At 36.8% G+C, this 144,179-nt stretch overlaps 1 protein-coding gene across 10 annotated transcripts; it reads right to left on the bottom strand.

Moving 5' to 3' along the window:
- Positions 1-3,475: 3,475 nt before the first annotated feature.
- On the bottom strand, positions 3,476-90,988 carry LOC131164052 (uncharacterized). 10 transcript variants are annotated; one of them, XM_058120994.1, is made up of 12 exons: positions 90,509-90,988; positions 89,852-89,965; positions 67,775-67,885; positions 60,671-60,784; positions 49,474-49,587; positions 44,892-44,990; positions 44,652-44,810; positions 41,410-41,481; positions 4,828-4,983; positions 4,578-4,694; positions 4,375-4,476; positions 3,476-4,254 (listed from the first exon to the last, which is right to left on the bottom strand). In XM_058120994.1, exons 1-12 carry the CDS (start codon positions 90,782-90,784, stop codon positions 4,153-4,155), a joined length of 1,536 nt encoding a protein of 511 aa, XP_057976977.1. In that variant the 5' UTR covers positions 90,785-90,988; the 3' UTR covers positions 3,476-4,152. The 10 variants fall into 10 exon arrangements, with proteins under 10 accessions (XP_057976977.1, XP_057977018.1, XP_057977002.1 ...); XM_058121035.1 differs by lacking the exon at positions 89,852-89,965; XM_058121019.1 differs by lacking the exon at positions 67,775-67,885.
- Positions 90,989-144,179: the final 53,191 nt, after the last annotated feature.

Raw genomic sequence — 144,179 nt, forward strand, 5'->3', positions numbered from 1 at the left:
TTTTAAACTAAAATCAACCAAAATCGACTCATTCTCGTGCATGTTAGGAGCTAATATCGAAAAAATAAAAAGAAAGAAAAACACGAAGAAGACAGGAAAATGTAAATTTAAATTCAATCTACAACCGTCTACGCACATGGGTCATATACTCCCAGAATCCAGGGGAAATAATTACAAGTCATGCCCATAACAAAACAAGGTGATAACACTACTGTTTGCAGCTTCTCCTTCGCAATTCTGTTGCAGGCATACAGACAAAACCAAGTCCCCTTTAGCTAGGCATCCGTAATAACCCCACAAACTGCTGAGGCTTCTAAAACCATTATCGTAAAATTTAAGGAGGCACGTTTGAGAACATGTAGTCTTGGGAGTGATGGTTTTAATTTACTTTTCATGGGGTAGTTGCCTACTTCATCACCCGATTCTCCCACCTCGAGAGAGGGTTTTTGGATACACCTCTATGCTTTAAATCTGGTGTTCTTATTTTGTGTGCTTATTTTACTTATGTGTGTAATTATTGTTCCTAAATCCCTAAAAAAAGCATCAATTCTTTTGCACCAACATATCTCCAAATAAAAATGTTGAATACTTTCCAAAGTGTAAGTACTCCATTTTTTTTCCCTTCAGTTTATCAAAATTTTAAGAGAAAAAAAAATGTGACACTCAATTTGTTACTCCAGTATAATTGCACCCAAAATGAATACATAAAGTAATTACATTACTATCAAACACAATGTATCACTGTTAAAACCAATATTGACTAACTTTGTGAACCAACCAAAAGAAGCACTTAATGTAAATCTAGTTTGGTTTTGAAACTTGGTTGTTTGGCCACAATTTGAAAATTTAGGCAAACAAACAATTTGGCTCATATTGCATCTTGCCACAAGGGGAAGCTTAATTCAACTTTGATTTTAAACTAAAAATTGACTCATTCTCATGCATGTTAGGAGCTAATATTGAAAAATTAAAAAGAAAGAAAAAAAAGAAGAAGACAGGAAAATGCTAAATTTAAATTCATTCTACAACCGTCTACGCACAAGGGTTATATACTCCTAGAATCTAGGGGAAACAATCACAAGTCAGGCCCATAACAAAACAAGGTGATAACACTACTATTTGCAGCTTCTCCTTCACAGTTATGTTGCAAGCATACAGACAAAACCAAGTCCCCTTTAGCTAGGCATCCGTAATAACCCCACAGACTGCTGAAGCTTCCGCAACCATTATCGTAAAATTTAAGGAGGCACGTTTGAGAACATGTAATCTTGGGAGTGATGGTTTTAATTTACTTTTCATGGGGTAGTTGCCTACTTCATCAGCCAATTCTCCCACCTCTAGAGCCGGTTTTTGGATACACCTCTATGCTTTAAATCTGGTGTTCTTATTTTGTGTGCTTATTTTACTTATGTATGTGATTATTGTTCCTAAATCCCTAACAAAAGAATCAATTCCTTTGCACCAACATATCCCCAAATGACAATGTTGAATGCTTTCCAAAGTGTAAGTACTCCATTTTTTTTCCCTTCAGTTTATCGAAATTTTAAGAGAAAAAAAAAGTGACACTCAATTTTTACTCCAATATAATTGCACCCAAAATGAATACATAAAGTAAATACATTACTATCAAACACAATGTATCACTGTTCAAACAAATATTGACTAACTTTGTGAACCAACCAAACCAAGCACATAATGCAACTCTAGTTTGGTTTTGAAACTGGGTTGTTTGGCCGCAATTTGAACATTTTGGCAAACAAACAATTTGGCTCATATTTGCATCTTGCCACACGGGGAAGCTTAATTCAACTATGATTTTAAACTAAAATCGACTCATTCTCATGCATGTTAGGAGCTAATATTGAAAAATTAAAAAGAAAGAAAAAAAAGAAGAAGACAGGAAAATGCTAAATTTAAATTCATTCTACAACCGTCTACGCACATGGGTTATATACTCCTAGAATGTAGGGGAAATAATCACAAGTCATGCCCATAACAAAACAAGGTGATAACACTACTATTTGCAGCTTCTCCTTCGCAGTTATGTTGCAAGCATACAAACAAAACCAAGTCCCCTTTAGCTAGGCATCCGTCATAACCCCACAGACTGCTGAAGCTTCCGCAACCATTATCGTAAAATTTAAGGAGGCACGTTTGAGAACATGTAGTCTTGGGAGTGATGGTTTTAATTTACTTTTCATGGGGTAGTTGCCTACTTCATCAGCCAATTCTCCCACCTCTAGAGCCGGTTTTTGGATACACCTCTATGCTTTAAATCTAGTGTTCTTATTTTGTGTGCTTATTTTACTTATGTATGTGATTATTGTTCCTAAATCCCTAACAAAAGCATCAATTCTTCTGCACCATCATATCTCCAAATGACAACGTTGAATACTTTCCAAACTGTAAGTACTCCATTTTTTTTCCCTTCAGTTTTTCAAAATTTTTAGAGAAAGAAAAAAAAAAGTGACTGAATTTGTTACTCCAGTATAATTGCACCCAAAATGAATATATAAAGTAATTACATTACTGTCAAAATATATCATTGTTAAAACAAATATCGACTAACTTTGTCAACCAACCAAACGAAGCACTTAATGTAACTCTAGTTTGGTTTTGAAACTCGGTTGTTTGGCCGCAATTTGGACATTTGGGCAAACAAACAATTTGGCTCATATTTGCATCTTGCCACACGGGGAAGCTTAATTCAATTTTGATTTTAAACTAAAATCAACCAAAATCGACTCATTCTCATGCATGTTAGGAGCTAATATCGAAAAATTAAAAAGAAAGAAAAACAAGAAGACCGGAAAATGCTAAATTTAAATTCATTCTACAACCGTCTACGCACATGGGTTATATACTCCTAGAATCTGGGGGAAATAATCACAAGTCATGCCCATAACAAAACAGGGTGATAACACTACTGTTTGCAGCTTCTTCTTCGCAGTTCTATTGCAAGCATACAGACAAAACCAAGTCCCCTTTAGCTAGGCATCCATAATAACCCCACAGACTGCTGAATCTTCTGCAATCATTATCGTAAAATTTAAGGAGGCACGTTTGAGAACTTGTAGCCTTGGGAGTGATGGTTTTAATTTACTTTTCATGGGGTAGTTGCCTACTTCATCACCCGATTCTCCCACCTCTATGGCAGGTTTTTGGATACACCTCTATGCTTTAAATCTGGTGTTCTTATTTTGTGTTCTTATTTTACTTATGTGTGTGATTATTGTTCCTAAATCCCTAACAAAAGCATCAATTCTTTTGCACCAACGTATCTCCAAATGACAATGTTGAATGCTTTCCAAAGTGTACGTACTCCATTTTTTTTCCCTTCAGTTTATCAAAATTTTAAGAGAAAAAAAAGTGACTCAATTTTTACTTCAATATAATTGCACCCAAAATGAATACATAAAGTAATTACATTACTATCAAACACAATGTATCACTGCTAAAACAAATATTGACTAACTTTGTGAACCAACCAAACCAAGAACTTAATGTAAATCTAGTTTGGTTTTGAAACTTGGTTGTTTGGCCGCAATTTGAAAATTTGGCAAACAAACAATTTGGCTCATATTGCATCTTGCCACATGAGGAAGCTTAATTCAATTTTGATTTTAAACTAAAATCAACCAAAATCGACTCACTCTCATGCATGTTAGGAGCTAATATGGAAAAAATAAAAAGAAAGAAAAACAAGTCCAGAAAATGCTAAATTTAAATTCGTTCTACAACCATCTAAGCGCATGGGTTGTATACTCCTAGAATCCGAGGGAAATAACGACAAGTCATGCCCATAACAAAAGAGGGTGATAACACTGCTGTTTGCAGCTTCTCCTTTGCAGTTCTATTGCAAGCATACAGACAAAACCAAGTCTCCTTTAGCTAGGCATGCGTAATAACCCCACAGACTACTGAAGCTTTTGCAATCATTATCGTAAAATTTGAGGCAAGTTTGAGAACATATAGTCTTGGGAGTGATGGTTTTAATTTACTTTTCATGGGATAGTTGCCTACTTCATCAGCTGATTCTCCCACCTCTAGAGGGCGTTTTTGGATACACCTCTATGCTTTATTCCATCCCCCACCACAACCCCCCCCCCCCCCCCCCCCCCCCCCCCTAATTGAAGTGCTGTCATATTCACATCATGTATGGCGCTTTTCTGAGTAGAGTAAATATTGGGTGACAATCTTGTTCTCGGCATTTCCCTGATTAGGAGTTAACAGGTCACCCATGCTCCACCCAACCTGCATAGATCAACCAAGTGCGCACACTCATCATGAGAGAGAACAAAAGTGCTGCCGGCAATATGGGGTTGACTGGTTGAGGGTTTAATTCTAAACATAGGCCCAGAGAGAGAAATGAACCTCGGCATCTGGTGCACAATCCTGTTTAAGACCTTCCTCTCCACAGTTGTAGCATAAAGGAGATCTTGTCCTGCTGGCATCTCCACACAATTTTTTGCACGCCTTTGTAAATAAACCACCATATCAGTGAATTCCTTTCAACAGCAAACTGGTCATATTAACTAATGAATTCTAGAGCTCAGAAGTGGCAAAGGACTTATTACCGAACCCACATGACCAGGCAGACCACAATTGTAGCATGTAACTTGACATGGATCCAACTCTGGAAAATTAGCACAACAGAGATGGCCGAAGCTCTTGCACATGTAACACTGAATTTTCTACAAACATGAAGTGAAGCAATGTCAGAAGAAACAATAATCATTTAAATGCGGGCATTCCCGCGCTGCAATTCTAAGCAGGTGGGAAAAATAAAGAAAAAGAAACTACAAAGCATTAAAAGGACTTACAGACCCTAAGATCATGGGAAGAATAGTTGTTCCCACATGACATCAGATCATGCCCTGAATCTCCACATCGAAGACAAATTTGAGAAGTCACACAGTCCTCTTCATGTTTATCAGGACAGTCTTTGGCAAAATGGCCTCTTCTTTGGCAGAAAAAGCAATGCTGTCCCCGGGCATTAAAGACACAGCTATCTCAGATTGCTTAGTAACTAACCAAAATAATAACTCTATTCTTCCAAATTTTTTCAAAAAATATTTATAATCAGGTTTAACTTGGGAAATTTTTGAAAGAGTAAGAACTAAGAACTAACCCTCTCTGCAGCCAAGGGCCAAGAAATAGCCAGCAGATACCATTCAGGTAATATGTTAGATTAAATGGCTATATTTTTCATTAAGCTGTGGGTAATAAGATTTGACTTTCCAAAACAAAAAATTATTAGTCATGGAGGAGAGGTTGCACTGTACACAAGCAATGGGAGTCACAGGGTGGGCCTAGAGAAGAGGCCTAGGAAGCTCAGGCTGGAGTGGCAAGTGGGGAGTCCTTGTTGCAGGGGGGAGTCTAAAGATTGGGAGAAGGCTAAAGGCTTCTTGAGAGAGAGAGAGAGAGAGAGATGGCTAGTAACAATGTTACAAGTCCCAATGAAAGAAGGAAAAAAACGCTGTTTATAAGAGTTGAAGCGGGTGTCATCGCCGCCTAATTGCATGATGAGACATACCCAGGGTTTAGGAGATGAGGAGACACTCGTTAATGACAGTGGGCAGATGCTTAAATAGTAAGCAAAGGGTAAGTGGCGGGATCAACCTTCATGAACCATGATTTAATCTCACTAAGCCAATAACACTATACATATTTTAGGACCGAGATTAGCACAAGGGATCATGCCATCTAGTGTCACAAGCCAAGCTTGTCTAGAGCCTTGTGCTTGCCTATGGCTGCTTGTCTAGTGCGCGTTTGGAGGGTAACCATCATATACATACTAGTACAGGATTTATCTTTCAAGTGGAGGTGTGTCTAGAAAAGAAAAGGGAGTATGACTCCTCAGTCATGATGATGTTTCCTTGCACTAAAGTGAGATTTGCGCATAGAAAGTACTTTGAGAGGGCAAGTGTAAATCAAACACTGCATAACTCACTAGCTTTACAATTGTATTTAACCCACCTTACCTCCCTCGCTAAACACTTGTTGCTTACGAAGGTGTAATGAAATTAATCTTGATGCTTTTTTGTTCACCATCTACTCACTTGATTTCTGCATGCTTAATTACCAGTCGCTGTGTACTTTGGCAGCCATTGCTTCTAAATGTGTTTATGTTTATTTGCACTCAACTTTCAGTTGACTAGTTAAAGTTTGTGTCACAGTTAGTGCTGCAAAACCTCCATATGGTGTGATGTGTTCAGTAGGAGCTTCGTAACTTAGTTGCCTATAGATTGCGTATTTATGTGAAGTATATGTGGGACAACCATGTCGTGCACTAATAAGGAGAGACTCAATGCACTAGAATCACAAGTAAAGAATTTCAATGAGATGGCTGTAGAGAGGGCTGGACAGGCAGAACACGCTGTTCTAGACGGCTCAACTAATAGAAGGGAAATGAAAGAAATTGTGTAGAGTCGTTCTACAAGATTAACCTTCCAAGGGGAGCTATCTTTCTAGGGATTTCCATTTTTTTCAAGAATCTCAATGAACAAGAAGTCAATGAGCTTACCATTTTACTAATTTTGTTCCATTCAATAGAGGAGATGATAAGGTATGGGATGGAGATTCGTCAATATCCTTTCCTGCTGAATCTTTCTTCCATTGCCTTCTTCCTTTAGAGCCACATTATTTGGAAGTCAAAGGTTTCTTTCAAGATTCAGGCTTTCATCTTGATGGTTGTCAATGTTGGTTTCCATCGTGGCAATGATCAGGATGGAGGAATAAGAAAGTGATAAAGAGAAGTCATCATTTCATCTTTTTTTAGGGAAGGGAAAAAATGAAGAAAATCCTAGTGATTTGTGAAAAAAAAATGGGAGCCTAGTTATGTGTAAGGAATTTGGCACGTTACAACATTTGTTCTAGAAATGGTTGCCATCCTTGATTGGATGTTTGTCCTAAAATCAAATCAAAAAAAGAGAAAGATTGAATGTTCCACTTGTGCACCCAGACTGAAACATGCGTGGCGTGACTTCAAGAGGGAAGGGTTGGCCCATAGGCCTTTATTGTCTATGCATATGGATTTAGATGGAAAGAATTTTATTAAAACTTGATATACATTGTTGGCCTATAACCTAATAGCATAATCTTTTAGGTAAACTCATAATCTAAAATGGTATCAGAGCTAGTTACTCGAAGGTCCTTGGTTCTAGTCTCATTGCTTATTTATCGTGTGTTTATCTCTCCACATGCTATCGGGCTGCATGTGTGGGGCAGTGTTAAAGCTTGAGATACATTGTTGGCCCGCCACCTAACAGCTTACTTTTAGGTAAAATGGACTAACAAATTCAAAAAATGAGGGAAAGAGGGAATATTTTCCTCGTGCGCTCCAACCAAATACCAATAATAGTGTGGTTTCAGGACTAAGTCACAAAAAGGACAGCCTGTTGGGCTTTACTGTTAAGCCACATGGCTTTTAGATGGAAAGAGTTTGAAAAACAAAGGAGCGAAAGCGGGGCTCAAAATCCTAATTTCAAATTTTGAAATGGTAAGGGATAGTCATTAAATGGGTTTTTTTTTTTTTTTTTTTTTTTAAATTGAATTTTAAATTCAACATTTGAAAAGAAGTTTTTGAAAATTTAGATTTGAGAAAGATATGATTTTGAAAGGAAGACTGGATTTAAAATAAAATAAAATAAAAAAATCTAACGATTTCATCACTAGCCAATCAAAAATAAAGAAGAAAAAAACAATGAAATAGGAAGAAAAGATCTAAATCACACACAATATGAGTTTCAAACCCTATAGAAGGTCATTAAGCATTTTTATTTTTGGTTTTTTGCATTTTCCATTTTTTGGATTTTTCTGTTTTTTTTCTAAATGTTTTTGTATTTTTCTGTATTTTCTTAATTTTTTGGGATTTTTATGCACTTATTTATTTATTTATTTATTTTTGTAGTTTTTGGTAATTTTCTACAAAAAAAATAGAGACAATATATAAATTAAATTAAATAAAAAATAAAATAAAGTTCTAAGATATCAATAATAATAATAATATTAATAGTAACTAAAACAATAATGATAATAACAATAATAGTAATAGTTCAATTAGCTATAGAACTAATAATACTATGATGAAAAAAAAAAAACAAAAAAATGCCCTGAAAAATAATGAAAAAGCATTTTTATTTCTTTTTGTATTTTTTTTTTTTTAAATTTCTTTGGAGCTTTTTTTTTTTTTTTTTTTTTGGAAATTTTATTGTATTTTTTATCATAAAAGATAAAAAAATTATAAAAGCAAAATGTAACCCCCCCCCCCCCCCAATCTTCCTCTTCACCTATGCACAAGGGTTCCACCGAAACCCTAAGTTGCGTGCAACGACAGGCCCCCACCCCAACCTGCAACCGCCTCCCATAGCTAGCTGCCACTGGCTTTGGGCACTGATACTGTTCCACTCCCCTCACCTCCATCGGACAAGCCCTCCAGCGACATTAGGAGGCTAGAAAACTGGAGAAAGCTTCTCCATCTCTCTCTCTATCCCTTTCATGCACCCACCTGAAACAAATGGCCATGGCTGCCACTGTGGCCCCACCAGCCTCCTGCCAGCCACAGCAAGCAAACCTGACACCTTGAAGTTCCAGTCAACTGTCCCTTCCAACATGAAACTTTCCTCCCGCTCTTTCTCTTGTACTATCTCTCTCCTCACTTTCTATCTCTCTCTACTGTAAACCGGCCATTGCTGGTTTGCAGGACCCAGTGGCAGCCAGTGCTGCCTCTCTCTCTCTCTACTCTCTTCTATGCACACCCTCTCTCTCCTATTCTTTTCTCTCAAACTCTTTCTCTAACCTCCCTTTCTTACTCTCTGTTCCTCAATCTTGCAGCCATGGATGCTGCCACTCTAAGCTAAATCACACTTCAAGAAATAAACCACCAAAACCCTAGATATGAGTAATGCATATTTGAAACAATCTTGTAATGGGATAATATGCATTCTTAAAGGCAAAGATTCGACTTTTATCAAGAAATCATATTCAAACCTAGACAATCATCATCCTTCTTTTTCTTATTTTTTGAAACCATGGTGTTCGAAGCCCTTTGGACACTTGACTAATCCACCCGGATAATGAGCTCACCCGTTTACCCTTCTCCACTTAAATACCAAGATATTATCTCAAATGGAAAGTCGTAGGCCTCAAGACTCGAACCTTGACATCATCATCCTTCTAACAGCTGAATATTGAATCATAAACCAAATAACATTAAAGAAAAAGCAAACAACAGTCATCATTCAAGCAGATATAGGAGGTTATTGTTGGTTTGACTAGGCTTGTCAATCAGTTTTTGTGATAACAAACAAAGGATATTTTAACTTGGAATGTTTAAGTTTTGATGTTTCAGGAAAACAAGGATCAAGTGTGGACCATCGAGATAGATAAACTAACAAGTGATCCAAAGAGAAGCTTAAAATACCTTATTACTGGTCAAAGCATTGGAAGATAAAGCTAGCTCAAGCAAACATCCAAGGGACTTTAGAAGCAAATAGAATGAAGATCTCAAACTTAGCATATAAAGTGTTAAGAAATCCAATGTAAGTATTTCAAAGTTTAAATATCTACTGAAATATATTTTGAAGCTCTTTAAGGGATCTTAATGGACTTAGAGACCTATTCAAAATACCCTGGAATAAGTTTTATAAAGAATAAAAGAAAGAGAGCTAATAATTTTTTATTATTGAAAAAGAAAATTCAGAAAGCAATCTGTTCAGATGACTGAAGTTCTGATCAGATGCCTGAAGTAACAATTTCAGATGACTGAAGAATTATTTCAGACGTCTGAAGAATAAGCTCAGACGTTTGAAGATTTTTTGGTGAGAAACAGAAACTGGCAATAGCAGTTTAGATGACTGAACTTGGACCACGGTCGTCTGAACCCGACTCTTCAGTCATCTAAACCTCATCTTCGGTCGTCTAACCCTGTATCAAGTGTAATTTTTTAACATGCACAAGAACTTCAGATGACTGACCTCGAGTGTTCGGCCATCTGAACACTATTAACGGGCAGAAATTTCAAAAATTTTATTTTTTAAATAACTGTTGCTTGGGCTCCAAACCTTTTAAAATCTTGGGAAACACTCCAAGGAAACTTTAGCAACAAGGAAACAAATCTGATTGCCTATATAAATACATGGTTTTCTAATACAAAATACACCAAGTTCTGAAAATTGATCATAAGCTCTCTTGCTCTCAAGTCTCATCTTGTTCATCTCTTGCAAACTGAAAGTGCTGTAATTCTGAGATTATTATTCATCAATCCCTGAAGTTATAATGTTGATTTCTCATCTGGAGAAAAGGGAGTTTGGTGAAATTCATTCCTAAGCTTCAAAAGTGTATTTCATTCTTAATATTTATCTTTTGAAGTACATAGTTTTGAATTGTACTAACTTGCTCTTTGTGTGAGCGTTCTTTGTACACAATCTTCTTCTTGTTTTGCTTGTAGATTTTGGACGATTCCAAATGTTGGATCGTTGACCAAACGAGAGTATATTGTTTGGAGAAGGCAAGCTCTAACCTTAGCAAAGGAGTGATTGTAATCGGTGTTGTTCCGCCCGGTAAAGGAACTGCTATAGTGGAACCCTTCGGTATTTTGCCAAGGGCGAGGACGTAGGCTATGTTGAAGCCGAACCTCGTAAAATCTTTGTGTCTTTCTTTTTTCTTTACTTATTACTTTCTGTACAATCTATTTTTGTATGTACAAAAGTGCAGATAGCAGGGCTTGAAACTAAAATCAAAGGAAGACACTTGATATTTAGAAAGTACGTTTTGATTAACCGTTTGCAGAAACCCAAAAGGGAGTATGTTGGTTAATCTGCGGAAATCTTGATCAAGAGAAGTGCAAACAAAGAACTTCTATAAGGCAGCTGATAAAAGTTCTAAAACTCTTGCATGCTTGTTTAAGTTGTTTACTTTAATTGGTTGGATTGTTTATTTAAATATCAGTATCTTGTAGTGTGTTTATTAGTTGATTACTTTATTTTCTTATTGTCATACTAATACAAGTATTAAGAAAGGAATAAATTTTTTAAGAACCCAATTCACCCCCTCTTGGGAAGCTATTCTTAATTTCAATTGGTATCGGAGCCTAGTTATAGTAATTCCTAACAAGAGACTATAAAAAGATCATATGGCAAATATAGGAGTAGCACCCTTTGGTGAAGGCCAATCATCAACTCGTCCACCAATCTTTTGTGGACACAATTATACCTTTTGGAAAAAGAAAATGCAAATATATCTCAAACACATGGATTGGAAAGCATGAGAAGTAGTTATGGATGGAGACCTTATTCCCACTAAGATAGTTGATAGAAAACAGATTCCAAAAGAAAAGAAGGACATGACCGATTCAGATTATAAAATGCTTCAAATCAATTGAAGTGCTATAAATGCGTTATATTGTGCATTAGATGCTAACAAATTTAATAGGGTCATGGCTTGCAAAACGGCAAAAGAAATTTGAGACAAATTAAAAGTAACATATGAAGGAACAATTGACGTAAGAGACAATAGGATAGACATGTTAACAAGCGAATATGAAGCATTCAAGATGAATTCTGATGAAACAATATCAAGTATGTACACCCGATTTACCCACATAATAAATTCCTTAAGTGTCTTAGGGAAAACTTACACTACCTACGAAATGATCAGAAAAATTCTAAGAGGCCTTCTCTCCTTATGGAAACCAAAGGCTACAACTATCACTGAAGGTAGAAACCTTAAGACCACATCTTTAGATGAACTCATAGGTTCACTTCTCACCTATGAAATGACCTTAAAAGAAAGGAATCCTGAACCAAAGCATAAAAGATCCGTTGCATTAAAAGCGTCTAGCCACAGCTCTAGTGAAGAGGAAAGTGAAACAAGTGACTTAGATCAAGATGAATTAGCATTCATCACTAAGAGACTAGGGAAGTTCTATATAAGGAATAAAAGATTTCCTAGAAAATTCAATAAAAAGAAACCTAAAAAAGGAGAGACAAGTAGGAAAGAAAATAAAAGTAAAAATGAACCTCCAATATGCTATCACTGCAAGAAACTAGAGCATATCAAACCGGACTGTCCATTGCTCAAGAAAGACAAGAAGAAAAAGAAGGAAGCTATAAAGGTCACTTGGGATGACTCAAGCTCTAGCGAGACAGAAAATGACTCAAGCGGACAAAAAATGGCAAATATATGCTTCATGGCTAATGGAGAAGAGGCAAATTCCTACTACTCTTCAACAGAATCTTACAATGAATCTTGTGGTGAGTCGTGTGATAGTATGTCTTCCTACAAGGAATTACAAGCTGAGTTATTTTCTCTGCATAAAGATTCATAAAATTTCCAAGAGAAATATAACTTTGAAATATCAAAATAAGGAACTATTGAAGCAACTTAAATCATTCAAAACCATTGAAAAAAAAAAAAAAGACTCTTGTATTAAGAAGTTAGAAGAGGAAGTAAATAAAGTAACTCAAGAATTAGGCAAAACTCATAAAGATAATTTGAATAAAAAGGATTTAGAAGTAAATGAACTTAAGAAATTACTAGAGGATAAGGAGAAAATTATATATAGTTTTACCAAAGTTAAAGAAAATTTTGAAAAGATGATTAGACAGCAAAGGCCACATGGAAATAAAGAAGGGATAGGCTATAATGGTAAAATAAATAAAAGGAATAAGAAATTATACATGAGATACTTTGTCAAGGAAGCCAAGCACTATGCTAGCACTTCCTCAAACAACAAACACGAACACACCACTTGCTATATGTGCAAAACTAAAGGTTATGTAATGTTCGATTGCCCACTAAAAAGAAAGTATGTTAAAATGCAAGGAGAATGGAAAGTCAATAATGAAACTAACAACAAAACAAAGAAAGTTAAAAGAATTTGAGTTCCAAAGACTAACACAATGAATCCTCCATTGTAGGTATGTTTTGGGACAACACCGTCAACGTATAAGTGATACTTGGACAGCGGGTAATCAAAGCACATGACCGGCGATAAGACCAAGTTTACCTCTCTAAGACAAAAAGATGGAGGATATGTCACCTTCGGCGACAATGCCAAAGGTAAAATCATTGGCATTGGAAAAATAGGTAAAGAACCTTCTCTCACCATTGACAATGTTCTATTAGTAGAAGGATTAAAACACAACCTTTTAAGTATTAGCCAATTAAGTGACAAAGGGTTTGAAATAACCTTTAAGAAAGAAAAATGTGTTATCCAAAATCCTAAGAACAATAAATCTTGTTTATAGCTCATAGGATAAATAATGTTTATTGTATAAACCTTGAGAACTTAGTAAATCAAAACATAACTTCTTTGGCAGCAATGAATGAAATAAGTTGGCTATGGCATAGGAAATTAGGACATGCTAGCATGGACCTACTATCCAAATTATCAAAGAAAAATCTTGTCAAAGGATTACCAAATACCAAATTCATAAAAGACAAGATGTGTGATGCATACCAAAAGGGAAAGCAAGTCAAAACAAGCTTCAAAAAGAAAAAATACATATCTACTAAAAGACCCCTAGAATTATTACACCTAAACTTATTTGGTCCAACTAGAACCTTAAGCCTAAGAGGAAAACCGTATGCTTTTGTAATAGTAGATGACTATTCCAGATTTACTTGGGTATTATTCCTAGCAAACAAAGATGAAGCCTGTGACATACTAATCACCTTATGTAAGAAATTACTAAATGAAAAGGGCTATAATGTAACAAGCTTTAGAAGTGATCAAGGTAGGGAGTTTAGAAACAAAGAGGTTGATAAATTTTGTAATGAATATGGAATAAATCATAATTTCTCAACACCTAAAACTCCATAACAAAATGGAGTTGTAGAAAGAAAAAATAGAACCTTACAAGAAATGGCAAGAACAATGACAAATGAACATAACCTACCTAAATACTTTTGGGCAGAAGCTATGAATACAGCATGTTATATTGTAAACAGGTATCTATAAGATCAAGTATAGACAAAACCCCATATGAACTATGGAAAGGTAAAAAACCCAATATTTCCTACTTCCATGTATTCAGATGTAAATGTTTTATTCTCAACACAAAAGATAATCTAGGAAAGTTTGATGCAAAATCTGATGAAGGTATCTTCTTAGGCTACTCTACAAATAGCAAAGCCTATACGGTTTATAATAGAAGAACTCTTACCATTATTGAATCAATACACGTAATGTTTGATGAATCAAATAATTATAAAGATAAGATTGATGAAAAAGAAGATATGCCACAAAAAGAAGAAGATCTTGAAATAAAGGAAGAAAACAATAATGAAGATTCAAATGAAAACATCATAGAAAATCTAGATCTACCTAAGGAAGGGAGATATGCTAAAAGTCACCAAAAAAACAAATTCTTGGTGAAACATCAAAAAGAATAACCACTAGAGCCTCATTGAAAAATATTTGCAATCATTATGCATTCTTGTCTCAAGATGAACCCAAGAACATTGAAGAAACCTTAAAAGATGATTCTTGGATTATAGCTATGCAAGAGGAATTAAACCAATTTGAAAGAAGCCAATTGTGGAAACTTAAACCTAAACCCAAAGATAAATCAATCATAGGAACTAAATGGGTGTTTAGAAATAAAAAGGATGAAAATGAGGTAGTTATAAGAAACAATGCTAGGCTAGTGGCACAAGGATATAATCAAGAAGAAGGAATTGATTACGATGAAACCTTTGCTCCCGTGGCTAGAATGGAAGCAATTAGGATGCTTCTAGCTTATGCAACCCATAAGAATTTTAAATTATACCAAATGGATGTAAAGAGTGCATTTTTAAATGGATATATAAATGAAGAAGTGTATGTTAAGCAACCTCTAGGTTTTGAAAATTCAAAAAATCCAGAACATGTATTTAAGTTAACTAAAGCCTTGTATGGTTTGAAACAAGCTCCTAGAGCTTGGTATGATAGGCCAAGTAAATTTTTGCTCAAAAATGAATTTTCAAGAGGAATGGTAGATAGCACCTTATTTATCAAAACCAAAAACAAAGAAATGCTAATTGTTCAAATATATGTGGATGATATTATATTCGGAGCTACAAATGAAGAACTATGTAAAGACTTCGCCATATGTATGCAAAAAGAATTTGAAATGAGTATGATGGGAGAGTTAAATTACTTTCTAGGACTACAAATCAAATAAGCTAAAAATGGGACATTTATAAATCAAACTAAGTACATTAAAGATATGCTTAAAAAATTTAATATGAAACAAAGCAAACCCATAGGAACCCCTATAAGTACATCAACAAGCCTTGATAGAGATGAAAAAGGAAAACAAGTAGACATGAAGCACTATAGAGGAATAATTGGGAGTTTATTATATCTAACTGCCAGTTAACCCGATATTATGTTTAGTGTATTTAGTGTATGTATGTGTGCAAGGTTTCAGTCAGCACCTAAAGAATCACATCTAACAATCGTTAAGAGGATACTTAGGTACCTCCTAGGTACACTTGATCTAGGTTTATGGTATCTAAAGGATACTGATTTTGACATGATAAGCTATTCCAATGCTGATTATGTCGGATGTAAGGTTGATAGAAAGAGTACAAGTGGCACATGTCACTTCCTAGGACACTCCTTAGTATCGTGGTTCTCAAAGAAATAAAACTCCATAGCCTTATCAACCGCTAAAGCTGAGTATGTAGCAGCCAGAAGTTGTTGCACACAAATTCTATATATGAAATAACAATTAAAAGACTTCAAACTAGATTATAAGACAATTCCAATAAAGTGTGATAACACAAGTGCTATAAATATATCCAAAAATCCAATTTCACACTCAAGAACCAAACACATAGACATAAGACATCATTTTTTGAGAGATCATGTTCAAAAGGAGGATATAACTCTTGAATTAATTAATACAAGTGACCAATGGGCAGACATTTTTACAAAACCCCTAAGTGAAGAAAGATTTATACATATCAGAAGAGAACTTGGGTTAATACACAGCAAAGAAGTGTGTTAGAAAAGTAAATTCAAATTTTTCTGACCTTCGGTAGTCTGAACTAGGAACTTCAGACGACTTAACACTGTAGCAAACAGGTTCAGATGACTGGCCCTGGAACTTCAGACGTCTGGGAGGCTATTGACTCTTAAAATTTCAGATCTAAAAATCTTCAAACGACTGAAGATAATCCTTAGTCATTTGAAGTCGCAGGATTTAAATATTACTATCAGCTTAAAACCCTAATTTCAGCCTTCTGAAGTTCGTTGCTCAACTCGTCCGAACCTCTTCCTCTCCATTTCCTCTCATCCTCACCCAGATATCACTCAATCCGAAGCTTGCTCCTCTCTTTTAAGGATCATTCCATGATATCTAGGGCTTCTGCAATCAGGTATCTTCATCAAATATGCCTTGTATCAAGCATACTGCCAACCAAGGTTCTTCGTCCGGGAAAGAGGCACAAAATCTTGGCAAATGGCTTGTTGCTCCTCAAGCTAAGCTTCGATACCGTGCGTCTATTGGCACCACAGACCCCATTCTTGGTAAAGTTTTGGATGTCTCATTCAAATACTGAATTTCCCAATATCCTTCCTTTATTCCAAAATATAAGGTGGTTTGATTTTGTTACCCAACAACCAAAAGGCATCTTATCAAAATATTTTATGCTAATATGACTAATAAACACGAGATTATCTCCTCTGAGGTGAAAGGAAAGAAGATTTTGTTGAACTACGAAGTCTTGTCTCCCATTTTCAAAATTACTCCAAGCGATTTTAATTGTCCAATGTTTGCTCAATCCTGGATTCTAGAACAAGGGTTTACACCTGAAACTTTCCTTCCCTTAATCATAGAAAATGAACCGAGTTATTTTGGGCATCCTCCTTTGTACAAGCAACTAAGTCTAAAAGCCCACATTTTACACAAAATAGTTGCAAATAACATCCTACCCAAGCAAGGCTAATTTGATCATCTTTCCTACATTGAGTGCTTTGCTCTTTGGTGTCTTCTCAAAGGGAAGAAACTAGACTTGGCCAGCTTAATTATCAAATGGAAGTGGACCAAACTAGAATCCTCCCGAGTTGTCCTTCCCTATGGAGGTGTCCTTACTCTCCTTTTCTCTCATCTCCATGTCTCAAATAGCTCTGAATTCTTTATTAAAAGAACCCGCTATGATCTGTTTAATGAGACCTCTCTGAAGCAAATGGGGTATGACAAAGGTAGCTCGGGTTGGTATTTGAAATCAAGTAGGATTCAACACGCTCCTACTGCATCAACCTCAGCCTCAGTCTCAGCAGTAGCTCACTCCTCCTCTCCCACACAAGATCTAGGGTCCTCTCATGATGCACCTTCATGGTTCTTATCATTCCAAAGGGACTTCTCAAGTTTTTCATGTGAAATACGCACTGGGCTACAAAATATTAAAGAAAATGTTACATCCCTTGATCAGCGCATCACTCACATAGAGAAGTATCAGACTAGATCTTCTAGGGGAAGTGATCCCATGGATATAAGCTCTGCTCCTTATAGTGAAGATGATCGTTCTAATGAAGAAACTGAAGACTAAGGTTCTGCCAAAGAAGGCAATCAGGAAGAATAAGAAGGTTTTGAAGAAGAAGGAAGCCCAGAGGAAGAAGAAGAAGAAGAAGACTAGGGTCTTTAGGGAATACCTAGTATAGATTACTAGTTACTATGTAAACTTTTTCAATGTAACTCGGATGTTTTGCAGCATTGGTATTTTGACTCAGATGTTGTAACATCTCTTGTTGCAAACTTTTTGCTTATGTAAACCTTTTGTCTGATGATTATAAAACTAACTCTCTTATTACTTATTGTTCTTTTTGAATAATGACAAAAGGGGAGAAAGTGTTGTATTGTTAGCAAAGATAAAAAGAATACATAGAGATAAAAAGAATACATAAACATGTCAAAAGTAAAATATGAGCAATGAAAATTAACAAAGAAACATATGGACTATGATGAACTTACTTGGATACAATGCTATTATGAACTTACTTGGATAAAATGCCATTATGAACTTACTTGGATAAAATGCCATGGTTCCTTGTTCTGTTAATCTGTATTGGATGCTTATAGTAAAGGGGGGTATTTTTTTTAAGGAAACCTTTATATTTGCACCTTATTTGTCATCATAAAAAAGGGAGAGATTGTTGGCTTGACTAGGCTTGTCAATCAGTTTTGGTGATAACAAACAAAGGATATTTTAACTTGGAATGTTTAAGTTTTGATGTTTCAGGAAAACAAGGATCAAGTGTGGACCATCGAGATAGATAAACTAACAAGTGATCCAAAGAGAAGCTTAAAATACCTTATTACTGGTCAAAGCATTGGAAGATAAAGCTAGCTCAAGCAAACATCCAAGGGACTTTAGAAGCAAATAGAACGAAGATCTCAAATTTAGCATATAAAGCGTTAAGAAATCCAATGTAAGTACTTCAAAGTTTAAATATCTACTGAAATATATTTTGAAGCTCTTTAAGGGATTTTAATGGACTTAGAGACCTATTCAAAATACCTCGGAATAAGTTTTATAAAGAATAAAAGAAAGAGAGCCAATCATTTTTTATTATTGAAAAAGAAAATTCAGAAAGCAATCTGTTCAGATGACTGAAGTTTTGATCAAATGCCTGAAATAACAACTTTAGATGACTGAACTTCATGTTCAGATGACTGAAGAATTACTTCAGACGTCTGAAGAATAAACTCAGACGTCTGAAGATTTTCTGGTAAGAAACATAAACTGGCAGTAGCGGTTCAGACAACTGAACTTGGACCTCGGTCGTCTAAACCCGACTCTTCAGTCGTCTAACCCTGTATCAAGTGTAATTTTTTAACATGCTCAGGAACTTCAGATGTCTGACCTCGAGTGTTCAGCCATCTAAACACTGTTAACGGGCAAAATTTTCAAAAAAAAAAAATTTTAAATAATTGTTGCTTGGGCTCCAAACTTTCTAAAATCTTGGGAAACACTTCAAGGAAACTTTAGCAACAAGGAAACAAGTCTGATTGCCTATAAATACATGGTTTTCTAATACAAAATACACCAAGTTCTGAAAATTGATCATAAGCTCTCTTGTTCTCAAAGTCTCATCTTGTTCATCTCTTGCAAACTGAAAGTGCTGTGATTCTGAGATTGTTATTCATCAATCCCTGAAGTTATACTGTTGATCTCTCATCTGGAGAAAAGGGAGTTTGGTGAAATTCATTCCTAAGCTTCAAAAGTGTATTTCATTCTTGATATTTATCTTTTGAAGTACATAGTTTTGAATTGTACTAACTTGCTCTTTGTGTGAGCGTTCTTTGAACACAATCTTATTATTGTTTTGCTTGTAAATTTTGGACGATTCCAGGTTGTTGGATCGTTGACCAAACGAGGGTATATTTTTTGGAGAAGGCGGGCTCTAGCCTTAGCAAATGAGTGATTGTAATCGGTGTTGTTCCGCCTGGTAAAGGAACTGCTATAGTGGAACCCTTCGGTATTTTGCCAAGGGCGAGGACGTAGGCTGTGTTGAAGCCGAACCTCGTAAAATCTTTGTGTCTTTCTTTCTTCTTTACCTATTACTTTCTGCACAATATATTTTTGTATGTACTAAAGTGTAGAAAGCAGGGCTTAAAATTAAAATCAAAAGAAGACTCTTGATAATTAGAAAGTACGTTTTGATTAACCGTTTGCGGAAACCCAAAAGGGAGTACATTGGCTAATCTGCGGAAATCTTGATCAAGAGAAGTGCAAACAAGATTTCATTCAAAGAAGGTTGCAAATTTCTACAGGGCAGCTGATAAAAGTTCTAAAACTCTTGCCTGTTTGTTTAAATTGTTTACTTTAATTGGTTGGGTTGTTTATTTAAATATCAGTATCTTATTGTGTGTTTATTAATTGATTACTTTATTTTCTTGTTGTCATACTAATACAAGTAAGTATTAAAAAGGGAATAAAAATTATAAAAGAACCCAATTCACCCCCTTCTTGGGAAGTTATTCCTAATTTCAGTTATTAAACCACAAACCACGAATCATGCTAATGAAAGAGAAAAAGAAAGACTCATGGGTATTAAGGTAATTAGGCTCTCTCTCCTTTCAACTCAACTGTTTCTTGTGTATGTGTCCCATGCCTCCCTGACGTAGGACAAGAAGCAAGTTTTTGGAAAGATCCTTGTCGAAGAACACTTAAGAAGAATTTGATCAAGGATTGTTGGGTTTAGCAGTGTATTATGTGTATTTGGGGGTTGTTTGTAATATTTGTGTATAGTATGGGTATGTTTGTAATGTAATTTAGTTTTAGGGATATGTGTGTAATTGTATGTGTTTAGGCTTTCTTATAAATAGCGTTTGAAAGCCATGTTGTGATTAGTTGTTGATGAATTTGAATTGGATTTGAACATGAGTGCCCCCCTTGGTATCCCCCCTCTCCTCCCTCCCCTTTCCTTCCTCTCTTCTATTTATTCTAAATTCTCCCATGGCTGCAGAATCTTGATGTTGCCCCTGCATCATTTGGTATCAGAGCCCAACCCTTCTCTTCTTCTTCCCTCTCACTTCTTTCTTTTATCTGTTCTGATCTCTTGTTCTATCCCTTAATTCCCTGCTGCCCAGCAACATTCTGCCCTCTTTCTTCTTCTTTGCTTCTCTTCTTCTCCTCTTCTTCCATTTCTCTCCCCATAATTCACTTAGTTCTCTCAGTTCTCTTCCCTTTCTTGTTTGTTGATCTGAACTCTCTTCTCTATTCTGATTCTCTGTTCTTCTTCCTCTTCCCTCCTTCTCCCTTCTTCTATCTTCTTCTTCTGTAGTCTCTTCTTCATTCCATGCTTCTTCCTCCCACCTGTCTCTCTGATTCAAACTTCTGGTTTCTGTTCTGAAACTTCAGTATTTAAAAAATTAAAAACAAAAACAAAAACCAGTACAGCAGTTTCTGAACTTTTCAGAAAATTCCAGTTGTGTCCCATTTTTTCCAAACCCTAATTTCCCAGCTTAGACTCTACAATACCACCCACATCATCAAAAACAGAACCCCCAAAAACCCTTCCCCTTCAATTTTCATCACCATCCGACCACCAGAGGACACCTCATGCACCAGCCAAAACATCTCCAGTCATCGGCTCGTTGAAAGTCCCAACCTCCTGTAGTTTTGTCATCACATCACAACTGTAACCCTCCTCACCAGAACTACACTCGACTGAAGTTTCATTGCCAGAGTCTTTCCGCCAGCAATACGCACCCCATGTGCTGGTGACCTGCGAGTGGTGCTGCCAGAGTCCTCTTCTGCTTCCAGTTTCACAAGAAATTGCTTCAGCCACAATATTTTGGGTTTTCTCTGCAATATTTTGACCAGCAAGGAGATATTTTGCTTGAGGAGACAACTTATAGCAAGCAAGTTCAATAACTTGGCACAAAACCCTATAAATTGTCATTGCCAACATTGGAAAATCAGGTTTTATTGCTGCATTTTATGAATCTTCAAGGTAAATTTGTTTCATTTCATCATGACACTCAAGATCTAAGGTGAACTCAAGATAGCTCTTGAAAAATGAGTCAAGTTTATCGTTTTGCATCACTAGATTGAGTATTGTGGGCAAATGTGTTAAAAACTTTTAATGATATATAATTGCAGTGTATATAAGTATAAATCCAGCAATATGGTGACAAATTATTGGACAAAGGAGTGCCATTTATCATACTTTGGGCATAATTTCAAGCTTTTCAACACCTTTCTCAAATGCAGGGAAAAGATTCACAAAATCATCATTGATGGAAGATGTCCAATGAATGTGGTTTCCATAAATGGAGTCGCTCAAATGCACCTTTATCCGGAACCTCATCCAGAGCCTTACGTGATACCTAGGGTTGGTAACTCTACCTTACATGTTTATGAAAGATGTTTAGTTCCTATCCAAATGGGTGACTATTTCAATAACATTTGGTGTGATATCATACCAATGAAGATTGGCCATGTCTTCCACTAATGGCAAGAAGATCATTTTGTAGCTTGCTCTACCAATCAACCAGGACAAGGAATCCGGCACAATTAGTCAACTTGAAGACACTACAAGGAAGGAAATGAGTGCATATGAAGACATCCAAAGTATTTTAGGCATACCAATTTTTGAGTTTTCATTCCCGATATGTTCATTGATGCTAACTCTCAAGTCAAGTCTATGGTATTGCCAATGGAATGTCGTCTCTTGCATCTCTTGAGTGCTAGTTTTTGAAAAATCCAAGTTTGCTTCTTACTTTTGATCCTCCTACATTTCAAAATTCAAGGCTGAATTTTTTCTAACTAGGGGAGAGTTGATGTAGGAAAAGAAGCAAGACCTTGAAAAGATCCTTGCTGGAGAACACTTGAGAAGAATCAGAACAAGGATTGTTGGGTTTAGTTAGTAATTTATTATGTATGTTCGGTATTAGTTAGTATAGGATTATGTAAAGTAGGGGTATGTTTGTAATGTGATTTAGCATTAGGGGCATGTGTGTAATTTTATGTGTTTAGGCTTTCTTTTAAAATAGTGTGTGAAAGCCATGTTGCAGTTAGTTGTTGATGAATTTGAATTGGAATTGAACGTGAGTTTCCACCTTGTATCTCCTCCCTCCTCCCTTCCCCTTCTATTTCTTCTAATCTCTCCCATGGCTGCAGAACCTTGATGCAGACCTGCATCACTCCCCCTAGCTTCCTTCTTATAGAGTTAGGAAGTTAAGAGTTTCATTTTCAATTTCCTTTTCCAAAAATGCCACTTGAGGAACAAGGCGCTTCTCTCCTTAACCCAAGGGGTACTTGGGGCAACACTCGATCCACATTTTCTCTAAAGGAAAATCTATCCAAGCTAGGGATAACCCTCTATTGTTGATAGAAGGTTCAAAGGATAAAACTGAGGCACGACATTAACCCAAACCTAAGACATGTTAGTAGGATAGACAACAAACTTACCATAAATTGTTCTACATTTATTTAGGAAATAAATCTGTCAAACCTACCATAAATTGTTGTATTGTTATTTAGGAAACAGATCAGCAAATATCTTTCCAGAATTAGGGGTCAATGCTTAACGTTAGGAGATACTATAATTAGGAGATATTGTAATTAAGTGATATATACCATTGCTGTAATTAGGAGATATTGTAATTAAGGGATGTATTGTAATGAGGGAAAATGACTTCTATATAAGAAAAGGACCACTCGATTGAGGATCATCGAGCAAATATGACATGGTATCAGAGCCACTCTCTGAATCAACCTTGTCTTTGGTCCAATTTTCGTGGTTCTAGGCTCTGGTTTTCTGGTTTCTTGGGAGCGGGTTCTAGTTTGTAGTTTTTTGGTGAATTTCGAGAGATTCGAGTTATGGCTAACAACACCAACTTGGAAGTCTTTCAAATTCGGTTTACAGGAAAGAATTATGCGGCCTGGGAATTTCAGTATCAACTTTTTGTCATGGGAAAGGAGTTGTGGGGTCATGTTGATGGGAGTGATCCAGCAACTACCGATCCTACCAAGTTGGTTCAATGGAAGGTGAAAGATGCTCACGTGATGCAAATCATAGCACAACTTCAAAGGAACTAGTTCAAGTCCCAATTGGGCCAGTTACGAGAGCACGAGCAAGGAAGTTTAAAGCTGTACTCAATGGACTGATTCAAGAGGAATGGACTCAAGCAAATTCGTGGAGGCCCATTGAGCATGACCCACATGAGCAACAAAGATTCATCAACATGATTCAAGTTCTAGAAGAATCTAGCCAAGGCTAAGCTTAAATTGGCATGTTTAAGAATACTCCTTTTTGGGTCTGATTGTAAGGCTTGCATGCCATTTATTTTCCTTTTATTTTTCTTGACTTTTATGGGCATGTGTGGCTGATAACACAGCCATTTAAAGCTCCCCACTTTCCTTTTCTATTTTAGGCATGTGATCAGCCAATTAAAGGGCTGATTGTCTTTTTTCTTTTAGGCAAGTAAGAGTTATTTCTTTACCAAATTTTAGCCCTAATTAGGTTAACTATTTTAGGAATTTTCCTTGTAATGGCTAGCCTTTTAAATAGGCGTCTAAGCAATGAAAAGAGGCAGATCATTATTCCATAAATTGTGAGAGTATTTTCTCTTATGTTCTTTGAAGAACTATACGAACTTATCGGGATTTCCGCGGCGTTCACCAACGACTTATCAAATGATTTTTTTACCACCGTTTGTGGCGTCTTCCTTATACCGAGGTTCTTGTTTCGCAATAAACAACAGGTTGGGGTCATATATACCAAGGTTCTAGTTTGTCGTGTCAAGGTCTATCAATCAATTCTGAACGTAAAACGATCTTGGGTTCCCATTTTGTTGTCGGATCTCATTATTTTGCCGGTTTTGCATCATTTGGTATCAGAGCGCAAGTCCTAGTTCAGGTGTGCCTATCTCTTAGAAACCTTTCTTTTGTTTCTTTATTCAGTGTTCTTGTAGTTTCCAAATTCAGTTCACATATCCTAGTTTCGCCGAATTTCCTTTACCCCATTCCGCTTGTATTTTGTTTGTTCTAGTTTATTTCGAAATCTTATTTTATTATCATCAAAAGCCAGTTGCTGATCATTTAAAAAAAAAAAAAAAATTTTGTTTGTTTTCATTCATTTTGGGTTCCAATAAGCCCGAAAATCACCTCACCCCAAAATCAATATTTTTTTTTCGTAGAAGTTTTACTATTTTGTGCTTTCGAAAATCTAATTAGCCATGTTCCTTATATTCCTACTTTTAAAATCTGAAATTTCTTGACGAGTTCTTGGTGAACTGTTGCTGGAACTTTTGAAGTATTGTTTAGTTTCAAAAGAATTGAAAGAGAATTATCGAGTGGAAAAAGGCAAGAGTGGTGAGAACATAAGAGGGTTAGAAGCCATATATTTTTTTTTAGTGAAACACGAGTGTAGAGTGATTCACATTCTTGAGTGTAAACACTAAGGGAGAGAATTGTGACGTATTTTTTTTCTTTCTAACTTTGCTCTGCAGCAATCATGTCTCACAACAATGCTAAAAGCGTTGCCAAAGATGCTACGGAACTGGCTGATCCGAAAGTGTTTATAGAAGCCATGATGAGTGAGATGAGGCGTGTGATGAAGTTGGAACAGGAGCAGGTTCACGAACGAATAGATCAGATGGAGAATACACATGAGAAGCAGCCACAAAACGGCCCTAATGTGCGTAGAAGGGAAAGAGTTCAACCGAGGGAAGTGAGTGTTGAAGATGAAGAGCCTTACGGGGCCGGTTTTAATGAAGAAGATGATCAGGATTCTGTTGTTAGTAATAGGAGACATGGAGGGTGGTTTAGAGAAGCTAGGAACTGGGAAGATAACAACTTCGGTAGTATTAAGATGAAGATTCTGTCATTTCAAGGTAGATCCGACCCTGAAACATACCTTGAGTGCGAGAAGAAGAAGGATTTCGTATTTGACTGCCACAAGTATTCCGAAACAAAGAAGGTAAAATTAGCTGTAATTGAATTTTCTGACTATGTTATTACTTGGTGGGATCAGCTTGTTATAAACAGGAGGCGAAATAGAGAACGACCAATAGAAACATGGGAGGAGATGAAAACAGTGATGAGAAAGCGGTTCGTTCCAAGTTACTATTATCGAGAGTTGTACAAAAAGCTACAAGGGCTTAGACAGGGATGCCGGAGCATAAAGAATTACTACAAGGAGATGGAGATTGCTATGATCTGGGCTAATGTAGAGGACGATCGAGATGCTACATGGCTAGGTTTTTATTTGGATTAAACTGGGAAATCCAAGATGAGATGCAGCATTATGTGGAGTTGGAAGATATGGTGCACATGACCATCAAAGTGGAGCAACAACTCAAGAAGGGGGGTGGGTCACATGCAGCCCATAACTCCAGTTCTACCTCTTGGAAACGGAGTTATACCAAGCAAGTGAACAAGTCACAAACGTCCAAATCCGAGCCCAAGTCTGCGAACACCCGCCACGTTCCTCAAGGTAAAACCAACACTTCTACCTCTAGGAATCGTGACATTAAATGTTCTAAATGTCAAGGCAAGGGACACATAGCAAGTCAATGTCCAAATAAACAAGTCATGGTGTTGCAAGACAATGGTGAACTTGTGACCGACAATGAAGATTCCGGCACCAACGACATGCCACCATTGGAGGACATTTCCAAGGAAGAATATACAGCCCCTGATGCATTGGCATTGGTGGCGAGGAGAGCATTGAACTTGCAAGCAAATGGAGTTGATGAAGTGCAGCGGGAGAACATCTTTCACACTAGGAGCTACGTCAAAGAGTATGTAGTGTGATTATTGACAGTGGAAGTTGTACTAATGTTGCAAGCACAATTATGGTGGAAAAATTGGGACTACCCGTGATGAAGCACCCTAGACTGTACAAGTTGCAATGGTTAAATGATAGTGGTGAGATAAGGGTGAACAAGCAGGTGTTAGTTGCATTTTGAATCAGTAAATACGAAGATGAAGTGTTGTGTGATGTAGTACCAATGCAAGCAGGACACTTATTGCTAGGGCGTCCATGGAAGTTTGATAGGCATGTGAAACATGATGGCTTTATGAACAAATACTCCTTTGTACTTAATCAACGATCAATCATTCTTGTACCATTGACACCGCAGCAAGTATATGAGGATCAAGTGAGATTGCAAAAAGAGAGTGATCAAAAGAAACAGAGTGAACAAAAGAAAAAGAGTGAAAATCAGAGAGAGGCCGAGAAAAATGAAAGAGAAAAAGAAAATCAAAATTCGGCCATTGAGGGAAAATCAGAGAGAAAACAACAAAATTTCTATGCAAAAGTGAGTGAAATTAAGCAAGCAATGTTTTCAAATCAGCCGATGATTGTACTTTTGTACAAAGAGGCATGTCTAAACACTAACGAATTTGACCTAGCTTTGCCTAGTTCTGTTGTTTCTCTTTTGCAGGAGTATGAGGATGTCTTTCCCGAGGAAACACCACATGGGTTACCTCCAATCCGAGGGATTGAACATCAAATTGATTTTGTACCCGGTGCGACAATTCCAAACTAACCGGCCTATTGGAGCAATCCTGAGGAGACAAAGGAGCTTTAACAGCAAGTAAGTGAGTTGTTGGAGAAAGGGCACGTGAGGGAGAGCATGAGTCCATCCTATTCCTCGCTTGGATGATATGTTAGACAAGCTGCATGGTTCTTGTGTATTTTCTAAGATTGATTTAAAGAGTGGTTATCATCATATTAAAGTAAAAGAAGGAGATGAATGGAAAACTGCCTTTAAAACAAAGTATGGTTTGTATGAATGGTTTGGATTGACTAATGCTCCAAGCACCTTTATGAGACTTATGAATCATGTTTTGCATGCATTTATAGACAGATTTGTTGTTGTCTACTTTGATGATATACTCATTTATAGCAAAAACGTGGACGATCATGTAGTACATTTGAAATTTGTTTTAGATGTGCTTAGGAAAGAAAAGTTGTTTGTTAATCTGAAGAAGTGTACTTTTTACACCGATAAGCTTGTATTTTTCGGATTTGTTGTTAGTGCACAAGGTATACAGGTTGATGAAGAGAAGGTACGTGCAATCCAAGAATGGCCGAGTCTCACAAGTGTAGGTAATGTTCGTAGTTTTCATGGACTTGCTAGTTTTTACTGGCGGTTCGTGGAGGACTTTAGTAGCATAGCCGCATCACTTACCGAAGTGATCAACAAGAACGTTGGATTTAGATGGGGAGAAGATCAAGAGAAGGCGTTCCAACTAATCAAAGAGAAACTGACCAACAACCCCTTATTGTCTTTACCTAACTTTTCGAAAACGTTTGAGATTGAATGTGATGCTTCGGGTATTGGCATAGGCGCAGTTCTTATGCAGGAAGGATGACCAATTGCCTACTTCAGCGAGAAACTAAGCGGGGTAGCCTTAAACTACCCAACTTATGATAAGGAGTTGTAGGCATTGGTTCGAGCTTTAGAGACGTGGCAACACTACCTATGGCCTAAGGAATTCGTGATTCACACCAATCACGAGTCCTTGAAACACTTGAAGGGAAAACACAAGCTAAACAAAAGGCTAATTAAGACGTTTCCAAACGTCATCCGGTATAAGCAAGGTAAGGAGAATGTGGTCGCTAATGCACTTTCTCGCAGGTATGCATTACTCTCCACACTTGATGCAAAATTGCTTGGTTTTGAGCACATTAAAAATTTATACGCTGATGACCACGAATTTTGTGAGGAATACCGGGCTTGTGAGAAAACCACTTGTGGTAAGTTCTTTAGGCTTGATGGATTCCTGTTTTTAGAGAATAAGTTATGCGTATCTAATTGTTCCTTGAGGGAGTTGTTAGTGCAGGAATCTCATGGTGGGGGATTAATGGGACATTTTGGAGTTGCAAAGACTTTAACTGTTTTGCAGGAACACTTCTATTGGCATCACATGAAAAGAGATGTTGAGAGAATTTGTGGCATGTGTCACATGTAGGCAAACTAAATCCAGAGTGAGGCCCAACGGTTTGTATACTCCTTTACCAATTCCTAGTGAGCCTTGGATTGACATCTCAATGGACTTTGTGTTAGGATTGCCTAGGACTAAACTTGGGAGAGATTCAATTTTTGTGGTTGTGGATAAATTTTCTAAGATGACACACTTTATTCCATGTCACAAAACGGATGATGCCTCGCATGTTGCTGATTTGTTCTTTATAGAGATTGTGAGATTACATGACATGCCTAGAACAATTGTTTCAGATAGAGATGCTAAGTTCTTGAACTATTTTTGGAAGACTTTGTGGTGTAAGCTAGGTACTAAGCTATTGTTTTCTACTACTTGTCATCCACAAACTGATGGTCAAACTGAAGTAGTAAATAGGACCTTGTCTACTTTATTGAGGGCAATCATTAAAAAGAACATCAAAACATGGGAAGAATGTTCACCACATGTTGAGTTTGCTTATAACAAATCTATTCATTCTGTTACTAAATTTTCACCATTTGAAATTGTGTATAGATTTAATCCTTCAACTCCATTGGATTTATCTCCTTTAACCTTTGACTGAGCATGTTAATTTAGATGGCAAAAAGAAAGCTGAATTTGTCAAGCAGATTCATGAGAAAGCACAACTCAACGTTGAGCGAAGAACGGAGTAGTATGCAAAAAAGCCAACAAGGGGCGTCACAAGCTGCTTTTTGAACCCAGAGATTGGGTTTGGCTGCTTATGAGAAAAGAGAGATTTTTGGCACAAAGATGTTCCAAATTGCTTCCAAGAGGAGATGGACCTTTCCAAGTCCTAGAGCGTATCAATGACAATGCATACAAGCTAGATTTACATGGTGAGTACAATGTAAGTGCTACTTTTAATGTTACTGATTTGAGTCCTTTTGATGTAGGTGATGATTTGAGGACAGGCAAATCCTTTTGAAGAGGAGGGGAATGATGCAAATCATAGCACAACTTCAAAGGAACTAATTCAAGTCCCAATTTGGCCGATTACGAGAGCATGAGCAAGGAAGTTTAAAGCTGTACTCAACGAACTAATTCAAGAGGCATGGACTCAAGCAAATTCGTGGAGGCCCATTGAGCATGACCCACGTGAGCAACAAAGATTCATCAACATGATTCAAGTTCTAGAAGAATCTAGCCAAGGCTAAGCTTAAATTGGCATGTTTAAGAATACTCCTTTTTGGGTCTAATTGTAAGGCTTGCATGTCATTTATTTTCCTTTTATCTGTTTTGACTTTTATAAGCGTGTTTGGCTAATAACACAGCCATTTAAAGCTCCCCACTTTCCTTTTCTATTTTAGGCATGTGATCAGTCAATTAAAGGGTTGATTGTCTTTTTTCTTTTAGGCAACTAAGAGTTATTTCTTTACCAAATTTTAGTCCTAATTAGGTTAACTATTTTAGGAATTTTCTTTGTAATGGCCAACCTATTAAATAGGCGTCTAAGCAATAAAAGAGGCAGATCACTATTCAGTAAATTGTGAGAGTATTTTCTCTAGTTCTTTGAAGAACTATACGAACTTATCGGGATTTCCCGTGGCGTTCACCAACAACTTATCAAACGGTTTTTTCACCACCGTTTGTGGCGTCTTCCTTATACCGAGGTTCTTGTTTTGCAATAAACAACGGGTTGAGGTCATATATACCAAGGTTCTTGTTTGTCGTAAACAACAGGTCGAGGTCTATCATTCAATTCTAAATGCAGAACGATCTTGGGTTCCCTTTTAGTTGTCGGATCTCATTATTTTTCCGGTTTCGCATCATCACGTGATGACTTGTATTCTTGGGTCTATTGATCCACTACTTATACTCAATTTAAGGACTTACAAGATGGCTAAATCGATGTGGGAGTACTTGAAAAAGGTCTATCATCAAGATCATTCTTCCCGGCGATTTTAGTTGGAAACTGAACTTGCTGCCTATTCCCTAAGGTACACTCTCTGTTCAGGAATATTTCTGTGGTTTTCAAAATCTTTGGGCTGTGTTTTCCGACATTGTGTATGCCAACGTGTCAACTGAGTCCCTCTCTGCTATTCAAGCAGTCTATGAAGCTAGCAAAAGAGACCAGTTTTTAATGAAACTAAGGCCAGAATTCGAGCCTATTCACTCCAACCTGATGCACAAGGATCCTTCACCATCTCTTGACGTGTGTTTTGGAGCTCTTCCAGGAGAGGAACAACGTCTTCTTACTTAATCTTCGCTTCCGCAAGAGAATGTTGTCGCATACGCTGCTCAAGGCAAGGGGAGGGGTCAAGACATGCATACGGTTCAGTGCTACAGTTGCAAAGATGATAGGCATATTGCTACCCATTGTGCTAAAAAGTTCTGCAGCTATTGTAAACAAAAGGGGCACATAATCAAAGAATGCCCAACACGTCCTCAAAACCGACCCGTGAATGCTTATCATGCTACTGCTACTGGCCACACTTCGGATGGGGTAACCAGCACTCAAAATCTCGCTCCAGTGAAAGAACTAGAATTATGTTATAATATTTTAATATATGCCCTTGATTATATCAATTAATTGATTATTTAAATGTTGAAAATTTTAAATTTATGATTGTTGAAAATTTTAGAACATGGATTTAATTAAGGACATACTCTTAGTAGGTTTTTGAGTTGAAAATAGAATAATTCTTCATATATTGGTTACACACATGTCAAGGGTATAATGGTCATCTTGAAATGCATGCCAAGATTCCTATGTTGAACCAAACATTGACATGCGAATCATGTATACATCCCCAAGAATCTTTCATTCTTCAAAGGAACCAAACAAAAATATCCCCAACAAGCAAGCATCCCATTCCCAAGAATAAGATTCCCAAAAATGTATTTCCTCAAAATATTTTTGAAGTTGTGAACCAAATTCCCCCTAATTGACTCCATCGGAGCAACTTCCCCCACGCCTAAGGAGAGTGGTTCACGAGTAAGAAGTCTTTCAAAAAGAGCAAACCCAAGAGTAAGGGAGTCAATGCCAAGAAACATCTTCAAAGGAGTCATCCTCGCCTACAACACATTCCGTGCTAAGAGTAAAATTGTGTATTTCTTATGTCAAGGCCTCAACAAGTTACTAATTGCCCTTACAAGTCATTGCGTAATGCCTTGCGAGCAATTGTAGAGAAGTCACAACTCACATGGTTCAAAGGAGAAATAAAGAGGAAACCTCAAGGATGGATGCAATGCAGTTGCAAAACTCCTTGGAGAGGCAGATAAAAGAAACCAAGGCTTCCCAAGATAATATTTGATGTTTGCAAATCTCAAGATAAATGGTAGAAGCTCTTGTGCGGTAGTTGACATCGAGGCGACCCACAAGTTTACGTCACAAGGAAAAAGCTTTGAGACTTTGCTTGAAATTTGACAAAGATTTAGGGCACATGATAGTGGTTATCTACAGCCCTAAAAAAACTTGGAGAAGCCAAGAATGTGCTTTTGAAGCTTATTCCATGGGAGGGAAAGTCCAATTTCACTATGGTTCTAATATATGCCTTTCACATGATACTAGGATGGAATTCTTGTAGGATACTAGGGTGGCTCTCATGCCTTTCATAGGATCCCTTTATTTAATGGGTGTTTACCTTTGCTTGGTTCAAGTTATCCCAAAGAAAGGAGCTGACGAGAAGTTCCTCTGTGCCATGTAACTCAAGAAAGGTTTAAGAAGAGTGAACACACCTACCATGCCTTGTTGGTGGTGGATGAAGATGTAGGACAAGAGTGTTGCCTACTACCATCCGAGAAGTGTTAAAGGAGTTTCAAGTCATAATTTAAAAATAAAAATAAAAAAAACTTGCTGTGACGAAGTGGAAAGCATGAGATCAAGTTGTTGATTGGGGTGAAACCCCCTACTAAACGGTCATGTTGGATGGCCCTTCAAGTTTATAGAGCTATAAAAGTAACTTGATGACTTGTGAAACGGGTTATACACAAACCTCTAAATGACCATTGGGAGCACCAAGAGAAATATGATAGAAGCATGCAATTATGTGTGGATTACACATGCTCAACAAAGTTAATATGCACAACAAGTATTTGAATCCTTTGATTGCTGATTAGTTTGATTAGCTTAGGCATTTTAAGTAGTTCTCCAAACTTGACTTGCAGTCAGACTACAGTCAAGTAAGGATAATAGAAAAAGAAGAGCTGAAGACTACTTGCATGACATGTTAAGGAGATATTGAGTCATTAGTAATGCCCTTCAGGTTAATATGCCAACGACACTCTGCATCCTAATGAATCAAGTGTTTCATGACTGCCTTGACAAGTTTTTTGTGGCATATCAAGTATATAGCTCAACTACGAATGAGCATTGAGAGCATTTATGAAAGGTGCTTGGTGGGTTATCAAAGCATAGCTTGTTTCTAAGGAACTAGAAATGCTTCTTTGCACAAAAGCTTATCAATTTCCTTGACCAGATGATTAAAGAAGGCTGAATCTAAATAGTTTTGGAGACGGTAAGGGCTATCCAAGACTAGGGATTCCAATGACAATGAAAGAACTACATTCTTTTCTTGGTCTTGCCATCTAATCATCTACTATCACAAATTCCTTGAGGGAAGATTGAGGAGGATTGCCCCATTAATAGAATTGTTGAAGAAGGGTCATGGTAGAACCTTCAACAATTTGAAGGAAGCTACGATGAAGGATATAGCACTTGTTGTTCTAGGGTTTTTCTAGAAATCATGAAACCCTTTGAAGTACAGTGATCTTGTTGTGGACAAGAGTCATAAGCTTAGTGAAGCATAATTGAAGTACATAATTCAAAGAAATGTTATTTGTGATCCATTACGTTCGAGATAGCAGCATTACGTGCATGGGTTGAAGTTTGTGACAAAGAATGATAGCTCGGTTGTTAGGCACTTCTTGACACAATCACGCAATCCCTATAACAAGCTTGTTGGCAAGAATTCTTGGCAAAATTTGATTTCTTCTTGAAGCACAAAGTAGGGTAGATGAATCAATTCATCAAGGAGAACTTTGTCAAAGATCAAATAGCCTGAGACATCAACAAGTTGGAGTAAGACACCAAAGCTCACCATTTTGGTCGGAGGCTTCACATGGAAACTAGAAACCAAATGTTTTTTCCTCAAGTTGGTGACCTTAGGAAGATGTTGTTGGGTGACTGTTATGATATCATTTGCGGCCACCCAAGCCAGCATCAAACTTTGGCATTGTTGAAGCAAGAGTACAACTAGTCACAGATGCAAGATGAGGTCATTCAGCAAGACAAGGTTGCGTGAAACAAGACTATAGAGTTGTTGAAGCCCCTTCTAATGCCAACGAGACTACGGGAGAGCGTCTCACTTGACTTTACAAACAACCTTCCCAAAGTTAAGAACATGAGATTTATACTTGTGGTTATAAACACATTTTTGAAGTACCAAATTTTCTACCAAAACCGAAGTATTGCTAGAATAAGGAGGCAACAAAACTATTTTTTAAGTTCGTGAAGTATTGGAGTGTTTCTTAAGAGTCAAGACACTATCAAAGCTCAGTTCTCTAGGTTAATAGGAAATATTTTGTTATAACTTTCCAAAATCCTCGATTCATAGCTATAATCTCCTCATGCCATCACCCACAAGCCATGTGAAAAGATTTAACAAGTTACTAAACGAGTACTTGCACCATTCCTCAAGGCAAACTAGAAGAATTGGCTACAGCTATTCAATGTGCCTTAATTTTGTTTCAATACCCAAAAGAGGTCAACCACCAAATGAGAGTCATTTTTAGCTTATTATAAGCATTGTTACCTCTGGATGAGCAGAAAAAAAGAGTTTGAGAGCATTCATTTTCACCATAGAATTTAGAGATGGGACCAACCTAATAAATGGTGCAGATTAAGGGGGAAGACCATTGCATTAACAAGGACCTCATGCTTGTTAAGCTCCATTAAGAACAAATCAGGAACTTATGAGGTCTAGACTATGAATTAGAGGACTAAGGTTTCTTACAAGGTTGATACTCTAGCATTAATTGAAGTGCACCTAGTGTTTCACATCAGCTACCTAAATAAGTTCTTTGCTAACAATGAAGATCCAATCCATAGAGTACCACCGAAGACCAAGCAACCTACTAGAAGAGAAGTTGAAATATCCTTTCAAACAGAGAATTCAAATCGTCGAGGCATCAAGTGTAGGAGCTTTTTGTGAATTTGAATAGCCTTGGGGATGAACAAATCAGCTCAAAGCTAGCAGATGACTTGCATTCCTTTGAGGACAAATTTCCAAAGTACTCAACACCAAAATTTGCAACGACATCAATCACATAGGAGGGCTCACAAGCCAAGCTTGTCTACGGCCTTATGCCCCTTTGGGGCTTAATTATCATGAGTAGTGTAGGAATTAGGATTGATCTTTCAATTTGAATTATGCCTTAGGAAAAAGAAAAAGAAAAAAAGGTGTATGACTCATCATATTGATGTTTCCTTGCGCTAGAGGTGAGATTGAGATTTGTATAAAAAGCTCTTTAGGGGAGGGTGAATGCACATCAATCATCATACAATACACTTGCATTGTAATCATGTTTAGCTTCCCTGGCTAAACACACATGACATACAAAAATCAATGAGATGAATCTCGATGCTTTGCTATTCACCATATGACTCACGGTCTGCATGATTACATACCACTTGCTGCGTCCATTTCTTGAATGCGGTATATTCACAGTTAAAATTGTTGACCAGTCAAAGATTGTGTGCCACAATATCCTTTCAAATTTTTATTTGTTTATCCAAATAAATCACAAAGATAGTTGCCACGTGGCTCTTAACTTCGTGTAATACGTTTGGCCTTGACTCATAGGGATATAAACGTGACAAATTTGGAACTGGAGGGCATAATGCAAATCCACCCCACCTACTACACAAAATCTGCCTCAGGGCATAATCAGCATTTTCCATCCGATCTTAAGGGATCATAGGGATATAAATGTGACGAATTTGGAATGGGAGGGTATAAAGCAAATCCACCCCACCAAGAATAACCACCCCACTTACTACCCCAGATCTACCTCAGGGCATAGTTAGTATTTTCCATCCTTGGCTCTTAAGGGATCAGCCTCTCGTTGAGAATTTGAATCTGCCCCACCAAGTCTGAAAAAGTGTTCACAATTTTTGGGGAAAAAACCATGTCTTTTATAGTGCTAAAATAAAATAACTTATCCCATTTTTCTATAATTATATAACTGGAAAAATGAGGCGAAGTAATATAACAATATAAATAAAATGACAACAATACATTAAGAAGCTACGGAAATTTGCATAAAAATATATTCATACATATAGCTGTGCAAATACACACAAATAGAACAATATAAATAAAATGACAACAATGCATTAAGAAGCTACAAAAATTTGCATAAAAATATATTCATACATACAACAAACAAAAAAAAAAAAAAACCAAACCTTAAGTCCCACTAGGTACGGTCGGCTATATGAATCCTTTTCCACCATTTTTGCGATCATGGACCATTTCTTTTGACAAATTCGGGGCAATTAAATCTTTACTCACTAATTCATTCCAAGTTATTTTAGGTCTACCCCTAGCCCTTCTGCTGCCCCTCACAATAACTAACTCACTCTTCCTCACCGACACAATATGTGGCCTACATTGAAAGTGCCCAAACCATCTGAGTCGTCCCTCCCTTAACTTATCTTCTATAGGAGCTACACCTAACTTACTGCGAATATGTTCATTTCTTAATTTATCTTTCAATGTTATACCACTCATCCATCTAAGCATTCTCATCTACGCAACTTTTACTTTTTGGATATTCTCTTTCTTTGTCATCCAACATTTTAATCCATATCGCATAGTTGGTCTTATAACCGTCTTGTAAAACTTCCCTTTTAATTATAAAGGTATTCTACGATCACAAAGCACACTTGAAGCACTTCTCCATCTTACGCAACCAGCTTTCACTCTATGCATTACATCCTCTTCAATTTCTCCATCATCTTGAATAATAGATCCAAGGTATCAAAATCTACAAGTGCTACTTATTTTTTCATCATCAAGTCTAACTTTCTCTTCAATATTCTTCCTAGTATTACTAAAATTACATTTCATATATTCTATCTTATTTCTACTTATCCTAAAGCCACTAGATTCCAAAGCTTCTCTCCATAATTCTAACTTAACCTTTACTTCGCCCCTAGTTTCATCAATCAATACAATATCATGTGCAAACAACATACACCATGGAACTTCATTTTGGATACTCTTAGTCAGTTGATCCATCACTAAAGAAAAAAGATAAGGACTCAAAGTAGATCCATTATGTACACCTATAGTGATTGGAAATTATCTAGTCTCTTCATTTATAGTCCTTACACTAGTCATTGCTCCACCGTACATTTCCTTAATGACATTAGTATACCTACTACATAAACCTTTTTTTTTCTAAAAACCCACCATAGGACTTCCCTAGGTCTATCATATGCTTTCTCTAAGTCAACAAATACCATATGCAAGTCTCTCTTCTTTTCCCTAAACTTTTCCATTAATCTTCTTAACAAATATATAGCTTCTATAGTAGATCTCCTAGGCATAAAACCAAATTGATTTTCTGCAACCTTCATTTCTAGCCTTAATCTTTGTTCAACTACCCTTTCCCACAATTTCATTGTATGACTCATAAGTTTAATTCCATGATATTTATTACAATTTTGAATATCTCATTTATTTTTGTATATAGGTACTAAAGTGTTTTTACTCCATTCATCTAGCATTTTATTAGTTTTTATAATTGTGTTAAATCAATTAGTTAACTATATAATTCCGTTATCACCTACGCATTTCCGAACTTCAATTGGGATGTTATCTAGTCCTATAGCTTTTCCATTTTTCATCTTTTTTAGTGCAAATTTAACTTTGTTAACTCTAATTTTGTGAATAAATCTCATATTCTTAGTTTTTTCCTTTGTCAATTCTAAGTTTAAGCCTTCTATTTGGTTTTTTATTAAACAGCTTACTAAAATAACTTAGTCATCTTTCTTTTATATCTTCTTCCTTAATCAAGACTATATCATCCTTACTTTTTATACATTTTACATTACCTAAGTCCCAACTCTTTCTTTCTCTAACTCTAGCAAGTTTAAATAAATCTTTTCCCCCTTCTTTTGTATCTAATCTATCATACAAGTTATTAAATGATCTATGTTTAGCTTCACTAACGGCCTTTTTTGCATCTTTTTCTCACCTCTTTATGCTTTTCAAAGTTATCCATGTTTCTACATTTTTGCCACATTATATACCACATTCTTTTATCTTTACGGCTTTTAGGACATCTTTATCCCACCACCAACTTTCTTGGCTACTCGAGAATCTTCCCCTTGATTCACCTCAAATTTCTTTTGCTATTTTTTTAATAGAGCTAGCTATCCTACTCCAAAGAGTATTTGTATCTATCCCATCATCTATAGTCCAATCACTATCTTTGATCATTTTATCTTTAAATTTTATTATATTTTCTCCCTTTAGACTTGAGAGAGAGGCAGATTAAGGTCGAGAACATACAATCCTCACTTAGTGTCCCAAATTCACCTCTAATCACAAAACCCATCGCAACTACTACTCCTAATCTCTTTATAGAACTACAAATTCGCCCCCATTCTGGTGGTTGTGTGGGAGATCCACCAACCTAGAACCATTTACATCTCTACAGCATTCCTTTGATCAATCCCAAGGTATATGTATAGCCTCCAATAAAGGTGCAAGCATCAGATAGTTTGCAGTTGCATGACAATCATATGAATACGAATCCAAAATTAGGATAAATAAATTAGAGCATATACATTTAATCCCTCTTTGGTCAATTTGAAGGAGTTCTCATGTGAAATCAAAATGAATAATTTCTGTATTTCTTGAATAATTTTGTACAAGCCAATACACAATATTTATAATACAATCGGGTATTCTAAATATGGAAACAATCTCCTAAAATAATCTCTCTCAATAATATACAATCCTCTACATAAATACCCCTATATCACTCCAACATACTCGGGATTTCTACGCTCCCCCTCAAGTTGGATCATAGATATTGATCATCTCCAACTTGCAGATGAAATCATCAAAACTTTGTTAGGCTAACCCTTTGGTAAAGATGTCTATTATTTGTTCCTTGGTAGGTACATAAGTCATACAAATGGTTCCTTCTTCAACCTTCTCTTTGATAAAGTGTCGGTCCACTTCTGCACGCTTAGTCCTATCATGTTGAACTAGATTGAGAGAGATACTAATGGCTCCTTTGTTGTCACAGTAGAGTTTGATAGGAAATTTCACCGGGATCTGTAATTCTTACAAGAGTTTCCATAACCACAGTCCTTCACATATCTCTTGTGCAACTACCCTAAATTCAGCTTCAGCACTACTTTGAGCCACTACATTCTATTTTTTACTCCTCCAAGTCACCAAATTTCCCCATAGAAAGGTGGAATATCCGATGGTAGACCTTCTATCCTCCGCTGATCCTACCCAATCTGCATCTGTGAAAACTTCTACTTCCTTGGTTTCACACTTCTTGAAGAAGAGTCTTTTTCCTGGAGAGCCCTTAAGATACAGGAGGATCTTGTACACAACATATAGGTGAGTCTTTTTCGGTGAATGCTTGTGTTGGCTTACCACACTTATTGCAAATGCAATGTCGGGTCTAGTATGAGATAGATTAGTTTACCAACCAATCTCTGATACCTCTCCTTTTCAACCGATATTCCGCATTCTTCAATTCTCTTTACTACTTCAATGGGGGTTTCACCAGGTTTGCATCCAAGCATGCCAGTTTCGGTTAGAAGATCAAGGATATACTTTTGCTGAGAGACACTAAAACCCTTTTTTGGTCTAGCAATTTCCATTCCCAAGAAGTACCGCATTCGTCCCAGGTCTTTAACTTCAATTTCAGCAGCTAGGACTTTCTTCAATCTTTCCATCTACACTGCATCATCTCCAGTTAGTATTATATCATCAACATACACAATCAGAATTGTTTTCTTACCACTTTCAGACTGTTAGAAAAACATAGTGTGATTTGATTGCCCTTGTCGATATCTTTGGTTCTTTATCACCTTCGCAAATCTGTCAAACCATGCTCTAGGAGATTGCTTAAGTCCATACAGGGACTTCTTGAGTTTACATACTCTGTATTCTTCACCTTTCTTACTGAAACTTGGTGGTATCGTCATGTAGACTTCTTCTTCTAACTCACCATTTAGAAATGCATTCTTAATGTCGAGTTGCTGTAGTTGCCAATCCAAGTTGGTTGCCAAGGACAAGAGGACCCGAATTGTATTCAATTTTGCCACTGGTGCAAACGTCTCCGTGTAGTAAATGTCATAGGTCTGTGTAAACTCTTTTGCAACAAGTCGGGCTTTATTCCGTTCAACAGTCCCATTAGCTCTATATTTCACTGTGAAGACTCATTTGCAGCCTACTGGCTTCTTCCCATTCGGCAAATTCATAACATCCCAAGTTTCACTCTTTTCCAGGGCCCACATTTCCTCCATGACAGCTTCCCTCTATTTAGGAACTTCCAAGGCTTCCTGGATATTCTTTGGAATTTTTATCCTGTCAAGGTTAGAAGTAAAAGCATGACACCCTCTAGATAGAGTTTTATAAGACATGTATTTTGACCAAGGATATAGAGTACATGACCTAATTTGTTTTTTGACTGCAATGGGTAAATTGATGTTATCAGGTGCAAACTTATCAAAAGGAAGCTCATGGCCATCTATTACCTAATCGAGATTGGGCGTGGACTCATGGTTGCTCGGAGCTATTACCGGTTCCAACTCTCCTGGTGCCTCAAGTATGAGATTCTCCCTAATCTTTGTTTTTGGCTTTCTAGTGTAAACAAGTATTTCCTTATTTTGTTTTTCTGCATCTCCCCACGAGTTTAAGTGGTTTTTTGTACATAAAAGGTCAGGAAATGATGCAATGGCAGACTTAGTATGGCACAGATTCATCAACAGAGATATATGGCACAGATTCATAAATAGAGAAATCAAAGAACCGATCTTCACTCCAATTCTCCCCCTGAAGAGAGGGCTTTGGGAAGTAAGGTGTGGTTTCAAAGAACGTGACATCAAAGCTAACAAACTTTTTTTTTTTGTGACGGGATCAAAACATTTGTAGCCTTTCTAAGTAGGAGAGTAACCAATAAAAACACCCTTAATGGCACGAGGTTCCAATTTATCCCTATTGTGAGCATGAAAATGTAGAAATGCAAAACACGCAAAAATTTTTAGGGAGAGATTGGAGTTGAGCCAAGAGTTGGGAAAACACTCCTGGAATTTTTGGAGGAGTGGCAACTAGGCATTCAATTAAAGAGATATGTAGCTGTTAAAATGGCATCGCCCCAAAAATATTTTTTCATATTTGTAGTGAACATCAATGCCTGAGCTACTTCAAGAATATGCCTATTTTTGCATTCGGCAACCCCATTTTGTTGAGGGGTATCCACACAGGAACTTTGATGGATAATTCCATTTTCTTGAAAATAATTTCCCAAGATAGTATTGAAATATTTTGTACCATTATCAGTACACAACATTTGACTGTGAATTCGGAATTATGTTTGAATCATGGAGTGGAAATTGATAAAAATGGAACAACTTCAGTTTTATCTTTCAATAGGTAAACCCAACAAATACGAGTGTGATCATCAATAAAAGTAACCATTTCGTGTGAGTGCGATTAAAAGAGCGTGAGGGGCCCCATAAATCACTATGAATCATAGTAAAAGGTCTAGATGGTTTGTATGTGGATTTTGGAAAAGAATTACGATGGTGTCTTGCAAGTTCAAAAATCTCACACTGAAAATCAGAAGACATCTTATTTGAACAAATGGAAGGAATAAACGTCTTAAGTATTGAAATTTTGGATGACCCATCCTAGAATGCCATAACAAAATCTTACTATTCCTAGAAATAGATGCAGAATCACAAATAGCAGTTTGACATTGTTCACTCACATTAGCCTCCTTAATGTAGTAGAATCCCTCACACTCCTTAGCACTGTCAATCGTCTTCCCCGATGATAGGTCCTGAAAAATACAATGAGAGGGAAGAAAATTAGTAGAACAATTGGAATTCTTAGTTAACTGGCTAATGGATAGTAAGTTGTAGGATAAATTAGGAACATGAAAAACAAACTCTAGTGTGATGGAGTCAGAGTATCAAATATTCCCTTTTCCTGCGACAGACGAGAGTGATCCATATGCAATTTTGACTTTCAAATTTCTAGCTTAGGTTGAATATGATGAGAAAAGATGATTGGCATTGGTCATGTGGTCAGAAGCACCAGAATCAATAATCCAAGGAGTTTTGGATCTAGAGGTTATATTCAGGGCTTGCTACCTCTCTTTGGGCTAAAGAACCCGAAGAAATATTTGTGGAAGACGAAGCTCTATAATAACTAAACGAGGTCTAGTCCGCCAACTGCCTCAACATTTTATCATCAATCCCAATCTCTCTATCGGAACCAAAAAAGTCAAAGTCTCACTCCAGTCTTTCCTCTTGTGCTTCTTCTTCTTCTTCCTCCTCCTCTCGGCCACGCAACGCGGAGCGACGGTCAGCGTTATTGAGAGGAAGCTCGCGTCAGATGTTAATGAGGCGGCGGAGGACATGGTCGACGCTACGCTTGTGAATATAGAAGGCGGATGGCATAGATATGGGAGGTGTGGCCTTCGCCCTTGATGCGAATGCGCACGCCAACGCCGTTGAAGCGGTGGCATCCGAGCAAGAGGATGGGCTCTAGCGCCTTGTAGTGGTAGGACTTTTGGAACCCCACGTGAGCACTATGATCACCAAACTTCTTGGGCTCACACCGCCGGGGATCACCGACGAGGAGGGTCCGGTCGTAGCGGACCAAGATGTCCTTGATCTCCTTCTCGAACTGCTTGTTGGCGTACTTCTAGTAGAAGGTGACGAGGGCCTTGACGATGCTCTAGCGGAGGCACCGATCAAGGTGGAGATGGCCAGATGCAGCGACAACGCCGGTGACGAAGAGGATTCAGAGGTCATAGAACCTCTACTTTGGCCGGCAGTTTTCGCCATTGATAGCTAGGTTTAATCTCCTAACTCTGATACCATGAAATCAGAATGAATAATTTCTGTATTTCTTGAATAATTTTGTACAAGCCAATACACGATATTTATAATACAATTGGGTATTCTAAATATGGAAACAATCTTCTAAAATAATCTCTCTCAATAATATACAATCCTGTACATAAATACACCCCTAAAGCACTCCAAGATACTCGAGATTTCTACATCATGCATCAAGGTTTCTAGATGCATGAGGTCCCATCAGGTTAACCCTGTGCCAAACTCCCCCATGGGCAAACACACAAGTGCTTTCACAATTTGAATCAAAATGGCTCATTTGGGCTTACCTAGTGACAAGTTGAAGATAAAGTCTGCTCCCTGCTGTGTTCTCTTTATGGAGTTCTCTTACAAATACAAAGTGTGGCTTTAGGTGTAATGCTTTGAGACAATAATGCATCTCTCCCCTCAATTTTTGTGATATTTAAAGATCATATTTTTAGAAAAGTACTGCCCCTTATTTGAAGGACAATGAGATATCTTTTGTTTTGAAAATTCAGGTTGCCTTATTTTTTTTGGTCCAATCTCTTATTTTGAATTAACCCCTCTAACATCTAGCAATCTTAATGCATAGGAACTCTTTAGGCTATTTAAAGGACTTCCCATGCAAGTGACTACATGTTGATGCTCTAATTTACTATTTTTTCTCTAATCATGATTTTTTTCCTAATTTTGGACTAATAATTATTATGCAACTGCTAATTATCTCATGACCACACCTTTGCAAGAGGCCAGATCTGCTCTGCACAACTGAGATTTTCCATCCCCATACATGGGAAGATCCCCCTCTCAATAGGGTCTTGATGGGCTTGCTGGCTCAAATAATGGTTCATGAAGTGTGGCCCCAGTCCCAACCCCTTGTCACCTCCAACATTTGCCTTGCATCATTCACAAAACACTTCTCTTGCCTCCTAAACGTCATCAGTACTAGCCACATGCCATCTTTATATTGGGCCTGCAATCATCTCTTCTCATTTGTCACACTTCAATGCAGCACACTCTCATGGATGGTGACAGCTTGTGCCTTAACCCTATAAACACCCCATTCTTCTATTCAGGTTCTTTTGTTACTCATTGTCTGAAAATAGTCCCCAAGCTTTGCAATCCCTCCCCCAACCTTTAGGTGGCATTTTGTTGGTGGCATCAAAAATATTCCTAGCAAATGACATTCTGTGAATCTCCTGAAAATGGGATGCCGCCTAATGGGAATATTTTTGTTTGGTTCACCCCAGATTCAAAAGAATGTAAACAGGGCCCATGCCAGTGTATGTTTCAACATGGAAATCCCACCAGGCATTTCTAGAAGACCATTATACCCTTGACCTATGTATAAACAATATATGAAGAATAATTATACTTTCAACAAAAAAACATACTAATAATTGTGCCTAATTAAATCCATGTCCTTCAGTATAAACAATATATGAAGAATAATTATATTTTCAACACAAAACATACTAAGAATTGTGCCTAATTAAATCCATGTCCTTCAACACCTAATAATCTATTAAACAAAATAATTGGGGGCTATATGGTCACTAAATTTTAACCATTATGTTATATAACAAACACAATAATAATAATAATAATAATAATAGTATTTTCATTTTGTTGATAATAATTATTTTTAATAGCAATACTATATTGTGGGGCCATAGAGGTCCAAGCCAAAATAGGGAGGGTAATTTAGTCTCAAAAATAGGATTCCCATTGGAACGGGAAACTTACCCATGGGTAGGGTGAATGGGATGTCCATATTTTGGCGGGAATCTTTCATTCTCGAGAATGTTAAGACACCCTCCACATCAGATTCTAGTGCCCAAACAAATATAGGAATAAGATGCCACATTCACAAGAATATCCAAAGATGCTGTGAATCAAATGTCCCCTTAGATTCTCCCCTAGCAAGCAAGACTCCACCTACTCTCGGTGCTTGAGCTTCCAAAGGACTCCCATCACTTGCATACAGCATGATCTCAACTCCCAAGCCAAGCATCCCTTTTAGGATAGAAATTTATAGTGGAGCATGAACTATACATAAGGGCCTAACTACACTACAGAATTCTCAGTCAATTATAAAAGACTTGTGAAATAAATGTTATAAAACCTGCTCGCACTGCTTCCCACTACACTCAAAACTACGACAGATGAAGCATGGTTTCGTTCGCTGTTGTTGCATACAATTTACTGCTGCATGACTATCTTCACCACAATTGTGGCACATTTTCCAGCGGCTTTCTGGAATATCAAAATATCTTGATCCCCTCTAATACAACAAAAAATGGATTGTCAGCAGTCAAAGTAAAAATCTTCAATATAACAACTAAATCCTGGTATTTCTACGCACAAGAAGCTTTCGTAGGACAGCATTTCCTTGCATCTCAGTTATCACTATTCCTATACTTTTATTTGTATCAGCAAGCTTTTTAGCTTCCACAGTATCAACCTAGAGTAGAGATACATGAAAGGTGATTTTATGAGACAACAATAGATCAATTTCTCATGATCGGTTACAAAATTTGCCACATAAAATAGCATTAATGCAATCATTAACAGTTGGTGAATGAGAAGTGAAAAAGTGCACTACTGTTTTGCAAAATAGCAAATCTGAAAAGAGAAAATATACATACACATGAAAAAAGTAGGAAACTTTGAACTTGCAACTAATATTCTTCCCTCAGGCTCACACTCACACAGAGGTGGGGGGAGAAAAAGAGATCATAATTCCTCTTCATCAGTCACCCCTTAATATAGTTAGCAGATAATGAGGACTACTCTTATGTACAAGTCAAGAAGAAGACCCAGAAAAAATGGTCAAATACTAATTAAAAGGGGGGAAAACTAGGAGGACTGGAAACATGTTTGTGAAAAGTTACAAGAGGGACACATCAATGTGATCAATAGAAAAAATAGGAATGACAGCTTCAAAACATTTGACTGAGTGTTATACACAAATGCGATACAAAGTACGGTCAGGGATTTAAAGTTTGATTACAAGCAACAATTCACTTAAGAGAGACTTTATTAAAAATACAGAACTTCAAAGCCAACTTTGAATCGAGCATCAATTACTTTTAAAGTTTAATGAATTTATGGAATTTTAAGAAAAATTAAACCAATGGAGAAAATCTAGTTTCAACACGTACTTTCTTTTACTCCACAAAGCACAATCAATAAATCACGCCCAGGATCCATTATATCACAAATTTTTCACCCTTTTGTTAAAGTTTCTCTAAAATATTAAATCAAAAATAAAATAAAAAATGATAAGGAGAATACAGATACATCCAATCAAGGCCAGGTGTAACACAATTATTAATTGTGCCGTAGGTAAGAAGCTTGAAGTGTGGGTTCAACTCACAAAAGGTTTTAGCGGCAAAATAATTTCAGTCAGCAACATTTATTGTATGTTTTTGCTATTGGTACAGCTTTTAAGTGTATGAAATCACTTCCCTTATTTTGTATCATTAACATGTAGCAAGGTGGTTGACGTGTGGCCGAAAATTGGAATGAAGGTAAGGAATTTTACGAGTATTTCTCTAAGTATTGATTTGTAGCTTGGTTTCCTAATTTGACTATGCTTTGATTGAAGTGGGCAACCAGCACTCCTATTTCAAGTAGGTTGAGGGTTTTAAGAGTTTACAAACGTGTTTCATATGAGATAGAGATGGAAAGGGAGAGGGAGTGTTTTTGGAAGAAGTAGAGGAAGAGTCTTGAAGAAGGAGAACAGAGAGACAAAGCTTTCCTCATAGTGAGCTTTCTTGAGGTTTGTGAAGAGTTTACTATGGGATAGTGCGGGCCTAAGGGTTTTGTGAGCTTGTGAATGATTCATTTGTGATTAAATTGAAATTTGATAGTCAACTGATTCTGGAGTAGGCCCATTTCTTAACCACATAAATTGTGGTGTGCCTCCTTACTTTTCTTTGATTTGTGAGTTGCCATTGTTTGCATAGCAAAAAAATGCAAAAACCATCACCAAAAAATTTAGCAAGCTTGATCTATGGCAAATATCTCAACTGCGTGTTTAAGCCAACAATTAGAGACTGTTCCTAAAGGAAAGAAAAGAAAGTAAAACAAGCATTGTTTATATGAAATTTTAGCGTAGCACTATAAGATGTAGATTGGAGGTTGAAATAAAGGTAACTAAGAATAAATAAGTTAATGAAATCATAGCTTCCCATAATGCTTTGGTCCTATTCTCCTCGGCCTAATTTATCACAATTCCCTCTCCTAGCACCAATTTTCCAACCCATATGGAACTGCTTAATTCCACAGTCAGTTCATCTTATTCTGAAGAAAGCATACAGAGATCAATTAGTACGCAAGGGCAGCACAATCAGCACCATTGAACAGATTAATTGATTCACAGAATTACATTTGTCTGCCTGGTCTTCTTCCCATGTGCTACCAGCCTAAAGAGAGAAAAAAAAGGTAATTCTAATGGCTAGCAAGCTCTATCTTTTTTCAGCAATACAACTACACAAGTTTCAAAACTACAGCATTTGAAATAAATGTGAAGACTGAAACACTTTGAAAGGAAACACACGCATACTTTCACAGAGTCCCATACATGTAAGTAGAAAGAAAAGATGTGTCTATTAGAGAAATTAAAATCTTGCAAAATACAGCCATGGATGTGACAACTGACAAGCATAGTTTGCATGTTGGTTTATTTTGGTCATCTTTTCTTTGTTCCATGCATGTAATTCTTACGCAGGCAATTCTTGTACTAAATGCAATAGAAACAACTGATATGCAGGGCCTAGAACCCACCAGTGGCATAAAATGCAATTTTCACCATTAGTGCATTTTCCCCAGTTTATACTACCCAAATCTCACCCTCTCTCATTAAACAAAATGAAATAAGGATCATAATAGGCATTTGCCTAATCTACATCGAGATCACCACTATCCAGTTCATTTTAGATGTAAATCAGTTCTCCTCAAACTCACAGCTCAATTTGCAGAAAGCTTTTGGAGCATGTCAATTTCCAATATCCAGATTGACACTATTTTAGCAGCTTTAATAGTGCCTGCTCCATTCTTCCCTTACAGCACGAAAACCTAGGAAGTTAGGAACTCGTAGAAAACCCTTGTATAAAGCATGTCATATAACTGACCCCCTCAGGCCAAAAATTCATTGACCAGCTGAATCGGGCATACAATTTTGGACAATCTTGTGTACCGAATGAGGAAATTCTTTCTCTTCATTTGCTAAAGCTTGCATTTTGGATAACATTATTGCAAGCATATGTCCCACTCAAAACTTCCTTGTTCAGCAAAAAAGTTAGCATGCCTTTCAAAGCCAGAAAACTCTTTTATTATAATTAATTATTTATAAGAGGAGCACAACCACAAATTGACCATCTACCTGTGATTGCGGGTTCCTTAATCCCCTCCTGTCCAGGTAACTTGGATGTGACTCGAACCCCTGACCAGTAACCTGCATTTTACGCATACTAGAGGAACCTGCAGGTTATTTCAAAGACAGCACCTTTGAATGCTTCTCCTGCACTTCTTCCAGCTCCTTGGAAGGTTCATCCTTCTATGCTAGCTCTTGCCAATTTAGCTTCTGTGTACTACTACTCTAGCATGCTATTTCATTATACATATCATTGCACACATAAATTCATGCCTTTCATTAACACATCCATCATTCCTACCATAATACTCATCATAGAAAACACCATCATAATTACCTCAAACAGTTGTGGATTCTACAACTCAACAGCAGTTGAATCATCAACAGGAATAATTCAGTCAAGGGGTGAAAAGTTGATAATGAGTGTAGTAGGGAACAAGGGATTAAATTACCTCTTAGACAGAAGCATTTGAAGGTGTATTAATGAATACTGACAATGAGAAAATAAGATTGAACAGAGCTGCTATGTAAAGTCAAAAAAGGGGAAGGGGAATAAATGGACAAGAACCTAAGAGATACACCCAAGGTTTGTGAAAAATAAGAATGGTTTGGGGTAACCATAATGTGCAGCATTAGAATTAGACATGGTCAGTCCACAACACAGCACATCCTAAGAAAGTATGACACCAAAATGGCAAGAACATGGCAATATATACAAAAATACATTTGTGTGAGGTGTGGTGTACCAATCTGTATGCTCTCCAGTCTCCTCATATTGCAGTATAAACCAAAACAGTAGATCCTTCCAAAACAGTAGATCCTAAGAAAGTATGATACCAAAATGGCAAGGACATGGCAATATATACACAAATACATTTGTGTGTGGTGTGATCCGTTTGGTGTACCAATCTATATATGCTCTCCAGTCTCCTCATATAGCAGTATAAACCAAAACAGCAGGGGAAGAGGGTGAGACAACACTCACTCTCTTATTCAATTATTTAACTTTAATTAAATAAGTAATCCAAAATTACGAGAAAAAAAAATTACAAGAACACAAAAAAAAAAAATCTATGATATTCTGGCATGAGAAATTAAGGCCTCGAAGTGATTAACATGAATAATAACAACTGTGAAAACAGGTACTTCTTAAGGTGATTCAATACAATCATCCTTTTCTCCATCATGCACAAAATTAATTCTCTTAAAATTATAAAAAAACAAAAAACAAAAAACAAAAAAAAACAAATATGGTAGTGTGTTGTTATCTGCAGCATTCTTGATCTGTCTCAGTTTTTATTGGCAGCAGGGGTGGAACCAATGAAGGTCAAAGACTCATTCTGTTGGAAAACTCTTTTCATCATTACAAAAACATAACTCACAAGTGATGTGGCAACCCATAATTTGTTGGAATTCTTTAAAGTGAGAAAAAGTAAACTAATTCCAACAAATGATGAAATGCCATATTACTTGTGATTTTTTCTTGTGATGATTTTCTTTTGATGAATAGCAAACCTCTATTCTACTGCATGCTTGAAGCTGAAGCTTAAAGGGAGAGACAACTCACACCAAGATTTTGCCGCATGTCTTTTACTGATATGGGATTTGTCTCTGTTTCCCATACTTTATTTGTTTCCACAGCTTTAAGGTTCACCTGCTCTTCTTTGTATTCAACATTTCCCTAAACCATATCAGAAAAGCATTATTTCTGAGCAATTCTCAGCATTTTTTAAAAATATATCTAGATATATCCAGTAAGCCGAGATACTTTTGAAACCGCAACAACTGAAATAAAACCTAGAAAAAAGAAATTATCTACTAAACCAACTTAAAACAAAAGACCAGAAAGCTTATTTTCCTTTTTTACCCCACAAAGTTCAGAATATCAATTTTGGAAGTGTTGTATCAAGAGAAAAGAACAGTGTGCAATGTTAATCAAGGAAACTGAAACTCTGGAACAGACCGTGAAGGATTCAAAAAAGGGGAAAACATTTTTATAAGAGAAATCTGATGAGAAATTAGATTTGATCATTGTTGCTTCATTTCCTGAAATAGGAATAATCCCAATAATTAACTTGTGGGTATCTTCATTTCTAGTCCACAACTAAGCGATCATAGGCCTAGCTGAGCAGAGGTCGTTATTTTCAGTGGCCTTCTTGGCCCGCAAACAAAACAGAACTAACTCAATCAAGAAAAAAGGAAAAAGAATCCAACCCACTGACAGCTGGTTCAGGGGCTGCACATTCATGCCATTAGAGGTGATGTTAGGAGGATCTAGGAAACCAGATGGCAAAGGTACAACTTTTATACTTAAAAACATGAATGGCACAAATATTTTTGTGGGAAAACACAGGCAGTCTCTTCATAAGTATTTGACCATTAAGTTGGGCTGCCAGGATATTTTTGAATTTTAAGTCTAGCATATGAGCAAATCTGAAAACTTGAGACGATAATCTATTTTTTAAAGGTTAGCTGGTCTTGTAGGTTGTTCACAGCCCTAGTAGATATAGCTTGTGGCTAGGCTCTAATATAAATTAGTGTGGGGAAATCCAGCTCAAAGAAAACTATCTGACTAGCATAAGCTTATTAACTCCATATCAAACCCATTGTTAAACTCAGGCAAAGCATAGTTCTCTCAATGCAACTAAGGGGTGAAAGTTGATGGTGATATGGCAGGGAAGATGGGATCAAATTACCTTTTTAGAAGCATTTGAAGTTGTATTAACGGATGTAGACAATGAGGAATAAGATTGAACAGAGCTGTTATGGAAAGTCAAAAAAAGGCAAAAGGAGGAATAGATGAAACAACCTAAGAGATCCACCCAAAGGTTTGTGAAAACTATGAACGGCTTGCAGTAACCACACTGTGAAGCATGAGTATGGACATGAAGCCAGTCCACAAAACAGCATATCCTGAGAAAGTAGGACATCAAAATGGCAAGAACATGAAAATATATACACAAGTACATTTGTGTATGGTGTTTTGACCAATCTGTATGCTCTTCATTCTCCTCGTTTTACAGCATAAACCAAAACGGCAGAGGCAAAGGTTGAGACAACATGCTCAATGTAATTCAATTATTTAATTTATAATTACATGAGCGAAAAAGGAAAAATATCAAAAGTTAAGAAACTTTTTATATTAAAAAAAAAGGCAAAAAAATCTATGATATTCTGACTTCAGAAAATAAGACCTCAAAGTGATTAACATGAATAAACACTTGTAAAAACAGGTACTTCATATGGTGATTCATTACAGTCATCTCTTTCTCCATCATACACAATATTATTTCTCTTAAGTAAAAATAAAATTGGTGATGGCAGCATGTTGTTATCTGCGATTCTGCAGCGTTCTTGATCTATACCATCTTTGTTTTTATTGGGGGAAGGGGGGCGGGAGGGTGTGGAACCAATGAAAGCCAAAGACTCATTCTGTTTGAAATCTCTATCATCATAAGAAAAACAAACCCACAATTCATGTGGTATCACATGATTTGTTAGAATTTATTGAGTGGGAAATAGTTAAGTAATTCCAACAAATGAAGAAATGGCACATCGTTTGTGGTTTTTTCTCAGGAAGATTTTCTTGTGATGAATAGAAAACCTCTATTCAGCTGCGTGCTTGAAGCTGAAGCTTAAAGGGAGAGCACAACTCACACCAAGATTTTGTCGCATGTCTTTTACGGAAATGAGGTTTGTCTCTATTTCCAATACTTTATTTGTTTCCATAGCTTTAAGGTTCACCTGCTCTTCTTCGTTTTTAACATTTCCCTAAACCAAGCCGATCAGAAAAGCATTATTTCTGAGCAGTTTCCAACGGCTTACAAGATTATTCTTTGAAAAAAAAGCAGTAAGCCACAATACTTTTGAAACTGCAACGATTGAAATAAAACCTAGAAAAAAAATTAACCCCTAAATCAACAAAAACCAGATGACTATCAAGCTTACCCCCCCCCCCCCCCCCACACACACACACACACACACACCCACCCACACACACCCACCAAATTCTCAATATCAATTTTGGAAGTGCAGCAACTGTTAATTGCAGTAACAGCAAGTAGTTAGCTGTTTGTTTGTTTTGGTTGTTACAGTTATATTTTAGTTATCAAGTTGTTAGTTTAGTTATTAGATGAGTTTCTGCTGTAATCTTGCTGTATATATATACCCTTGTAAGTTCTCGATTATGCAATAATAAAGTGAGAGCAATACACTGCAATGCAGTGCAAGAAAATGTTTTCATAAATTTTACATGGTATCAGAGCATTCTCTCAATTTCTGAATTCTTGATTTCGAGCTTCTTCAAGATTTTCAATGGCTTCCGCTACTGGTTCATCGCAGACATCTACTTCCAATTCTTCGCAATCTGTGTCCAATTCAAGCACAGCAATGGCGGATGAATATGCTAACAATCCTCACTTTCTTTCTGCGAATGAAAATCCAGGATTTGTTCTTACCTCGCAACCTCTTACAGGTCCAGAAAATTATATGAGTTGGGCTAGATCAGTGTTCTTGGCCTTGAGTTCCAGGAACAAGTTTGGATTTGTGAATGGCTCAATCACAGAACCAGATCCTTCTTCTCCATTATTCAATTCTTGGAGTCGCTGCAATACTACAGTTCTTTCTTGGCTAACCAATTCTCTGAGTATGGAATTGAAAGCTAGTGTGATATATATCAATAATGCAAAGAATTTATGGTTTGATCTTAAGGATAGACTTTCACAAGGTAATACACCACGATTGCTTGAACTTGAGAAAGAAATCTCTCGTCTTTCACAAGGTTCACTCTCGGTAAGTTTTTATTTTACAAAGTTCAAGACTTTATGGGATGAGTTTGTCAGCTATCAGCCTTTTACCGTCTGTTCTTGTGCTTGTATTTGTGGATCCAAGGCTTCTCAATTGGATGGCCAGCACAAGGAACATGTTTTCAGGTTCTTGATGGGCTTAAATGATAGTTATAGCAATCTTATTGGCAAATATTGTTAATAGAACCATTTCCTTCATTGAGCAAAGTTTGCTCTTTGGTTCTGCAAGAAGAAAAGAGGAGAAACATTGGTCATGGCATCATAGGTTATAATCTTGAAGCAACTGCTGCTGCGATGTTTGTTAACCACAACAAAGGACAATTTCAACGTTTCAATGGTGGTAAAGGAGGAGGGCATTCTAAGAAAGAAAGACCAATTTGTACCTATTGTGGCCTAATAGGTCATATAGCTGATAAATGCTATAAGCTTCATGGTTATCCTCTAGGGTACAAACTTAAAGGAGGAAAAAAAGTTATGGCTAACCAAGTGACTGGTGGTTTTAGAAATTTTGATTCTCTTACTGTTTCTCAAGGCACTAATTCCCAAATAAATGGTTGTTTGCCTCAAATTGGTCTTCAATCAGAAATCATGCCTCAGGCACAACAGCCTTCATCAAATGATTTTGGTGGTTCTTTGCAGTCAAATTTTTCACAACAACCTTCCTTGGCACAATGTCCAATTACTCAGGCTCAATGTGAGCAGTAGCTTGCCTTTTTGAAAATTCATTCAACATCTGGATCAGGATTTGGTACTTAAAACTTCTCATCTGGCTGCATCTGTCTCGGTACCTATTGCATCTTGTCAATCTTCTCTCAATGCTTGTAGCAGTTCTACTCCCTCTTATTCATCTAACTTTTCAGGTGACTCTTTTTGTTTTCAACCAAATCTATCTCATTCCATATTTTCTGCTCAATCTGTTCATACCCATGACTCAAAATCCAATGATTGGATCATTGATACTGAAGCCACTGACCATATGGTCCATTCTGTCTCTCAGCTGACTTCTATTACTTCCATTGTACAAACTTATGTCTATTTGCCAAATGGGGAAAAGGCCTTAGTCACACACATAGGCACAGTACAACTTTCTTCTACTCTCATCCTCACCGATGTTCAATGTGTTCCTACCTTCAGTTTCAATTTGATTTCAGTTAGTAAACTTACCAAAAATCTTTATTGTTGCCTTATATTTCTTGGTAATTGATGTTTCATTCAGGACCTTGCTCCATGGAGCACGATTGGACTGGGTAAAGAACACAATGGGCTGTATTTGTTGCAAGATTGTTCTATGCATACTGCTCTTGCTGTCAATATTACTCATGCTGGTCATTCTTCTTCAGAGTTGTGGCATAATAGTCTTGGTCATCCTTCTTATTCCAAGTTTTCTTTGTTTAAAGATGATCTTGATGTAAATATTTCCAATAAACCAGAATGTTGTGATGTTTGTCATTTATCTAAACAGAAAAGATTACCTTTTGCTTGTAGTAGTAATGTTTCATTTAAGCCTTTTGAGCTAATACATTGTGATCTATGGGGTCCTTTTGCTACTTGTACTCTTGAAGGTTTTAGATATTTTTTATCAATTGTGGATGATTTCACTAGGTGTACTTGGGTTTATCTTGTTAAGCAAAAATCTGATACTCAGTTTCTTCTTGCTCAATTTGCTGCTTTGGTTTAAACTCAATTTAATGCCGCAATTCAGACCATCATGAGTGACAATGGCACTGAATTTATTCTTAAAGATTTCTTTCATAAAAATGGGATTTTGCATCAATTGAGTTGTGTTGATACTCTTCAACAAAATGCAATTGTTGGCAAGAGCATTGTTATTTCAATCCAAAGTGCCATTGAGCTACTGGGGTGATTGCATATTGACTGCCGTTTATTTACTCAACAGGATTCCTTCCAAATCTTTAGGTAATAAGAGTCCTTTTGAGCTTCTTTTTCAGTAAGCCTCCTTCTTACTCTCATTTAAAATGTTTTGGCTGTTTATGTTTTGCTTCTATTCTCTCTCACAATAGGCACAAGTTTGCTCCTAGGGCCAAAAAGTGTGTGTTTCTAGGCTACCCTCATGGTATTAAAGGATATAAGCTTTTGGATATTGACACTAATTCTGTTTTCATATCCAGAGATGTTCAATTTTATGAACACATTTTCCTTTTGAGAAATCTGTTAACCCTTCTATTTCTTATTTGGATAATTTTGTTTTCCCTCATTGTACTTTTGGATCTTCTGATTTTAATTCTGTTCTTGTTTTTCCTTCCATTTCTCCAGAATCTGCTTCCACAATCTGCTTTACCTACAGATTCTGAAAATCATAGTTCTTCAATTGAACATGATTCTTCTAACCTTGATTCTGAAAATCCTAGTTCTTCAGCAAATATTCCTTTTAACCCTGATTCTACAGATACTCCATTCTCTCCTTCTATTCTTTCTCTTCCTTCTTTAAGAAGGTCTGTTAGATCTCATCATCCTCCTTCTTCCTTATCAGATTATTCTTGTTAAGCTTGTAAGTAACAAACCTGCTCGTGGTTTACCATATGATATTTCTGATGCTCTAAACTACTCTCACCTTGGCCCCTCTTTTCATTCTTTTGTCATGGCTGTAAATTCTACACCTTCAGAACCTGCTTCCTTTCATCAAGCAATCCTGTTTTCTGAGTGGAGAGAAGCCATGGACAAAGAGATTGCTGCTTTGGAACTTAATAACATGTGGACTCTTACTACATTGCCTCCTGGTAAATCTCCCATTGGTTGCAAATGGGTGTACGGAATTAAGTATCATCCTGATGGTTCCATTGAAAGGTATAAGGCTCGTTTGGTTGCCAAGGGTTTCACTCAAAAACTTGGCTTAGATTACTCAGACACCTTTTCCCCTGTTGCCAAGTCTGTTTCAGTTAGGATATTGCTTGCTTTAGCTGCTGTGAAAGGGTGGTATTTACATCAACTTGATGTTAATAATGTTTTTCTTCATAGGGAGTTAATTGGGATGTATACATGTCTCTTCCACCAGGCTTTCATAGCAAGGGGGAGCATCTTGTTTGCAAATTGAATAAAAGTCTTTATGGACTTAAGCAGGCTTCCAGGCAGTGATTTGAGAAACTTTCTACCACAATTTTGCAGATGGGATTTGTCCAATCAAAGTCCGATTATTCATTGTTCACTCACACATCTGGTTGTTCTTTCACAGTGCTACTGGTATATGTAGATGATATTTTGATTACTGGTAATAATCCTACTTGTGTTGATAATTTGAAGCATGTTCTTGATGCCAAATTTGGTTTGAAAGATCTGGGATCACTACGATATTTTCTAGGCCTTGAAGTAGCCAGAACTGATGAAGGAATTAGCTTAAATCAGAGAAAATATGCATTGGAAATTCTGAATGATACAGGTTTTATTGGCAGCAAACCTGTTAGATTTCCTATGGGACAAAACTTGCGATTGTCCAAGTATGAAGGTAAACCACTTGCTGATCCAGCTCAATATAGAAGGTTAATTGGTAAATTGTTATACTTAAGTCTAACCAGACCAGATATTACCTATGTTGCGCATATGTTAAGCCAATTTGTATCTCAACCTAGGGAACCTCATCAACTTGCAGCCAACAGAGTACAACAAAAACAACAACAAAACCAAGCCTTAGTCTCATTAAGTGGGGTCGGCTATATGAATCCTTTTCTGCCAATTTATGCGATCATGAACCATTTCTTTTGATAGATTCAAGGATATTAAATCCTTACTCACTATCTCCTCCCAAGTTATTTTAGGTCTACCCCTACCCCTTCTACTGTCCCCCACAGTAACTAAATCACTTTTCCTCACAGGTGCACTATAAGGCCTACATTGCAAGTGTCCATACCATCTGAGTCGTCCCTCCCTTATCTTATCTTCCATAGGAGTTACACCTAACTTACTACGAATATGTTCATTCCTTAATTTATCTTTCAATGTTATACCACTAATCCATCTAAGCAATCTCATCTCGGCAACTTTTACTTTTTGGATATTATGTTTCTTCGTTGCCCAACATTCCGATCCATATAGCATAGCTGGTCTTATAGCTGTCCTATAAAACTCCCCTTTCAATTTTAAGGGTATTCTACGATCACATAGCACACTTGAAGCACTTCTCCATTTTAACCAACCTGCTTTAACTCAATGCATTACATCATCTTCAATTTCTCCTTCAGCTTGCATAATAGATCCAAGGTATCGAAATCTACAAGTGTTGTTTATTTCTTCATCATCAAGTTTAACTTTGCCTCCAATATTCCTCCTATTATTACTAAAATTACATTTCATATATTCTATTTTATTTCTACTTATCCTAAAGCCTCTAGATTCCAAAGCTTTTCTCCATAATTCTAATTCAGCCTCTACTCCGTCCCTAGTGTCGTCAATTAATGCAATATCATCTGCAAACAACATACACCATGAAACCTCCTTTTGAATACTCTTAGTCAATTGGTCCATCACTAAAGCAAAAAAATAAGGACTCAAAGCAAATCCTTGATGTACACCTATGGCAGCTGGAAATTCTCTAGTTTCTCCATCTATAGTCCTTACACTAGTCATTACTCCATCGTACATATCCTTAATGACATCAGTATACCTACAACATACACCCTTTTTTTCTAAAACCCACCATAAAACTCCCCTAGGTATCCTATCATATGTTTTTTCAAGGTCAATAAATATCATATGCAAGTCCCTCTTCTTTTCCCTAAACTTTTCCATTAATCTCCTTAAAAGATAAATAGCTTCTGTGGTAGATCTCCCAGGCATAAAACCAAATTGATTTTCTGAGATCTTTGTTTCTAACCTAAATCTTTGTTCAACTACCCTTTCCCATAGTTTCATCGTATGACTCATAAGTTTAATTCCACGATAGTTATTACAATTTTGAATATCTCCTTTATTTTTGTATATAGGTATTAAAGTACTTTTCCTCCATTCATCTGGCATTTTCTTAATTTTTACAATTGTATTAAATAAATTAGTTAAACATATAATTCCGTTATGACCCAAGCATTTCCAAACTTCAATTGGGATGTTATCTGGTCTCATAGCTTTCCCATTTTTCATCTTTTCAAGTGCAAACTTAACTTCGTTAACTCTAATTTTGCGAATGAATCTTATATTTTTAGTCTTTTCTTCATTTGAAAATTCTAAGTTTAAGCCTTCTATTTGGTTTTCGTTAAACAACTTACCAAAGTAACTTTGCCATCTTTCTTTAATATCTTCGCCCTTAACCAAGACAATATCATCCTCACTTTTTATACATTTTACATTTCCTAAGTCCTTACTCTTCCTTTTTCTAACTTTAGCAAGTTTAAATGTATCTCTTTCCCCTTCTTTTATACCTAATCTATCATACAAACTATTAAATGATCTATATTTAACTTCACTAAAGGCCCTTTTTGCATCTTTTCTTGCCTCCTTATATTTTTCAAAGTTATTTCTGTTTCTACATTTTTGCCACGTTTTATACCAAATTCTTTTTGTCTTTATGATTTTTTGTACATCTTTATCCCACCACCAACTCTCTTTACATTCGAGAATCTTCCCCTTGATTCACCTAAAATCTCTTTCACTATCTTTTTAATACAGCTAGCTAATCTATTCCAAAGAGTATTTGTATCTATCCCATCCTCTAAGGTCCAACCCCCATCTTTGATCAATTTATCTTTAAATTTTATAATATTTTCTCCTTTTAGATTCCACCATCTAGTTCTCCTACACTGATTTATTTTATCCTTTTTCTTCCATTTTTTAATACATATATCCAACACTAAGACTCTATATTGTGTGGTTAGGCTTTCACCTGGAATAACTTTACAATCCTTGCATGATAAACGATCTACCCTCCTAACTAAAAAAAAATCTATTTGACTTCTATTTTGTCCACCTTTAAAGGTTTTTAAGTGTTCTTCTCTTTTCTTAAAGCAAGTATTCATTATACTAAAATCATATGACAAAGCAAAGTCTAAGATCATCTCCCCAGACTCATTTTTGTCTCCATATTCATATCCTCTATGTATCCTCTCATAATTTTTATTATCTCTTCCAACATGTCCATTCAGATCTCCTCCTATAAATATTTTCCCAGTCCCTGGTATGCATTGTATAATACTATCCATATCTTCCCAAAATTGTCTCTTAAGATTTTCTACTAAGCCAACTTGAGGAGCATAAGCACTAATGATATTTATTATCTCTTGTCCTAATACCATCTTGATTTTTAGAATTCTATCCCTTACTCTAGTTACATCCACAACGCTATCGTTTAAGTTTTTGTCTATAATAATGCCTACTCCATTCTTATATTTTTCTTTTCCAGTGTACCAAAGTTTAAATCCTGATTTATCAAATTCTTTAGCTTTCTCCCCCACCCACTTAGTTTCTTGAAGGCAAATTATATTAATTCTTCTTCTAATCATTGTATCCACAATTTCCATGCTTTTACCCGTAAGTGTCCCTATGTTCCAAGTTGCTAATCTAATCCTAGTTTCCTAAACTAACATGTTTACCTGCCCACATCCAGAATGATGCAAAAACCCTCGCATATTTGACACCGTACCCGGGCGCCGACATGGCACGTCGCTTCGGGGCGACGACCTAGCCCACCCTCGCCCACTTTTCGCTACACAGGCGAAGTTTGCAGCCAACAAAGTACTTCAGTATATTAAAGGTTCACCAGGCAAAGGAATTTTCTTTCCAAGCAATTCAGAGCTGCATATTAAGTCTTTTTGTGATGCAAATTAGGCCGGTTGCCCAGACACATGAAGATCTTTAACTGGGTATGCTGTTTACTTAGGTGAATCATTGATATCTTGGAAATCAAAGAAGCAAGGAGTGGTTTCAAGGTCCTCAGCTGAAGCTGAGTACAGTGCTATGGCAAGTGCAGCTTGTGAGATCACATGGGTGTTACAATTATCAAAGAAGCAAGGAGTGGTTTCAAGGTCCTCAGCTGAAGCTGAGTACAGGGCTATGGCAAGTGCAGCTTGTGAGATCACATGGGTGTTACAATTGCTTAAGGATTTAAAAATTGAACATCCAAAGCCAGCCATGTTATTTTGTGACAATCAAGCAGCTTTATACAAAGCTTCAAATCCCGTATTTCACGAGAGGACAAAACATATTGAAGTGGATTGTCACTTAGTGAGAAACAAGATTATGGAAGGCATAATAAAGACTCTTCATATTGCAACTTGTCTTCTTTTTCAAGGCTATTAGAAAGGTTGGGATTGAAGGATATTTTTGCTCCAAGACAAAGTAAGTCAGCTTCTTCAATGCAAGTCACAAAGATTACAGATTGTGACTTGAGGGGGAGTGTTAATTGCAGTAACAGCAAGTAGTTAGCTGTTTGTTTGTTTTGGCTGTTATAGTTATATTTTAGTTATCAAGTTGTTAGTTTAGTTATTAGATTGTTGAGTTTCTGTTGTAATCTTGCTGTATATATATACTCTTGTAAGTTCTCGATTATATGATAATAAAGTGAGAGCAATACAATGCAATGCAGTGCAAGAAAATGTTTTCATAAATTTTACAACAACCAAGAAAAAAATCTTAAGCACAGTGTACAATAATAATTAAGAAAAAAATAACTAAAAAACAATAATGGCAGCATGTTGTTATCTGCAGCATTCTTGATCTATACTGTCTTGATTTTTATTGGTGGGTGGGGAGGGGGGAGGGGGGGTGGAACCAACGAAGGTCAAAGACTCTCTGTTTGAAAACTCTATTCATCAAAGAGAAACATAACTCACAAGCAATGTGGCATCCCATGATTTATTAGAATTTATTGAGTGGGAAAAAGTTCACTAATTCCAACAGATATGATGAAATGCCACATCACTTATGATTTTTTTCTGGTGATGATTTTCTTTTGATGAACAGAAAATTCTTCTCTGCGGCATGCTTGAAGCTGAAGCTTAAATCAAGAGTGCAACTCACACCAATATTTTGTTGCATGTCATTTACTGATATGGGGTTTGTCTCTGTTTCCAATATGTTATTTGTTTCCATAGCTTTAAGGTTCACCTGCTCTCCTTCACTTTCAACATTTGCCTAAACCAAATCAGAAAAGCATCATCTCGGAGCAATTCTCAACGGCTCACAAAAATATTCTTCAGTAGACATTTTTGAAAAAAAAAAAAAAAAAAAAAAGGTTAGCCGCAATACTATTGAAACTGCAATGATTGAAATAAAACCTTGAAAAGAAAAAAAAAAATTAACTCCTAAACCAAATAAAACCAGATGAGCAGCAAGCTTATTTTACATTTTTTTCCCCCACAAAATTCTGAATATTTGGAAGAAGTGTAACACCGAAAAAATATTAGGTAGACTGGATATGATTTTGCCTTGTCTATGTATTGTAACTAAATTAAGGAATTTTTTTACACATGGCAAAATCATATTTGATCTGGTGTATACGCCTGGCGTATCTAATTATTTCTCATAACAACCAAGAGAAAATCTGAAGAACATTGTACGACCATAATTAAGGAAACTCCCTCCAAAAAAATAAGGAAGATAATTAAGGAAACTCTGGTACTGACAGTGAAGCATTCCAAAAAGGGATAAACTTAACTGTTTATAAGAGAAATCTGATGGGAAATTAGATTTGATCACTGTTGTTTTGTTTCCAAAAAATAGAAAAAGTCCGAATAATTAACTAGTGGGTATCTTTGCTTCTAGTCCACAACTAAGCCAGTGGCAAACCTAGGCCTAGCTGAGAAGAGGACTTCAATTTCGGGCTTTCTCAGCCACCAAAAAAACAAAATTAACTCAGTCAAGAAAAAGGAAAAAGAATCCAACCCATGTACAGGCTGTACAGCTGGTTCTGGGGTTATACATTCATGACATTTATGGATGATGTCAGGAGGATCTAGGAAACCAGATGACAGAGGTACAACTTTTATATTTTTTTTGGAGACATGAACAAACCAAAGATTTTTGTGTCAAACAAAAGCAGTATCTTTCTAATTATTTGACCATTTAGTTGGGCTTTCAGGATGTTTTTGAATTTTAACTCTAGCATATCTGAAAACTTGAGAACCTAATATATTTTTCAAAGGTTAGCTGGCCTCATAGGTTGTCACAGCCCTGGTAGATATAGTTTGTGGGCTAGGCTCTAATACAAATTAATGTGGGAAAATCCAGCTGAAAGAAAACTATCTGATAGCATAATATTATTAACTCTGCATCAAACCCATCGTTAAATTCAGGCAAAGGGTAGTTCTCTCATTGCAGTTAAGGGTTGAAAGTTAATGGTGAGTGTCATAGGTTTTTCTTGTCTGGAACTGGATGATTGGTTCATCAAAATAAAATCATTTCCATAAATTCGCTCACAGTAATTGTTCAAAACAGACTATAAAACTGAAAACAAAATCGCATTTTAACGAATAATTTAATCAGGAAGATGGGGATTAAATTACCTATTAGGAAAAAGCATTTGAAGGTGTACAAACAGACATTGACAATGAGAAATAAGATTGAACAGAGCTGCTATGGAAAGTCAAAAAAGGGAAAAGGGGAAATAGATGAACAACGAGCTAACAGATCCACCAAGGGTTAGTGAAAACTAAGAATGGCTTGCAGTAAACACACTGGCGATTTTAACGAATAATTCAATCAGGAAGATGGGGATTAAATTAGCTCTTAGACAGAAGCATTTGAAGGTGTACTAACAGATATTGATAATGATAAATATGAACAGAGCTGCTATGGAAAGTCAAAAAAGGGAAAAGGGGAAATAGATGAACAATGAGCTAACAGATCCACAGGGTTTGTGAAAACTAAGAATGGCTTGCAGTAAACACACTCTGAAGCATGAGAATAGATATGGAGCCAGTCCACAACACAGCATATCCTAAGAAAGTAGGACATCAAAATGGCAAGGACATGGCAATTTATACAAAAGTACGTTTTAACATAATAGTTCGAATTGTCCTCTCTTTTGAGAAGGTCTTTCATTATATAGGCAAAACTGCCAGTTATACAAGGAAACTTAAATCTATACATACTAATTACACAGAGTGATCTTAGGAAGCTAATTATGGTAAGCCAGCTAATTTACATAGAGTGATTTTAGGAAGCTATACATGGTAAGCTAAATCTCCTCTCCTATTTATGAAAATATATACAGCCTAGATTAATAGCTATTAACAAGGCATAATTTTTGGCCTTCTATTGACATCCCCCCCCCCCCCCAAAAAAAAAAAATTGATGCGGGTTATCCATAAGCATCAATTTTTTTTGTAAGAAAATTATGTCGAGCCTTGGTGAAAATATCTGCCACTTGAAGATTGCTAGACGCTTGAGGAAGAGAGATAGTCTGAGCTTCAAACGCCTCACGGATGAAGTGGCAATCAACCTCGATATGTTTAGTGCGTTCATGGAAGATGGGATTGGTTGAAATGTGAATGGCACTAATATTATCCACATGAAGAGAAGTAGGACCACCTAGAGAGAAGCCAAGTTCAGCCAATAGCCCTCGGAGCCAATGTATCACAGCACAAGCTTGCAACATGGCCCTATATTCGGACTCAGTAGAGGACTTAGAAACACGGTCCTGTTTCTTGCTTTTTAAAGAAATACGAGCCGGACCAAGAAACATACACCAACCCGTAGTAGAACTTCGAGTGTCACTACACCCGGCATAATTAGCATCACTGAATGCTACAAGATCAAGTGAAGTACCAGCAGGATAGAAAAGTTCCCACAAAGTTGTGCCATCGACATAGAGAATGATTCGTTGAACTGCAGCCATATGAAGGTGCTGAGGAGAAATATCACCAAGCTGTCAACCAGAGTAAGATAGGCTACAGCATCTGATAACAAGTCACCCTCTTGTTTGCGCAGCTTGAGATTAAGTTCCATGGGAGTATCCAGAAGGGTAGAGTCCTGGAGACCAGCAACAGCCACCAAATCCTGGGCATACTTGTGCTGTGACAGAAAAATACCATGTGAACCAGCAGTAAGTTCTAGACCAAGAAAATACATAAGAGATCCCAGATCCTTCATGTGAAAAGAGTCCTGTAAATACTGCTTTAATTGGAAGATCTTAACCGAATCAGTACCCATGATGATTATGTTGTCAACATACACCAAGAGAATGACAACACCAATCTCAGTTTTGCAAAGAAACAAAAGATGCATCATACTTGCTTTTGAGAAAAGCAAACTTGAGTAGGGTAGAAGTAAATTTCTCATACCATGCATGAGGGGCCTGTTTGAAACCATACAAGGAGCGACGCAACTTGCACACTGCCAAATTAGGGGTGGAAAGTTAACCTGCAAGAGGACGCATATAGAACATCTTCCTTGAGATCCCTGTGAAGAAAGGTGTTCTTCACATCCATTTGGTGCAAACCCCAATTTTGAGAAGCGGCAATAGCCAAAATTGTGCAGATGGTGGTCATTTTGGCCACCAGAGCAAAAGTTTCCTCGTAATTTACTCCATATTCTTGATTATTTCCCAGAGCTACTAAGCGGGCTTTATGTCCAAACTATCATCAGACTTAACCTTAATAAAATAGACCACTTACATCCAAGTGGAGTCACACCTGCAAGACAATCCACCACTTCCCAAGTCTTATTAGCCTCAAGAACACATAGTTGCTCCTGCATGGCCTGCTGCCAACATTTCTCTCTGTCTGCCTGTGAGTAACCAGTAGGAATAGCAATAGAAGATAGAGTGGCAGATAGTGCAGAAGTACCTGCCTTACGTGACGGGAATCCTAAACCAGATACTTTGGAGAAGTGACACAAAGGAGCAGATGGCAAGATAGGAGCAGAAGGGGGCAGCATTGGAGGTCTCTGATGGTATACCATGCCTGGCTGGAACCTTTCAACATGAGCACTATGAGCACTAAAAGTGTCATGAAAAGAAGGCAAGAAAGCAATGGAAGACTCTGGCGAGGAAGACATAGGAAAGAACCATTTATTTTCAAAAAAGAGCACATTCCTTGAAACACAAACCGAGTTATAGTTTGGATCATAGCATAAATAACCCTTTTGTGTGACACTATATCCCAAGAAGGAACAACGGATGGATTGGGCAGAAAGCTTGTTTCTGTCTGGTAGGGAAGATGCATAAAGCATACACACCCAAAAATGTGAAGATTTGTATAGGTAGGATTGTGATGATAAGGCCTAAAATGTGGAGACTCGAAATCCAAAACTTGGGAAGGAACTCTATTTATAAGAAAGGTTGTTGTTGTAAGTGCTTCTACCCAAAACGTAGGAGGAACCAAAGACTCAATGAGCATAGTCCGGACAACATCTAAAAGATGACGATTCTTTCGTTCAGCTACTCCATTTTGTTGTGGAGCATATGGACAAGAACGTTGAGAGATAATACCTTTAGATTGCAAGAAAGATTGGAACTCATGAGACATATTTTCCCCACCCAAGTCGGACCGAAGAATTTTAACAGCTGCTGAAAATTGAGTGTCAACAAGAGCTAAGAATAGTTTGAAGGACTAATACCCCAGACATCACTATGAATGATCTCAAAACTATGGGTGGCTCTACTTCCTTCAAAAGGAAAGGGTTAAGTCTTACTTTTGCCAAGTTTACAAGTTGCACAATCAGGAAACGTAGTGGAAGAATGCTCTTTATTATTCAATAGACCAGATTTCAACAAATAAGATAGAACCCTAGAATTAGGATGACCAAGGCGCTTATGCCAGACTTCATTTGACACTCTAGACTTATTACAAAGTAAAGATAGTACAGTGAGTTTCGTGGAACATGTAGTTGTAGAGAAAAGAGATGTCCATGCTTAGGCCCCTTCGCTATCAACTGCCATGGCATCTGATCTTGCACAACACAACCACCATGAGTAAAATGTACATCATAATTTTGGTCCACAAGCTGGCCAACAAAAACTATATTCACAGAGAGATTAGGTGATTCAAGAACATCCTTAAGGAAGAAGATACATCACCAACTGCCACAATGGGTAGAGCACTACCATTGGTTGTTTGAATATGTGAAGAGCCGCAATATTCTCTGACATTACTTAAACCATGGCGAGAATTAGTCATAAGATTAGAAGCACCTGAGTCTAAGATCCAATAGGGAGATGAAGAACCAGTACCTTGAAGACCCAAAGCTGAAAATGCACTCACAATCATTTCTTGCACCGTTTCTCGAGTTAGAAAAGGTGCTGGAGGCTGTAAAGCAACAGCAGAAGTTGCAGCAGTAGCAGCAGGCATAGCTGGCTGTAAGTCACCAGTAACAACAGCATAATAGACCTTGTTGGAACGTGAAGGACAAATAGTACAGTCCTTAATAATGTGCACTGGCTGCTTGCAGTAATTACAAAATTTCTGAGGACAGTTAGGGGCAATATGGCCATATTTCTTGCAACTATAGCACTAAGTGGTGCTCATGTCACGACCCTTCCCCTTGCCATGAGCAGCATAGGCAACTGAGACAGTATTAGAAGCAACATGAGACTGCTCCATAATACTTTGAGTATTGAGGCATTGTTCTTCACGCAAGAGTTCACCAAAACAGGCCTCCAAAGTCTGGAGAGGATCTCTATTTACTAGAGAGGCACAAATAGATTCAAAGTCAGGCCTCAATTTCATTAGAAATTGGTCTCTTTGGCTGGTTTTGTGTACGTGTTGTACTGTCGCCAATCCTGCCTCCAATCCTTCTGCAGAGACCATGGCTGTAACAAGGTCGGAATAATCATTCCACAAAATCAGAAAACCAGAGTAGTAGTCTTGAACTGCTAGATCCCCTTGAGTATAGTTAGCAATGGCCAACTCAAGCTGGAAGCGCCTAGCATTGTTATCTGGGTTATAGACTTGCTTGAGATAATTCCACATAGCCTTTGCAGACCTATGAGGACGTTGAGAAAGAATCATATGTTGCTCCATAGAACGAAGAATCCAGGACATGATTTGATTATCTTTGGCATCCCAAGCTGCCTTGTTGGCCATAGACCTTTCCGCAGTAGATCCCCCTTTGCTGCTGCCATCTATATGTCTCCACAGCTCTTTACCCTTGAGAAAGGTCTCCAATTGAAACTCCCAAGCAGCATAATTTTTGCCCGTGAATCTGACACAAACATTATCTGACTTCTCCATAAGTACTGAGGCTATGACTGAGAAAACTAGGACTGAGATTTCTTAGAGAATGGCTCCGAGACCATAACAGAATGGTTCAATTTGTCCTCTCTTTTGAGAAGATCTTTCATCATATAGGCAAGACTGCCAGTTATACAAGGAAACTTAAATCTGTACATACTAATTACACGGAGTGATCTTGGGAAGCTATATATGGTAAATCAGCCAATTTACATAGAGTGATTTTAGGAAGTTATACATGGTAAGCTATACAGCCTAGATTAATAGCTATTAACAAGGCATAATTTATGGCCTTCTATTTACACATTAGTGTGTGGTGTTTGTACCAATCTATATGCTCTCCAGCCTCCTCATGTCGCAGCATAAACCAAAATAGCAGGGGGAAAGGTGAGACAACATACTCAATCTTATTTAATTATTTAATTTATAATTACATAGATAAAAAGGGAAAAAATCCAAACTTAGGAAACTTATTTTTTAAAAAACAAAATCCATGATATTTAGGCTTGAGACAATAAGACCTCAACATGAATAAAAAATCATGAAAGCAGGTCCTTCATATGGAGATTCAATACAATCATCCTTTTCTCCATACACAAAATTATTTCTCTTAAAAAGTAAAAATTAAAATAATATTGGTAGCATGTAAATCTGCAGCGATCTGATCTATACTGTCTTGGTTTTTATTGGGGAGGGCAAGATTTGGAACCAATGAAGATCAAAGACTCATTATGTTGGAAAACTCTATTCATCATAACAAAAAGATAACTCACGAGGGAAGTGACATCCTATGATTGTTAGAATTTATTGAGTGAGAAAAAGTTAACTAATTCAAACAAATGATGAAATGCCACATCACTTTTGATTTTTTCTTGTGATAATTTTCTTGTGATGAATAATGAAACTCTGCTGCATGCTTGAAGCTGAAACTTGAAGTGAGAAAGCAACTCACACCAAGATTTTGTCGCATTTCTTTTAATGTGTGGTTTGTCTCTGTTTCTGATGCTTTACTTTTATCTGTAGCTTTAAGATTCACCTTCGCTTCTTTGTTTTCAACATTTCCCTAAACCAAGGCAATTGGAAAAGCATTATTTCTGAGCAGTTCTCAACAGCTCACAAAATTATTCTTAAAAGAGGGGAAAAGAAAAAACAGTGAGCTGCAAAACTTTTGAAACTGCAATGATTGAAATAAACCTAGAAAAAATATTATCTCCTAAATCAACGAAAACCAGATGACCATCAAGCTTATTTTTCCTTTTTTTCCCATAAAACTCTGAATATAAATTTTGGAAATGCAACAACCAAGAGAAAATCTGAAGAAGAGCATATGACGATAATTTAGGAAACTCCTTTCCAAAAAAAATAAGGAAGATAATTAAGGAAACTCTGGTGCTGACCGTGAAGCATTTGAAAAAAGGAAAAACTAAACTTTTTATAAGAGAAATATGATGGGAAATTAGATTTGACCATTGTTGTATCATTTCCAAAAATGAAAAAATCTCAATAATTAACAAGTGGGTATCTTCATTTCTAGTCCACAATAAGCAATCCTAGGCCTAGCTGAGCAGAGGTCTTCATTTTTGGTGGCTAAGAAAAACAAAATTAACTCAAGGGATTGTTCAAAACCACTTATAGAAAAGTACTTTTCTAGAAAAAGTACTTCTCTGAAAAAGCACTTTTCTAAAATTAGTATGAGATTACTTATTACAAACACTTTTCCAAATAAGTACTTTTTTCAAAAAAAAAAAAAGGTACTTTTTTCAGAAGATACTTATTTTCCTTAGAATCAAGTAGTTTAGAAAAGTACTTTTTGAAACAAATACTTATTTAAGTCTAAACCAAACACTACTTATTGACATAAGTACTTATAAAAAGTACTTCCCTGAAAAAGTACTTATTTTTTAAGACGTTCCAATCAAGGGTACAATCAAGACAAGGAAAAAGAATCCAACCCACGTACAGCTGGTTCTGGGGCTGCACATTCATGCCATTTTTATAGGTGATGATAGGAGGATCTAAGAAACCATACGACAAAGATACAATTTTTATATTTTCCTTAAAAACATGGACAGCTCAAAGATTTTTGTGGAAAACAAAAGCAGTCTCTTTATAATTATTTGACCATTTAGTTGGGCTGCCTGGATGTTTTTGAATTTTAAGTCTAGAATATCTAAAAACTTGAGAAGATAATCTATTTCTCAAAGGTTAGCTGGCCTCATAGGTTGTCATAACACTAGTACATATAGTTTGAGGACTAGGCTCTAATATAAATTAATGTGGGAAAATCAAGCTCAAAGAAAACTATCTGACCAAGGTCTTAAATTTCGATTTCGACTCAAATTTCGAAGCTCCAAAAATACAAATCAATTTCAATTTCGATTTGAAAAAATAACGGAAATTAGTAGTAAAGCATGAAATTCTTTGTGAAACTTTAGAAATGGTTAACAAACATAATAATATAAGTTTTAGGACTAATATATTACAAATTAAATACATATATGTTTTGTATGAGGTGGAAAAGTTATAAAATAGTATGTGTATCCAACATATGTGAAGATAATATATATTAAACATATTCAGTTAATACAAATGGAATTTATAAATCATTTAAATATTATTTATTATACAAATAATGATAATTTAAACATAAATGGTTAAATAAAATATTACTGTAAGTTTATTTTTTCATAAAATTTCAAAAGCGCTTGTAATAATCTTTTGTTTCGATAAAAAAATAAATAAAAGAAATTAAGATAGAAGTTTCACTTCACTCCTAAATTTCTCATTTGAATTCTGACGAAATTTCATCGTATAGTTAAATTTCGACAAGTTTCGCTAAAATTTTGAGATTTCGATAAATTTCGGATTATTCATTGATATTTCAACAAAAATTATGCAAGATGGAAATCGACTGCCATTTCGATTTCGAGGGTGACGGAAATTTCAACAATTTCGTGGAAATTTAAGACCATGCATCTGACTAGCATAAGATTATTAATTCCACGTCAAACCCATTGTTAAACTCGGGCAAAGGGTAGTTCTCTCAACAGATCACAAAATTATTATTAAAAAAAATACTAAGCCGCAATACTTTTGAAATAGCAATGATTGAAATAAAAACTAGAAAAAAAATATATTATCCCCTCAATCAACTAAAACCACATGACGATCAAAATTGTTTTCCTTTCTATCCCCACAAAATTCTGAATATTAATTTTGGCACGGCAACAACCAAAATAAAATTTAAAGAACAGTGTACGACGATAATTAAGGAAGCTCCTTCCAAAAACAATAAGGAAGATAATGAAGGAGACTCTAGTACTCACCATGAAGCATTCGTAAAAGGGAAAAAATAACTTTTTATAAGAGAAATCTAATGGGAAATTATATTTGACATTGTTGTTTCATTTCTCAAAATAGAAAAAATTCCAAAATTTAACTAGTGGTATCTTTGTTTCTAGTCAACAACTAAACTAGTGCCAAGCATAGGTGTCACAAGCCAAACACTTCACACCTTGTGAAGGGTCATGCAGTACTTGCTAAAGCACTCTTGTTTAACTTGTCAGCATAAAGTATACCATGGTTTACCACAATAACACATTCGCAACGGTCGAATGAAAAGTAAGGGAAGCAATAAGCAAATAAGAATCACTTGGTAAAAATTAAAACAACAGAATTCATTAACACCTCCATAGGCAACATGTGTTTAGCGAGGAAGGCAAGTAGGCTAAACACATTTACAAACGCTAGTAAGTTTTACAATGATTGATGAAAACTCACCCTCCCCTGAAGAGCTTTATATGCTATTCTAGCTTTGATACTAGGAAACATCAAACTGGTCAAGGAGTCCTAAATGAATAAAACCTATGCTACTATTCACATGATGGTCACCCATCCCATGTACACAAGACAAGCGATCACGAGCAAACATAATGCCCTGAACAAGCTTGGCTTGTGACATTCTCCCCCACTATGCGGTCAACATCCTCATAGGTTTTGACGCTAAGTACTCCTCAACTTTATCCACAAATGGTGGCAAGTCTTCTACTAAAATCCATCTGATTTCTTTGTCTCATAGGCCTTTCCACTACACTAAGAACTTATGTCGCATGTTCCTTGATGATGTGAACTCTCCATCTGCAATGATGACTTCAACTTTTCTTCTACCACATTGCGCTATTTTTCAATGGGTGCTCTAGTTAACTAACTTCTACTTGGATCTTCAATGTCGGTGTTGAATGGCTTGAGACAATTGATGTGAAACACATGATGCACATGCACCTTCATCAAATATGGAGGATCAACCTTGTAAAAGACCTTCCCAACTTTAGCCAATATGGAGAATGGTCCTTTATACTTGCATAGTAGTCTCCTATCCCGACCCAGTAGTGAATGGAGCTTAACAAGCACCAAGTCAGTCACGTTGAAGTGCAATAGTCTTCTCTTGTGATCTACCCACTTATTCATTCCGCATGGAAGCTTTCTCCAAGTAAGCTTGGGCAATCTCTACATTCTGTCTCCATTCTTTGGTGAAAATGTATGCTCTCTGACTCTTTCCTCTATACGACTTGTCCACTATGTAGGGTAATAGTGGTTGTTGGCCTATTACAAGCTCAAAAGGACTCTCGTTGATTGTTGTGCTCTTCAAGTGTTGAAACAAAATTTAGCCACGTTAAGTACCTACACCCAATTCTTCTGGTTGGTGGTAACAAATTGGCTTATGCACTCCTCCAGTAGCCTATTGAATCTCTCTATCTATCCATCTATATATGGGTGTAGCATGAAGAGATGTCAAGCTGTGAATGAATTGAGGATTTTTAAAAAGTTTTATCCAGAAGTTGCCTATTTAAGTCTTGGTCACTAAAAATGTCCTAAGAAACACTCTAATACTTCACAATATGTTTGAAAAACAATTGTATAGTCTCCTCCACCAAGCACTACTTTGGTGCAGATACGAAAGAACTATACTTCGAAAACTTGTCTATAACCACACATATAGACACTGCTTCTCCAACTCTAGGTAGATTGGTGATGAAGTCAAACAAAACACTCTCCCACTATCTCGTTGGTACTTAAAGAGGCTTCAACAACCTTGCATTCTTCTTCCGCTCCACCTTGTCTTGTTGGCAGGTGAGACAAGCTTAGGTATGCTCGACCACGTCATCACATGTGTAACTAGTAGCCTCTACCTCAACAATGTCAAAGTGCAATGTCATCCTGAATGGCCTACGCACATGTTGTCACAACAACCTATCCGTAGTGTCTTCCTCAAATCACCAACTCGAGACACAAAGAGTCGCTTACCATGTGTCATTAGCAATCCATCCTCTAACTAGAACTGACACATTTTTCCCTCTTCCACCAACTTCATGAGGTTTTGGGCAACTAGATCTTTGACAAGGTTCTCTTTAACGCACTCCGGCGTTGTCATGATAATTTACTTAAAGTCAAGTGTGTTATCATCTATAAAGCTACAATCTTGGTCTTCTTGATCGGTGCATTTGTGACTTGGTTCATTCTCCTAACTTGTGCTCGAATAGGAAATCAAACTCCACTAAGAATTCTTTCCTATGAGCCTGCTTGGGTGATAGCTTAGGTGGTGTGCAGAAGTGACTAACGTCCGAATTATCTATTTCCTCCAAAGTGGAATTGTAGACAACAATGACATCCAAATATACGATAACAAATTTGTCAAGGTACTCATGAAACACTTGGTTCATCAATGTGCAAAATGTCCCTAATGCATTCATCAACCCAAAGGGCATCACCAAGAATTTGTACACTCCATACCATGTCACTTAAGTGATCTTTGACTCATCACCATCTACTATCCTCATTTGATAATAGTTTGACTACAAGTCAAGTTTGGTGAAGTACTTGGCAGTTGGCATGACTCAATTGATCAACCAAATCAGCAAGTAGTGGAATGGGATACTTGTTGCACACACTCACCTTGTTGAATCCTCGGTGGTCCACACACATAAGCATGCTCCCATCATGTTTCCTCTGAAACAACACTGGTGCTCCGAATGGTACTTTGAAAGGACATATATAGCCCATTTACAATAACTCATCAAGTTGTTTCCTCAACTTTTCTAACTTTGGAGGCACCATCCTATATGGCCCTTTAGCAAAAGGCTTCACCCTTGGTAACAACTCAATCTTATGCTCCATGCCTCACTGTGGAGGCAAGTTGTGAGGTAACTTGTCTAGCATCACAACTTTATATTCATCTAACACAAATTGGATGGCAGTAGATACCCGCTTTTGACCTATTTCTTCATCTACCACCAATGTGGCAAGGAATGTATGCTAACCCCTTCTCAACCCTTCCTTGAGTTGCATGGCTGAGAGGGACTTTTCATCATCCCCTTTCTTTGCAATGGCTTGCACCATGTAAGGGTGATTTCCCATCAAATAAAACGGGAACCATCAAATGACATCTGCACCGCCTTAGTCTCCCTCAAGAATTCCATTCCATGTATCAATTGGAAATCATCCATCAACACAGTTATGAAATTCGCATGTCTTACCCATTGTCCAAGCTTCATTGTCACTTACTTTGCTTCTCCTAGAGTAGGCTGAGCCGAGTTAACTACTTCCATACATCCAGAGTCCTTCTCTAAGTTCAAGTTGAGTCTCTGCACTTCTACTTCTGATACAAAGTTATAGATAGCCCCAGTATTCACTATAACATGGGCGCTCTTCTCATTGATCCACAAACATTAACCCATTCGCTTGGGTAACTTTTTGACTCTTTTGTCTGTCTCTCCAACGCATTGAGTAACCTCATTGCACCCACCCTCAAGGTTTCCTCCTCATTCTCATCATCTCCTAGTGCCCCCTTCACAATGGAAGCTTGAAAGGTAATGAAAGACTTGTGAGGGCAATCAAGAACTCTATTAGGGCCTTCACATAAGAAGCATGTCATCTTACCCTTATCACTAGATGTGTTGAAAGATCGAGGCGATGAAGCTTCCTTTGAAGTTGATGCCTTGGTGTCAGCTTCCACACTTTTGGGTTTGCTCTTCTTGAAAGACTTTCTGTTGTTTCCACCCATGCGACTCTCTTTGGACATTATGGAACTCTCTCCATGTAGTTCGTCAAGTGTTCCATGACAACCTCTGGAATAAGCAATTCTTGAACTCTTTGTCCATGAAATTCTACCCTTGCCCACGGCTTCAACCCCTCAAGAAAACACAATTTGTCACTCTAACATGTTTTGAATATCTAACATCAAAGCAAAGAATTGCTTCACATACTCCTCGATCATACTAGTGTGCTTAAGCATAGTTTCAAAAATTGGTGCATAACAGCCTTTACAAACGTTATGTAATGGTATCGGTGGCTTCAAAGAGATGGGTTTTGAAGACTCAATTAGGTTGCCAATATTTTGGTGACCATTTACAAACCAAACAAGTATAAACAAATAAACCATTGGTTCCCTAACTTGTTTATATATTTTAGGACATGGAATCACCACTTTATTTTAGTTTTGAAAAGGAAAAATAAAGGAAAACCTTTTTGAAAAGAGATTAGGTTTGGCAGCACTTTTGTGAATTGAGAAGGTAGTACTTTAAATCCCTTTAACTAGCACCCTAAAACACACATTCTATGAATAGTTATCGTGCTTACCTTATGTTTGTCTATGTATCTTCCTTTTTCAAAAAAGTTTCTGATAGAAATGGTTGTAACTTGAAAAATATTTGAAAAGTTATATTGCAGGATCAAGCAGTCAACCGGCCCTCTACAAGTTCTTCTTCTTTTGTTTAATCAGTTCAAAAATTTTCATCCCTTAACCCTTTTTAAAAAGGCTTTCATAAGATCCATATAGAGGACTTAACCTCACGAAAATCAACTACTTAATGCCTACTCAAAACCAACAAACAAACATGCACAAATTAGAAAATAAAGAAAACAAGGAAAGAAACTTTTTTGATTTTTTGTTTGGTATGACTAGATCTACAAAGTAGATTGCCTACATATCCTTCAAAGAGAGATCAAGTCATTTGTAGTTCTCAAAACACATTTTTAATTTCAATGTAAAAAACATTTTTTGGGTTGTTTTGTTGAAAACTCTTGAATTTGCATGACTTGGTTTTTTTTAGAGGAAAACCATAAAACCCAACTTGAAAACTCTTGATTTACACTTTTAATCTATTCAACAGTCACATCATGAATGGTTCATTTAAAAGTTAAATTTTCCAAAAAATGTTTTAGTTTCTTTGGAAGGAAAACCATAAAACCTATTTTGAAAAGTGCGGATTTTTGGAGGGAGAACCGCAAACTCGCCTTGGCAATATTTGAAAAAAGTTAGAACATCCAAACACCGCATCATGGATATATGACTCCAAAATGTTTTTAAAACTTTGCTAAAGCATGGACGGCTTTTTATGAAAATTTCATACAAATTCATTTCTGGATGAAAATTTGATTTTTTTTTATTTTTTGTAGAGAAACCTTGAAAAACTCTAATCAAATGACACTCCAGTTCAATTATATATATTCTACTAAGTGTAGAGACTCAAAAATAGTTAAAATTCCAAAGAAAAACAAGGAAAAGAACCAAAAATAGCACTCGCGAGGTCTAACCACTTGCGGAGGCTGGTCAACCACCTAGTAGCCTGTTAGCCTAACTGGACTTTTCAATCTTGTTTTGATGATAACAAAATGAAGGATGCTTTAACATGTATTGTTGAGTGTTTTTAATTCAGGTATAAGTAAAAGGACATTCACAATTAATCATGGAAGTAAGCTGGAGATCAAAGTCAATCAAATGAAAGCTTCTCAAAACATTGAAGAAATAAAAGATACATGAAGAGCTTAAAGGCCAAGCAGACCTTGAAGTAAAGATTGAACCTCAAGAGACTGCAAGACTTAGTGATTAAGGAGATCATGCTTAGAAGAATATTTGTAAGTACTTCAAGTCATCACTATTTAGATATGTGAAACTCCTTAAGATACAAAAACTTAGAGACTGGCACTTAAAAAAGAAAAACTCTTGAAAATATTTTTGAAAAGTTATAATTAAGTTTTCAAGTAAACTAGATTTTAAAGAAATCGGAAATAGAAAATATTTGAAAAGAGATGACTGCCTAGCCGACTGACTAGTGCAAAAAGTGACCCAGTCGAGTGAGTCAGCCAACTGACTCCGCGGAGAATTTTTGAATTTCAAACTTGCGAGAAGATTTTCAAAATTAATTCTATAATTTCATATTTTTTGAAAAGTTACCTAAACGGAAGATTTTCAAAATTAATTCTATAATTTAATATGTTTTGAAAAGTTACCTAAATGCTTCATGTTAAATGAGGAATTTTTTCTTTAAAAAGGTCTATAAATACCTTCCTTGCTAAATGAAGAATACATTCAAGCAATACATGATTTCTATGCTAAACTCTCCTAAAACTCATTCTTGATCACACCTTTGCTGGGGGAAAACTCTACGAAATTGCTGGATTAAAAAGGGATTCTAATTCTGAGTTGCATTTAAAATTCTTATATCAATAAGAAAGAAACATTGGTGACTTCTAAACCTTGAGCTTCACATTTTCCATTTAGTTTTGGTTTTGAACTACGATTTGGAATTTAACTTGTACAATTTGTTCTGTGTTTTGAGAGTGTTTTTGTACGCAGATCCATTTCTTTCTACTTGATCTTTGACGGTTCAAGGAGTTGTTGAATCGTTGAACCAAGCATAGGTTGTTGCTTAGAGAGGTTTCTCTTCCTGAAAAAAAGGGTAATTATTGTAAGGTTTTTGTTCCACCCGAAAGGAACAAGGTATAGTGAAATCCTTAGATAGTTGACCTAAGGCGAGGACGTAGACTGGTGTAAGCCGAACCTCATAAAAGCTGTGGTGTCACTCTGTTTCCCTTACTCTCTTTTAAATTTCAGCAAAGATATAACCTGCGTGGATGTTGTAATTCTTTCAATCATAAAATAACGCATATTGGAAATTACATAAACCCAAAGTCTAATTTGTTCTTGGGCTTGCGGAAACTGAAAGGGAGTATGTAATCAATCTTTTGCAGAAACCATAAGGAAGTACGTTGATTGGTTAACAACCCAAAACCTATTAGCTGAAGGTTTATTTAAATTTTGATCTTGAAAAAGTGTTTGGATGGTATTTTAATATTCAACTCAAAACCCAACTACAGGACTTGCACATTCATAAACAGGGTGGCTGAATATTGCAAAGCCAATATTAATTACTGGTATGGTGTTTTGTTTGGCTTGAATAGTTATTCAATTGGTTGTGTATGTTGTGGTTGCGGATTGAATAATTGAAGTAAGTGTTTGTGTGGATTGCCTAATCAACAAGAATATAATAAGTCTTTAAAGGATTGTGAAAAATCAAGAACTTATAAAACGACTCTCAGGAATTTTAAATAACCCAATTCACCCCCCCCCCCTCTTGTGACTACACCTTAGGTTTCATAGCCAACGACAATCTTTTCCAAATGAAAGGGGGCCAGTCGACCGCCTACAAACGCGTCTCCGCAAATATGTTATTTTTTTTTATATTCAAACATGCTTCTTTCTATGCAATCAAGATAAAAACATGTTCTACTACTTCTAACATGCATTTTCAACATTAATTAATGAAGGAATCATGAACCATTGGTCATACTATTCATAGAATAAACAATATGTATCAACATGCCAAAATTCATAAAAGAAGTGAAAACAAATGAAGTAAACGGTTAGCCACGGACCATATTTAAAGAACTAGCACCCTAAAACACACATTCTATGAATGGTTACCATGCTTACCTTATGTCTGTCTATGTATCTTCCTTTTTTTTTTTAAAAGTTTCTGAAAGAAATGGTTGTCACTTGAAAAATATCTGAAAAGTTATATTGTAGGATCAAGCAGTCAACCGCCCCTCTACAAGTTCTTCTTCTTTTGTTTATTTGGTTCAAAAATTTCCATCCCTTAAACCCCTTTAAAAAGACTTTCATAAGATCCATATAGAGGACTTAACCTCACAAAAATCAACTACTTAATGACTATTCAAAACCAAGAAACAAACATGCACAAATTAGAAAATAAAGAAAACAAGGAAAGAAACTTTTTTGATTTTTTGTTTGGTATGACTAGATCTACAAAGTAGATTGCCTAAATATCCTTCAAAGAGAGATCAAGTCATTTGTAGTTCTTAAAAAACATTTTTAATTTCAATGTAAAAATATTTTTTGGGTTGTTGCATGACTTGGTTTTTTTTAGAGGAAAACCATAAAACCCAACCTGAAAACCCTTGATTTACACTTTCAATCTATTCAACAGTCACATCATGAATGGTTCATTTAAAAGTTAAATTTTCCAAAAAGATGTTTTGGTTTCTTTGGAAGGAAAACCATAAAACCTATTTTGAAAAGTGTGGATTTTTGGAGGGAGAACCACAAACTCGCCTTGGCAATATTTGGAAAAAGTTTGGAGAACATTCAAAAACCGCATCATGGATATATAACTCCAAAATGTTTTTAAAACTTTGCTAAAGCATGGACGGTTTTTTATGAAAATTTCATACAAATTCATTTCTGGATGAAAACTTGAATTTTTTTTTTTTTTTTTGTAGAAAAACCTTGAAAAACTCTAATCAAATGACATTCCAATTCAATTAAATGTATTCTACCAAGTGTAGAGACTCAAAAATAGTTAAAATTCCAAAGAAAAACAAGGAAAAGAACCAAAAATAGCGCTCTCAAGGTCTAACCACTTGCGGGGCTGGTCAACCGCCTAGTAGCCAACAACTACCTTTTCAAAATGAAAGGGGGCCAGTCGACCGCCTACAAACACGTCTCTGTGAGTATGTTATTTTTTTTTTATATTCAAACATGCTTCTTTCTATGCAATCAAGATAAAAACATGTTCTACTACTTCTAACACGCATTTTCAACATTAATTAATGGAGGAATCATGAACCATTGGTCATACTATTCATAGAATAAACAATATGTATCAACATGCCAAAATTCATAAAAGAATTGAAAACAAATGAAGTAGAGGGTTAGCCACGGACCATATTAAAGAATAATCCCTAATAGATCAAGTGGATGGCACCCTCGCTTCAACTTATATCCCAAATGCCCCAAACAAAGGAAGAGATGTGTAGTTTTCTCTCCTTCTATTCTTTCAATAGAAGTCCCTTTTCATCCCACAAAAATCCTTGGAAATATCACCTTGCCTCCACTTGGACCTACCCATTTTTCTCCCCCAAGAGATCCTTCTATAGACCTCCAATGGAATGGAAAGAAATGCCTCTTTGCATTTGAATTTTGAAAATTCAAATTCAAAAAATAACTTCCAATAACTATCAACCACCAACTGATGGCATCATTCGGGTACGTAGCAAGCACAAATTCCCTAGCCAATCATTTAAGGACAACTCAATAATTCAAATTTTGGCAAGGTGAGTCAATCGCCTGAAAAAAGTCGATCGACCACTTGTGGATGGCACTAAACAATAGAGATGGAGGGAAGGTCAGTCGACCGCCTAATGAAAACTTTTAAAAAAACATTTGCTTTCTCTTCCTTTTTATTTGATTTTTGATATCTTCATTTGGGTTAAGATTTGTTTGGTCAAAGATGACTCTTGACAAGGGCAATATCTCAAAGGTGACTGATTCACAACTGTAACAGCCATTACGGTACCGTAACAACTATTATGGCCATAACAGTGCCAGACTGATTGTGAATGATGTTGGCTTTTTGAGTCCGATCTCTGTTTTGATGCTGACAAACACAAACAGTTCTTATGTGTGCTTTTAAGTGCATGAACAGGTATAATTCATGTCACACATAAAATCAAGAGGACATGGAAGCCATGACACGACTCAAAGCTCATATCTGGCGTATTCCATAGAGTTAAAGAGCAAAGAAGAAAGAAGAAGACATTTGTGTGTTTACTTGTATATGCATTTATTTTTATATTTGGTCTGTAATAATGCATACATCTTGCATGATATGCTTTAAATGCTTAGATGACCGTAGAATGACCATAGGGACCGAATGACCTTAGGGCACCATTCGATCGACTGACACCGGATTTTTAGGATTATTTCTCAAAGGCCTTAGACTGACCTTAAGACCCTAAATATTGCATAAAAATGTCTCTTATAGTCTTAACATTAATCATCATATGAATAGGAAAAATTTTATAAGAGAAAAAGGATCGAAAATGCCCAAATTGGCATATTCGGTTGACCAAACTCAGTTACACTGAGTTCCTCAGTCAACCGAACTCCCACCGGGTCAACAGGTTAACCTCTCGATCGACCGACCAGATGTATATAAGCAGACTTGGTCGACCGAACTGCGCGGGTTTGGAAATCGCCTCAAGTCTGGTCGACCAAACCTACACTTCAAAAATTCCCTGGTCGACCGAACTTGGCTCCACGGTTGACCGAACCACAAAAGTGGTCGACCAGAGCTTTTGGGTTGGAATTTTTTAAAATGGTTAAAATGTCATTAAAATTTAATTAATCTTTTCCAAAATACCGAGCGTGTCCCCAACGGTCAAATTTTTCAGAAAATCTATAAATACCCCTTCATAACTCCAGATTAGCAACTTTGATTAATCCAAATTTTCTCTCTAATCCATTATTAATCAAAGTTCCTCCAAAATGTTTTTTACTGTTTAAATCATTCTTTTGGGGCAAAATATTTTATACGAATCTCTCCAACTCTCTTTCATACATTTATTTCAAAATCATCTTTGAGGAGAGTATTTTATTTAGGGCATTTTATTTGCACATATTCTCACTAAGCACCAAATCTTTGAAAAGTATTTTGGAGAGTATTGCTTAGGTTTTCTCCCGGTTATTACTTTGATAAATATTTTTGGGAGAAAATTGTTTGTTGCACAAATATTTTCTTGAGCTTAACTCCCAGATTCTCCAAGTATTTCTCATTTACATAAATCTTTGTTGGAGAACATAGTACTCATTTTTCATACACATTCTATTTGTGCAAAAATCATTGAAAAAGCAAAACCCAAGTTCTCCTATATTATTATTGAAATATCTTTTTAAAGAAAATTTTTTATTAGGGTTTAAATATAGTTAAGCACCCTTACTCCACTGAGCATTATTTCATATCATTGGAGTGCGTATTGAGCTTATTGTGTACATTTCTGCTTGTATTTTTCAAAAGCATTTTCATGTACAAAAATGATTTTATATACTGGTTGAGTTCAGCCCGTTAATTGAACTAGGGAGTCTCAACCCCGCAAGTGAGACTGATTCGGTTCAGCCCGAAATTGAACTAGAGAGTTTCAGCCCCGTAAGTGAGACTAGTTTGACTCAACCTAATAATTGAGCTAGGATTTTTCTCGCCCCGTAAGGAGAGGATGTAAAAGGCTCTTGCTCCACCCGGTTAAGTGAGCAAGTATAATGGAATCCTTGAGAGGTATGCCCAAGGCGGGGATGTAGACCGGTTTGGCCAAACCTCGATAACAAATCTGGTGTCGCTCTCTTTATCTTATTTAAATTCCTACACTTTAATTTCAGCATGTGTATGAATGTTTATTTAATGTCAATATTATTTGCGTACACACATTTAATTTAAATAAGATACTGCACATGAGTATGTTTGCTTTCATTATTAAACTCATTTTGCATACACGTATATATGTTGAATAGGATATGAATTGTGGTGAATCGGTGAAGTGTTTTAATTTAGCCGAAAAGTTTTAAATGTCCAATTCACCCACCCACCCCCCCCCCCCCCCTTGGGATCACACCAATTCCAACAAATGACTAAAACATGTTTTTTAGTACTTTGTTTTTTGCATTTCCCCCTCTCTCTTCCCTTTGTTGAAGCTTAGAAACTCAATTTTAAGTTGGTTTATTTAGTTCGTGATTTTTTATTTAAAAAAAATTCATTTTCAAGTCTATTTTACTTCACATTTACTATGATTTTTTTAAATAAACACTTCTTTTTCTCTCATTAAATTACATCTCTTTGTATTCTAAGTCCTTTCTTTTTTCTTTTTTTCTTACACTTAGTTCAAAGACTAAAATATGTTCTATTGTATGCATTTTTCTTCTTGTGTAACATATGAACATTCTATATTTTATTTTTAGGATAACGAGAACTCCATGAAAGATTAAAAGGCTACAAAAGATGGCATTCTATATTTTATATTTCTTTATAGTTATGATTTCTTAGTTTGAATTTCACTTATAATCAATACAATAGTGAAAAGGAGCAAACACATGCTTCTTCTCGCCAAAAGCAACTAAAGCAACCTAGATGACATCTAAATTACTTATAGTATATGTTATATTTAAATTAATTAAAATTTACTAAAAAGCACTTAAAGCTTTACTATATAGGATTTTGAGATTAAAACATGTGAATCCATATGGTTTCAAGAAGTTTGCCAATGAAAAAAATGAATTCACAAACATGTGTCTTACTCATTATATAGCGTCTGCCGACAGCCACAGCCACAGCCATTACACCGCAACCATTACTATTATTTAAAACCATGGCTCTCACAATTTGAGTTGAGTGTACTCAACATTCTTAGGAAAGAAATGTGCCTCGAGCTCTTTCTTCAAGTTTGCCCAACAATCAATTACACACTTTACATTTTGTATCTCATCATACTTGGTACACCACTACAACTTAGTGTCACCATTAAAGTATATTAGTAGCCACAAATACTTTCACCTCCTCTAAGTCAGTCCTCAACATAAGTATCGTTCCATCTCAAATAAGAAGTTTTCCAACTCTTGAGCATCACAGGCACCCATACACTCTCGGTTCTTGTTGAGAATTTTACTTGTGAATTTGTACCACATTGGAAAAACTAAGTAGATGATGGATACTTACTATGTACATGGTTGAGCCCTAGAACCAATCAGCTTAAGCTTTTGGGTAAGTTGGTGCTCACCCATGTATATCAAGCCTTCACGTGAAGACTCCCCTAATTCTAACAAATAATATCAGAGTCAACGGTTCGTAACTCTGAGCAAGCGACATCAAAAAGTTAATGTGTGAAACTAATTCTCCTAACATGCTAATAATTGGACAACCAAGTGTGTTATTGATGTCAATAAGGATCATCTATGTAGATGGATCCGAATAGGGTCAAAATATGGGAGGTAGGATAGTTTTGGAGACACGTGGAATGCAATCCAAGGCATGTATGGCACAGGGGTAAGGCCCACTTGAGCAATTGTTAGAGAATTGGATTTACTCCCACAAGGGAGACAGTCTCCGCTTAAGGATGACAGTTCAAATTGGGCTCGTGTACTCATGCATATGTTTCTGTTGATGCAGACACATGGAAAAGGAGTGGTGTTTAGTGGACTCCCATTACTTCTTGCTTTTTCCCATGGTTGAGTAATGGCTCTTAGTTGGTTGCATAAAAAGTAAATGTTTTTGTTTGAGGGATAGTGGTTGGAACTCACAAGTGAAGGGGAAATTGTTGAGAACATTACTTGTGAGTTTGTCCTATATTGAAAAAACTATGTAGATGATGGGTGCTTATATACATAGTAGAACCCAAGACCCAATAGGCTTAAGTTTTTGGGTCAAATTGGTGTTCACTCACGTATATCAAGTTTGCACATAAAGATTCCCCTAATTCTAATAGTTCTTGCACTTTCACTCATTCCATACTCTATCCCCATAGAGTTGGAATTTCCTCGTAGCGCGAACCATCAAGTTATCTTGGCATTAAGATACCCTAACTGGATCTGTAAAGCTTCTACCGTATTGTGTAAGTCCTCTAACATTTTCCCAATGGAACCTCATTGATGTGTTTGTGATCCTGCTAACACATCAACACATTCAACAAGTTTGGCCATCTCCACAGCCAAATGATTGGTTAAATCAACCTGTGCCTCTAGCGCCTCAATTCTTTAAGTATTGGTTGGCATGGTGTCTTACCAATGCTTCACACAATCTCATAATACGAAGGCAACTGAATTCATGAAGCAATTAACCAAGCTTTGATACCAACTATCAGGGGCTTAACACTTCGCAACTTGTGAAGGGCAATATGGCACTAGCCAAAGCACTATTCCAAAGTAAGCGGAAGCAATATGCGAGTATGTAAGGAAATGAGAATCAAGTAGTAAAAATTTAAGCCACACAATTCATTAAAAACACCTCCGTAGGCAGCATATGTTTAGCAAGGGAAGCAAATAAGCTAAACACATTTACAAATGCTATTGAGTTTTACAATTACTATGCAAACTCACCCTCCCCTAAAGAGCTTTATATGTTATTCTATCTCTAACACTAGGAAACATCAAACTAACTGGGGAGTCAGACTCCCACTTTATAGTAAGGCATAAACATACTCAATGAAAAATACTTATGCTACTATGCAAGTAATCACATGCAAGCATAATGTCTTGAACAAGCTTGACTCATGACACTAGGCCTAGTGTCACGAGCTAAGCTTGTTCAGGGCATTATGCTTGCCTGTGACCGCTTATCTCGTGTGCTTAGGAATGGTTTCCATCATGTAAATACTAGTGTAGAGTTATTTTCTACTAGTAGAGTCTTTGTAAGCCAAATATGACAGTATGACTCCTCGGTCACTTTGATGTTTCCTAGTGCATGGATGATAATTACATAAAAACCTCTTTAGGGGAGGGTGAGTGTTCATCAGTCATTGTAAAACTCACTAGCAATTGTCAACGTGCTTAGCCTACTTGCCTCCCTCGCTAAGTACAACATGTCAACGGAGGATTTGTTAATGAATTACGTTTGCTTCAATGTTTACTGCTTGATTGCCACGGCTTTCATGAATTGATTACTATTTCCGCTGCTATCTGATTGAACGTTAATGAAAGTGCTTCGTGGATGAATGTTGATAAACGATAGGCTAGCTAGTTAAGCAAGAGTGCTTTAGCTAGCGCCGCAGGGCCCCTTCACAACGGTGTGAAAATAGTCGGACCGTGACATTTGGTATCAGAGCCAAGTCGGTGACACTTGGTGAGAGCCCAAGGTTGAGTTGCTACGTGAATTCGATTGCCTTTGTTGTTGGATTTAGGAAGCTTTGGTAAGTGACCATGGCACCAAACACTGCTGAGAGGATCAGTGTGCTGGAAGCACAGGTTGAAAAGACAACCAACACTATGGCCGCCGAGGTGGCCCAGATGAGAGAACTTGTTGATGAAGTGATGGGATCACAAAAACATCAAACAGGTTTGCTAGGCGACTTGTCAGAGAACTTTCGCCCCACAGTGGAAGCTTTGCAGGCCCGGATGGCAGATCTAGATGCAAAGATGAATGTGATGGTTCTTGCTATGGGGAACTCCAACACTTCGGGAGTTAGCAAAACCAAGGTGCCAAAACCCAGGACATATGGGGGTGCCCGAGATGCCAAGGAGTTAGAGAACTTCTTGTTTGATGTGGAGCAGTACTTTCGCATTGTGAGGATGGCCTCAGAACAGGCAAAGGTGGATACTGCCACCATGTACTTGATTGGTGATGCCAAACTGTGGTGGCGTACCAAGTACAGAGAAATTGAAAATGGAAGTTGTGTAATTGATAGTTGGGCAGACTTGAAGAGAGAGCTCAAGGCCCAATTCTTTCCTAAGAATGTTAAGTATAATGCAAGGAGAAAACTGAGAGATCTCAAGCATACGGGGTCAATCAGTGAATATGTGAAACAATTTTCTGCTTTAATGTTGGATATTCGGGATATGTCGGAGAAGGACAAGTTGTTCTATTTTCTTGAGGGGATGAAACCATGGGCAAGAACTGAACTTTATAGACTAAGGGTTCAAGACTTGTCAACTGCACAAGCGGCTGCAGAACGCTTGACAGACTACACTGGTGATGAGACCGCTTCGTCCAAACGGTTTGGCGGAGAGGGAAACAGTGGAAAGTCTTTCAAGAATGGCAAACCCAAGAGTGGGGGAGCCGACTCTAAATCATCAACCTCACAGGAAGTTTCGTCGTCTCAAGGGTTCAACACACCCAATGCAAAGGGGAAGAGTAAAATTGAGTGTTTCCTGTGTCGAGGTCCTCGTAGAGTTTTTGAGTGCCCTCACAAAGCATCACTTAATGCCTTACAGGCTTCCATTGCAGAACAGGCAGTGGAAAACGATGGGAAAGAGGATGATGCCCCGAGGGTGGGTTCAGTGCGGTTGGTGAACACATTGGAAAAGCAGACAAAAACACCGAAAGTTACACGAGTAAGAGGGTTAATGTTTGTGGACTTGAGGATAAATGGGAAGAGTACTCGCGCTATGATGGATACGGTACTCATAATTTTGTTTCGCAGGTGGAAGCATGGAGACTCAACTTATCCTTAGAGAAGGATACGGGACGCATGAAAGCAATTAACTCTGTAGCCCAGTCTACTCTGGGAGTAGCCAAGCAAGTGGCTATAAAGCTTGGACAGTGGGAAGGTCATGCGAATTTCACAGCGGTGCCATTGGATGACTATCCGATCATTCTAGGAATGGAGTTCCTAATGGGGACGAGGGCAGTGCTGATGCCTTCGGCTGGTTCCCTGTGTCTGATGGGAGATCACTCATGCATGGTGCGAGTCGTTGCAACGAAAGGAGACGACGGGAAGTCCCTTTCAGCCATACAACTCAATGAAGGATTGGGTCTGGGTGAGCAGACACGTCTAGCCACGGTGGTGGTAGCCAAGAGCTGGAGCCTACAACCATCCAAGCGGTGTTGGATGAGGATAAGGAGGTGTTGCCGGATAAGCTGCCTCAAAATTTGCCTTCACGACGGACTGTGGAGCAAGAGATCGAGTTGTTATCAGGAGTGAAACCACCTGCTAAAGGCCCATGTTAGATTGCGCCTCTTGAGATAGTAGGGTTGGGGAAACAGCTTGATGAAGTGGAAGCGGGATGTGTTTGCCCTTCCAAAACACCGTTGGGAGCATCGATGTTGTTTCAGAGGAAACATGAAGAGCATCTACGGAAGGTGTTCGATAGGCTGAGGGGAAACAGTCTGGATTTGAAGAAGGAGAATTTCTCTTTCGCTCAGCGGAGCAACAAATTCCTTGGTCAAGTAGTTGAACAAGGTCGTATCCGGAGGGGTATGGAGAAGGTAAGGATGATTCAAGAACGGAAAATCCCCACGACAGTGAAGGAGTTGCGTTCCTTTCTTGGCCTTACTAGATACTGTAGGAAGTTCGTTGAGGGGTATTCGCGGAGAATGACTCCAATGACAGGACTACTGGGGAGGTATTATTGGCCGCACACGCGGGATGATGTAGTTGATTATACTAAACTTGTCTCACTTGCCAACAAGACAAAAGGGAGCGAAAGAAGTATGGTACTTTCATGGCCGCACCAAAGTACTGTTCGGCAGAGGGGACGACACAATTGTTCCTTGTGACTATTGTGAGATATTGGGGTGTTCCCCAAGTTATTATTTGTGACCAAGATTTAATGTTCGCTGACAACTTCTTAACAGAATTTTTCAGGATATTCAGGTCACACCTTGACATCTCTTCGAGTTATCATCGACAGACAGACGAACAGATGAAGAGATTCAAAGAGCTGCTAGATGAGTACTTGTGCCATTGTGTCAACGACAACCAGAAGAATGGTGCGCAACTACTTGATGTGGCTCCGTTCTGTGGCTACACCCAAAGGCGCTTAACAATCAACAAGAGCCGTTTTGAGCTTGTTATAGGCCAGCTGCCGCTGTTACCTCACACAGTGGGCGAGCCGTACAAACGAAAGAATCCTAGGGCGTACATCTTCACCAGTGAAGGGAGACAGAATGCAGACTTTGCCCAAGCCTATCTGGAGAAAGCTTCTAAGCAGATGAAGAAGTGGGCAAATCAGGAGAGAAGACCGCAGTTTCATGTCAACTGCCTCAAGCCATTCAACGCCAACACCAACAACCTAAGTAGAAGTCAGTCAAACAGCGCAGAGTTGAAGACAGTGCAACCTGACAGACATGATGTTGAAGAGATCCTTGCAGACAAAAAGTTCATATCCTCAAGGAAGAAGCGGCAGAAGTTCCTAGTGAAGTGGAAGTGCCTAGATGACAAAGAAATCAGCTGGATTTCTGCAGAAGATTTGAAGTCATTTGTGGACAAAGTTGAAGTGTACCTACCGCCAAAAGTCTACGAGGCTGTCGACCGCATAAGGGGGGGAGAATGTCACGAGCTAAGCTTGTTCAGGGCATTATGCTTGCCTATGACCACTTATCTCGTGTGCTTAGGATGGGTTTCCATCATGTAAATACTAGTGTAGGGTTATTTTCTGCTAGTAGAGTCTTTGTAAGCCAAATATGACAGTATGACTCCTCGGTCACTTTGATGTTTTCTAGTGCCAAGATGATAATTACATAAAAACCTCTTTAGGGGAGGGTGAGTGTTCATCAGTCATTGTAAAACTCACTAGCAATTGTCAACGTGCTTAGCCTACTTGCCTCCCTCGCTAAGTACAACATGTCAACGGAGGATTTGTTAATGAATTACGTTTGCTTCAATGTTTACTGCTTGGTTGCCACGGCTTTCATGAATTGATTACTATTTCCACTGCTATCTGATTGAATGTTAATGAAAGTGCTTCATGGATGAATGTTGGTAAACGATAGGCTAGCTAGTTAAGCAAGAGTGCTTTAGCTAGCGCCGCACGGCCCCTTCACAACGGTGTGAAAATAGTCGGACCGTGACACCTAGCTAAGAAAAGGTCTCCATTTTCATTAGCTTTCTCAGCCACCAAACAAAACAAAATTAACCAAATCAAGAAAAATGAAAAAGAATCCATCACACACACAGCTGGTTCTAGGGCTACACGTTCATGCCATTTATAAGTGATTTTAGCAGAAACCATATGTCAGCGGTACAACTTTTATATTTTCCTTGGAAACATGAACATCTCAAAGATTTTTGTGGGCAAACACAAGCATTCTTTTTCTAATTATTTGACCATTAAGTTGGGCTTCTAGAGTGTTTTTGAATTTTTAAGCCTAGCATACCTGAAAACTTAAGGAGCTAATCTATTTTTCAAAGGTTAGCTGGCTTCATAGGTTCACAACCCCAAAAAGTTATAGTTTGTGGGCTAGACTCTAATATAAATAATGTGAGAAAATCCAACTCAAAGGAAACTATCTGCTAGCATAAGAATATTAACTTCTTGTCAAACATCTGACTTGTGTAAAACCCATGGTTAAACTCAGGCAAAGGGTAGTTCTCTCAATTCAGTTAAGAGGTGAAAGTTGATGGAGTGGTAGGGAACATGGGATTGAATAAAACAGAAGCATCTGAAGGTGTATTAATGGATATTGACAATGAGAAATAAGATTGAACAGAGTTGCTATGGAAAGTCAAAGAAGGGGAAAAAGGGTGAATAGATGAACAACGACCTAAGGGATCCACCCAAGGTTTTTGAAAACTAAGAATCACTTGCAGTAACAACACTCTGAAGCATGGGTATAGACATGGAGCCAGTCCACAGCACAGCATGTCCTAAGAAAGTATGACATCAAAATGGCAAGGACATGGCAATATATACACACATTTGTGTGTACACACATTTTTGTGTAGTGTGTTTACAAATATAAATGCTCTCCAGTCTCCTCCTGTTGCAGAATAAACCAAAAACAGCAGGGTGAAAGGGTGAGACAACATGCTCAAACTTATTCAATTATTTAATTTATGATCGCATAAGTAAAAAAAAAAAAAGGGAAAATTCAAAATTAGGATAAGAGAAAAAAAAAAATTTACCATATTCTGCTTTGAGACAATAAGTCCTCAAAGTGATCAACATGAATAAACAATCCAGAAAACAGGTACTTATCGATCATTTTCTCCATCATACACAATATTATTTCTCTTAAAAAGTAAAAATAAAAACAATACTGTTTTGGCTTTTATTTTGAGAGGGGGCAAGTGACGTGATATCTCATGATTTGTTAAAATTTATTTAGTGAAAAAAAAGTTAATTAATTTCAAAAAATGATGAAATGCCACAGCATCACTTGTGGTTTTTCCTTATGATGATTTTCTTGTCATGAAGAGAAAAACTATATTCTGCTGTGTGCTTGAAGCTGAAGCTTAAAGTGAGAACGCAGCTTACACCAAGATTTTGTGGCATGGCTTTTACTGATATGGGGTTAATCTCTGTTTCCCATACTTTATTTGTTTCCACAGCTTTGCGGTTCATCTGCTCTTCTACGTTTTCAAAATTTCCCTAAACCAAGGTAATCGGAAAAACGTTATTTCTGAGCAATTCTCAACGGCTCATAAAATTATTCTTTAAAAAAAAAAAAAAAAACCACCAACAACGGTAAGCCGCGATGCTTTTGAAATAAAACCTAGGATGAAAAAAAAAATCAACTAAAACCAGATGACCGGCAAGTTTATTTTCCTTTTTCCCCACACAAAATTCTGAATATCAATTTTGGAAGCGCAATAACCAAGAGAAAATCTGAAGAACAGTGTACGATGACAAACAAGGAAACTACTTCCAAAAAATTAAGGATGATAAATAAGGAAACTCTGGTACCGACTGTGAAGCATTCGAAAAAGGGAAAAACTAAATATTTATAAGAGAAATCTCATGGGAAACTAGACTTGGAAAAATTCCAATAATTAACTAGTGGATATCTTCGTTTTTAGTCCACAACTAAGCCAGTGGCAGCCCTAGGCCTAGCCGACCAGAGGCCTTCATTGGCACTAAACAAGACAAAATTAACTCAAACAAGAAAAGGGAAAAAGAATCCAAGCCACGTACAGCTGGTTGTGGAGCTATACATTCATGCCATTTCCTTCTCTTCTTCCTCTTTCTCTTCTTTTTCCTCCTAAACTTCTCGGCCTCTAGCATCGCCGCGAGGTTCTCGAAGCCTCTCATATCAGAAAGCACAGCGTACTCATCATCATAAGGAGAGCAAGTCAGATCTATCACTTCAACTACGGATCCGCCACCCTTCACTTCAACCACCTGCACTTCGTTGTCGTGGTCGTCATCCCCATTCTCGCCACTGCTCAACACAATCACCGGTTCTTCCATTACTGACTCCACGTCACCTTAGTTTCATTTTCCCGCTACCTTAGTTTCATTTTCTCGGGAAAAAATCTTCTTCAGCTTAGCAAATTTAAGCGTTCAGCGATGGGAAAAGCATGAAATTGTACGAAACATATCGGTCTCTGCTCGCAGAACTCATGTCTCACGACATCGCGATTACAGAGTTTTTTCCCGATTACCTTTTTTTAAAAAAAATATATTAAATAATAAGTATTTCTCATTATAACTCTAAAGATCAAACAATAGCAAGATTTGTCATTTGTCACGTGTCACGTCAAAGATAAACAGAGGTAAATCTCGCTATTTGCTTGTTACACGTTTAGATTAGATTGAATTGTCATTTAAATTTCGCTACTTGGTATAGCAAAATTTATTTAAATCTAACTGCACCGAGTAGCAAAATTTGTTGTGCATATAGAATTTTTTGTGTTCTCATTTTTTTATTTATTATAATAATGATTAATTAAATTATTTGAGGGAAGAATCATTTATTAATTTAAATTATCATATAAAATAAATTTCATTTTGTAATTTAGTTAAAAATATGATTTTTATCATAAATTAATATAATAGTCATACATTATAAATATACACTAATAGTAAGATTATATTTAATTAAATAAAGAAATCTTCTATTATTTTATTGAATAGAAAATATTAAAATGTTAATTTAAAATAATTATTATTGATATTATTAACTAACAATCTTAATAATTCTAATTTGTTTTCTTTTTTTATTTCTTATGGCTTCCTTCCCTTCCACAAAATCTTGGATGCAAATAGAGTCTAATAGTTTTGTCCATTCTACAAATTTACAAAATTATCCAAAAAATGACCCTCATCTAAGAATTTTTTGAAGACTTTAGTTTTAGATCTTAGTGCTTATTTATAGTCATCTCCTTTCTTTGTAACAGCTTGCACCATGCAAGACAACCCCCCCCCCCCCCCAGGCAAAAGGAATTAGCAAACAACATCGATACTACCTTAAGAATATCATTCCAACTATCACTTGGAAATCATCCATCGGCACTATGAAATTTGCATGTCCCACCTACTGTCCAAGCTTCATAGTCACTTACTTGGCTACTTCTAAAGTATGCTGAGCCGCGGAATTAACCACTTCTCTATACGTCCTAAGTCCTTCAAGTTCAAGTTGAGTCTCTATGCTTCTGGCTGTGAGACAAAGTTACGTGTAGCCCTAGTTTCCACCATTGCAGAGGTCCTCTTCCCATTGATTCACAGATCCAGAAACATAAAGTCATACACTTGGGTAACTTTTGGTCCATTTTCCTGCTTCTTCAACACGTTGAGTAACTACACTGCACACATCCAAGGGGTCATCCTCATCATCTCCATCTGCCCCCTCTACAATGGAAGCTTGCAAGACATTAAGCGATGTCTTGTGATAGCAATTAACAACTTTGTGAGGGCCTCAACATAGTTAGTCAAGGCCCAATCTCATCCAATGGCGGTAAACCGAGCGAAGGCCCAATCTCATCCAGTGCTACAAGCAGAAACTCCTTGGACATTTTCCCATTTCGATCATTTGGTACTGTTTTCAAAGCTGCCTTCAGTGACTACATTGAAAAGACTGAAAGACATATTTCAAACACAACTAGAGAAGATTGACTTATGACTTAAAAAAAAAAAAAATCATAACTTTTGTTATTAGTATTCATAGCTCGGAATAAGCTCAAACACATAACTGAAAGGCTCAGCATATCTTGGTGTTATCACGCCTAACAATGCGCTTATAGGTTTTTTTGTTATTACTATACCTATTCTTATCAATTTGGTATTTAAGATAGCATAAAATCTCACTTCGGTTGCCTACAAGACAACCTAAGGACTTGTATGTTAATACAAAAGTAAAACAAAGAAAGCTTAGATATAAGAAATTTTGTAAGGATCAAATTTGCATGATAATGAGCAATTTGGTACTAACCTTGTCGGTGTCTCTATGTGCTAAATAAGTAGCATACATAATTTGAGGGTTTATTGTTGTAAGATCACACCAAAGTACCCAAAAGCTTGAAGTAAGAAAAGACCTCTTTTTATCAACATCAGCAAAAAATAGATTACTAACCTTGTCTAGTTCAAACTTGATGGATAATAGTCTCTTAATGCTACTTGCATCAAAGGTATTTTCACTGTGCGCAACAATCACAAGTTGTTCCTTGAGAATTTAAGCAACACTTTCTGACACTTTTTTAAATTCCACCAATAGTGTTTCTTGCGAGACAGGTTGATCAAGATCATGTTTAGCACATGTTGGTTTCATAATGTTGCTCAACATTGCATTTACTTTTGCAGTTTTTGCAGAAATAGGTCAAGGTAGGTGAAGGACTTTAATGGCTATTCAATACTGATGTTGATTCACAGTAATAGGCACCTGCCAACACAAATGAATGTGGAGAGCAGAGTTTATATATATACATATATATATACATATATATATATATATATATATATATATATAAAGCCCTGTGTCTGGGGCCCTAAAATGACTTCATTTAATACACATACTAAATATATAGCATAACTAAATAAATGCATGCATGGGACAAATGGCAGGAGGAAGAAGCTAAGGAAACCGCATTTTTCAACTCGGCAAAAGATGGAGAGTCTTCTTTCCTAACTATCGTTTCCCTTCTTCTTCTTCTTCTTTCTTGTAAAGATATAATTAAATAATGGCTAAAGTGTACCAGTGGAGATTATCAGTAGTGGCTTTGATCATAGCATTTTTTAGGTGTTTGATCCGTCTTGTTCAGGTAATTACATTCAACTTTGATCTTGTTTTATTTGTCGTTTTTAGCACTTATACATATGCTTCTCTTCTCATAATTGTTTATAAAAGTTGAAAGCTCCAACATACCTTCAAACTATACATTCTTGAAGTCTTGAAACGACATATCTCATTTGATGTGGCCTTCTAGATTTGTACCCCATGTGTGTATGAGATAATCTTTTGGCCTTACTAGCATGTTCAAACCCCCTCCCCCCCAAAAAAAATCCTTTTGTTGCTTGATGCATTCGCCTAACTGGAAACTAAAATATGGCTTTTAATAACATCAAGTATCCATATCCTTTGGATCCATTAGTTAATTAACTTAGATTAATCTTCACTCATTAGTTAATTAATTGTTTGATTTAGGGATGGGGTTAGCGAGTCTCAGTTCAACCAGGTTTTGAACATTGATCTGGATCAAATTATAGAGGTGTTTGTGCTTACCAAGTCCTTTTTTCACACTTGTTACCCACACTATTTCCTTAGATTAATTTGAAATAGATCTGTGATCATAAATTTTTTTTAACAATGCTTCATATGTGTAGGCGTGTTGGCTAACAAATATAGCCTTCTAGTTTGAAATTTGACTTCGTTTGGTACATGCTTGAGCATGCATGTTGAGTTCAGTAGGGAGGGGAGGGAGATATAAGGTTCAAATTTCAGGAATAAAGTTCAGCCCTCTAATTATTGGCAACCCTTATGTGTGTAGTTGCACTGATATGCTATGCTCATTTGGCAGCAACTTTCATTCACAATTCATGAAGTCTAACGTCATCTTCTTTTTTCTTTTGTGGTAAGCATGCAGTTCTTGACCTACTTTGCAAGCATGAATTGTTTTGACATAAAGCATGGTAAATGCCCAATGGGATACAATATAGGAACTGCTACATGCCCTAAGAGGAGGAAGAGTGGGGAGGAGTAAGGGAAAAAAGGTAGAAAATTATTGTAGTTACTAAAATAATGGTTATTAGAGAGTTTTAAGTAAAAATAATCTTCTTATTAATGTATATTAATAACATATGACTGTTATATTGAGTTGTTTATTTGTTGTTGACCCAATATTCTATAATATGAATAATAGTAATCTGAGTATTGGAACTCAAAATTTGATATTCATTTAGCGTAGTGTGGGCGTCCAATTATATAAAGAATCATTACTTTTGAAATTTCGGCAGAGTTCCCTTTAAAAATTGAGCATATCTCATCCATGCACATGTTCAAAGAAAACATTTATTGTAAACAATTGATACCAATACGTTCACAACGTTACATTCACAACTTTCATACACATTCAACGTATCAAATTACTGTAAAAATTTCGACAGAGTCCCCATTAAAAATTGAGCATATCTCATCCATGTACCTGTTAAAAAAAAAACATTTATCCTAAACAATTGATACCAGTACATTCACAGCATTACATCCACAACTTTCATATACATTCAATGTATCAAATTACTGTAAAAATTTCGGTAGAGTCCCCTTTAAAAATTGAGCATTTTCATCCATGCACCTATTCAAATAAATTATTTATTCTACACAATCGATACTAGTATGTTCACAACATTTATCCCAGGCAAATCTCGCTGCTTCGTCCAGCGAGATTTGCCTTGACACGTGTCAACACCCAAGTATCTGACCCCTTTAAATCTCACTGGACCAAATAACGAGATTAAGTCAGAGTTATTCCGGGAATTATTTTCCTAAAAAAGGTATTATTTAATATATTTAAAAAAAAAGATAAACCGGGAAAAAACTCAATGATTACATGTAATAGAGTTAGTGATGAAGATGCTTTATAGTAACAACATTAAAAGAATCTATTAAATTTGAGAAAATATTTAATTCTACACGTTTCATGTAAAAATAATAAAAAATTATTTATATTTGTTAAATATTTTTTAACAACAAAATAAATTTTCATTTTAAAATTATTTCATAATTAATTAATATTTAAAAAGTGAATTTTTGAAAATATTATCCACAATAATTTGATGTTTTTGTAAGTTATATTTATTATATTATACTAATAATTTTAACATAGGTATAGTAACTTATAATTTAATCATTTGCATTCATGCGTATTATTTAATATATTTTAAAAAAAAAGATGAATCAGAAAAAACTCGATGATTACATGTAATAGAGTTAGTGATGAAGATGCTTTACAGTAACAACATAAAAAGAATCTATTAAATTTGAGAAAATATTTAATTCTACAAGTTTCATGTAAAAATAGTAAAAAATTATTTATATTTGTTAGATATTTTTTAACAACAAAATAAATTTTCATTTTAAAATTATTTCATAATTAATTAATATTTAAAAAGTTAATTTTTGAAAATATTATCCACAATAATTTGATGTTTTTGTAAGTTATATTTATTATATTATACTAATAATTTTAACATAGGTATAGTAACTTATAATTTAGTCATTTGCAATCATGTGTTAATATATGTTATTTTAATAAAAATTCTAAATAACATAAAATTTGTTTTAATAAATTAGGTAAAAAATTTAATATTCAAAAATATTATTTTAATAGTTATTAGATATAAAGATAATTAATATACTTTATTAGTGTATTTTATAATAATGACAACAATATTATGTTGATGTGGAGAGAGGGGGGAGGAATAGCTAGAAAAAAAATTTTGAAAGCAGGGTTGTCCAATGGGATCGCTCAGTTAGGGGTCAATTGATGCAAGAAGAGAGGGAGAAGGAAAACAATATAGGGAAACACAAGGGAAGATGGTGTCGTAATATAAGTCATATTAAAATACTAATTTGTTAGCCCACTATGTTGTAGCAATTGGCAAGGCTCCTTCTGTTGGCTTCTCTCGAGATCCCCTTTTTAACCTTCTTGCTTGTTAGGATAAATTTCATCTTACCTATGGGTAGGATAGTTTGCAATGATTATTAAAAATCCTCCTTTATTTTTCAAAAAAAACAAAAAAACACAACAATAAAAAAGAAAATCCCCGATGCCCTTCCCTCATCCCAAAATGTTGCTACCCTTGTTGAGGATCACAAATGTTAGTTGTTAAACAAGGAGCAATTCAAGTTGTTCAGAATTCATATATATTATTAAATACGCTTGTGCTTTTCAGCAGGGTAAATTAAATATAAAAAATAATTTTAAAGAATAAAATATAAATATACATCATTGTAGCATTTAATGAGAATTTCAAAAGTAAAATCTAGAGTAAAAAATTAATTCTACACATTGGATTGAAATATTTTTAAACAAATATAATATATCAATAACATGTTTTATGGTCAAATGTATTTGTTAGATAATTTTTTAAGCAATAAAATAAGCTTTCATATTAGCATCATGTCACGATAGGTTAAAAGTTGAATTTAGAAAATGACGCTTACTGTAATTTCATGAGTTTGAAGATGATATTTATTAAATTATACTTATAGTTTTAATATCAATTGGATATGTTATAATTTAGTTATTTGTATCCATATACTGTTAATATATATTATTTTAATAAAAATATCCATCTCTACAATTTAACAAATTAAATTTATCATTTTATAAAAATACAAAATCCATCCTAATAAATTAGGCAAATAATTATAACATTTAATATTTTTTAAATAGTTATAAAAAATAAATTATAATAATTAATATACTTATTAGCATATCTTATAATATTATGATAACAAGGAGAGAGGGGGTGAAATGATTGAAAGAAAATTGAAATGTCATATTACGGGACCCACTCATGTGGGAGTCAAGTGTTAGAAATGGTGTAATCCCAGGAGGGGGGGTGAATTGGGTATTTAAAAAAAATTAATGCAAATTGCTTAAACAATTTTAACCACAATCTAATCAATGCAAATTCAATCAATATTAACAACAAATATAAATTCAGTTTATGCTCGTGTTCTAAGTAAATGTGCAAAAATAAAATAGTATAGGGAAGAGAGAATAAAACCTGGATTTTACAAAGTTCGGCTATACCCGCCTACGTCCTTGCCTTAAGAAAACCACTTAAAGATTTCACTATTCACTCCTTTCAATAGGTGGAGCCACCTCCCTCCTTCACTCGGCGGAGATGCCTTTATAATCCCTCCTTACAGGTGGAGATGCCTTTACAATCCCTCCTTGTAGGCGGAGATACATCTCCAAGCAATATCCCCTTACTTGGCACGATTCACACCCAAATCGTCATTTGTAGAAAGAAAATTATAAGTTGTACAATGAATGCTCCTTACTTGATCGAATGAGTACACTTGAAATAAAAATCTAATACACTTCCAAATGAATATGAATGAACCTCAAAGGAGACTCTAGAAGGCTAGCACTTGAAGGATAAACAAAGAAATTGCAAAGTGCTTGAGAAAGGTTTACAACAAAGGAACAAAAACTTAGATTTTTATAATAGATGTGTATCTCTCTTTTTCTCCTAATTAAAACAAGTTAGAAACCTTGTATTTATAGCCAAAATAGCCTACTAGCCGTTTTATGATCGTTGGGGGTTGAAAATAATTATTTATTTTAAAAACTAGTCGTTTTTTTACCGTTACGCTACTTTTCCCGAGAGGTTCGGTCGACTGGGCCAAGGGTTTGGTTGGCTGGTTTTTGGGTTTTTCGCTGCAGACAGCCTTTAGTATGTTAGGCATAATTTTTTCTAGAAAACTCCGAATGGGACGTTCTTGGTATAAAAAAAAAAGATAAGATAAAATCCCAAAACTTTCATATTGTACATGTTTTAAGGTGCGTTACAAATTAAGGATGCCTCGACCTCAACTCCAGCTCAGACTCCAGCTTAGCTCTCTAGCTCACACCAGAAATCTGAAGGAAGGGACCCTACATGAATGGCTTGAACAAATCTATTTTTTTGTTTATATTATTCCCTTACTGTTATCAATTTTGGTTGGTTAGTTGTATATGCTCAAGATGTTGGAATTCTGTTATTCCCTCTCCTTATTTATTCTGATCATGGTGTACAGTTCAGGGTGTGAAAATGAGATGAAGTCTTGAAGCTCCTTCAACTCCATATCCCCTTCCTCTGTTTTTTTGTATTGCTTTCTCTTCTTCCTATGCTCTCTTCATTTTGTTTCAATCTATTTTATGGTATTAGAGCCAAGTTAGTCTTAATGACTCGAACTGATTCTACCAATTCCGATCAAGACACCAATCAAAACCAAAACCAAAACACCAATTCAACAGCCTTAAACCATCAATCAAACCATCTTCATCCATCATAGCCTAGCAGTCCATGCTTCACTAGCACTAATGACCACTCTGGAGCTTTACTCGTCACGCAAGTGCTGGATTCCAAGAATTATCATCATTGGGCAAGGTTAATGAAGCGTGCCTTGCATATTAAGAACAAGCTGGGTTTCATCGATGGTAGCATTTGTGAGCCAACTGATCCTGATAGTCCCTTAATGGATCATTGGCTTCGATGCAATGATATTGTTATTACTTGGCTACAAAACTCTATTTCGGTTGACATCAGATGCAGCACCCTATATGCAGAAACAGCACATCAGTTGTGGGTTGAGCTTGAGCATTGTCTAGCATAACAAAATGCCCCAAGGATTTATGAAATCAAACAAGGGATAGCTGCCTTGATGCAACAATAAGATTCGGTGAGTAACAACTTCTCCAAGCTAAAAACACTTCTCGATGAACTAATGAACTATGAATCCATCCCTAGCTGTAGCTGTGGTGGCTTGAAAACAGTGATCAAAAATCAATAGAGGGACTGGATAATGAAGTTCCTAATGGGATCCAATGAGTCCTACAAAGGTTTGAAGGCACATATATTGCTTATTAAACCTTTTCCCAATTTGAATGAAGTTTACTCGATTATCCAATAGGAAGAGAAGCACAGAGAGATATCTTTTGATGCTTCTCCCACTAAATCTCTTGCTCTCCTAGCCAAGGATAGCACCAGACAGTTCACAACTCAAAACAACTCTCAGAGACGTGACAAATACTACTGTTCTCATTACAAAATTCATGGTCACTTTCTAGAGATATGTTTCAAGGCCAACCCCATAAAAATAGTGTGCAATCACTGCCATATTCTTGGTCATACTGTAGAGAAATGTTATAAACTTCATGGCTATCCTCCAGGGCACAGACTCCATGGTAGGATTCCACCTGCTGGCTCGTATGCTCATCAAGTATCAACATCTGCTCTACCTATTTCAGAACAAGGGACTCATGAAGGTCAAAGCACTGTAACCCAAGAGCAATACCAACAACTGATGGCCATGCTCTAGCAGACTAGTCAAGCCTCGGTTCATTCTATTCAAACCATTATTGCTACTCTTCATGATGCATACATTCCTTAATTCTCTAGTATACCTCTATGTCTCTCAGCTTACACCACCAAGCCCAAAGATATTTCAACTATTCCCTGGATAATTGACACAGGTGCAACATCAAATGGTCTATGCAACCTGCTTCTTCACCACCATAATAACTGAACTCTCCTACTTTGTAACCTTGCCTAATGGAGAAGCTGTTTTTGTGACCCATATTGGCACAATGAGAGTAACAAAAGCTCTTATCCTTCATAATGTTCTCTATGTTCCATCCTTTCCTTTAATCTCATCTCTGCCAAAAAATTAGCTCACACCTTGAAGTGTTGTCTCATTTTCTTATCTAAAAATTATTTTATTTAGGACCTTTTGACTTGGCACACGACTGGAATGGGTGAGGTGAAGAATGGGTTATACCATTTGTTGCAGAATGAAGTCTTTCCAGCATCTTTGACTCAAGCCCTATCCAAAGTCGCCAACATACCACCAAAAGCAGCTGCCATTACCAACAGCCAGAGCTTGGACCTTTGGCACTATTGCTTAGGACACCCTTCATCAGTCAAATTAGATTTTCTTAAACTTGAACTAGTATGCAAAACTTCATTAAGTGCTAAGCCTTGCTTTGTTTGTCCCTTAGCCAAGCTTCACAAGCTTTCTTTTCCCTGTAGTCAACACAAATCTGAACGTCGTTTTGAACTCATTCATTGTGATCTTTGGGGACCATGTAATGAAATTTCTTATGATGGTTTCCGATACTTTCTCACTATAGTTGATGATTTCAGCAGGTGCACTTGGGTATATCTCTTGAAATTTAAATTTGATGCAAGTTCTACCTTAAAAGGATTTTGTGCCCTAATAGAAACTCAATTTGCAACCAAAATCAAGACCATTTGAAGTGACAAATGGAGGGGAGTTTGATATGAAACAATTTTATCATGAGAAGGGCATCATTCATAAAAGAACTTGTGTCGAGACTCCTAAACAAAATGCCACAGTTGAAAGAAAACACCAGCACATTTTAAATGTTGCAAAAGCCTTGAGATTCCAAAGTGGACTTGATGTTAGATATTGGAGTGACTGTGCACTAATAGCAATCTACCTCATCAACCAAACCCTATATGTCATCTTAAAATCCAAGATTCCTTTTGAACTCCTTTTTAAAGCCAAGCCTGCATATGCCCACCTCAGAGTCTTCGGTATCTTAGCCTTTGCCTCAACTCTTTCAAATAACAGACACAAGTTTGATGCCCAAGTTAGAAGTGTGTTTTCTTGGGATACCCTTTTGGGGGTAAAAGGATACAAACTGTTAGACCTCCAAACTAAAAGAATCTTCATCTCGAGGAATGTTATTTTTCATGAAGACATTTTCCCCTTCCAATCTGGAGAAGTCACACCTGTCCCTACTACTCAACTTCCCTTTCCTCATCCTACTATTATGGACTTTTCCTATGAAGGCTCTCCTACACCAGCTGATGCCATTGCAGAACCTAACAACCCAAAAAATACACCAAGTCAGTTCTTAACATCACCTCAACCTCTTCGTGAAACCTCAAACCACACTATAGGCAGTCCTTATCTCCCAAAGAGATCTACCAGAACTAGAAGGCCACCCATCCCACCTTGAACACTTCGTTTGTCAGCAAGCTAGCTCTCTCACCCATTCACAGGAGTCCAATAAGGAACAAGGTCCTACAGCTCCAGGTAGTCCTTTTCCTCTTTGTGCTACTTTATCCTATAATAACATTTCACCTAAACACAAGACCTTTGTCACCTTTATCACTAAAAACACTTAACCTTATTCCTATCATGATGCTGTTAAGAATCCTAATTGGGAGAAAGCTATGCAGAGTGAGATTGTAGCTCTTGAATAGAATAAAACCTGGGTTATCACTGATCTTCCTCCTAGTAAGCAAGCCATCAAACGCAAATGGGTTTACAAGTTAAAATACAATGCTGATGGGACCATTGAACGATACAAGGCTATATTGGTCTGCAAAGGATACACATAGGAAGAAGGTATAGACTATCATGAAACATTTTCCCTTATATCTAAGATAGCGTCTGTGAGAGCCTTACTAGCATTGGCAGTAATCAAAGGCTTGTATTTACATCAATTCGACATCAATAATGCCTTCCTTCATGGTGATATTGATGAAGAAGTATACATGAAATTGCCACCTGGTTACCCCACATCAAATGAAACAAAGGTTTGTAGGCTACTCAAAAGTTTATATGGCCTTAAACAAGCCTCGAGGCAATAGTATGCCAAGCTTTCCTCCTTCATCATCCAGCATGGTTACACTCAATCTAAGGGAGATTATAGATTGTTGACTCGAATGTATAATGGTTCCTTCACTGCCATCTTAGTTTATGTTGATGACATAATTATGGCTAGCAATGACATGAGATCTATTGAAGAACTTAAGGGAGCTTTGAATGAAAGTTTAAGATCAAAGATCTTGGGCAACTCAAATATTTCCTTGGCATCAAAGTTGCATGATCAACAAAGGGAATTCATCTTTGTCAACGAAAATATGCATCAGACATTCTATCAGATACGGGAACCATTGGGTCTACACTTGCTAAAATCCCCTTGGATCAAAATCTCAAGTTGTCAAGAGATGAGGGAGAACCTATTGGGGATCCCGCCATTTACAGAAGACTCATTGGCCAATTAATGTACCTGACCATCACTCGACCATACCTCTCTTATTCTGTCCAACTTCTTAGCCAATTCATGGAAACTCCATGAGTCCCTCATCTAAATGCAGCACTCAAGGTTCTTAGATATATCAAGAGGGCACTTGGTCAAGGACTCTTCTATCCATCATATTTCAGTTTATAGTTGAAGGCTTATAGTGACAGTGATTGGGGTCAATGTCCTGATAGTTGGAAGTCCATAACTGGCTACTATGTTTTCCTTGGTTCTTCTTTGATCTCTTGGAGGTCCAAAAAGCAAAACACCGTCTCTAGGTCTTCTGCAAAGGCAGAGTACAGAGCCATGGCAATGGTATGCTGCGAATTAACTTGGATCCGTTACCTTTTTAATGATCTCCAAGTCCTTCATCCTCAACCTACCACCCTCTTATGTGATAACTAGGTTGCCTTACACATTGCTGCAAACCCTGTATTCCATGAACGCACAAAGCACATTGACCTAGATTGTCATCTTATTCGTGAAAAAATTCATCAACAATAGCTCGCAAATGGCAAATATGTTTACCAAACCTATAGCCTCTTCCTTGCTTTATTCTCACCTCTCTAAGATGGGAGTAGAAAACATCTAGTTGTACGAATTGAGGATGCCCAAACCTTAGCTCCAGCTCAGCTCCTTAGCTCACACCAGAAATCTGAAGGAAAGGAACCCACATGAATGGCTTGAACAAATCTGTTTTTCTGTTCATATTATTTTCTTTCTATTATTAATTTTTCTTGGTCAGTTGTATATGCTTGAGATGCTGTAATTATGTTATTCCCTCTCCTTATTTATTTTGATCATGGTGTACAGTTCAGGGTGTGAAAATGAGATGAATTCTTGAAGCTTCTTTAGCGCCATATCGCCTTCCTCTGTTTTTCTATATTGCTCTCTCTTCTTCCTATGCTCTCTTCATTTTGTTTCAATCTATTTTAAGATGAGAACTCATTGATCGAGAAAACTGCTTATCAATTCAGTGACAAAAACATGAAGGGAATTTTGAAAAACTTGTTTTGGGGTTTTCATTCCAAAAATGAATTTAACACGTTAAAATAATTTTTACACATTTGTAAAATGATTTTCAACACTATGAAACAATTTGTTTGCACATCTTAAAAATGATTTTCAATGGAATAAATAGTGCTTTAGGTCCAAGTAAGGTCACCTATGAGCTTCTTCATATAATCAATGAAAGTGTACTTACATAGGTCCTATTTGCAAAATACATGAAATAAGTTCTTTGAATTCTTCAAGCTTGGACTTCATGAGCTCCATAAATATCTTCATAGTCTTCAAGTTTGGTCTTAATATGCTCCATGTTCATGGCTAGATATCATCATCTTGTACTTTTCATGCCTTTCTAATGTACATCTGTTATTGTGCTTAATATTTTAATACTTGTGTACACACTTAGTAGCACAATTAGATGCCTTGGTTTGTCATTATCAAAACGAGATGAAACCTAGAAAAGCCAATAATTTCTCCCTTTTTTATGGTGACAAATAAGGAGTAAAATGAGGTAGCCTTGATAAGGCTCAATATTCATGAACATAAAGATAAGCAATATAAAACATGTTATGTGTATTGAGATTAAGACTTAAAATTCTTCAAGTTATAGTTGTTTAAGCTCAATTTTAACTAGCTTTCAAAATATATTTTGCTTATTAATTCCCCAAATTTAACCATCATAATTTTCTCCCTTTTGACTTATAATTCAAAAATATTTTATAAAAATTTTTGTATTTTTCTAAAAAATATTCTCTCCCTTTTGACATCAGCAAAAGGTTCAATAGAAATCAGAATATAAGTATATTTTTACATTTAGCTCAAAAAATTCTCCCCCTTTTGACATCAGTAAAAGGTGTCATCTAAACATGATTTCTTCAAAAATTATAGTATGCCTTCAAAAGAATTTTTAAATATTTCTTGTATATTTAAACTTTTGGTTTTCCATCTTTCAGTTAGAATTTTCCTTTTGACATAAATAAAATCATTTTTGTTCTAAGTTCTTTTCTTGCCATAAAAATTTCATTTTGTTCTATTCTCACTGAGCTTTTGATTTCAAAGCATATGATCTCAATTATAATTAAATGATCCTCTAAAGATTATTATATTGTTCTAATAAATTTTCAATCATGCTTTCGAGTAATGAAGTCATTTTCATTTAAAGAATTATTCATGCATTTTTCATCAATTCATAAGCATGAATTTCATCCAACCAGTATAACCATGGATATAGAACATAAAATTCAATAATAAGCCATATCCATAAGAAACTTAACAACAAGCCATATATATAATGTTCATGATTTTCAGAATAACCTCAACACTCAAAACAAAACTAGTATAAAGCATATCAATCCATAAGTAATTCAATCTGAAGTTCTTTATCCTAGGATAGAGCTCATGCTCCCCTGTATATTCCCTTGCACACATATATGCATTTTCTATCAAGGATGAAGTTCATTTATTCATCCATCATTTAGCATTTTGCATAATATAACTCAATCCAGCATGCATCAACCTATTCAACTATTTAGCTTGCAATTTCCATCATAATAGTATCCATTCGAGTATCATCCATCTAGTATGCAATAGTTTTCATATCATTCAGCATACTGTTACCTGCATATGATGTTAACCATCATACAATAGCTATGAAGTCCAATTCAAATAGTATGCAATAACGATGCAGTAATCTGCATATCATTAACTGTCCAACATACAATAACTGTAAGTATTCAACAGTGATAGTATATGCACAATGGTCTGCATCTAGCGTGCAAAAGCTATAGGTGTTCAATAGTGACAATATTCATACAGTTGTTAGCATCCAGCATGTAGAAGCTTTCCTATATCTATTCAACCAGCATATAGAGGCTTCATTTAACTATTTAAGCAGCATGCAGTACTCAATCGGTAGTATCCATACGCATGCAATGTTCAGAAAATTAATATCCAATTATCATGCAATAATTCTTCAATCAACCATATTCCATTAGCAATACCATTCCCAGAATGTGTTCACAAAGTATAAATAATATATACAATAACAACAAATTATTCTTTTTTTAGGGCAAAACATATAGACAACAAATTCTTCCCCTTAATATCAGCTGTCCCTCAACCTAATCAGCATAACATTCCCAATATACATCAATCAACACAACCATTCATATGATCATAAGAAACCAAATATGATGTTTATAAAAGAAAAATCCATGAGATATTAAATTTCTTCATTCTAAGATTAAGCTCATTCTCCCCGTAAGATTAAGTTCTGCTTTTTTTTTTTTTTTGCATTTTACTTCACTTTCTCTCCCTTTTCGATATAAGATTATTCATTTTGTAGTTTTGCTAAAAAATCTTCCTTTTTATCTAAGATTATTCATTCTTCTTTTTGTTCTGAATTCTCCCCCTTTATATATCAAAAAAAGATCTTCATTTTTTTTTGGGTTTAAGTTCTCCCCTATCATCAAATAGAGTTTAATTTTCTAACTCATTTGTTTAAAAAATTTGAATGTTCGCATGAGGAGTAAGGAATTTTAAAACTCAAGTAGCATCCATTTGATAAAACTTGAAATCCTTATGGGATGCAAAGACAATCAACATGCTAAAGTCTGAATGGCTTTACAATTTAGCTACTGGTGCATAGGTTTCTTAGAAATTTATACCTTCTTCTTGGTTGAAACCTAGTGCAACCAACCTAGCTTGGTTGTGGCAACAATAAAATAAGTGACTCACTTTAAAAATGAGCAGCACAAAGGCTATCCCAAGTATAGGAGTTCTATCATGTAATAATTAGCCCAAGAGACCAGATCGTCTCCTCAGGGAATACAAACTATTTTCAAACTTGTGTAAAATAAAAAGGAGAAAAAAAACCCAAATTACTGAACACAGTTTATATTCAATTTCTTTTGATTTTGAGATTTTGTGACGAAATTAAAATGAAGCAAAATGTAAACTACAGACATCACATGTGTAACGACCTGTTTATTTTACCATTTTTTTTCTTTTTCTATGATAATATTCCATATAATAATCCTGGAAAATCATAATCAACCTAGTAAAACATAACCCACCTGGACCCATGGCTACCAAGGGTATACCTAAAATACAATACTGATACCTAAACAGTGGGAAACATAAAATCATATACATATCAAATTATCCATCCAACACAATACCAGCGTTTACTACATTTGTCATATGAATACACACAACCCAAAATAACCAAAAAGAGTCCTAGGGTTGCCACCCAAAAATTCGTCTGACCCTAGAAAAATTCTTACCCTTCCAATAGAGTAGATCAGCTGAATCCTAACACTACAGAGCTCTATCCGCTCTTCTATCTGGGGCTCCTGAAATATTTGTATAGGTGGGGTGAGATACCTCTCAATAAGGGAAATAAACTAATATCAGTGTGCGGCAACATGAGTAATTCTGTGATATACATATAACAGTATAAAAATCATACTTAGTAAATCTACCCGTATCATATATGTAGAAAACATATTTTATCATATCATGGCATAACATACTGAATTTCTATATGTATAACCCATCACATATAACTATACATGAAAAAACACCCTGAAAGGATAGCTAGCTGGTGTTATGTCATACCCCCACATAACTGGGTTGTGCGGCCTGAAGGCGAGACCTAGCAATGGTTGGCCGACCATGCTAAATCAAACAAAAGTTTGTAAGTACGAAGGGTCTGCCCCTCCTGGTCTAGACACCAGGGGGATGCTTATGCTACAATAAAACACATCGACTGCTGATCTCCTATTGCCCCGTACGGCAAGTGGTAGCACTAACATAATCATTATTGTGATCATATAGCTATGGTACCGTGCTTCGTGAAAGCCTAAACCAAGACAACTAGGTTCTGATAACATATAATATATTTCCAAATAATGATACATGAGTATTTCATAATAATAATTGTCAAGTTAATATCATCATATAATTTTGCATAACATATCATAAAAACTTTCGGCCCTTACACTGCTATTTCATATAAAATCCTCAGTCCATACGCCGACATGTCATATAAAAATCTTGGCCCATACGCCGACATATCATATTAAAATCCCAACCCGTACGCCGAGATATCATATAAAAATCCTTGGCCCGTACGCCGAGATATCACATAAAATCCTCGGCCCGTATGCCGATATATCATAAAAAATTTTATGTTTGAAAAATCCCTATATCATTTTAATATTTTCCTGGAAGCAGTAAAAACATACTTATTTTGTAAATATAATATTCCATCATCATAATTTTCCATGGTAAATTTTACTCATGCCACACAAAAGAGGTATTAATCATATTTCTGATCAACAACATTATTTCTAATATAATTCTACAACATACATATTTTTCTAAAATTAAATGCTGTAAAATAATAAATACATTTTTATAAAATCCTGACTTAGTTTATCCCCTTAGCTGACTTCAAGAAAGCCCTTAAAATAACCAGTCTTGCACCTGCGGGGTTTCCCATTCAACACTCGGTAACAGCATCGCCCCGAACAAAGCTTCAATATTTCTTCGAGTACTACCTATTCTGTAACTATAGGAAAGCCAAATACTAAATAAAAAGCCTTACCCTAAACTTGGGATGGAGTTCAAGTTAGCCCCACCAACGATCCACTCCAGTAAACTTGAAGAGAACTTCCCCAAGAGTGTCGTGGCGGCTTCGGATCGTTGATCAGACGAAAAATGGACCCAGAATCTTAGAGAGAAGGGAGAGGGGATGAATAGGAGAGAGAGAGAGAGAGAGAGAGAGAGGGAAATTCCGCGTGAAAATTCTGCGCTAAAAATGGAAGTTTGAGCTATTTATACACCTATACTCGCCGTTGAGACACGTCACTTCATCGATGAGGCCATGAAGGAAGTTTGTTGACGAATACCCATTTCTCATCGACGAAATTCAAAATTGAAAATAGCCTCTCAATATCTTCTCGTCGATGAGACACATGTTCCCGTCGATGAGGACCTGCTGTGACCCCCCCTTTACAATTTCATTTTTCTCCCTCTTTCATTATTTAAATACCATAATTCTTTGTGTCTCTACAACATGCATAAAGTTAACGACAAGAAATGGATAATGGTAAATAAACGACGGGAAAATCAAAACAACTAATATTTCTCACTCAATGATTCATCCACATAATAAAATAAATGATTACAAAATTAAATGAGTAAAACAATCCTACGTTTAAACATTTAGAATATAGACCAAACCGTAATAAGTTGGGTTCGTCGACGAAGGAGTCATGTTCATCGACGAAGTCCTTCAGAGCCTCATCAACAAACTTCAAAGCCTCGTCGACAAGCAAATACAGAGCGGGTCAGAGAAATATTTGGAATTGGGCTCGACGACGAAGGAATGGCTTCGTCGATGAGCTATGTGGTGGATTTGTTGACAAAGACGCCGACTCGTTGGCAAGTTTGACTCGGTCAAAGGCTCTATAAATATCCATTTTGGGTTTCTTAGAAGCTAAGTTTCTCCAAAAGCTCTTTCTCTCTCTCTCTCTCTCTCTCTCTAAACCAATGAAATTTCTCTCTCTCTCTCTCTCTCTCTAAGATTCTTTGCCATTCGATGTCCGTTTCTAAAAACAGAGGTTCCTGTGTGGATCAGAGAAGGAAGTTTTACAACTTAAGCGGATCAGATCGATGTTTTGAAGATTTTTGGGTTTTCCCAATAATCGAGGTAAGGATCTGATTTCAATTTCAATTGAATATTTGGATAGTAGTCGAAATTATAGTAAGATTATGTTCTGTGGTTTTTAGGTTTTGAGGATCCCGGGTTATCAGTTTGGATCGGTTTCGTACGTAGTTTCGTTTCAAGTTTAAGGTAAGGGGAATTTAATTACAACAACATTTTTGGAAAACTAAATCGCTAAAAAGCTAGTTTATATATGTATGATTTAACTGCTTATTTGCAAAATTCTACCAAGTAGAAATGCCGGTTTTACTATTTTACAGTTTTTGGTGAAAACGAGGATTTTGGCGTATGATCTCCAAATTTTACGGAAATCACTTCTTTACATTTATATTGTAGTAGGAGATGCTTGAATCCTTTACTTTTTCATTTAAATGATGTTTACTGGATTTTTATTATTTAGCGGATTTTTGGATTAAACTCGTATGATATATGTTGAAATGGAAATGTATGAATTTTCTATACTATGTATATGGATTATGGGAACGGAGTTCCAATTTGTTATACTGAAAATGTGGAAAACAGAGTGTTAGAATTAGTGTATTCCCAAGATGGGGGGTGAATTGGAATTTTAAAATTTATCACCTAGGTTGAATCGGATAAACAACAGTATATACACAACCTAGGGTCTGCCTATTCAATTTCCAAATGCGTAGATAAGTATAATGTGAAATTTAAGTCATACGCATCATTTACCCATAACATACATGTGCGGTAAATATAAAGTGCGGAAATATAAATGAACACACGATATGTTATCGGGGTTCGGCCAACCGTGCCTACGTCCCCGCCTCAAGCTCGCAAGCTAGAGGATTCCACTAATAGCTCACTTAAGGGTGGAGCGGCACCGTTTACAACCAGGTCAAATTAACACAGGGCTGACCTCAACCTTAACCAGGTCAATTAGCGGGGCTGACCTCAACCTACACGCCTTAACAGGACGACGCACCTAGCTTTCCTAACCGGTTCTAAGCCAATCCGGGACTCTTCCAGGGCTAGTCTCCCTCTTCAGGCCCGTGCCTGGAAATACAACAGTATTTGAAATACAATCAAATGGTACAGTGAATAAGCTTTCAAGTAAAGCAGATGTGTACCCAAATACGCACAATTATAACCACCACAGTATGATTTAATATGTAAGCTCAATGTGGTCAATATGGTTCAACTCTCAAAGTATAATCTATCAGTGTAATGCGTACGTGAGAGTGTCGAACTAACAGTCTTTGTATCACAAGATATGTTCAGTAAATAGGTTCACACAAAGATGTCAAGTCTTATATATTTCAATCATTAAGATATCTCAAGCATGTAAGTATTAAACGATGTATATGCTTGATTTGCAAAAGACGTGTAATCTTTGTATTCAGCAAATAATATATGAGTGAAAGAATATTGCAACAAAGATCACAATCACACAAGCAAATATCTCTTCAAAGTATTTTGCAACATAAAAGTACAATAGATATTCGGAAGTGTTTGAAAAGTTTTTGCAAACAAAAACAAATACACTCTTCTAAAGATCTTGCAATGAAGGTGCAAGCTTAGAAGATCTAACAAGGTTTTCTTAGGAAATGCTTATTAGCAAAAGCCTCCTAAGAATCCTAAGGTTTGGCTCTCAAGAAAATCACATCAAACAAGTAACATAAGGAGAGCAAACCTATTAAACAAAACACTCAATCAACTTACAAAATATGTAGGCAATGCTAGAAGGCAAGTATGAGTGGTTTGAGTAATAAAATGAGTAGTATAGGGCTTTTATTTTTCAAAGAATTCTTCCCTAATCAAGGTGGCTAATCCCATACTAATTATCCCAAATGAGGGGGTATTTATAGAAAACCTTTCAAATATAACCGTTGGGGACCTATTGGGAATAATTAGGAAAGTTTAATGACCTTTCAAATATTTTAACCCTGTTTAAAACATTTAATCGTGGTAAAAAAAATCAGGGCAACCCGAGAGGTCCGGTCGACCAGAAATGGTTCGGTCGACCAGGACTCAAGTAGGTCGGTTGACTAGGGCTATTTTGAACTGAGTGGTCGGTCGACCGAGGCAAGGCGATTTTCCAAATTTTAGAGGTTCGATCGACCGGGCACTTTTTGAACTACATGGCTCAGTCGACCAAAGAGGGAAATTTCCCAAACTTCCGAGGTTCGGTCGACCGGGGGACTTTTGAACTGAAATGCTCGGTCGACCAGACCGCTGGGAATTCTCCCAAGACCCTTCGGTCGACCAGGTTATTGGAGTACAAAGTTGGTCGGTCGACCGGGGGGGTCAAATAGTTGACTTCCAGGTGGTTCGGTTGACCGAGGTCAAATGACCTGTAAGTGCTCGGTCGACCGGGCCTGGGTCAAATAGTTGACCCGGACCGATTTCAGTCGGCCGGGCCAAATTGAACTGAGTTGGCCGGTCGACCGAAAGTGCACCAAGTGTGCATTTCGGTCCCTTCTTGCAACATATAAACCCTATTCAAGTGCCTATTACATACAAGTGCAAAGGTGAGTGTCCTAAGGTCACTTGGGGTCCAATTTGAAATCATCGAAAAAGTACGGTGTCGGTCGACCGAAGGTCGACCGAGAGTTCACCCTAAGGTCTTTCTATGGTTCAGTTTGAGCTTACAAAGTAAATCATGCATGTGATGTGTGTGAGCTTATTACAAACCGAAAACCTATTTACTATTACAGAGCTTTCCTACTTAATTATTACAGACCCGAATATAAATTACAACAAATCAATTATATCAAGGGTCTTTAGAGTCTTCGTTTTCCTCCAGGTCTCCGAGTGCCATCATAGGATACTACTAAGATAAACCTGCACATCAACTTGGCAATCATTGAATACCTGAGTATTTGTCATAATCAAAACAGGGTATGACCCATAGGGTCAACACAGAGGCCGGTTATACACCGAGTTGTATTAGTGAAACAAAAAGGGGTAAACTGAGTGGATAGGGGCCGGTTTGAACCCGATGTGATTATCTGAGTTTGTGAAAATACTAGAATAGCACAGGTTACTATATTTTTTATATAAATTGTATATATGATACTGGAACCACAACTTGCTACCAAAAGAAGTTGAAAAAACTTCAATGATGGGGTTGAAAAATACTCTAAACTATTATAAGCACGGTTCCGATGCTGGCAGTATAATGCAACCATACATGAGGGATCAGTATGGGACTATAGATGGTTGAACTGCGAGGAGTTATTAAGCTGCTTGTAAAAATAAACCAGGGGGAGGTTGGACTATAAAAGATGCTCAGCTTTGTCAGCACGAATAGGACACTCTCAGAGGTATCAGTGCATAACTCGTGCCACGGGGGTAAACAGGCAAATTGTCATACCAAGCTGGAAGTGTTCTAATAATCATATGCATGATTTAAATACTTGATTGTGCAGATAAATTTTATATGTTACAGTTATAAACATATGTTCCATATGTATGAGTTTTTATGAAAATGTGCATATATGTAGTCACACACTGTTGTAATGCTTTCTTCCTTACTGAGAAGTGTCTCACCCCATTAGAGAACCTTTGTTTTCAGGTTCATCAGGACATCGGTCCTAGTAGCTAGAGGGACAGGGGAGATTGTTTTTGGTTTAGCTTACGTAAATGTTCAAATCATGTATCAAACTTAGATGAAGTTCCTTTTTGGAGGGTTGTAATAACAGGTTATATTTTATGTCTTATTTTGTGTACTTGAGGATGTAATAGTAAACTCTGGTATAAGTCTAGTAGAAATCCAAATGAATGTTTATGTTTTTTCGCAACATTTACATTGTAATTATGTATGGTTTACCCCCGTATGTCCATGTTTAGGGCGGGTTGTCTACGTATCTTGAACAGGTATAGGTATTTTGTATTCGGGTTAACGTTGCTGGTTTGTATAAAGGGTCGGGTCGTTACATAGACAAAGAAATAAATCTTAAAGTTTGAAATTTTGGGCGAAAGTCCAAAGATGAAAACTTTATTACTCAAATTAAACATTCAACCATAAAATTCTCAATTAAACATTAACTTAAAAAACAAAAATAAACTAAATTTAAACTTCAACGATGACTTAAGTAAAACTAAACTAAACTTGAACAATGGCTTAAACAAAAAATTAAACTCGAACAAAAGCTTGAAAAAATGAACTTAAAGAATGTATTTAAAGAACAATAGAGTAAAGTAAAAAACAAAGGAAAAAGGGAGAGAGAGAGAGATGAGGCTGAACGAGTGAGGCTTCATGGTTGCATAGCTGCTGCCTAAAAAGAACCCCTTTTGTTTATGCACGACTCCCCACACAAAGGCTCTCCTACTTCAATCTCTTGTGTGGTTGCCCTATAAGAAGTTGCTAGACAAGGGGTACATTCGACCCAGTGTTTTTTTCCTTGGGGAGTACCGGTGTTATTTGTGAAGAAGAAGGATGGGTCGATGAGGATGTGCAATGACTACCGAGAACTGAATAAGGTGACGATAAAGAATAAGTATCCGCTATCCAAGATTGAAGATTTGTTTGATTAACTCCAGGGCACGCAGGTCTTCTCCAAGATTGACCTACGGTCTAGGTATCACCTGCTAAAGGTGAAAGTGGAGGACGCCTCGAAAACTACATTTTGAACCCGGTATGACCATTTTGAATTTATGGTTATGCCTTTTGGTTTGACTAATGCACCTGCAACATTTATGGATTTGATGAACAGGGTCTTCCACGAGTATCTAGACTGGTTCGTTGTGGTATTTATTGATGATATCCTAGTGTATTCTAGGAGTACTACGGAGCATGAAGTTCATTTGAGGCTAGTATTGTAAATGCTTAGGGATAAGAGGTTGTATGCTAAGCTAAAGAAGTGTGAGTTATGGCTGGAACAGATTACATTTTTGGGGCGCGTGGTGTCTAAAGAAGGTGTATCCATGGACCCGAGTAAGATTGAAGTAGTAGAGGATTGGGTGAGACCGAAGAATGTTTAGGAAGTCAGAAGTTTTCTAGGTCTTGCAGGTTACTACCGTCGGTTTGTAGAAGGATTCTCTAGTTTAGCAGGTCCTTTGACGAGACTCATGCAGAAGAACGTGAGGTATGGTTGGACGGATGAGTGCGAGCTGAGTTTCTAGGAGCTGAAATGGGTACTGGTAACTGCTCCAATTCTGAATTTTCCATCTAGTGATGGTGGCTTTGTTATTTATAGTGATGCTTCTAGAAGGGGTTTGTGCTGTGTTTTAATGCAGTAGGGCAAGGTAGTTGCTTATGATTCTCGTCAACTCAAAGAATACGAGAAGAACTACCCAACGCATGATATGGAGTTAGTAGCGGTAGTGTTTGCACTAAAAATTTGGAGGCACTACTTGTACGGTGAAAGGTGTGAGATTTTTACCGACCATAAAAGTCTTAAATACTTTTTCACCTTGAAGGAGCTTAACATGAGACAACGCAGGTGGCTTGAGTTGATTAAAGACTACGACTGTATTATTAGCTATCATCTAGGAAATGCTAATGTTGTAGCTGATGCTCTAAGTTGGAAGTCTGTTGATGTGTCAATCTCGCAGTGGAGGTTCAGCATCAGATCTGTATGGACCTTGAAAGATTGGGTTTAGGAGGTAGAGAAAATTCTGATAGTACTTCACTGCATCGATGAGTAGAGAGTCTTATATACCACGTATAGATTGGTAGGGGAGGCCAAGAGATGGAGGGCAGCCACCAAATTTTTGGAGGAGCAGAGGGCAATTCCAGTTGGGCTCGATTCAAGGACATGTTCTTTGATAGATATTATCCTGCCTCAGTTAGAGAGGCTCGAGTACAGGAGTTTCTATGTTTGTCCCAAGGGTCTTTGATAGTCCAGCAGTACGTGGAAAAATTTATCGAGCTTTCGCGTTTCTACCTGTATATTGTACCTGATGAAGCAAAGAAGGCCAGAATGTTCGAGAGGAATTGAGGCGAGATATTTACAGGTAGGTGGTGGTACTGAGGATCCAGGATTTTGCAGAGTTGGTTGACAGGGACATTAGCAGAGGAGAGTCTACCAAAAGAGATTGAGACACAGAGTCAGAAGAAGAGGACTGCACCCTCAAGCTTTTAGGTGGGTCCCAGCCAAGGCCCTTGGAGAGGAGGTAGATCTGGCGGAGGTCGGAGACAGATGGTAGAGCAGGGTGGATTTCAGGGTGATCAGCCTCCCACCATTTGTACCAAATGTGGACGGAGACACCAGAGTGAATGTTGGATGGGGGAGAATGTTTGCTATCGCTGCGGGAGGCCCAGTCATATGGCTCGATCTTGTCAGATACCACCAGGTTATGTATCGGCTCTTAGACCATTTCAGGGAGGATACCAGGTGCCCCATAGAGGTCAGCAAAGGAATACAGTGCCGGCAAGGGTCTATGCGTTGACGCCGGGTGACGCTGAAATAACCGAGGACATAGTTATAGGTATCCTTATTGCTTTACCATATACAATTATTGCTTTTTTTTATACAGATGCCACCCATTCCTTTATTTCGGCGGGATATGTGAAAATAGCTGGAATAGAGACACGACCATTAGATATAGAATTATCTGTGGGTACATCGATGGGGTCTGTAGTGAGATTCAGAAGGATACTTTGGAATTTTCCAGTAAATATTCAGGAGAGGGTATTATCAGCTGATATAGTGGTTCTAGATATGTAGGGGTTTGATGTAATATTGGGTATGGACTAGCTAGCTACTTATCATGCCAATATAAATTGCCATCAGAAAGAAGTTATTTTCAAACCCCCGGGTGAGTAGGAATACAAATTCGTGGGTTCACGCGTACGTGCCTCACCACAGCTAGTGTCGGCTATTCAGGTGAGGAGATTGCTACAGGGTGGTCATCAAGGGTATCTCGCATACATAAAAGAATTACCGAAAGAAGAATTGAAACAAGCTGACATACCAGTAGTAAGGGAATTCCCAAACATCTTTCCAGAAGAATTGCTTGCTTTACCGCCTGATCGTGAGATTGAATTTACTATAGATATGCTACCAGGGTTTGCACCAATATCTAAAGCACCATATTGTATGGCCCCAGTAGAGTTAAAAGAATTGAAAGATCAATTACAGGAATTGCTGGAAAAAGGGTTTATCAGGCCTAGTGTGTCACCCTGGGGAGCGCCAGTTCTGTTCGTGAAAAAGAAGGACGAAACCATGAGGTTGTGTATCGATTATAGGGAGATAAATAAACTGAAAGTCAAGAATAAATATCCTCTCCTTAGGATCGATGAATTATTTGATCAACAGCAGGGGACCCAGGTTTACTCTAAAATTAACCTGCGGTTGGGTTACCATCAAGTGAAAGTTAGAGCAAAGGATATTTCAAAGAATGCATTTTGAACCCGATATAGGCATTACAAGTTCTTGGTGATACCATTTGGGTTGACTAACGCACCAACAATATTCATGGATTTAATGAATCGAGTGTTTCATCAATATTTGGACCAATTTGTGGTTTTATTGATGATATACTGGTCTACTTGAGGAGTTTGGATAAGCATGAACATCATTTAAAGCTGGCGTTGCAAATATTGAGAGACAGGAAATTGTATGCAAAATCCAAGAAATGTGAGTTCTGGCTAAGGCAAGTTACCTTTCTCGGCAATGTGATCTCTGAAGCAGGTGTATCAGTCGATTTGAGTAAAATAGAGGCAATAGTAAGTTGGGAAAGGCCATGCAGTGTTCAGGAGGTCAGGAGTTTTCTAGGATTAGCAGGCTATTATTGGCACTTTGTAGATGGCTTCTCCAGACTATCAAGTCCATTAACATGACTTACAAGGAAAAATGCAAAGTTTAATTGGACCAACGATTGTGAACAGAGCTTTCAGGAGTTAAAAGCAGCGGTTAGTTTTAGCTCCGGTATTAGCTATTCCATCAGGGGAGGACGGGTTTGTGTTATACAGTGATGCCTCTTTGAAGAGTCTTGGATGCGTGTTGATGCAACACGGCAGGGTTATTGCGTATGCGTCTAGAAAGCTTAAAGAATATGGGAAGAATTATCCTTTCCTTGATTTAGAGCTTGCTGCGGTGGTGTATGCTCTCAAGATTTGGAGGCATTACCTATATGGTGGAAAGTGCAAGATTTTCACGGATCACAAGAGCTTGAAGTATTTCTTTACTTAGAAGGAACTAAATATGATACGAAGAAGGTGGTTAGAGCTTATTAAAGATTATGACTGTACCATTAGTTACAACCCAAGGAAAGTGAATGTGGTAGCTGATGTAACGTCCTGCTTATTTTATCATATAATAAAACATACTTAATAAAATAGTCAACTCGAACCCGTGGGTAGTGGGAACACCTGTCATATACAGAGGAACCTAGGCAGCAATAAATGTAAATCACATTCATCAACCATAAATTACATAATACCAGAGTCTACTATATTCCCAAAGATACTGTGTTTATATACAATCTCCAAAACATCAAAATAACGTAAGATTTTGCAACAAAAATTTCTAGATCCTAGATTAAAACTTACCCTTCTAGTAGGGAAGCTCAACTCACTCAGCGGCGGCCTTAACCCACAGTTCTCTCTGGGTTTCCGGAAATAATATAAACTTAGGGTGAGACACCTCTCAGTAAGGGTAGATAAATTAAAATCAACTATGTGGCAATATGAATATTTAATGTTGTAATACATATACCGTATATTTCACATACTATAAAACATAAATCGTAATATAGTTAGATAAACATATAATTTCATACTTCCAAGTAATCATACTAATAATGTATTAACTAATATAATCTATAATACTAAAAACTACCCAGGATGTATAGCTAGCTAATGTCTTGTATTACCCCCATGACGGGTTTTGCAGCCCGAAGGCGGGACTCGACAATACTGGCTAACCACTGCTGAGTCAAAAATATCTGTAAGTACAATGGGCTCGCCACACCCTAGTCTGGACTGCCAAGTGAACATCTACAACTATACACTGAAAGCCACATCAACTATCCACCTCCCACACTCTCGTGGGGTGGCTAACACCAATTTGAACATAGATATCGGATCTATAAGCTACGGTACCGTGCTTCTGAAACTGAACTAAACTAACACTCAGGTTTTGATAACATATAGTACATAAACATATACTATTTATCGTAAATCAAATAATAGAATTTTCTGAATCTTACATTAACATATTAATTACGCCCAACATGAATAAATGTGGCCTTACACCGAATAACATGAGTAATTGCGGCCTTGCGCCAAACCTTTCATATATTATGAAATCATAATTTACCGTGTTTATCATGTTATTCCTGAAAATATTTGTAAACATGCTTTATTTTGTAAATCTAACTTAACATGGTATAATATATGTAAAATAATATTCACGCCACACGAATTGAATGAAACCATATATTCCGTTCTGAAATCACATTTCCTGTTCAGTTGCAGTATTTTCCCAAACTTACATTTTCTCAATTATACTCACATATAATCACATGCTTTCTGAAAATTATTCTACTATTAAATAGTAGTAATTTCAATGAAAAATATTGCTTTAATATATCCCCTTACCTGGCAACTGAGAAGTCCCTCTATAATGCTGGTCTTACACCCGTAGGAAACCCTAAGCCGTACCCTAAAAATGATAATTCCTAGAACTAAACTTCAGTATTTATTCAAGTACATAATTTCCTTCAACCATGGAAAGACCAAATTTTGAATAAAAAGTCTTACCTCAACTCAGGGATGAATTTCAACTCACTCTCACCAACTATCTGCTCCGGCAGATTTGAAGAGAACTTTTCCAAGAGCATCGTGGTGGCCTCAAATCATTGATCCGGCGAATGACGTAGTCGAAATTGAAAAGAGAGGAGAGATAAATCGTAGGGAGGAGAGAGAGATTTCTGATTTTCTGTTTTAAAAATCCGAGTTTTAGCTATTTATAAGGCCGGGTTCTTTGACAAGATACGTCACCTCGTTAATGAGTCCTGTAAAAAGTTCGTCGATGAACTTGCACCCTATTTGATGAATTTCAAACTTCCAAAAATCCTCTCTCGGTATCTTCTCGTCGACGAACCTTGTCTTCATCAACGAGGCCTTCTTGTACCCTAATCAACGAATCCCCTGTGTTTGTCAACGAGGACCTAATAAATTTCCTTGGATCATTGCAACCCAAAGTGCAACATCGTCGACAAAGTCGACTGCCTCCTTCTTTTACTGTTTCCATTTCCCTTCCTCTCTATTTAAATACCATTATTATTATTCGGGTCATTACATTCTCCCTTCCTTATAAAATTTCATCTTTGAAATTTACTATTCATATAATTCATCATCCCTTAATAGGTAAAATGGTCTACTTATTTTATTACTTACCCTCACTTATGGCAGTGGAATACCGTGGTTACATTCCATGTCCTGGGAGATTACATATACAAAAGAAAATTCACCCAAAACTAAAATAACATATACTACTAGAGTATTACATGTACCTGCAAAAGAAACATTACATATTTACTCACATTTCTTAATCACATATGGACTTATTGGAATAATTGCGGGTAATTTTGTCTGATCTATTCCTCGAGCTCCCAAGAAGCTTCTTCTATTGCATGATTCCTCCATAGAACTTTTACCAAAGGAATCTTATTATTACGTAATTCCTGTTCCTTTCTATCTAGAATCTGAACTGGTACCTCCTCATAGACTAGCGAATCACTGAGCTCTAACTCACCATAAATGATAATATGAGAAGGATCTAGGACGTATTTTCTCAACATAGATACATGGAATACATCGTGCAACCTAGATAGTGTAGGTGGTAAGGCTAGCCTATAGGCAACTAGTCCCACTTTCTCTAAAATCTCAAACGGACCGATAAACCTAGGGCTAAGTTTACCCTTCCTACCAAACCTCATAACCCCTTTTAGTGGAGCTATCTTCAAAAGTACATGATCACCAACATTGAACTCCAAATTTCTGCGGTGATTATTGGCATAACTCTTTTGTCGGTTCTGAGCTGCACTATTTCTATCCCTGATGAGTCAAACCTTATCGTACGCCTACTATACAAGCTTTAGTCCCACAACTCATTGCTCACCCATCTCATCCCAATATAACGGAGAACGACATTTTCTACCATATAGAGCCTCAAATGGTGTCATACCGATGCTAGACTAGTAACTGTTATTATACGCAAATTCTACCAGCAGCATGAACTGAGTCCAACTACCCCCAAAATCTAATACATATGCTCGGAGCTAATCTTCTAGTAACCATATCGTCCTTTCAGCCTGCCCATCTGATTAAGGATGGAATGTCGTGCTAAATGATAATTGAGACCCTGGAGCTTCCTGAAAACTTTTCCAAAACCGTGAAGTAAAACACGGGTCTTGATTTGACACAATAGGTACGAGCACTCCATGAGAATGAACAATCTCCTAAACATAAATCTCCACTAAACGGTTAAGGGAATATCTGATCTTGATAAGGAGGAAATGGGCGGTCTTAGTCAATCGATCTACTATCACCCAAATCGCATTCTGGCCATGAAATGTAGATGGCAGCCCTGAGACAAAATCCATGGAAATATGATCCCACTTCTACTCTGGGATAAATAGTGGCTGCAATTGACCCGCTGGCCTCTGGTGCTCAGCTTTTACCTACCGGCACATCAAGTACCGAGCTACATACTTGACAATCTCTCTCTTCATACCACTGCACTAATAAAACTCTCATAAATCCTTGTACATTTTTGTACTGCCGGGATGAACTATATATAATGATCTGTGAGCCTCCTCTAAAATAGTCTTCCTAATGTCAGTATCGGCAAAAACACATAATCTAGAATGGAACCGCAAAGCTCCGTCATCTGCAATACTGAATTCCTCCCCCTAACCACTTTGCACTTTGTCCATCACCTATACTAATTTTGGGTCTTCTTTCTGGGCAGCTTTAATTCTTTCTTGCTGAGTAGGTTGTACCACTAGGCTGGCGATACTTACTGGAGGATTAATCTTTATCAATTCAATGTCAAGTCTCTTTAGATCCATCATGATTGGATGTCGGATCTCCATAGCTGTCAATGTTGATTCCACAGACTTTCTACTCAGTGCATCAGCTACCATGTTTGCTTTTCTTAGGTGATAACTGATGGTACAATCAAAATCTTTAGTTAACTCTAACCACCGTCTCTGTCTCATATTCAATTCCTTTTGGGTGAAGAAATACTTTTAACTCTTATGGTTGGAGAAAATCTCACATTGCTCGCCGTACAGGTAATGTCTCCAAATTTTTAATGCGTGTACCACTGCAACCAATTCAAGATCGTGGGCAGGGTAGTTCTTTTCATATTCTTTCAATTGTGTGGACGCATACGCCACTACCCTGCCATGCTACATCAATACATAGCCAAGTCCCTTCAAGGATGCATCACTGTAGATAGTATAACCCTCACCCCCTGACAAGATGATTAGTACTGGTGCCATGACTAACCTCTGCTTCAATTCCTGAAAACTTTGCTCGCATCTGTCATCCCATTCATATCTGGCATTTTTCCTAGTCAATCGTGTTAGAGGCCCTGATAAAGCTGAGAATCCCTCAACGAAATGACGGTAATAACCAACTAACCCCAAGAAACTCTTAATTTCCTGAACATTCCTCGGTCTAGCCCAATTCATTACCACCTCAATCTTACTAGGATCCACAAAAATTCCATCTTCTGAGATAACATGCCCCAAAAACACAACTTTCTCAAGCCAGAAATCACATTTACTAAATTTTGTATACACTTCTTCTCCCTGAGCATCTACAAAACCTACCTCAATTGTACCTCATGCTCCTCATAGCTCCTCGAATAGACTAGTACATCATCAATAAAAACAATAACAAACTGGTCTAAATATGGATGGAAGATCCTATTCATCAAATCCATAAATATCATAGGAGCATTCGTTAGACAAAATGGCATAACAAGGAATTCATAATGCCCATATATGGTCCTAAAAGCCGTCTTCGATACATCTTCTGCTCTCACCTTTACTTGATGGTAGCCTGACCTGAGGTCGATCTTATAATACACCCATGTATCTTAGAGCTGGTCAAACAAATCATCAATACGGGGTAGAGGATACTTGTTTTTGATGGTCACTTTATTAATCTCCTTGTAGTCTATGCACATCCTTATAGACCCGTCTTTCTTCTTCACAAATAATATTGGAGCTCCCCACGGAGATACACTAGGTCGTATGAAGCCCTTATTAAGCAAATCTTGCAACTGATCTTTCAGTTCTGCCAACTCTGTTGACACCATTCGATACGGTGCTTTAGAGATTAGTGCTGTACCTGGAAGTAGATCAATAGGGAAATCTACCTCACGATTAGGTGGCAAACCCGGTAATTCATCTGGAAACACATCAATAAACTCCTTTACTACTGGTGTACTGGTGAGTTTCACTTCATTCCCTGTTGTTTCCTTCACGAAGGTCATGAATCCCCGACAACCACTCAAGAGCAGTCTCCTCGCCTGAACAACTGAAACCATCTGAGGTACAGATTACACTCGTGACCCTGTAAATCTGAATTTTGGTCTCCCTGGAGGTTTGAATATCACTTCTCTCATACAGCAATCTATAATGGCAGAATTAGCTGCTAGCCAATCCATGCCGAAGATGATATCAAATCTATGCATATCCAGCACCACTAAGTCAGCAAATAAAATTATTCCTTGAATATCGACTCAACAACCACGAAGCATCCTACTACATCTTACTGCTGACCCGGTCGGTGTAGCTACTAATAATTCAACATCTAGTGTTTGTGTTTTGGCCCCACACAATTTAACACATTCCATAGATGCAAACGAGTGTGTGACCCCTGAGTAAAAAAGTGCAATAACTTTAAATGAAAGAATATTAATTGTACCTATCACCACGTCACCGGTTGTCTCAGCATCACCCGAAGTCAAAGCAAAAACCCTAGCTGGGACGATATTTTGCTGCTAACCTCCATGTGATGCCTGGCAGCCTCCCCGAGTAAGTTTAGGAGGATAAGGAGCACCAATCTGAGCCCAACAGTCCCTCATCATATCTCCTGGCTCCCTACACTGGTAGTAGACACCTCGACCGGCATGACACTCCTCCAGGTGTCTCTTCTCGCAAGACGGGTAAGCTGGAGATGGCTGCACACCTTAAAAACTGTGATTTCCAATCTCCTGCCTCCAATCTCTGTAGTAGTCACCTCTCTTCCATGAACCACAACCGACTCCTTGCTGGGAATCAGAAGGTGTGGATCTCTTCTTTTGCCTCTGCTCCTCAGTTTCTAATTGCTCCCCAACCTCTGCTATAGTGGCTCTATCCACCAATTCAGTAAGATCTTGTAACTTCAATATCGACACCTGCTTTTATTATTTCTCTCCTCATACCTCTCTCAAACTGCCATACCTTTGCTTCATCTGGTATGATGTACGGGGCTAAGCGAGATAATTCGATGAACCTCACAGCGTATTGTTGTACGGTCTACTGTCCCTGCTTTAGATTCAGGAACTCCTCAATCTTTACTTCCCTGGACGAAGCTAGAAAATACCTGTTGAAGAATGTCTCCTTAAACCGCTCCCATGTCATCTTCACAGGTACTGTCCTCTGCTGCTTTAAAAGTTTCACTGCCATCCACCGCCTCTCAACCTCTCTAGTCAGTCTGTAGGTAGTAAATAGCACCCTCTGCTCCTCTGAATACTGTAGCACTGCAAATATTTTCTTGATCTCTTGCACCTAGTTTTTAGTGACTGCAAGATCTGTTCTCCCTGAGAAGGCTGGAGGATTCATCTTTATGAATTTATCTATCGAGCTACCGTGTCCTGCAGACGAACCACCTAGCTCCCTAGAATTCCTGCCAATCTCAGCCATGACTTGTTGTTGCACATTGCGCAAAACTACATCTAAGTCTCCACCCGCAACGCTTGAGGTTCCAGTACCCTCATTCCTACTAGCATGGCCACTACTACCACTAGGGTCCATCTTGAAAAACAAATAACTTAGCTTAGAACCCCTTCACTATACATATCACCCAACCAATGTAATATGTTCTCCTAATTAATTCATCACTCCTGATCTTAATTCAAGGTTCAATCTTGCAACCTAGATACCTAACCCGACGATAGTTTACCATGACTTTCCTGAAATCGTCACCCCAGAAAAACCACATAAACCACCATGGAAGTCCTGCATCTAGACTACAAAACCAGACCTCAAATTCTATTATCCTATACTTTGGTATCATTACTGCTGCACTATAGAGTCTATAGAACCTAATATCCTAGGCTCTGATACCAAACTGTAACGTCTTGCTTATCTTATCATATAATAAAAAGTACTTAATAAAATAGTCAACCTGAGCCTACGGGTAGCGGGAACACCTATCATACACAGCGTAACCTAGGCAGCAGTAAATGTAAATCACATTCATCGACCATATATATTACATAATACCAGAGTCTACTATATTCCCAAAGATACTGTGTTTATATACAATCTCCAAAACATCAAAATAAACCTAGGATCTTACAAAAAAAATTTCTTAATCCTAGATCAAAACTTACCCTTCTAGCAGGGAAGCTTAACTTACTCAGTGGCGGCCTTGACCCGTCGGTCTCTCTAGGTTTCCTGAAATAATTTAAACTTAGGGTGAGACACCTCGCAGTAGATAAAATAAAATCAGCTGTGAGGCAACATGAATACTTAATGTTGTAATACATATACTTTACATTTCACATACCATAAAACATAAATCGTAATATGGTTAGATAAACATATAATTTCATACTTCCAAGTAATCATACTAATCATGTATTAACTGATATTATCTATAATAATGAAAACTACCTAGGATGTATAACTAGCTGATGTCATGTATTAACCCCCATGACGGGTTATTCAGTCAGAAGCCGGGACCCAACAATGGCTGGCTGACCACTGCTAAGTCAAAAATGTTTGTAAGTACGATAGACCCGCCACACCTTGGTCCAGACTGCTAGGTGGACGTCTATAACTTTACATTGAAATCCACATCGGCTATCCATCTCCCACCCCCTTGTGGGGTGGTTAGTACCAATTTGAACATAGATATCTTATCTATAAGCTATGGTACCATGCTCCTGAAACTAAACTAAACTAACATCTGGGTTCTAATAACATATAGTACATAAACATATATTGTTCATCATAAATCAAATAATAGCATTTTCTGAATCTTACATTAACATAATAATTACGGCCTTATGCCGAAAACATAAACAAATGCGGCCTTGCGCCGAATAACATGAGTAATTGCGGCCTTGCACCAAACATATCATATATTCTGAAATCATAATTTACCATGTTTATCATGTTATTCTTGAAAATATTTGTAAACATGCTTTATTTTGTAAATCTAACTTAACATGTTATAATATATGTAAAATAATATTCATGTCACACAAATTAAATGAAACCATATATTCCGTTATAAAATCACATATCCTGTTTAGTTGCAGTATTTTCCCAAACTTACATTTTCTCAACTATAATCATATATAATCACATGCTTTCTGAAAATTATTCTACTATTAAATAATAGTAATTTCAATGGAAAATAACTCCTTTAATTTATCCTCTTACCTGAAAACTGAAAAGCCCTTCTATAATACTGGTCTTACACCCATAGGAAAACTTGAGCGGTAACTTAAAAATGATAATTCCCAGAACTAAACTTCAGTATTTATTCGAGTACATCATTTCCTTCAACTGTGGAAAGACCAAATTTTGAATAAAAAGTCTTACCTCAACTCAAGGATGAATTTCAACTCGCTCCCACCAACGATCCACTCTAGCAGATTTGGAGAGAACTTCCCCAGGAGCATCATGGTGGCCTTAGATCATCGATTCGGCGAACGACGGAGCCTAAATCGAAGAGAGAGGAGAGAGAAATCGTAGGGATGAGGGAGAGAGAGAGATTTCTGATTTTTTGTGCTAAAAATCTGAGTTTCAGCTATTTTTAGGGTCAAATTCGTTGACAAGATACCTCACCTTGTCGACGAGTCCTGTAGAAAGTTCATCGACTAACCTGCACCCTCGTTAACGAATCCCCTGTGTTCGTCGACAAGGACCTGATAAATTTCCTTGGATCATTGCAACCCAAAGTGCAACGTCATCGAAGAAGTCGGCTACCTCCTTCTATTACTCTTTCCATTTCCTTTCCTCTCTATTTAAATACCATTATTATTATTCAGGTCATTACAACTGATGTTTTGAGTAGGAAATCAATGGGACAAGTACTAGCAGCCATAGAGATTCCGCATTCAATTTTGATAGATTTGGAGAGGCCCAGCATAGAATTAATAGAGGAAAGCCCTTAAGCAGCCATTGCCACTCTAGTGGTTCAGCCTCTGCTATACGAGATGATTAAAGAAGCCTAGAGTGATGATGCAGAGTTGGCAGAGATAATGGCTAGGGTGCAAGATGGTCTAGGTGAGGAATTCAGTATATCAGATCACGGAGCTTTGCGCTTCCGTAATAGGCTCTGTGTTCCTACAGATACCGAGATTAAGAGAACTGTATTGGAGGAGGCTCATAGATCCCTATACACTGTACATCCAGGTAGTACTAAAATGTATCAGGATCTGCGGGAGTGCTTCTGGTGGAGTGGAATGAAGAGAGAGATAGCCAAATTTGTACAGTAGTGATTGACGTGTCAGTAGGTTAAAGCTAAGCATTAGAGACCAGCAGGGCAGTTGCGGCCATTATTTATTCCAGAATGGAAATGGGATCACGTTTCGATGGATTTCATTACGGGATTACCGATAGAGCATCAAGGGTTGAATACAATTTGGGTGGCTGTGAATCGTTTGACGAAGATTGCTCATTTTATCCTTATTAAAATTGGCTATTCCATGGACAGACTGGTAGAGATATATGTTCAGGAGATAGTTCGTGTTCGTGGAGTATCAGCATGGCTCCATATGAGGCATTGTATGGTAGGAGATGTCATTCTCCTCTCTTCTAGGATGAGGTAGGTGAGAGGCAAATTTTGGGTCTAGAAATAGTACAACAAGCTTGTGACAAGGTTCGACTAATTAAATAAAAAATTAGTACTGTGTAGAGTCGACGAAAAAGCTATGCAGACACTTGCCGCCGAGAACTAGAGTTTGATGTGGTAGATCGAGTACTTTTGAAGATAGCTCCTTTGAAAGGAGTTATGAGGTTTGGAAAGAAGGGCAAGTTAAGCCCTAGGTATATTGGCCCTTTTGAGATACTAGAGAGAATAGGGTCAGTTGCCTATAGGCTAGCTTTGCCGCCAGCTTTGGCTCGAATTCATGACACGTTTTATGTTGCTATGTCAAAGAAATATGTCCCAAACCCATCCCACATAATCAACTATGCAGAGATAGAACTCAAGGATTCACTAGCTTTTGAAGAGATGCCAGTACAAGTTTTAGACAGAAAGACACAAGAACTGCGTACTAAAGAAATTCAGCTAGTGAAGATTTTGTGGAGGAACCATGCTATGGAAGAAGCCTCATGGGAACTTTAGGATGAAATTAAAAAGAGATACCCACATTTGTTCCAAGAGTAATCAGGTAATGTAAATCGTTAGGTAATGTTTCTTTTGTAGGTACATGTACTATTTAGTTAGTAAGTAGTTTTTAATTTTGTTTGTGTAATCTCCCAGAACATAGAATGTAACCACGGTATTCCTCCGCCATAAGTGAGGGTAAGTAATAAAATGAGTAGACCCTTTTCCTTTGCGGGATGATGCAGTGTATAGATGGTGTTCAACCCAGATAGTAAATTTTGAGGACGAAATTTTATAAGGAGGGGAGAATATAATAACCCGAAAAATTTACATAGGATCTCGTTAGCAAATACAGGGAGTTTGTCAATAAGCACATAAGGGAGCCTCATCGACAAAGCCACACCTCATCAACGAGAAGATACCGGGAAGGGTTTTAAACAATCTGAAATTCGTCGACGAGGAAGGAGGGTTTGTCGACGAAATTTCTTAAGGACTCGTTGACGAGATAACATGTCTCGTCGATGAATCCAGGCCTATAAGTACTTCTAAAAAGCAGATTTTGATAGAATTTACAATGTAGGAATCTTATTTTTTCTCTTTCTATGCCCCTCTCTCTTTCTCTCTTCAATCTCGGCTCCATTTCTTGCTGGATTGAAGATCTGAGGCCACCATGACGCTTTTGGCGAAGTTCTCTGCAAGTCTGCCGAAACTGATTGTGGGAGAAGTTGGTTTGAAATTCATCCCAAATTCAGGGTAAGATGTTTTATTCAGATTTTGCTTTTCCTGCAGTTATAGGAAATGTTATATGTAGGAAAATACTGATGTTTTTTCCTAGGGGATGTCATTTTCAGGGTGTTGAGTGGAGAACCTTGCGGGTGTAGGGCCAGAGTTCAATGAAGGCTTTTTAGAAACTAGGTAAGGGAAATATGCTATGCTAGGAGATTTAGTTACGTTATCAAAAATTATATATATATATATATATATATATATATATATGCATGTATACCAGTTACTATACAGAATATGAATTTTTAAAGTATGTGTGGCCTGAGTAGATATTATCTGATATGGAATTTTATACAGTTTTTCTAGTATATCAGGTTGTATAGATATAGTTAGATATTTATGGATTTTATACAGACAACATATGTATACATATACAATTTTTATTCAAATGATTACACATACAGATATATATATATATATATATATATATAACAGTATACAAATATTTATCCAAATTAGTATATACAATGTATATAGAAAGCTATGTTTTCCTAAGGCCATAACACTCAGAGTATACAGATAGATTATATAGACAGAGTATACAGACAAATGATACAGTTTAGCATCAAGATGCTACAATTATTCAGATATTACAAAATTTACAATATAGAACTATAGTGTTATGGTTATTTTGGAAACATAATGAAAACAGTATAAAGAGTATAGTATACACACACACACACACACACACACACACACACACACACACACACACACATATATATATATATATATATATATATGTAGTATCAGATCCCCCGTGGAAAAGATTACAGACTGATTCAGTTTATAGAGCATGGTATCGTTGCTATAAATATAATAGAGTGCAACTACATATCTCAGATAGTGTGTAGGTATTGTCAAACTGTGCTTGGAGACGATGCAGCTCCCCAAATCACTGGGTTGAGGGGGCCAGTTTGACGAGGTAGCAGCCAGTCCTGAGCTTAGGAGTGGATGCAGTTTGGCTGGGCTGAGGTCGTGTAAAGTATGATGACTTACCTGGAAGGTTGACTAGGTTAAGTCCTGCCTATGAGCCGCATAACCCTGTCATGAGGGGTCAAATCATAGCATACAGAGTATCAGGGAAAGAGCATAGTTATGTATATGTATATGTATATAGTTTTACAGCTTTTGTTGTGTGTAGTATGATATTAGTAGTATAAATGATAGAAAGTTCAGATGATACAAATATTTTAAACTATTATACATGTGATATGTGTGCTTTACAGATTTGTTAGATCATGCAGTTTTAAATAATATTGTTATAGTTATACAACTCGGTCGCCACACACTAGTAATAGCATATTTCCACTTATTGAACATCGTCTCACCCCATTACTTTACCATTTTTCAGGTAAGCCAACTAGGCGAGCAGATCAGGCTCACGGATAGAAAGGTTACTTGGTTACCCTGATTGTAGGGTGAGTTTGTGATAGAGTTTTGTATTCTTTTGGGGTAGGTGATACTGGAGGGAGTTGTTTAATATGATTTTGGTTTGAATATTTTGAGTTCTGGTTTGTACAATATAAATGGTTGTATGACTTATGTATTCACTGCGTAGATATGGTTATATATAAAATAATAATAAATGGTGAGAATTTTGAGGACGTTACATGAAACCCTTGGGTCAAAATAGGCATCAACATGTTGCACTTTAGAACACATGTCCCACCAAGATTATACCCAACAACACACAATGTTGTAGCATTCTAGGACACATCTTACTGGGATTACAACCAAAATAAAGAACAATAATATAACACACCTTTGAGGTCTTCTAGCTCACAGACATAGTTTGAATGTTTATAATCTATGAGTTTAAAGAGCCTTCATAAATTGCTTGACCCATTAGGTAGAATGAAATGTTAAAACCATAATGAGATTAACAATAATACACTCAAAATTGAAAAGATAACAACGTGAAACTTCAATGCTTGAAACTTTATTATTCTTAGGTGTTATATCTTTTTTAGTCTTGCTTCGACCAATATTTATGGAGTTTAGGTTGCATCTCAGCTAGTCTTTTTAGATTTTGTAGTAAATGTATGATCAAGCTCGAGGATCGTCAAACATGGTAGTGCGCGTCGTTGCATTATCCAAAGATGGAAACTCCTAGACATTTGGAATGATTATTCATGATTCTCCAATTTAGATTTGAATGGCAACAATTTTGACAAAAGGAGTTAGCAATTTTTCTAAGATATCAATTAGAAAAATATAAAACAATTAAAATTATATTAGCTCAACAAGTTGATCGAGATGCATGCTAATATGAACGATAATTTACTGTGTCTTTATAAGTGCATCTATAAATGAGTATATGAATTGAATATTTAATAGAGTTTGTGATAGAGTTTGTGAATGACTTTATGCAAGAGTATGTAAATATTGAACATATTAACCATAAACTAGTTTTTTTTTTTTTTCAATTGTCAAAACTTTTCAACATTCTCCACCTTTTAGCTTGTAGTCCTAGGCTTGATTTTTTTTGGCACTTGATAAGGCTCTATTGATTTGAGCTTGAGTTTGTTAGAGCCTAACTTATTTTGACACGACCTAACTCTTCTCAAGACTAGATCTTCTAGTTTGAAAATCTAGGTCTTCATTTGCGATTTGTAATACCTGGTCGCCTTTTTTTTGTATGTTACTACTTTGATTTGAGCTTGATCTCATTGTTCTTCCACTGAGTCCAACTCCATTCTAGTTACTTCTTATTCTCCTTTGCATTAAATATTGCCTCCTCTATGTGGGGCTTCCAATTTCGTCTGAGATTACTACTTCCATTCTAAAGGCTAGTAAGAATAGAGTTTCCTTTATGGTTTCCTTACTAGTAGTATGATATGCCCGAAGTGTTATAGGCAATTCTTCCACCAATCTTTTTTATGTAGAGTCAATCATGTCTTGAGTGTTGTAATATTGTTTGACTCATGTTTTCCACCTACCTATTACTTTGTAGGTATGACATTGATGTGTAATAGAGGATTATCCCAACTTAGAATAGAATGTCTTTAATCACTCATTGTCAAATTACTTACCATGGTCTTTGATCACCATGTCTAGAATTTCTTACCAAAAATCAGTAGAATTCCAGAAGAATATGGTTGTGTTCTACTCCATTTTTAATAGAGTCTTTACCTTCACCCACTTTATGAAGTAGTTGAATAACGAACTTTCATTATCCTATTGCCCTTGGTATGGTATCTAAGATGTCAACCCCCCATAATGCAAACAGGCAAGGACTTATTGTTGCTAAGAAGCCACTGGCTGGTAGGTGAGGTATGTTTGCACCTTTGGCACCTATCACACAATTTCACTAGGGCCTTGCGCATCTTTCTTTATGGTCACCCAGTAATAACCATGTCCCAAGGATTTGTGAGCTAGGGCCCTATACCTAGATGGTTTCATCAGACTTCTTTATTAATTTCATTTAGTACATATTGTTGGACCTAGAGTCAAGTCTAGAAGGGGGTGAATAGGCTCTTTTGTGTATTTTTGCTTTTCTCTAAAAAATATAAATATTGGAAAGATGCAAATGATTATATCACAATAAATAAAATATAAATCATGCACAAGACATAAATTAAAGAGAAGGTAGGAAAAGCTCAACACTGATGTTAACGTGGTTTGACCGCTTGCCTATGTCCACGACTTGAGTCACACCCAAGCTTTTCACAATACCTTAACACAACTCCTTCACCAATAGAAAAGCCTTTAGACCATGAGAACAAATCCCTTTTTCTTACCAAGATCCTTCACACATGGGAACAAATCCCTATCACTCACCAATAGCCTTTCATTAGGTTCACCAAGAACCCTTGCAATTCGGTTCACATTTGACACAATAAAATTGACACACAATCTCTCTCAAAGTAATCTATCACACTAAGATTAAGGAGCAAGAGAGACATTGAGCACAAATATGATGAACTAATTGAAGTGTGCTTGCAAATGATATATAACTATTAAGATCAAATGTTTAAACAAGTATTTGGACTTGTATTTATAAGCAAAATGAGCTACTAGCTGTTTTATGGCTGTTGGGCTAATAAAATAATTGTTACTTTGAAAACTGGCCATTTATAGCCATTAGGGTGTGAATCCTGATGCAAACCATCAATGGTTTCCTCAGGCAAAAAATCATTAAGCTCTTTACCTGAAATCGTTGATGCACCTAGCCAAACCGTCGACGGTTTGCCTTATTTTTTTTTTTTTATTATCTAAACCTTATCATCTGTGAAAACCTTCAACATGAAAGTTGTGGGATTGTTTTTAGCTTTCCGTAGATACCAAGATCACCCTTTTTGGAGTTCTCTAGAAAAAGGTATGCTCCAAATACGGAAGGGTGCTTCAAGAAATTCAAGAGAGGAATTTGAGTGGTGCATGGTAGGCTCACCAAGGCTTGGGTCCTTAACTACCAAAAGTAATATTTATTCTACCTAACAATCCCAAGTTCAGTAGAAAATGGGGAAGTCGAGTGTCGATCCTCAGGGACTTAAAGCGTAGTTATCAAACCACTTCCAAATTAATTTATTGTAGCCTTATGTAAAAGAAAAATAAAAAGTTGGTATTTTTCAAGGTGTGTTCTATCAACTGCTTAAAAGCATGTAAATGAAAGCAAGTAAATCTAAGTTAACTCTACTTCTACAAAGTAGTGCTCAATCACGAATTTGACCTAGGATGTCCTACGCATAATCTAAATTCAATGATTTTACCACATTAAACTACTCATAACCTAGATAAATAGTTCAAGGAGCCATTCGATGGCATAGGGTAGCAAGGGTGCACCAACTGTCAGAAGCATGGTTAGGAATCATAGTATACTCTATCACAACGATCACAAGAACCTCTATAGGAGACTGTAGCTTGCCTAGCTAAAGTTGTAGAAGTGCTATCCTATCTACCAAGTATTCATCACAATCAAGCTATAAAGGAAAGCGATTAAATGAAAGCATGTAAAGATAAAAGCAGTAAAGAGAAAGCATGTAAAAAGATCAATCCTTTGTATTCGAATTGTTTGCCACTAACGACCAGAGGTACAACTGAATGATCCTCTAATATACATAGAAAGCACAAGAGCCTCGCTGGTTGTCATAGGACATTGAACACATCTTGCACAAACCAGAACAAGTATTGAAATCTACTCTAACTAATCTACAATGGCTCTCAATGATGTCGTAAGTTTGTCACTAACCTAAGATAGGCCAAAGAGGAACCCTAAGCTCATTATCTAGGCTACAATATATTCCCACTAGGGTTTACAAGATTTGGAATTTAAAACTGGTAACTTCTGCAAGTATCTCCTAACCAAGTCACCTAACCTCATAATGTCCAAATAAGAGGACCATGGTCGCATGTGTTGATGGAGAGGTGGAAATTGAAAGTGAGAGCAATGATGACCAAATGCCACCGCATAAGGACACTTATGATAATGATGTGGAGTATTCGGTGGAGGGTGAGTCACTTGTGGCTAGGCATGCTTTAAGTGCCCAAGTCAAAGAAGATGACATGGAAGAACAAAGGGAGAACATTTTCCATACTAGCTATCACGTCAACAACAAGGTATGAAGTATGATCATTGAATAGAAATCACGAAAAAAAGTGAGGATTTGTTTCTTCTTTTGGTTCTTTAGAGAACTTGTGAACTTATCAAGGATTCTTTCTTGTGGCGTTCAAATTTTATACCTTCGGTTCATGATTAAGCTATAATCATTGAGTCGGGGTTTGTTACTTTATACTTTCGGTTTACGTTTCATTTATAAATGTTGGGTCAGAGTTTCCTATCAAAAACCTGAATTTTAGCTTTCTTGGGCGAGCATTCCAATATTGGTTGTTGGGTCTCAATGCATGTTGATTGAGGTTCGCATCATTTAATGATGAGAATCAACAAGCACCATTGAAGGATCCATTGCATGTTTCAATTGGGCCTATCACTAGAGCGAGATCCAAGAAGATCAAAGAAGCACTTCATGAGCTTATTCAAGATATTTGGGCTTATTAAAAAATGGGGCACTCCAGGCTTGGCCCAAAGAAAGATTCAGGCTTAATAAACTTAATACAAGTTTTTGATTTAGCTAATCTTGTTTAATGGTTGTAATCTCCTTATTAATGGTGTGCTATGCAATTATGGGATTTGACTTTTTGGCTTCTTGTCTTTACATTTAATTTGTAATTTGCAAGACAACTTAGATTGCATGGGTTTTTAGTAAGTTGTGAGAGTCATTAATGTGTCTAGTAAGTTGGTGTATTTATTATGTGTGTCTCCCATGCTTGTGTGGGAATTGCAACTTATTTAATGTCCTTGTCCCCTATGCTTGTGTGGGAATTGCTAAGTGTTTAATGTCCTTGTCCCCTTATGCTAGCTATATATATCTCACCATTGTTAGAGGACAATATAATGGAATAAAATGTGAGGCTTTTTTTCTTCTCACCATTGTTAGAGGACAACATAATGGAATAAAAATGTGAGGCTTTTCTTCTTCTTGGTTCTTTAGAGAACTTGTGAACTTATCAAGGAATCCTTCCTTGTGGTGTTCAAGTTTTATACCTTTGGTTCGTGATTTAATTATAATCATTGGGTCGAGATTTTATACCTTTGGTTCGTGGTACAGTTATAATCATTGGGTCAAGGTTTGTTACTTCATACCTTGAGTTCATGATTAAGTTATAATCATTGGGCTGGGGTTTGTTACTTTATACTTTTGGTTCACGATTCATTTATAAACGTCGTGTTGGAGTTTCCTATCAAAATCTGAATTTTTGCTTTCTTGCGCAAGTATTCCAATATTGTTTGCTGGGTCTCAATGTGTGTCGATTAAGCTTCACATCATTTGGTATCAGAGCTTAAGCTCTTAAATCAGGTTTACTATCCTTTTATCTTTCATTTTTTGTTATCATTCTATTTTGTCCCATTTGTGTTCATTATTCATTGTTCTTGTTTTTTGACGTGTACCAAGTTGAAAAAGAAAAAAATGTCAGAAAAGAATAAAATAAAAAGAGAAAGGAGACAGTCAAAAAGAAAAGAATGCAAAAAAGAAAAGAAAAAAAGGTGATATTGAAGCAACATATGCTATCATTTGGTACTTATCAAAGTTTTTTTTTTTTTTTCTCTTGAATCGTGACTTTTGTAGTTTCATTTCTCTCAAAAAATTTGGTTTTTGTCCTCTCCCTTTGTTTCTATAATATTTTTCTTGCCATTAGCATTAGTTTAAATTCTGCAAGTTGAATTTCTTGATTACATTTATTAATTCAATAAAGAACTGAAAAGGGGAAATTACGAGCGGAAAAAGACAAAAGAGTGTGAGATCACTAATATCGGGGAAAAGCCAATTTAAAAGTGAAACACAAGTGTGAGTGACATAATTTGAGTGCAAACATGTACGGGAGTGTTGTGAGGAATTATTTATAACATTTGTTTTTCTATATTTTCAAAAATATGTCTTTTAGGGGCGACACTTCAAACAAAGAAGGAAGGGACGATTCGTCTTTCATGTTTCAGGCTATATAACAACAATTTGAACGTATGAACGTGGTGTTTAATGAGATTCGATATTGGATGGATAGGCAAGACGCTGTTATTGCTACTTAGCACGAGGGGCGTCCCCACAGAGTCCCTAATACTAGAAGGCAAGAAAGGCATATGCACGTCGATGATCCTGATGGCAATCACGAGGGTGAGTTTGAAGATGAACAGGATCAAGCTTCATTGAACGATGAGGGAAGGTTTGTGCCAAGGAGTGAAAGGTGTGGTAGAGGTTTTTGAAGATATTTGAGATGCTGAGATGGGACTAACAAAAACCTAGGAAACATCAAAATGAAGATACCATCATTCCAAGGAAAAAAACGATCCTAAAGCATACTTGGAATAGGAGAAGAAAGTGGAGTTGATTTTTGAGTGCCACAACTACTCCGAGGGGAAAAAGGTAAAACTCGTTGTCATTGATTTTACTGACTATGCTATTATATGGTGGGATCAACTTGTGACAAAAAAGAGTAGAAACCATGAGAGGTCTATTGAGACGTGGGAGGAAATGAAGGCCATCATAAGGAGGCGGTTTGTCCCTAGTCACTACTATAGGGACATGTATAAAAAATTACAAAGTCTTACACAAGGCTACAGGAACGTGGATGACTACTACAAAGATATGGAAATCACCATGATTCAGGCTAATGTAAAGGAGGATAAGGAATCTACCATGGCAAAGTTTTTGAATGGGCTGAATCGGGACATTGCCAATGTGGTGGAGTTGCAACACTACATGGAGTTGGAGGACATGGTGCACATGGCAATAAAGGTGAAACGATAGCTTAAAAGGAAAGGAACTTGGTCATTTCAAAATTTGGGCTCTTCTACTTCTTGGAGATCAAATTGGAAGAAAGACGAAGGAGCTATTTTAAAGGCAAAAACTAAACCACCAGAAAGGAGAGATGAAGTTCCCAATGTCAACAAAGGTAAAACCGAATTCCAAACTTGTAATCATGATATTAAGTGTTTTTGTTGTTTGAGAGTAGGTCACCTAGCCTCACAATGTCCAAATAAGAGGACCATGGTGGCACATATTGATGGAGAGGTGGAAACCGAAAGCAAGAGCGATGATGACCAAATGCCACCGCATGAGGACACTTGTGATAATGATGTGGAGTATCTGGTGGAGGGTGAGTCACTTGTGGCTAGGCGTGCTTTAAGTGCCCAAATCAAAGAAGATGACATGGAACAACAAAGGGAGAACATTTTTCATACTAGATGTCACATCAACAACAAGGTATGTAGTATGATCATTGAATAGAAATCAAGAAAAAAGTGAGGATTTGTTTCTTCTTTTAGTTCTTTAGAGAACTTGCGAACTTATCATGGATTCTTCCTTGTGGTGTTCAAATTTTATACCTTCGGTTCATGATTAAGCTATAATCATTAGGTCGGGGTTTGTTGCTTTATACTTTTAGTTCACGTTTCATTTATAAATGCTGGGTTAGAGTTTCCTATCAAAAATATGAATTTTAGCTTTCTTAGGCATGCATCCCAATATTGGTTGTTGGGTCTCAACGCGTGTTGATTGAGGTTCGAATCATTTGGTATTAGAGCATAGGCTCTAAAATTAGGTTTACTATCATTTAATCTTTCATTTTCTCTTATCATTCTATCTTGTTACATTCGTGTTCATTATTCATTTTTCTTGTTTTGTGGCGTGTACCAAGTTGAGAAAAAAAAAAGATGTTAGAAAAGAAAGCAAAAAGAATTTTTTTTTTGTCCTACTCTTTTGATTCGTTGTTTCTATAATATTTTCTTGCCGTTGGTATTGGTTTATAATTACATGGATTGGAGGTCGAATCCTTTTGAAAAGAAGGGGAATGATGAGAATCAACAAGCGCCATTGAAGGATCCATTGCATGTTTCAATTGGGCCTATCACTAGAGCAAGATCCAAGAAGATCAAAGAAGTGCTTCATGGGATTATTCAAGATATTTGGGCTTATTAAAAAACAGGGCACTCCAGGCTTGGCCCAAAGAAAGATTCAGGCTTAATAAACTTAATCCAAGTTTTTGATGAAGCTAATCTTGCTTAATGGTTGTAATCTCCTTATTAATGGTGTGCTATTCAATTATGGGATTTTGGTTTTTTGTCTTTACAATTAATTTGTAACTTGTAAGACAACTTAACTTGCATGGGTTTTTAGCAAGTTGTGAGAGTCATTAATATGTCCAGTAAGTTGGTGTATTTATTATGTGTGTCTCTATTCCTTGTGTGGGAATTGCTAAGTATTAAATGTCCTTGTCCCCCACACTTGTGTGGGAATTTCTAAGTGTTTAATGTCCTTGTCCCCCATGCTAGCTATATATATCTCACCATTGTTAGAGGACAACATAATGGAATAAAAATGTGAGGCTTTGTTTCTTCTTGGTTCTTTAGAGAACTTGTAAAATTATCAAGGAATCCTTCCTTGTGGCGTTCAAATTTTATACTTTGGTTCGCAATTTAATTATAATCATTGGGTTGAGGTTTTATACCTTCGGTTCATGGTTCAATTATAATTATTGGGTCAAGGTTTGTTACTTTATACCTTCGATTCATGATTAAGTTATAATCATTGGGTCGGGGTTTGTTACTTTATACTTTTGGTTCACGTTTCATTTATAAATGTTGGGTCGGAGTTTCCAATCAAAATCTGAATTTTAGCATTCTTGGGCAAGCATTTCAATATTGTTTGCTGGGTTTCAATGCATGTCGATTGAGGTTCACATCACCAGGTATTCATCACAATCAAGCTATAAAGGAAAGCTGTAAAGGAAAGCGATTAAATGAAAGCATGTAAAGATAAAAGCAGTAAAGAGAAAGCATGTAAAAAGATCAATCCTTTGTATTCGAATTGTTTGCCACTAACGACCAGAGGTACAACCGAATGATCCTCTAATATACATAGAATGCACAAGAGCCTCACCGGTTCTCAAAGGCCATTGAACACATCTTGCACAAATGAGAACAAGTATTGAAATCTACTCTAACTAATCTACAATGGTTCTCAATGACGTCTTAAGTTTGTCACTAACCTAAGAGAGGCCAAAGAGGAACTCTAAGCTTATTATCAAATCTACTGTATATATCCATTAGGGTTTACAAGATTTGGAATTCAAAACTGGAAAATTCTGCAAGTATCTCATGACGCAGATCGTCAGTTTTGACTAGGTCGCATCCATGTTCTTCCTCAGTTGCGCCCTGGTCAGAGCTCCCAAGAAAGGAAGAATTTGAATTCAGCTCTTCTCGACATAGTCGCACAATCGGATCTTGTTGGTTGAGTATATGGTTGAGACTTGCAGGATCTCAAATTTCAAGAAATCTCAGGAACTCCACTCTGTCGCCCGTAATGGTCTCTCTGGTCGAGCATTTGGTTGAGGCTCTCAGTAGTTATGTCTTTAAGCATCTTTAGCCTCTGGACCTTGTCGCCTAAGAGGGTCCCAGTGAAAAGGACTTGGTCGAACCTTGTAGTTGTTCTATTTCAGGCTTGAACCTTGGAGGCTACATCTATTGCCTTGGTTGCCCTTGTTGGTAGCTAGTTGCTCCACATGGTCGAACAAGATATTCCTTCCTTAAATGCATCGAAGCTTTAGGGACTTGGATAAATGTCTAACTTGAGCTTTGAGTGTCCCAAATATTCCCTTGGATTCTCATAATGCCCTAATTCTATGGGTTTTAACCTATTTTCCCCTGAAACATGAACAAACCTTGTATAGCTCGAAAATATGATAATAAAGGGTCACATACAAAATAAATAAGGATAAAAAAAGGTAAATGAGGGTCTAAAATCATGTATTTTAGGGGCTTATCACAACTCCCAACTTACACTTTGTTAGTCCTTGAGCAAAGCAAAAACTGAGAAGACTAAGAAAATCCTACCTACCTCCTCTTTTGTGGGAACACGGTTGCATTTACCATATGCAACAAGGGTTTAAACCCCTCGGTTGACCCTAGTGGACTATTTGTAATCTCATGAGGGTTTCCAAGGCAATACCAACAAACACCAATTCCAATGAACATTAAATGAAAGCATATGCAACACATTCTTACCATTTTACATCCAGATATATTACCTTATTGCATATAGGTTCTTGTATACATGACTCTATTATGCACACACTCCACAATAATTCACTTATGCAGGTCTCAATGATGCACAACCTTCTCAAGAAAACTCATAAAGAATCAACCAATGATTGTAATTCAGAGTTAATATTAGCATGTAAATTCAGGTATAGATTGGCCACTTCACAAGGCATGTATAAGGTGTATGATTTGTCTCACTTAGAGTGTCCTTAGACATCTACAGAACGGTTTTCTTCACTCAACCTCATTGGTTAATTCCCTCAAAATCACTCGAGAAAATAGGTTCACTCTCACATATGAGGAAGAGAGTCATGATCAAACGTCCCACATATTTGAAGAACTAATGCAAGAATATGGAGTGGACTAGTCTCATAGGAAACAAACCCAGCCTATAATGGGGTGTCGGATCCTTCACCCTGGCATCTTCTCACTTACTCGCCACATTCAATCAAGACAACCCTTGATTGACTTATTCATAGACTAAGCGTGAATACAACAAGTGCATTGGTCTGCTAAAGATTCTTCATACATGTAGAATTGTGGTGTCGTATCTCTAGCTTGACCTTTTTACATTTGTTGGGAGTAGGTATATGTATTCTTCATTTCATTCTTTTGCATTTCTTTCTTTCGCTCATTCTTTTTATTTTCTTTCTTTTCATGGTCAGCTAGGATAATCATTGCATTCTTACATTGTCATCATGCCTCCAATGAGAATTTAGCTCAAACAAGAATCTACGGAATAAGTCCATCTCTAGGGGTGGCTTAATCTTCGTGTCTTGAGTAAGCTACAAGACCTAGGTTTCTATCTTCCCACTAGATGTTACCTCTAGGCTAGCAAATGCAAAAAACAAAGACTAGTTGAGCAAAGGGAATCCAGCAAGTAGAAGGAAAGTTGAGTTTTATAAACTTAGAGTTTGACGTCAACAACTCAAGAAATGAACAAATGGCTCAATGGTACCTCACAAGGTGTCATATTCGCTACAGTTGTTCTCTCAGTGCTCTCAAAGAACCCTAAGTGCTACAAATCACATGAAAATGTGTTTTCGGCCCCACGAAGTACCATGTGAATACAATAGTTTACACAACAATATTTATTCAAACGGACCACTAGTCAATCCATATAGAGTGTCACAAGTACATCGACAATGGTATGTGAACCTACACATAAATGTCTGACTACATTTTTAGTGGGCACAATAATATCATATAACTGAGAAGCCTATACATGCAACAACTAGGTTATATAGACGTATGTAGAGGGTATAATATATGTTAACATAGCATGGACAGATAAAGTTCACTTGAAAATTTTCAAAATTGTCATTTTTGCGCATGAAATGTATCATGCAGTGTGTTACCCCCTACCCCAAATTTAGAACATCAGTGTCGTCACTAAAGTGTGGAAAGAAAGAACATAACTTGGGAATGGGATAGGACACTACATGTTGTAATGGAAATCAAATGGTGTACTTGCATATGGAGAAACACAGAGTCCAGAAATAGCATGCATGCAATAGATACAATGTAGCACCAAAGACGATTCCAAAAACACCATGTAAAATTCATTAATTGCAAAGTGGCGTTACATTGTATGTGAAGTCATTACAAGCACTGGAAATGCCACAAAATCAGGGTGAGATTATAGAAAAGGAAGGAAAATAAAATAAAATAAAAATAACAAACATGTGTCGCAGAGGCACAGTGCATCAGTAGGGCTTAGCAAAAATGGGTCTTAAATTGTTAACCCCAGACCTATCATAATTGTCTTAAATTGACTCGCTGCCTCCGAAATCATCTGATGCATCTGCTGGAGTGCTTGTCTCGGAGTCGTGGCTCGTATTGGAATTGGCACTCGCAGTCGTCTCCCCCTCCTCAGAAATATTGCCAAATAAGACTGGTGAAATAGGTGAAGTGGGAGCAAGAGACACCACCTGAGTAGAAACCGATGGGATCAGCGCAAGTGTTGGAACGTGGATTGATGATACTTGTTTGGGGAATTGGTCATGAAGTAACTCGAGGATCACTTGAAGAAACTCAAACATCTCTCACATCTCTGCCATTTTATGATATACCATGGACCGGAGAAGCTCCATATCCTGGCATTGGTGGCACAGGTTGTAACGACCAAATTAATTTATCATAAATTAAAACATATTTAAATAATATAGTTAACCTGAACCCATGGGTAACAGGGACACCTAACATGCACAGCGGAACCTAGGTAGCAGTAAATATAAATCATCATTCCCATAACCACAAGTATCTCCCATAACCATAGTAAATCACTGTGTTTATATACATCTCCCAAAAATAATACAAAATATCTCAAGGATCCCACATAAAAAAACTTCTGATCATAGTCCAAACTTACCCTCCTATTAGGGTAACTCAACTGACTCAACGACGACCTCGATCCACCAGTCTTTCTGGGTTTCCTGAAAATTTATTTAATGTTCGGGGGTGAGACACTTCTCACAAAGAGAAAATAAACTAAATATAGCAGTGTGACAACATGAATATTTAGTATAATTATACATATATAGTACACTTCATATACCTGAAAAACATTCATCACAACATACTGAATAATCAAAACTTTCATAATTTCTAATAATTCGTACTGATCATGAATGTTTGATATAATTGATAATATTGAAAATTTACCCAGGATGTATAGCTAGCTGATGTCATGTATTACCCCCCATGACGGGTTATGCAACCCCAAAGTGAGACTCGATAATGGCTGGCCGACCACTGCAGAGTAAAAAATGTCTATAAGTACGATGGGCCAGACACACCCTGGTCCAGACTGCTAGGAAGACGTCTACAACTCTACACTGAAAGCCACATCGACTATCCATCTCCCACCCCCTTATGGGGTGGTTAGCACAAGTCTGAATATAGATATCTGATCTGTATAGCAATAGTACCGTGCTCCTGTAACTGAACTGAACCATCATCTGGGTTCTGATAACATATAATACATGATAATATACTTGTCAAACATAAATGGATTGATAGCATTTTTTGAAATAACATACATACATATGGCTTTGCACCAGTTTCTTTCATATCTGCGGCCTTGTGCCGAATATTCATAAATACAGCCTTGCGTCGAAATCATACATATACATGGCCTTGCGCAAACTATCAATCACGACCTTGTACCGAATATTTCATACATATCATTATGAATAAATAATTCACTTATCATGTATTCAAAAATCATAATGTACTGCATTATTTCATAATCTCTGAAAACATGCTTTCTTTATAAAATTCCCATATCATAATACCTCCCACGTAAAATAACATTCATGCCATGCATTGTTGTATAAAACCATACATTATATTTTTAAATCATAATTTCTAGCATTTCATTCATATACGAAATTAGGAATAGCTTCCCAAGAGGGGGGGGGGGGGTGAATTGGACTTTTAAAAAATTTCTTTTAATTCCTTTTTAGAATTCTTAAACTTATTTTATTTCTTTTAACCAATTTGTGACTTGTTTGTTTAATTTGTTAAGCACTCAAGAACTTAGTTTCTTTATTTAATCCTTAACCATACAAACATCCAATCATTCAACCAAACCAATCAACTATAATTAGAAAGCAAAAAACCAAGCCAATACATAGCACTTATGTAATATAAAAACTCAAGATGGTTGTTTGTTTATATTTGCCAAATTTGAACCAAGCCTTGTATAAATGAATTTTCTTCTTCAATATGACGAGCAATATAAAATCCAATCACTCTTTCCAAATATTTAGAATTCAGATAAACTCTTAGTTAATTTCTTTTTGGGATGTTTAACCAAGTAACGTACTCTCGTATGGTTTCCGCAAGATATGGTTTAACCAACGTACTCCCTTTCGGTTTCCACAACCCAAATCAAAATAAAACTTTAAGTTTACTTGATTCTCAAATATACGTAGTATATATGATTTTCAATTTAAACCATCTACGCAATTTAAATATCTACTTAAAATAAAGAGTAG

This window comes from Malania oleifera, chromosome 1, assembly GCF_029873635.1.
Source record: "Malania oleifera isolate guangnan ecotype guangnan chromosome 1, ASM2987363v1, whole genome shotgun sequence".
NCBI classification, from domain to species: Eukaryota; Viridiplantae; Streptophyta; class Magnoliopsida; order Santalales; family Ximeniaceae; genus Malania; species Malania oleifera.

Excerpts from the sequence above, each read along its gene's own strand:
- LOC131164052 (XM_058120994.1), bottom strand. The coding sequence starts at position 90,784 with ATGGAAGAACCGGTGATTGTGTTGAGCAGTGGCGAGAATGGGGATGAC. Across the intron at positions 89,966-90,508 it reads GTATAGCTCCACAACCAGCT|GGAAATTTTGAAAACGTAGA; the intron begins GTACGTGGCTTG and ends ACCTTGGTTTAG. Across the intron at positions 4,695-4,827 it reads ATTCTTCCCATGATCTTAGG|AAAATTCAGTGTTACATGTG; the intron begins GTCTGTAAGTCC and ends TCATGTTTGTAG.